General features: G+C 40.3%; 3 protein-coding genes across 4 annotated transcripts; 2 read left to right on the top strand and 1 right to left on the bottom strand.

Annotated features, from left to right (window-relative positions):
• Positions 1–45,300: 45,300 nt before the first annotated feature.
• Positions 45,301–73,649, top strand: LOC133404264 (FERM and PDZ domain-containing protein 1). Of its 2 annotated transcripts, none has more exons than XM_061679994.1 (16): positions 45,301–45,508; positions 51,461–51,565; positions 53,664–53,786; positions 57,563–57,726; positions 58,149–58,239; positions 58,376–58,421; positions 60,420–60,524; positions 62,368–62,463; positions 63,109–63,234; positions 63,365–63,484; positions 64,023–64,159; positions 64,335–64,554; positions 64,798–64,980; positions 65,591–65,735; positions 65,872–67,134; positions 67,847–73,649. In XM_061679994.1, the coding sequence occupies exons 3-16, from the start codon at positions 53,668–53,670 to the stop codon at positions 71,194–71,196; spliced, it is 6,165 nt and encodes a 2,054-aa protein (XP_061535978.1). In that variant the 5' UTR covers positions 45,301–45,508; positions 51,461–51,565; positions 53,664–53,667; the 3' UTR covers positions 71,197–73,649. The 2 variants fall into 2 exon arrangements, with proteins under 2 accessions (XP_061535978.1, XP_061535977.1); XM_061679993.1 differs by having other exon boundaries at positions 58,137–58,239.
• A 2,092-nt stretch (positions 73,650–75,741) lies between these two features.
• card14 (caspase recruitment domain family, member 14) lies at positions 75,742–92,742 on the top strand. The gene is made up of 20 exons (XM_061680000.1): positions 75,742–76,061; positions 76,799–76,936; positions 77,026–77,351; positions 79,234–79,392; positions 79,486–79,605; positions 80,042–80,167; positions 81,927–82,070; positions 82,161–82,283; positions 82,822–82,922; positions 83,729–83,787; positions 84,754–84,817; positions 85,368–85,584; positions 85,664–85,790; positions 86,573–86,813; positions 86,894–86,957; positions 87,020–87,140; positions 88,348–88,512; positions 89,421–89,539; positions 90,414–90,529; positions 90,657–92,742. The coding sequence occupies exons 1-20, from the start codon at positions 75,848–75,850 to the stop codon at positions 90,862–90,864; spliced, it is 2,952 nt and encodes a 983-aa protein (XP_061535984.1). The 5' UTR covers positions 75,742–75,847; the 3' UTR covers positions 90,865–92,742.
• A 1,202-nt stretch (positions 92,743–93,944) lies between these two features.
• On the bottom strand, positions 93,945–108,336 carry LOC133404267 (coiled-coil domain-containing protein 40-like). The gene is given in 22 exon segments (XM_061679999.1): positions 93,945–95,196; positions 95,379–95,426; positions 95,501–95,689; positions 96,376–96,490; positions 96,621–96,712; positions 96,799–96,968; positions 97,068–97,281; positions 97,816–98,061; positions 98,676–98,858; positions 98,936–99,179; positions 99,968–100,089; positions 100,374–100,496; positions 101,538–101,695; positions 102,982–103,201; positions 103,326–103,409; positions 103,602–103,729; positions 103,816–103,882; positions 103,884–103,904; positions 104,042–104,151; positions 104,984–105,088; positions 106,103–106,207; positions 108,120–108,336. Coding segments are annotated over 21 exon segments (2,976 nt in total). The 5' UTR covers positions 106,203–106,207; positions 108,120–108,336; the 3' UTR covers positions 93,945–94,959.
• Between the last annotated feature and the right edge of the window lie 35,843 nt (positions 108,337–144,179).

The raw sequence follows: 144,179 nt of genomic DNA, 5'->3' as shown, positions 1-144,179 counted from the left end.
AGGTGATGAAACACAACTCAAGGAGCCATCTGTACCAGGAACAGATCACAGGCCACGGCCACAGGGCACCAGTGCAGTGGTTCAGCATGTGACACACACGGCGTCTGAGGAGGCAAAGCCGCGGCCCACCACAGCTCCCAGTGCAGAGATAACTGAAACTGAAAATATTCAACATAAAATCAATGTAAGCTACAATGTTCTGAAAACATACTGTAACAGACCTAAAAGTACAGTATATAGACTAAACTTCAATGACAGACCTAAAACTATAGCAACAGCGTCAAGATATAATCCAACAAATAATACTCAAAGAATGAAAATAAGATCGGGTGGCACGGTGAACGACTGGTTAGCACATCCACCTCACAGTTCTGAGGACCCGGGTTCAAATCCATGTTTTCCCCCGTGCCTGCATGGGGGAAAACTACTCCAGTTTCCACCTACAATCCAAAAACATGCATGGTAGTTTAATTGATGACTCTAAATTGACTGTAGATATGAATCTGAGTGCAAACTCCACACAGGCGGGGCCGGGATTTGAACCCCAAAGTGCTGGTCGCATTATCCATCCATCCATTTTCTGAACCGCTTATCCTCACTAGGGTCGCAGGCCGGTCGCATTGATTTATGTGAATCTTTTATAATTTGTTTTGTCCTGAGGAAAACAGACATTGGCTTAGCCTATAATCCAAAATCTTCACTTTGTGATTCTGATGCTGACTCAGATCCTCAATGGGTTAGTTCATAAATGTAACCAGTAATGATTTGCATCTGTCATGATTGTTGACTAGTGGCACGGTGGCGACTGGTTAGAGTGTCAGCCTCACAGATCCGGGTTCAATCCCCGGCCCCCCCCTGTGTGGAGTTTGCATGTTCTCCCCGTGCCTGCGTGGGTTTTCTCCGGGCACTCCGGTTTCCTCCCACATCCCAAAAACATGTATTAATTGGAGACTCCAAATTGCCCATAGGTGTGACTGTGAGTGCAAATGGTTGTTTGTTTGTTTGTTAGTGCCCTGCGATTGGCTGGCAACCAGTTCAGGGTGTACCCCGCCTCCTGCCTGATGATAGCTGGGATAGGCTCCAGCACGCCCGCGACCCTTGTGAGGAGAAGCGGCTAAGAAAATGGATGGATGATTGTTGACTGTGTAAGTCATCAAAATTTAATGTTCCTTTTTTTTTTTCTTTTTTTTGTACATGTCAGTGAAGTAACCTTCAAAACTGATATTCTGCCATGTGTTAGAATCACAAGGACACAACTAGGTCAGGGGGAAGCCATTTTGCAGTTTTGCGCTGGATCTGGTGATGCCTGTGGACACTTCCTGTCTCTTATGTTCTTGGAAAGACGAGATGAGTGCAGACCACCGGGTGAGAATGGAATGCCACTACCCCAGGGAAGCAACAACTGAAGTTATCTAGTGGCTTTAACTTGGCCTGGAGAGTAATACCGTTTCAACATGTCTTTTACCATTAAGTAAACAGGAAAATATAACAAATTTGAGATATGGGCGCTGTATGGTGGCAGCGAGGTCAGTTCAAATCCCTTAACAATAAGGAGCAGTTTGGCAAATAGTTAACAATGACTCATAAAAGAGGCTTCAAGCTGTTTAATTCCACTCCCCGTTGAAGTTTACTGTCAAACCAAGCATAAAACAAAAATTAAATACATGTTGTGAATTTAAAACAAATCGGGGTTCAAATCCTGGCCCCGCCTGTGTGGAGTTTGCATGTTCTCCCCGTGCCTGCATGGGTTTTCTCCAGGTACTCCGGTTTTCTCCCACATCCCAAAAACATGCACAGTAGGTTAATTGAAGACTCTAAATTGCCCGTAAGTATGAATATGAGTGCGAATGGTTGTTTGTTTATATGTGCCCTGCGACTGGCTGGCAACCAGTTCAGGGTGTACCCCGCCTCTCGCCCGGAGATAGCTGGGATAGGCTCCAGCACCCTTGTGAGGAGAAGCGGTATAGAAAATGGATGGATGAATGGATAAACAATACTGCCTTAAGAACGTTCCCCAACTTAATGCTAACATCCATCCATTCAATTTCTGAGCTGCTTATCCTCACAAGGGCCGTGGCACATACAATGGAAAATGCCATTGACACGCTAACGGTTAGCACCGATAGTTGCGGTTTGAGAACTCTTGAACACAAATGGTGGAGCAGCACATTTAGCCAGATAAAGTATGAAAACGCTCACACGCACATATTCTTTATCTGAAAAATGTTTAATAATAAAGAATCTTACTGAGTCACTTACAAAAGTAGTAGAAAAACAAGTCTATTCTTCGTGTGCGTCTGTATGATTATATTATACTGCCTCCCGGTGGCCGAGGCGGACACACCGGAAGGAACAGCACAATGAAATGAATTGCAGCATTAAATCATGATGAACAAAACTGTTTAATACTTCACACTCTATTTGATTATGTTACTACTCTGTGTTTTTATAAAGTCGCTCCCCCCCAAAAAAACAAAAAAAACAAAACACAAACATTTGGGGGGGGGGGGGGGGGGGCTGTAACATATTAGTGCCATTTCCATTCATTTCAATGGTGGAAGATGAATTGAGATGTGAGTTTTTGGAGTTACTGGAGCATGGTCATGGAACAAATGAAACTCGTATTTCAAGGCACCACATAAATCAAACTTTTACAAAGCCATTTATTACGTGTGCTTGATTTAAACCTAAAAGTGAAAATAAATTTCACACATCACGTAGTGGTCGCCTAAGACCTTTTGGATGGAACTATTCTTGTGTTTACGTTTTAATGTGAATTCAAAGTTAAGTCCTTTAGTGGGTTGGATGATGGTTTTAGTTTTCATGGCTTGTATCTACAGTGGCAGAAACAGGTCACAACAATTGCAAATGTCACAACACAATGACACTAACCCACAACTGAAATGTAAATGCCACAACAGAACCACATTAAACTCACAACACAGCGACATTAAGGTACAACGGAAGTGAGCTCCCTCCGACTATATAATTCATCTGGGTTACCGGGGACTCATATTGCCGACGGACTAATCTGCTTCCCTTTATCTTTTATAAGGAAAAATCTATTAAAAGATAGTTGTAACGAAAATTTGGATTATAACTAAATTCCTCACTCTACCCAAGACACCAAAAACTAAAGAAACACATTTAAACGACATCTATCCTTGGAATGACTTTGATTAATAAAGTTGAAGAAAAAAAATGAGCAAAAATTGTCTTAGCTGGGAAGCTAAGACAATGCGAATTTTAATGAACAACGTTAGAATAGTACGTGAAAGTATGTTATTTCTGAGCTATTTTGAAAAGTAAGCACTTTCGGATTGTCATAAATCATCAATATTCCAACTTGGTTCATTAAAACTTGTGCAACTTCCCCAAATTAGTCACCTGGTCCGTCGGGTTCCCGGTAACCCAGATGAATTACACAATCGGAGGGAGTCCCATGGTCACTTCCGCTGTACCATAATGTCGCTGTGTTGTGGTTTATTGTGCTGTGTTGTGGCCTTTGCATTTCCATTGTGGGTTAATTTCATTGTGTTGTGGCGTTTGCATTTATTGTGACCTGTCTTGGCCACGATATGTACTCTGTCTAGTGTAACAGTGATTTTTCTCTTTGGCTCTGCTGCTATTACTATGAACCACAGGATATGATTTGTCTTCTTTCTTTCATTTCATTTTGTTTTGGTCAGAAGACAAAGCAAAGAAGAATAAAGGTTCTTATCAGAAAAGATTTAAGCCCAGGGAGCTCTGAGGTTACTCAGCCTGCCTACCTCCCTTCTCTTTTTTGGTCTCTTCCTCCTTTAGTGCTCCTGAGGGGAATGCACAGTGGGCAACATATTTGTGTTGCCATGTGACCACTTTATACCGCACACCCATGCTGAGAAAGCCTGCAGCACAAAGTGAAAGGCCATGCTGGAATGCCTATAATGCGATGTGGAAACTGTGACTGCTTTTGATTTAAATGGTTTCAGATGCGCATTTTAGAGATGCATGGTGAGAAACAGCTGGCTGCTGTGCCTATTGATGCGAGTATTGAGGCTTCATGCTAAACACAGGATCATGCAAAAACATGCTTGATAACTGATGTTCAACAAAATTATTGTTTAGACTTTAATGTTTCTCAGTGTTTAATTCATTTTCTGAAAGTTCAGATTCACATTAAAATTAGAAGTTTTGGAACACATGAACATTTCTTCAGTGCGGTGCTAAACCATGTTTTTAAATTGAGTGATTTTTGTGAATCAGTGAAGTTCAGTGGAATTCAGCTAAATACCGGGGGTTTTATTCAGTCCACTGCACTGATAGTACAACCCCAATTCCAATGAAGTTGGGACGTTGTGTTAAACATAAATAAAAAACAGAATACAATGAATTGGAAATCATGTTCGACCTATATTTAATTGAATACACTACAAAGACAAGATATTTAATGTTCAAACTGATCAACTTTATTGTTTTTAGTAAATAATCATTAACTTAGAATTTTATGGCTGCAATACGTTCCAAAGAACTGGGACAGGGTCATGTTTACCACTGGGTTACATCACCTTTTCTGTTAACAACATTCAATAAATGTTTGGGAACTGAGGACACTAATTGTTGAAGCTTTGTAGGTGGAATTCATTCCCCTTCTTGCATGATGTACAGCTTCAGCTGTTCAATAGTCCGGGGTCTCCGTTGTCGTATTTTACGCTTCATAATGCGCCACACATTTTCAATGGGAGACAGGTCTGGACTGCAGGCAGGCCAGTCTAGGACCCGCACTCTTTTACTACGAAGTTGCACTGTTGTAACACATGCAGAATGCGGTTTGGCATTGTCTTGCTGAAATAAGCAGGGGTGTCAATGAAAAAGACGTTGCTTGGATAGCAACATATGTTTCTCCAAAACCTGTATGTACCTTTCAGCATTAATGGTGCCTTCACAGATGTGAAAGTTACCCATGCCATTGGCACTAACACAGCCCCATACCATCACAGATGCTGGCTTTTGAACTTTGCGTCCGCAACAGTCCGGATGCTTCTTTTCCTCTTTGGCCACGATGTCCACAATTTCCAAAAACAATTTGAAATCTGGGCTCGTCGGGCCACAGAACACTTTTCCACTTTGCATCAGTCCGTCTTAGATGAGCTCGGGCCCAGAGAAGCCAGCGGCGTTTCTGGGTGTTATTGATAAATGGCTTTTGCTTTGCTTAGTAGACTTTCAAGTTGCTCTTACGAATGTAGCGCCAAACGGTATTTACTGACATTGGTTTTCTGAAGTGTTCCTGAGCCCATGTGGTTATATCCTTTACACATTGATGTCAGGTTTTTGATGCAGTGCCGCCTGAGGGATCGAAGGTCACGGGCATTCAATGTTGGTTTTTGGCCTTGCCGCTTACATGCAGTGATTTCTCCAGATTCTCTGAACTTTTTGATGATATTATGGACCGTAGATGAGAAAATCCATAAATCCATGTATTTTGAGGAACATTGTCCTTAAACTGTTCGACTATTTTCTCACGCACTTGTTCACAAAGAGGTGAACCTCGCCCCATCTTTGCTTGTGAATGACTGAGCAAGTCAGGGACGCTCCTATTCTATCCAATCATGGCACCCACCTGTTCCCAATTAGCCTGTTCACCTGTGGGATGTTCCAAACAGGTGCTTGATGAGCATTCCTCAACTTTCTCACTCTTTTTTGCCACCTGTCCCAGCTGATTTGGAACGTGTTGTAGCCATAAAATTCCAACTTAATGATCATTTGTTAAAAACAATAAAGTTGATCAGTTTGAACATTGAATATCTTGTCTTTGTAGTGTATTCAATTAAATATAAGTTGAACATGATTTGCAAATCATTGTATTCTGTTTTTATTCATGTTTAACACAACGTCCCAACTTCATTGGAATTGGGGTTGTACTTTGTTCACAGTTTTGTTTTGTTCACACCTTTTTACCTCAGATTATGCACTTTGCTTGAAAAACAGCATATTAAAGATGCCACGCATGCTGGAAATCTTCCAGATGCACAGTAAATATTGGATCAATTAGAGATGGGCTTCAGAAGTGAAAAGCTACAATAACAAGATACTGTGTGCGTGTGTGTGTTTAGAGCAAAAGTATTTACTGTAGATAAATGCCTATGCAATATCCTTGTTGTTGCGCCAACACCAAATAGTGAGATGTGTGTGAAAAGCAGACATGATTTATCCTAAATTTTCCAGTCTACTAAGACTAATTTCTGACTCTGTTACTTGCTTTTTTTTTTTGTCTTGTTTTGTCCGATTGTTTGAATTTAGGTGGCAAATCCAAGTCATTTATACATGAAGAGGTTCTATTGCTATGAAATCACACTAGACAAGTGTTAAATATATACAGGCACACATACACTGAAAAACACACATACAATAACTTCCTTGCCTCCACCTGCTGACAGTGTGGAGAAGAGATAAGGCTGCATCAAATGTGCAATGCGGTATTGATTTCCATGCCAACCAATCTCACCCAATCAAAAAAGGTCACACTGTGTAGAAATCAAAAGCAAGTCTCTTTGTTTTGGAATTGCATACAGGGCAGCCTTAGGCACATAGACTTAGTTTGAAGCGTAGCGTTTTTCATCTGTGGCTAACCACCTTTTGAGGCAGACAAAATTGGAAAACAATAACTATATGACCAATATAATGGTGCAAATACCACTGTGAGAAAAGACATCTTTTGTTTCTCTCGTTTGAGAAAAGTTGTCTAGGCTATTGTTCTTATGCACAAAACATGCCAAGTACACTCATTACATAGTGGCATTGGAGAAAATCTTATTTTGATAGCCCAATGTCATGGCTCCCGAACTCAATCTGCAGCCTTTCTCTATCTCTGCAGCTCAGTGAAACATAATGAACAAGGCAACAATTCAAATCATTGGGTTGGTGGGAGGATTTCACAGCCAACTAATGTTATGACGGTCAACATGCCAATATTGATGTGTTGGTGTTGTTCGTGCAGAGTCCGAGTCACCCCTGCATTCTTTAATGAACTGATGCAGCATTTGATGCTGGCCTTCAACTATACTTTTGAGCTTGACACCTCACCCCCTCACAAACAAATACTCTCTTTCCAGACATTATCAGCGTTTGCAAACAGATAGTCACTTAAATCAAAAGTGGGAAACAGGATGCAACACCCCTGCATACTTGTATATAATGACTGCGTTGCTCAACAGCGCACGTGCTGTGCTACGAGCAGTGTGAAAATGCCTTTCAGTATGATGTAGAGTAGTACAGTTCTAGACCACACCACATTGACATGGATACATTTATATTGTGCAATTAGTCATAATGCTTGCTCGTCTGTGTCTCTATGGGCTTTTTACCTTTGTTCATAATGTTTGTTCACCCTCTGGTGTCAGACAAATGAAGTTTCTATTCTATTCTATGAATTACACGTGACATTTTAAGTTAATGATGACAATGTGTGTATTCTTGCCAGAGAAAAGCATACACAGTTTCTACACTGCTTATCTAGTTTATGGTTACGGGGAGCTGGAGTCAATCCCGGCTGAACCTGAAAAGGTAGCCTACGCACTGGACAGTCGCCAGTCCATCACAGGGTATATATAGAGAAAGACAGCCTTTCATCCTCACATTCACACCCTCACTGAGTCAGAACTGAAATCGGGGGAGTGAACTGCTGCATAAAAAGTGTATCTTCTCAAATGTTTCTTCATACAATTCTTCCAAATATATTACAGTGAAAATAAAACTGGCTTATACAAACTTTGGGTTATTGAAACAACAGGTTTTAAGTTTTGTTTGATTTCTTCAGTGTGGTCAGTTAAGTTCAGCAGGAAACATACACATATAAATGTCCAATATTACTCTTTCACACTGTCACACAGACAGCAATATCAACTGTGGCCACCCATGACATGGATCAGTGTATTAAACGTGGCATACATTAGTGGGCAGGACATAGTCAGAGCCTGGACTCCCTACTGTAGAAGAACATTATCCTTCTTACTGATGGTTTATTTTTAGCCATCCTGACTTTACCGGTAACAGCGTATATACAGTTATGGATACTAACGAGGGATGACATAATATCACTAGTTGTCTTATGCATGCCTAGATATGTAGGCAGCAACACCTTGTTGACAACAATAAGAAACCCAAATGAGAATAAATCAATAAACAAATTTCAAAAACTGTTTTGTCCTTTCCTTTTCTTAGTTTTCCCAGTCAATTGCCAAGTTTCCCCAACCCCCAACCTCCACTTTGTTAAGGCAGCCAGCGCAGCCTTCCAAATGCACAATTGCTTTCCTCTGTGTGTTCTCCTGTTTCCTGGTATGCTAATTCCCTGTGTTCATCAGAGGGGCACTGGGATAAAAGTGTTGCGCTTGAAGCACTGTGTCGTTTTTATGTTGTTGCCATAGTAACATAAAACTATGGTTTCTCTTATTTGCACTGGCAAATATAAGCCTAAAACATAGCCAAAAGCAAAAGAAAAGAGGAAAAGTAAAAAAAAAATTATGAAAATAAATCCTGCTCATATTGCCCAACCACTGTCCTTAATGCTTTGTAAACCCTTCTTCTACAACCAGCCAATAAATTATTGAAGTGTAAGTTTTTAAACTCTTTTACCTTATTTAGAATGTGTAGTTGGTCTCTTTAACACCCCCATGTTGACCTTCCATTCTACACCATTCACGTAAAATGCACCCAGCATACTGATGACTCTACTTTCAAGTTTACATGGTTATGGAGCCAAGATGGCGCTATTCAAGTTATCTGCAAAGGTGGTACAGCCCAACACTTTTCCAACTAATCAGACATGTAGCCCCATTTTCCCTATTTGTTTTTAATTACCCTTAGTAGCATAGTGGCACATGCCGCTGCCTTTCCTGCAGACGGCGCCCCGGTCAGTGCCCCAATACCAAGCCACGGCGGGCCCTGAAAATGGGTGGGTTGCGTCAGGAAGGGCATCGGGCGTAAAACCCGTGCCAAACAAATCAGCTGTGAAAGGATGATACAATTGATTTAGCTTTGTCTGTTTGCCCTCACAGTGCAGCCCTTAGCACTAATAAGAAATCCATCCATCCATTTTCTGTACCGCTTATCCTCAACAGGGTCACGGGTGTGCTGGAGCCTATCCCAGCTATCTTTGGGCAAGAGGCGGGGTACACCCTGAACTGGTCAACAGCCAATCGCAGGGCACACATAGATGTGCACACACATTTGCACTTACAGGTAATTTAGAGTCTTCAATTAACCTACCATGCATGTTTTTGGGATGTGGGAGGAAACCGGAGTACCTGGAGAAAACCCACGCAGGCACAGGGGAGAACATGCAAACTCCACACAGGCGAGGCCGGATTTGAACCTGGGTCCTCAGAACTGTGAGGCAGATATGAAATAAGATTTTCATAAGAAATGATTAATAAAATAATGTTGTTTATATATATATATATATATATATATATATATATATATATATATATATATAGTTATATATATATTTGTGTATTTATGTACATATATACGTGTTCAGCAATAGAGGTGCCATTATGTGTGTTATGCATGTGTATATATTTGTTAAGATTTATTAAATTCTTATGCATATGCAGATACTCATTGCTAGCAGACAATATGCAAAATTGAATAGTATCACCGGTAATATAACAAATAACATGAAGTAGGTTGTCATTGTAGGGTGTTCAAAAAACCCAACAAGTAAATGACAAACAAGGATACACGAATGCACTTCTCACATCAGTTACAGAATTTCAGAACTTCTTAAGGGGAAATCTTTTAGAATTTTGCTGAGACTTAGTCTTTGGAAGTAGAATCTGTGGATGAAAGTTAGTTCCCAGTAACATTCTTCACACATGGGGACAAATTAGCGGTGATGGTGTCATTGTTTTCCATGACCAAACATATTAGTCATAAGGACGTCCCAACTCACTGTCTTAGAAATTCACTTATGAGGCCCAACCACATGTGATAGACTGGTGTGATATCTATCAGGCAGAGGTCGTAAATAAAGTAAACACTGACCTCATTATGAGAACTGATTGAATGTGATGTCACCAAGGAGCCTTCAAGAGCTCTGTCTAGTTTTAAATGGCACTAGAGCCAATTTGATTTAGAACTTTATTTAAAAAAAAAAAAAAGTTTTCTCATAAATTATCATTATGAACATTGGGTATTGCTGGTGAAAATCAAAGTGAAATTGAATTTAAAGTTATTATTTAAAGTTTCCTTTGCTGGCATGACATTTAGTAAGCTTATGACATTTGGTGTAATCACAGAGTTCAGCTGGTTTAGCATCTGCTATAAATTAGCGAGTTCATTAACAGCTATTCATCCATCCATCCATTTATCGAAACCACTTGTCTGAAAGCTCCTGTAGCCTTCACTGCAGACAATGGGCCTCATTCACGAAAATGGTTAGAAATGTATATTCCGTGCACAAGTTCAGTGTATATGCAAAATCATGACAGGTGTGCACCGGCCAATTTTCTTCTTTCTACGGTATGTACGTTAGTGAATTAGAATTCATTCTAATTGATTGGCTTGTGCCTGTGAGCAACAATTTCCATGAACCACATCCCTATTTCCCTATGAAAGGAAATGTGAAAGGAATGAGTGTGAAAGTGATGACATTCATTTGTCAGGTAATTATTTATTTGCTCCTATTTGGAATTCTTGCAAAGGACAAGCGAAGATGAATGTTTTATTTCACCTAAGTGCTCATATTTTGTATTGTACGTGAAGTGTTACATTGAAGATTCAAGGCAGAGAGGTGTCCATTTCCCGGTTATTTAGGACATTTAATCAACTCAATAGGAAATTCCTCAAACATTATCGTCACGGTTTTTATTCATTAATGCAGTTGCAATACGTTATGCATATTGGGTAAAAGATGTGTTTAAAGTTTTTTCAAAAACTGATCCTTCATTATTTGTACGTATGAATGGTCTAAGGAGATTCTAAATTTGTGAGAACATATTGACGAATCACAAATTTGTTTGTACACATGATTTAAGCACAAATTTGTGCGTACATACTGTTTGTGAATGAGGCCAAAATGAGTTAATGCTGCAACAACCGAAAGAAATGTAATCTTCTTCAATTGTCAAGTCAGTGGACTGATCGCAATCCAATTGAGCATGCTTTTCACTCACTGAGGACAAAGTTAAAGGCAATAAGGTGGCTAGAGTCAAGTTCTGGTAAAGCATTTTCGGTGACATTCATGGCTTCCACACTTCAAGCAGTTGTTGACTGTAAAAAGGAGCTACTTTGTTTTTTAGGCTGATAGCACTGATAGGGTGCTGACTGGACACTTTTGAATGTTTAACAAACCTTCGTTAATGTTCCCAGTATTTCAGTTCCCCAATGCTACTCAGGCTGGACTCACACATCGAGATAATGTACATTTCTCATCAAATGATCTTAAGGAGAACAGCTGATAATGTCAAATTTGTCTGGAGTTACACCAGGCTGTAGTACGGCCTCCATGGCAGATGTGTTCATGCTACATCAATCGGCATACTTTTGAGGAGATGGATCATAGAATTGCTCTAATCACAAGATAAAGGTGCTGTGTAGGTGTCCTCATTGAGGGGGATACAGGGAAGTGTGCAAGCAAATGCACACTTCCACACAAACTTTTTGGTTACAACATAATTGACACTGCACTCCTGGTCATTGACCAGGTGTTACCTTTATACTGTTCACATACCTGTCTCCTCGAAGCTACCTGACTACAGAGAAAGAAAGGCCCAATTAATTTGGGCTGTACCTTCCTTTTTCAAACCAGTTTGGGGCCTACTTTGATCTTTTTCACTGTATTTGATCTTTAGTGAAGCTGTTAACAGCACCTTTGAATTAGACCATAGGCCTCAGATGAAGTGTGTCTAATTATCGTTCCCTCTACCTGAAATAAGGCCCCAGGCCTACATAGTCGGCAGTCACAAAAGGCCACACACACACACACTACCCACACACACACTCTCTTAAACACATAACCAACAAGTCACCCAAAGATGTAGAAACAAAAACTTGTGGTCACCAGAAGAAATTTATGTTTTATCATGCATCAGTGCATCAGTAAAGAATCATGTCTCCATGCACATAACCAAACTGTTGCCATTATACAACCTTTTCGGAGGTTAACAATTTTAATTGTCATCGAAGTATAAGCACAGGTGGGTAGAGTAGCCAAATATTGTACTCAAGTAAAAGTAAAAAGTAGTCATCCAAATATTTACTTGAGTAAGAGTAAGAAAGTACTCAATAGAAAAATACTCAAGTAAAGAGTAACTTGTGAGTAACTTCTGATGTTTTTTTGTTTTTTTTAAATCAGAGCAATAATATATAGGAGTCGATACATACCTGCCCCCATTTAAATTTTTAACTGCCCAAAAACCAACAACACATACATTGGGCATTACAGAAACATTATTTGCTTTATTAGTTTAAATTGTTTCATGAAGAAGCTGTTTGCTGAACAGATTTATTAATTGTATGTGCGTGTGCGACACTATAGGGACAGTGTTAATTTTACCATATCCACTGCCAAAACAACAGTAGAAACATCTGCAACTTACCGCAATGTGTTTTCTTAAATTAGAAGTGGGCTGAAATAACCAATATCAGGCAGTCACAATTTAAGAGCTGCATGACAAAGCTGTTGTTTTTTGGAGTCTGTAAAATAAACACATTCATACTTTCATGGATGCCTATTTGCTGATGGTGATTAATGTGCATTATCCTAATTAAATAAACGTTAAAAAAAATACAAAATAGCGAAGAACGCACTCATGCAGGTCACTGATGTTATATTGTAGTCTCACATTCACCTGACTTTGGTGCAGCATGGGTTCAGTTCCCACTCAGTGGTGGTGTAAATGTTAGAGTGAATGGTTGTCTGTCTTGATATGTGCACAGCTGCGACTGACTGGCGACCATTCCATGGTGTAATCCGCCTTTCGTCCTAAATCAATTGGGATAGGCGCCATCTCATCCGTGACCATGAAGAGGAAAGAGGTACGTATCCAAAATAGATGGCTGGCCCAAGCAGTGTTAAAAAAGCTGAAAACTTACAGCTGTTGTTAGCGATCTCTGCTTTATACTGTATTTGACACAAACATGCATGCAATGTAGTTCGTTCATGCCGCAAGAAACCAGAATGTTATTAATTGAACACAGGGTGCCAGATTCCCCGCCACCAAAAGTAGCAATAATTTAACTTTAGATGACTACAAACCACACCCCTTAAAATATCACATCTAGTCAGGATAAAATAACACATTAAAGAGGCATTACAACACAGTCAAACATGCTAATTATTACTACAGCAAAGCATGCTAGGAAATTCTTTCTCTTCTGATTCTCCTACATGCCACAATATCTTCTTTAATGGTGCAATGTGTCGAGCTGATGACGCACACAAACTGCAAACCTATTTATGCAGCGCAAACACCTAGCTTACTAAAACATTTTGTACTCATGATTTTTCATTCATTCGAACTCTGTCTTTGGTAGCACACATCTGTGTGGGCAGCTGCTCTCTGTGATGAAAATTGACACATCATGCACATAGGAGTCACTCACTGATCAACACTTGCAGTCCATCTTGAGAATGTCTACGACACAGAACCATACCACAAACATAAACAAACATGTTGCCAAATAACATGCCGAGTATCCAGCTCTGACAAAATGTTATAAGAGTAAAGAAATGTGAAAGTTTTGATTTATTATTATTTAGATTTGACTGAAAAGCCCATTTTTTCCTTATATATTTTGAGTTCGTATCATTTTGACAAAAATTTTAAGCAGACCAACATTTCCTAAATTAGTAGTATTAAGTATTGTCAATATTGTATCCTGTATGATTTGATTCACATTAATGTTCAAACCGTTTAGTTTTAGTCTGTTCAATAAATGATTATCCTGTTCAGCCAGCGACTTAAAATGTGCTTTGGCCCCTGTGCGATTGAGTTTGACACCCCTGGTCCAATATGATTACGTAAAAAAATAATTAAAAAAAACACTTGAAAGGGTGCATATTATTGTAATTTTATATTTTCAGGGGCTTTCAAACTTTTTCCTTCGAGAGCCACACAGAAAATCTAAGGATGCAAGGCCACCGAAACATTCTTCACCTTTAATTTAATAAAGGTACTACTACCAGTGTGGGTAGAGAAATGTAAAAATAATAATAAATAATACATTTATATAAATGAAGTGCTTTACTGATGACTAAAAACAAATTCATGTACAAATGATGAACAGTAGAAGTACTGTACCAACAAAATAGAAGTGTTTCATGAATCAGAAAATGTCAAAACAATTTTATAAATAAAAAGCAATCTGTAGTCAGCTGACATTGTTTAAATAAGTGTTTGGTTAATTGGGATCATTAGTGTGATATGTTTCACAAATCAGACCTCGACAGGGAGCAAAAAAGTGAGGTAAACTATTGCAATTCACTGAATTATCTTTATTCACAGAGGCCTTATGTTGCTACTTTAGTTGTAAATGGTTTCTTTGCATGATTGAATTTCTTCCAATGCGCTATATAAAAATTGTTATCAATATTAGCAGTAGATGTCGAAGTTGTCAGGAGTGTCACCCTGCAAGGACAACACAGGCAAACGACACAAGCAATGTAAAATGCGACTTTATTTTGTGGAGGTGTTAGCTAACTGAATAGCATATGATGTTTTGTTAGACCAGCAATGGTAGCCATTAAGTTGCATACAAACAAGTGGAAGAGAGATGAAAAACGCTTTCGTGGTGGTAATTAGCGATGCATTAAGTCTGCAGCATTACAAGACTCTATTGTCTCCTGTGATGTGTGCTATTAATGGTTTTAAGCAATTATATCACTCAGACATAGGTTCATACATTGCTGGGATGATATATGATTTATGTATATGTATGTATACAACTCATACTACTTGGATCCATCAATTACTGTAAGCAAAAAGATTATTCAGACATGAACCATAAAATAACCAAATGTATAATGATAATGATAATGGTGGGATACCGTGTAAATAATTATATTTACATGTATGCATACAAACTAAAATATCAAAGTGCGTGCATGTTTTCGATAAACACCTGTTTTACTGATTTAGAGCTATGTGTGGTGTTTTATGAGTTGTTGGGAAAAGCGATCAAAATATTTTCTAAAACCCCTTTAAAGCCTTAAGATTTGGGTTACCTTCAATGTAAAAGAATGTTATTTTATTTTTCATGACATTCACTCCTATTTTCACAAGTCACCTTCCATTGAATGGCACACAGGGTGTCGGATCACAAAGGAAGAGTGCACCGTTAGACATTCCTGTAAATTCGAGTTATTTACCACAATCGCTTTATAGTATTTTACTGCATGGCATGTGGTAAATAACTGTAGAATTCACAGGAATGTGTGATCTAATATATGTTCCCAGCATGCACTGTAATATTCATGGCTCCACAGTGTTTCAGCATTTCGGTGTAAAAAACAAGACCTATAATAAGAGACACATGCAAGAAAGTACAATAATACAAGAAGGAGAATGACCATAAAAATCTATTGTGTAGAAATACTAAACACTTACAATGTGGCACCCTTTCAGAAAAGCATTGTTGTATATGCTTCTTTTATATACATGTGGGTTTGGTAGTAGCAATATGTTTCCACTGGTGAAAGCTCATTGTAGAGGTCAGGAGCCAATTGCTGCTTTTGCAGAGGGTCACCTGATTCAGATAAGCTAATCAACTAGTATTGAGCAAATAATGAGTGTATGAGGTGGAGCAAGACTCCCAAATCCAATTCAGACTGCTCACCTCCCACTTTTTATATTACACTTAACTTACTGGCAACCAGTAACCAACCCTATGAATTGTCTAAAAGTGTGCTGTCTGGCACAAAATAATCCAATCTTCCATTTATGCATTTCTTTTTTTTTTTTACCACGTGTCCTCAATAGGGTCGATGTCAATGTTAAATTGAAGAGTATAAAAAAGGAAAGTGCCACTTCAGATATTGTCCAACAATATCACTCTAAAACAATAATAAATCAACTTTACATTATTGAATGCCATAAATTAAGGCAAATGTAGCCACAAGAAATTGTATTAAATCAAATTAGTTTGTTTACGCCTGTGAAAAAGGACAATAAAATAGTTTTTCCAAGAGCAATAATAATGTTTAACAGCAGCCTACCTCTTAAAAACATCACAATGGCAGATTTAGCATCGGAAACATACAAGTGCATCTCGAAAAATTAGAATATCGTATTTTTTTTGTTTTTCAAGTAATATTAATGATTGGTGATTCGCAGACTAATCACGTGACACCAGTACTTAACAATATTGAACTTTATTTTGCAGTGCTCTAATTTAACTAGATGCTCAAGTTTGGATGTTTCTCGCGTGCTGCGTGAGCTTGATCCACGTAGGCCTACTCCAGTTTACGCCGACATTCCCAAAAAAACATGCTTGGTCGGTTATTTAAAGACTCTAAATTTCCGTAGATGTTAATGATTGTTTGACTATATTGTATGTGCCCTGCGATTGGATGATGATCAGTCCTGGGTTTATCCTGACTTTTACCTAAAGTCAGCTGGGATAGGTAGTTCATCCGCAACCCGAATAAGGACAAGCATTATAGACACTGGATGGATGGAATATTAACATTGCGAAAACACATTATATTTATGGGGAGAGATATGTCTCAAAGTTATTTGCACGTGTGTTTTTCAAATCCACAAATATGTCCGCGATTTACACGTTTTTCAAATGCACAAATATATTAGTGATTTACCGTGTTTTTAAAATGTTGTGTGTGCATTTATCATGACTTCTCATTTGTAAATATTAAAGTTTGCTTATGAATTGTTGAAAAAAACCCAAAACGTGTAAATCGCAGATATATTTGTGGATTTGAAAAACGTGTAAATCGCGGATATATTTGTTGATGCCCGCGACCCTTGTGAGAATAAAGCGGTACAGAAAATGGATGGATGGATGGATATTTATTTATTTGAAAAACACATGTGAATCGCGAATATATATATCGTGGATTTGAAAAACACACGTGCAAATAAATTTGAGACACATCTCTCCCCATATATATATTGATGTTTTTAAACTCATTCACTGCCAGCCTTCCCACTTAACATGGATATTTGACTTCTAAGCCGTCAATGGCAGTGAATGTGTTTTAAAGGAATTACAAATGTATTTACATTTTTAAAAAAAATCTGAAATCTTAAAGCAAGCAATTCTACATTAGTATAAAACTTCATTTAGCATCATGAATCTTTACATTTTGTGTAAGAGGAATTAACTCTACTGTATAAATTGGGTATACTACTTTCATTATTAATCTCCCTTGTCTATTTGCCCCTGTGGAGCTTCTACACATGTGCTTTTAAGTCTTCATCAGCCACGTGACAGATATCATTGGTATACACATGCATACTTTTGTTGTGTTTTCCCTCCCACACATTAATTCACAGCCGCACGAGATAAGAGGAGCTGATGGCATAGCAGCCCGCCAGAAGAAGAATGCTGGATTAAAGAGCAACGCACATGCAAAATAAACAGATTTCAAAGCAATTTTATATCAAACGTCCCAAGTGATGAAACAACATGCAGTAGCGCACATTAATTGACACCCTGACAACCTCAAACTTATAAGAGGAGAAAGACGGCCCAACTATGATGGATGACAAGGAGGGGGGACTGAGATATGAAAGATAGATCAGCCTAAACTAACAATAATATTGCAGTGACAGAAGAGCTTAATTTTGGCTGACAGACGGCGCTTTCATCAAATTGCATGCCTTGAACTACACCTTGATTAATTATTTAATAAGGTGGCCTGCTCTTCAGCTCTGGCCCTCATTTGATGCATCTGTAAATGTGTTTCCAAAGACAGATAGATGAACACAACTGGCCCATGTTTATATGTACCAAAAGCAGGGTGAAAATATGTTTTTCTTTTTCTATTTTTTTCCTTTTTCCTTTTCAACTTCAGTTAGGATTAATTACATTTTGGAGTAGGTTTGCTTGTTTTTCTTAGTTTGTAATTTAGTTTTAGTGTAGTTTTTCCATCCATCCATTTTCAACACCGCTTATCCTGGTGAGGGTCGCAGGGCGCTGGAGCCTATCCCAGCTGATTTAGGGCAAAAGGCGGACTACACGCTGAACTGGTCGCCAGTCAGTCGCAGGACACAAATAGACATGGACAACCATTTGCACTCACATTCACACCGTCACTGAGTGGGAACTGAACCCACACTGCCTGCACCAAAGTCAGGCAAGTGTACCACTACACCATCAGTGACCTCGTGTAGTTTTTCTTAGTTTTAATATTATTTTGGCTAATTGGCGATTGGCTAATGGCGACCAGTTCAGAATGTGCCCTGCCTCTCCCCCAAACTCAGCTGAGATAGGCTCCAGCACATCCTAAAGCGAGCCCTCAGGAGGATAGGCAGTACAGATAATTGATGGATGGATGATTAATGCTAGATCAAATACTGTAACTCGTTCCGCAATCCTAATGAGGATAAGCGGTAAAGAAAATGGATGGATGGATGGATGGATAGTTCTATTGAAAGGTTCTATTTGTAGCCACTGGGTATTTGCAAATACTCAAAAGTAAATGCTGAAGAAAACACAAAAAAGTGTAAAATAGTTTACAATTTTTTTTTTTTTTAATTATCCAAAACCAAACATAAGGTTATTCGATTTAACATAAAGGACTACAGATTTTAACAGTGTAGCTGCTTTCAAAATGTACAATAATTCAAATTCCTACTAAATACATTAGTTGGAGCAGTTTAATTGTTTTTTAAATGAAGGCATTAACTTGTGAATTTATGGGCCCCATCAAATCTTGCATGGCAGTATGACGTAAATTGGGATGTTGTATAGTAGTAGTAGAGTGGATGAGAGACATACAGCAGCATAGCGGCAGAATCTGCACGCAGGACAAACAAGTGAATATAATGCGACCCGCCAAAGTGGCCAGTGGGAGTGGCTGTGCTACCCGCCACGGTTGAAACGCTCCTGCAAATGGCGGCTTGGCGGGCGTCAGCGTCAAGCGCTGCACACAGTGTATACTTTACATTTTATTTTGACTTCATAAAGGCTGTGAGGGCCGGTCAGAGACTGTGGACTGGCCGGATGGGGCCCGCGGGCTGTACTTTGCCTTAGGGTGTCATGGGTGTGTGTTCCGGTTTTTGTCTTCCCCCTGTTTCACACACACCTGCTCCTGAGAGCATCTTCAATACCTGTGCCTCGTTCACCCTAATTAGCCCTTGCATTTAACCTCGTGTCTCATTCGTTCTAGTCGCCATTTCGTTATACCTTGTTGTCGCGTTCCAGCAGTCCTTGTTGTCCACGTCAAAGACTCACAGTAAGACTAGACCCTGTTCCGATTATCGACCTCGCCTTTTTGCCTCATGTTTTTGGATACTGTTGCCTGTTTTTGGATTGCCTGCCTGTGTACTGACCTCTGCCCGTATATTAAGCCTCTCTTTTTTTTTTTTTTTTTTTTTTTTTCTTTTGGAGTCGTGCATTTTTGGGTCCTATCCTCTGTTCCGTTCATGAAAGGGTGCTTTAAGTCCTTAGGATCACTGAGGACTCCCCATTCAGTGAGTCAGGGGAAAAAAATTAGCACCAAGGAATAAACTCTGGTGCTCCTTTAAGGAACCGCACCAAAATTATGTGCACTCCTGGTCATTGTCAAGAATTGTTTTTGACCTTATGACTTTTTCTCGGATTGGCTGCAGCTATTGTTACATGATGAAATGTTTGGTCTCTGCCTAAATCTGACTATAGATCAGAATCTGTCTGGTTTTCTTTTCTACAGTATATTAATGTGGTCAGTACATCAACTCCACTTTCATATGTCCATTTTATCCCTATGTCAAGTTTGACTCTTTCTTTAGTTTACATGTATTTAAGATGATGTCACCTTCCCATTAACCTCACTTGTCCCAGAAAAAGGGACAAAAAAAAAACAAGCGCGGTAAACAAGTCATCTCTTTAGCAAAAAAAGTGATGCAATTCTAACTATATATTTTTTATTTTCTTGGGTGGGGGAGTCAAATTTAAGGCTACCTCTCGCAATAATAGCTCATTGTGAAGAGATTGAGATGATCTAATCAGTCCTCTCCGAAGACTGACTGAGATGATGAAGTGGAAACATAGCAGGAAAAATCTGTCACTTTTGATGTCAAAACACATGCTGGCTGTGGCTTATCTCATTCATTGTCCTAATTAGTGCGACTAAATGAAATGAAGCAGATCAAACAAGATGAGTAAATTTTTTTTAAATTGCATTACACACCCCCACTCCACTTCGTTGTAGAAGCGGACCGCTTACTTTTGTTCAAATGGACGTTTCAAGGAACACAGGAGACAGAGGACTGGGCCTCAGTTCCCAACAGCCATAAGTACACACTTTTCAAGAACAATATGGAATTTACCAATGTATATTTCATTACTCTTGCCAAAAATCGGTTGGGGATAGGCTCCAGCTCAGCTGTGACCCAAATGAGGACTAGCGATATAGATTTTATTTTTTATTTTTTGGCAAACAATGAAGTGTTGCGTATATTTGAGTGTGGCACACTTGAGCAAAATAAGTTAGTCGCAATTTCTGTAATTTTGTGGTGTAGAGAGTTAGTGTTTCAATTGGAATTTAAATATCTGTGTTTGAGTAATAAGAATCATCTTTATTTGCCAAGTATGTCCAAAAACACACGCAAGGAATTTGTCCCTGGTAATTGGTATGATCGGAAAAAGTGAACAATGATTTTATTTACCAGATACAGGTCAGAATAGCAATCAGAAGCTCACACACCTCCGCCAAGGTTGAGCAAAAGTGGAAAATTGTTCATCCGACTGCACTGCGCAGTTTGTGCAATCCACCGAATCGCACAGACTGAACTCGACACAGATCATCAAGTGTGGTACACAGAGGTTCACGTGCCGTGTAAGAACACTTCATAAATTCAACATATCCTTCTCTTAAAACTTGTGAAAAAACTTAAAACAATGAATACTGTAGTCTGAGGTGTAAGGCATAATTCATAGTATTCCTGTTGTACACCATCAATCATACATAATCGTATGCACACACTTTTAAAGGTCAGATGACAAAGATGTTATGGGGTCAGTTAAAATTCATATTTGCATTATGTTATTTAATATGTACATGCACGTAACTTCCAGCAAGTTTTCAACCATAGTTTAGCTAAAACTTAGTTTTTTACGATGCATATTGAGCCTTCCCCGAACATACCTGAAGCTCCAGACACCGGGGTGTGGTTACTCTATCTACCGCAAGAGCTACCAGAAATGACGTTGCAATTGACAAACACAGCGCGCTACACTCTATATGCAATGGCGAGCAACGTGTTGGAATATGAGGAGGAGGAGGATTTCGACACACAAGCACCCAACTGAACTCTGCATCCTCAAACCGTACATGAATTTAACCCAGTGACGAAGAAATTCTGTTACTTTTTTTCATCAGCAATCCTGCAAACTTGCAGTGCTCTGATAAGAGTTCAGATGTCAACCGCACAATTAAAGACAAAGCTGTGTGCAGATACTGACTCATGACATCCTTCTACAGTATCTATGGCACTATAAAACAAGGAAGCTTCTCAAATGGTACTGTGTGACTTTTTGAAATGAACTAATCTATTCTATTTAATGTAGTTCAAAGGGGCCCCAGCTGCACAGCGAAAACACGAGGCCGGATTAGTCCTCATATAGCGGTGGAAAGATGAAAGGAGATAAACCATTTAGCTTGGTTCTTGGATTACTTTATATATTTATTTCCTTCGTCTTTTCCCAATTGTTGAAAAGGGATTTAACTGAAATGGCACTTAAGACTCTGGGAGTTAATATTTTTTCTTTTTCTCTTTTAAATAATTTTTTTCTTTGTGCAGTTTCATAAACTTTTAACAGTAGCTATGGAAGGCTAATAAGACAGAACACCCAAGACTAAAGTACATTTTTAACTTTATTGTTTTTGTGTTTTTGCATTTTTAAAAACCTTTATGTACAGTGAATACTGTCAAAAATAATGCCCTCTCACACAAAGCTGTACTACAAACAATTTCAGGGTACATAGAGACAAAAAAACATTAACAGTCCAAGTGACACCTAAGGACCATTTAGATTCTAAAGTGGAACTAAGAGCTGTAAGTAAAATATTGTAACCTCCACGTACATGTCCAGTTTTTAAAGTCGCGCTGTTCGCTATTGAAACAGGAACAATAACAAATGTTTAAAAAAAAAAAAAAAAAAATTCAAATTTGAGACCCTTTTTCCAAAGTTTATATGTGTAAACGAAGGACCAGACAACTGTTTTTATGTTTTTGGTTAAAACTGTCCTGTGTAAACTGCTTCTGTGTCGCATAGCCTTCAAGTGAGTCCGAGAATCTGACCCGTCTACTCTCGAGTGTCTTCCCACTCCTCTATTGACTCAGTAGACCCTGTGCTCCCAGCCAAGTCCACTGAGGGTGGATGACCCTGGGCTTTGCCCTCTGCACTTCAAAGACTCCTTACGGAGGATGTTAATATTTGCTCAGGTGCATCTTGTGGGGTTCCCTCTAGGAGCAGAGGCTGCTGCGGCATATAAATATATCAGAGGCCAATGGGGTGTCTGGCCCCGCTGTCCTTGTGTGTGCGCGTGCATGTGTTTGTAAGTAAGAGAGCACGAGAGCGAGCGAGAGACAGGGAGAGAATCTGGGAGGGAAGGGCATCACAGTGTTTTCGGTCGCAAAACACATTCGCACACAGACTCCACCCATTTTCAATTCTCTCGCCTGCATTTGAACCTCCTCAACTTCTTCTTCCCTTTCTTCTATGTGGCTGTGGTTGACCCAGTGCTAACCCTTGGTCAGTGGGTGGGGATGACAAGCAGAGGACAGCTGGGGACAACAGGATCGCTATCCTTGGCAAATCGCCCTCTGACTCCTCACTTTTCTGTCCCATGACCCCGGTATCGCCTTTTGAACTTCTGCTGCCTGACATTAAGGCAAGAGATCCCTCCTGAGATGCAGACTGTTTACTCATACAACTAGTAACAACACAGTGGCAGCATTAGATACAACTTTCGCCAATCCTTTGTGTATAGCCGAAGACCTGCATGCATATCTTGTCTGTGCTGATTCCATCTTGGTATCGCTGATTCCAAAAGCTTATAGAAAGCATTGGATTGAATCCTTGTACGTTTCATACCCTCTTGTTCCTTGGATGTCAGGTTGACTTGGCTCACTGCGAATGGCTTGTTTACGCTGAGCTCTGCAAATGAGATCTAACCCTCAGCAGTCTCTGTTGTCAGCCAACACAGATAGACAGACATGGAATCTAGAAATTCCAGCACGACATCAAAGAGAAAGAGAGGCAGTCAGCCACACATCTTTGGAACAATCTGACTGAGATGGATATGTTTCCAAACAGGCTCACTGACAACACATAGATGAGTCTGCAGAACTGCTCAGGCTGGTGATGAAACACGGTCTAAAATATAGTGCATCTGGATGTTTGGATCATTTGCCAGAAAAGTCCGGTACAGTCTTCTGGGTAAACTATACTACTTTAGTTAAAGCCACCAATATTTGGACGGTAAATTTTATTGACTTTGCCTTTATACACCATCACAATGGATTTGAAAGAAAATGATCAGGTTGCGCCTGAGGTGGGGAACCTTTTCCTTGGTGAAGAAAAAAATGGTTCACATCATCAAGGCAAGTTAAGAGTATGTTGAGGAAGTCAGGCATTTCATTGTCAAAATCTGCAATTATAAAAACAAATTAGATCTGAATCTAACTGCAACTGGTTTTAACTTGCTGATTTTATTTAGTCAGAATGATAAAGGTACTATTCTCCCTGTTTTTGTTCTTCTTTTTCACAAGTTAATCATCCATCCATCCATTTTCTTCCGCTTATCCGAGGTCGGGTCGCGGGAAAAGTAGCTTTAGCTCCAGCTCTTCCGGGGAGACCCCGAGGTCCTCCCCGTTAAAGAACGAATCATTTCATAATCTGATTCAGTTCAGTACGTTCACCAAAAATGAAACGTTTGCGCACGAAACAAGACTAGTGTGAAACCACCGAAGGAAGTCGCTGGAACAACCCTTAATAACAAAGTACGCAAAGGAACTGCTAACCCTTCATTATTGTGATTGTAGCCTCAGAGATCGGCGCTAAATAATCTCCATCTATCGATCAATTTTCTTTAACGCTTATCCTAACTAGGGTCGCGGGCGACTGGAGCCAATCCCAGCTATCTTCGGGCGGGAGGCGGGGTACACCCTGAACCGGTCGCCAGCCAATCTCAGGCTACATAGAAACAAACAACCATTCGTACTCACATTCACACCTATGGGCAATTTAGAGGTTTCAATCAAGCTACCACGCATGTTTTTGGGATGTGGGAGGAAACTGGAGTGCCCACCCGGGCTCAGGGAGAACTGTGAGGCAGATGTGCTAACCAGTCGGCTGCCGTGCCGGCAGCTAAATAATAAAAAATAAAATAATCCCTCACTGACATATTACATGTGATAAAACGTCAAATATTCATCACTTCCCCTTTTTCCTCCTTGTTTAATTCAGGCTTCCATAGCAATAAATACATTAGTGGATAAAAGGAAAACCCAACAGGCTCCCGGGGGATGTATGTAAAAGCTTGGCAAGCTTCTTGCGTTTGTACTTCGAAAGAATCAATTAAAATATACAGCTGTCATATTTATTATTCATATACACATCTTTTTTAATTCTTCCATGGAATCTGTCAGGTAGGTTACTACTTTAGGAAAGCGGGAGGAGAGAGATGCCTTCTTGCCTGCAGCATTTTTAAAATCTGTCACAGGTCACTAAAGTTGGAATCAGTTTATGCAGTCACGTGCAGTTGTTGTAACTTTTAAAGGAAATTTTTATAAAATGTTTTCACAATTTAACAGTTTAATTAGTTCCCATGTACTTTCATAAAAGCTCTGAGATTCGTCTGTAAAAATATACAGGATCAAGAAAAAAGAGCACATATAATGTGACAAATCACTCTGTTTTGGGGGTGATATTGTCTCATGTAAGTGCAGAGTACGGCTTTCATTAACGTGACTCCTAGGGGCGATGAAGCAAGGGCTACTTAGAGTTGCCAACTGAGTGACTTTGTCGCTATATTTAGCGACTAGTCATTTTGCTTGTATTTTGTTTAGAGGGGCCACAGGCAGACCTACACAGATGCAATTGAAGTGAGTCAAGTCAATCTGAGATCACTGTGTTGCTCAGAAATTCACACGTGGGTGTTTCGTCTTCTTACTTGTACATACAAGAATGTTCAAAAGTGCTTTTAAAAGTTTCTTGCCAAGCGCATTGCTAAAGGCTGACTTATAAGAAGACCTGCCAAGTAACGCAAACCCTTTATGTTTCACCTACATGAAAATGCTGTCCGTTCGTCTTCCACATCTTATCACAATTGTTATTAAAACATCCATCTGTGCATCCTTTTTCAGACATCTGTTCTAGGGAAATGTGTGGAGCCTTACAGGGGATCAATCGAAGGAAATTACTCATAATCCGTCGGAGGGGTGAAAAGTATAGTTGAACAGATGTTTCATTCAAAGAGTATATTTGTGTGAAGCAATGTTTCTGGATGTGTGTGTGGTGGTGCAGTATATTACAGATTCCAGATGGAACCCTCTTCCTCAGTTCCTTCAGGCAGAAAGTTTCAGAGGAAGTCCTGTTTCATCGAACCTTTATATTTACAAGTTTTAAAACATCATTGACTGATAGACAACAGGGTTAAGTCCTTAGAGGTTGGATTGCTATCAAGTCTTTGACTAAACTTGATGTTGGTGTCTGTCAATATCTTAGCCCATCTGCAATACTGTATGAATGTTACTGTTATCTGTGAGATGTGTTTTGATGATCCCAAACCAAGAGTGAAGGGTGAAGAATATCAAAAATCTTCATCCTCTTCTTAGAGGAGCAGCTCTAAACATTAGTCTAAACATTAGCAGCTGCTAATGTTTAGACTTTATACCTTAGAGGGCGTATTCTCAAAAGAGGGTCTCTCTTTTTGGATGCAGCTGACTTATTTACCTTCACAAGTCAAGATTTTCAGTTTTCATTGTAGCAAAATAGAAAAGGTAATGTTTTTTTTCTTTTGATTTTATTCATCAATAGGAACAAAATGATACAAAAGATGATCCGAAATCTCAGCAGCAGTAACATTATGGCGACATGGCTTCAGGAAAAAACAAAGCCTGACCTGCTGAAGCATCTTTCTGACAATTCGTTCTGGCTCTTTGCCACACATTTCTTGCTTCTTCTCACTTTTATTTATTTCGGTTCTGGCAGTAGAACACAGAAGTTTTTTGAAGGCTGGCGATACTGAGGGTTACTGTACACACACACACACACACACACAATAAGACGAGCTTTATCTGGTATGTTAAAAGCACATCCCAGACACAGGAGGGATAACTTGAATGTTTCTAAAGGCACTGTTTTACAGAGATAGCAGGAAAGGTATGAGAAGGAAAAAATATGTGGCCTTTGACCTTCAAGGAAGTGATTTATGCGAGTTCCCCAGGAGGTTTAGGAAAAGCGGCCATAACCAGCATTGAAATTAAGGCCCTTTATAGTGATCAGAAGGATTACTCCTATAACTCAAATTACAGTATCTACCCAAGCAGGCCAAAAGTCATACAATTAGAAGTTCAACCAACAATGTATGGAAAAAATATTCCTCAAAACTCTCATGAAAAATGGATGAACAGTCATCATGGTGACGTGAGATGTAATTCAATCTTGTGAGACTTAAGCAAAGTAAGCATCATTCTAAAAGATTGACTTTTACCATGTGTTTTGAATTTTATTTGGCTGCTTTGTATTTTATCGCACCACAGAACTGTAACATCTATCCATCCAGCCATGATCCATCCATTTTCTACTGTGTATTTTGTTCATTGCAGATGAGCTGGAGCCTATCCCAGCTGACTATGGAGGATAGGGTGATACATGAGACTTCTCACTCATCAATTACAGGGCACATTTAGACAAACAACTATTCACACTTGCATCTATGGGCAATTTAGTCTCTAATTAACCTAATGTGGATGTTTTTGGAATGTGGGAGGAAACTGACAGAAGACCCAAACAAGCATGAGCAGAAGATGCAAAGTCGACACAAAAAGGCCTGAGCTGAGATTAGAACCCAGAACCTTTGACTGCAAGGCACATGTGCTATCCATATACTCTAATGTGCTCCCTGTTATGAAACTGGAATGACTTAGAACACAGGTGTCAAATTCAAGGCCTGGGACCCAGATCTGGCCCGCCACATAATTTTATGTGGCCCGCAAAAGTGAATCATGTGCCTCGATTTCATGTTTTTTGCTAAAATAGCAAAATTGCAAATTGTCTTCACTTTAAACAACGTTGATATAGTTCAACCATTTTTTTCTTACAAAGACCCCATTTTATAAACTGAAAACTGAAAAATAGTTGAACAATTATTTTACTGGCTTCTGCTTTCAAAATTAGCTATGCATCAATTTGTTGTGCATATTTAATTATATGAAGCAATCATATATTTATATGGGCAATACGGCCCTCCGAGGGAAACCATAACTACTATGTGGCCTGCGACAAAAATTAGTTTGACAAGCTTGACTTAGAAGTTAACCAGAGTCACAAAACGGATGGTGTTCGACTGTCAGCTGTACTTTTTATCGTATCATTCTCTTATGCCACTGGTTATATTCCACCTGTGGTTTCTGGGTACATCAAGAAAAAGACAGTATAATCTATGACAAACCCAAATACAGCAAAACAGAGTAACCCAATTTCTCTCCATCCAGCTCATTCACATTAAGAATTTCAAATTTGCCATCTTCTAACACATTCACTGCCATTGACGGCTTTAGAAGTCAAATATCCATGTTAACTGGGAAGGCTGGCAGTGAATGAGTTTTAATGGAAACTTTCACTACTATAAGTAACGATAAGTTAACTAAAAATTGCACAAAATGTGTTAGTTTGTCAGTTCACAAATCTGCCAAGTGTAACATTGTCATTGAGTAAATGTATCTTCACATTAAACTTTCCACAAGTACTCCCACACACTCACGCTCATATGACAGCACACGTAGGCACACACGCGCACTCATGCATCCTAAAGCAATTACAGGAGTATTTAGGAAATTGTGCCATCTTTGCCTTGTTTTCTTTTAATAGTATCACTCAAAGACAGTAAAGCTGAGAAAGGCCGACTTTCTCTCTCATTTTCCCGTCTGTATCATTCTGTGTGTCCTGCCCTTGACAAAGACAAGGACAGGCTCAGACAGCCTGGGAACGGCTAACTACTAAAAGATCCGAGCAACACAACTTCAAAGGCCAACCCTTTTGCACAGCAGCTTAAACACACCCACACATACACAAACAGCGGCTTACATATTTGGGGTTACTTCCTCTGAAGTTCATTACGAGTGACAGAACTATTAATCTCTTTGACGGCATGCATTTGAGTCAACTACAAAGGGGAGAGAGAGATCCGTTCCATAAACAAGTTAACAAAAAAAAAAGAGAAAAGTGTATTTCCTTTTCTCCATTATCAGTAGTTGAGTTCTAATTGGAAGACATGAACATGTTTGAACACTTTGAACACAAAAAGGGGGGGGCATTTATTTTTTGGACTAGTGATTTGGTGGTTGGTAGAACAAAATGGTAAGAAGGGATGGATTAGTGGACGTCTTCTCCCAATTCTTCTGATCTTTCGCAGCACTCTCATGAGAAGAATGGCTTCCTCCACCGTCATCTAGTACGCTTAATCTTAAATGGCAATATTAGAAGCCTGACCTCGTGCCAAAACAAATGTGCCTTGCGCACATAACTGGATGTTCTCAAAGGGTTAGAAAGTAAAGATGCAGATCTCACGAGCAAATGGTTAGAAGAGAGTGCAAATGAGTGAGGCCAAACTGGGCAGATTAACGTGAGAACAGAGGAGGAGAGTATAATGTGTGGGAGGGACAAATGATAGATACAAGATGTGTGAAGGTCCTTCCACATGATGAAAGAGTTAGAGAAGTCATATTCTGAGTTATTGGAGCAAGACCTGGAGCAATGTGATAATCACAGGGTTAGCAAGACTGGACAGGTCACCGTGACATTCTTAAAATGGGGATACATGTGACATTATACCTTAAAAGTGATGGTGGAAATGGACTTTAAGATTCCTGTGGCACTTAAGATGGTAAGTCCAGTTCTGGTTAAAACATGAAATTTGAGTACTGATTGGTCAGGATCATGGCTGTGAGGGTTTAACAGTTCCACTATAAAGTAGAGTTAGCATTCCTGTATCCAATGGTCACTCGATGCAAGTCATCTCGCAAACATTTTGGAATCGTTACACGATGTCATGGTGGGTTGGCCCCCCTCACCATATGCATGTTAATGCTAGAGTTGAGCCACACAGATGTTATTCTGATAAAACCAAGGAAGTTACTTTGCTAAGACACAAACTCAAGACTCAATCAAGATTTCAATGCCGCGGTTGCAATCGTGTACAGGCGCTTAATCACATGCACTTCGCTTCACTGTGGTTAACTATTAGTTTGACTGGGCCTCTATACATCTGTCCATTTATTATATCATCCTGCCATAATCTTTTAGTTTTTTTAATCCTTACTTACAGTAGTTGTAACCAGCCAATTCCGGGGCACATCTAGAGACACGGAGCAATTGACACTTACATCATCTCCACACAGGTGGGCTGGAGCTGAGATTTTAACTTAGAACCTAAGAACTGTGAGACATCCATTGTGCTGCCAATCATCATTCAGTACAAATATAATACAAACTGGTACAAACTATGCATTCAGCACAATGAGAAAGTATTTGAAATCTAAATGCATCCATCTCAGTCCAACTAATTCAGACTACAGAATATAATAGTTATTCAACTGCCCACATATTTTACAGTCATATAGTACTTATGAACTGGAACGCAATACTGTCAGAACCAGTCATAAAACACTTAACACATGTGATAATTTGGGGATATGCATGATAATTGATGTTAAAGACCCTTTAAAGTCAGAGGTTTGTTTCTAAATACATTATATATGTTTGAAGATAACTGCTGAAAACGTGCAAAGACTGAGAACAATGTAGTACTGAATTTTTTTTTTTTTTTTTTTTTTTTTTTTTAGTTTTTTGGGTGTGGAAAGCACAATGGACAAACTCATATGTGACGATGTTTTTCCTTTTGGTTATAACCCTTGGGGGATGTTTTCATCATCGTATGGAAATACCATGAAATGCCTATCCTGACTATGAATAACACTGTGTGTGAAGTAACCACTTAGGTACATAACAAATGCTTAATTTCTCATTTTAGAAAAGGTAAGAAATTAAGTTACGGGTAGATGTGGATTACTTTGCAAACAGGAAATAAGGAAGGTGGAGTCAAAGCAGCGATCAATGTTTTTTTGTTTTGTTTTTATCCAGTGCTCCACTGGGATTTCTGCTGAAGGATCTGAAGTGGTGCCCCGCTGTGTAAACCTGTGTGCTTTGACTCCACATAAAACTGTGCAATCACAGAGCACCATGTTATTCTAAATAACACTTTATGAGATACTTACTAATGAACAAATAGGCACTAACAAAAATAGCCACCGCAGATTCCTTGAGTGAACAATGTAAGGAGAAGTTTGAAAGAAACTAAAAGTGAAATATTTCTGAGCTCACATAGAATTTATGCAGATAGCCATTTGTACAGTAGCAAAGCAAATTTATTTATACAGTGTATTTCATACACCAGGTAACTCAATGTGCTTGACATGATTAAAAGCATTTAAAAATAAAGAAAAACACACGCATAAAACAGCTTCTAAACATTTTAAAACAAAGACAAAAATTCACATTTGTGGCTGAAGTCACTTCTGTTGGCAACTTATTCAATTGGTGTGCAGCATAAAATATACATGCTGCTTCACCATGTATGCTGTGGACTCTGTGCTCCACTATTTGACCTGAGCCTCGAGAGCTCAGAGCCCTACTTGGTTTATATTCCGTTCACATTTCTTTCATGTATGTTTATTCATGCATGCACCTAAACCATTTGGCGATTTATAGACCAGTAGTAGAACTTTCAAATCTATTCTAAAGCAGACTGGGAGCCAGTTTACAGAGTTTAGAATTGGAGTAATATGTCCTGACCTCTTTGTTCTGGTCAGAGCCCAAGCTGCAGCATTGGTCGCGCTCCTTCCAGAATTTTTCTTTCACCTCTACGTCACGTCCTACCTGTGGGGCATAGCCACTAATTGCATTGTATAAAACACCCTCAATTTCAAGTTTCAGTCTCATCACTTGATCTGATACTCTTTTCACCTCTAAAACATTCTTAGCTAACTCTTCCTTTTAAATCCCTCCTATTTCATTTCTCTTCCCATCTACACCGTAGTAAAATTATTTGAAGCCTGCCCTTAAACTTCTAGCCTTACTGGCTTTCCACCTGCTCTCCTGGACACACAACATATCAACCTTTCTCCTAATCATCATGTCGACCAACTCCCGAGCTTTTCCTGTCATAATCCCAACATTCAAAGTCCCCACATGCAGTTCTCGGCTCTCTGCTTTCCACCTCTCCTTCGTCTTTGACCCACAGTAGCTGAATCTCCACCGGCGCCCTGTAGGTTAACGGTGGCGGACATTGTTAACCCGGGCCATGACCGATCCGGTATGGAATTCTTTGGATGAACGCTCATATTTGTTTGGCAAAGTTTTAAGCCGGATGCCCTTCCTGAAGCAAACCTCTGCATTTACCCAGGCTTGGGACCGGCCTACAGTTTGCACTGGCTTGTGCCCCCCCCCCCCCCTTGTGTTTTGAAGTCGTAAGTGTAGTCTAATTACTTTCCCAATAAAAGTAACTCATTACTTTACTCGTTACTCAAAATGGCTGTATTTTGGAGTAATGTGTTACCGGCATCACTGGTCTCTGATTCTGAATAGAACCTTTATAACTCTATGGGGTTGGCTGCTTATTTAAGACTTAAATAACCAGCTAATCCCAATCTGTTGCAGTGCTTTCCAAGATCAGTGCACAGCAGACCAGCCATTCATTGCGTATGTGAGGCTGCGGGTGCACGAGGTGGCCACTTGCTGCATGGCAGGTGCACCCTAAATGAAAACGTGTTTTGGTTGGGTCAGCACTTGCATACCGGGACTTGTGTCCATGGAAATGATGCATAGGCAACCTGCATAAAAAGCCCCCAAAGTAGTTATGAGGGAAAATATGTTCATCTCTATAATGTAAGTGCCTTAACTATTTACTGCTTTGGTGTTCATTTAGATATGTTATTTGAGTGGCCAATTCATGTGGCATGTGCTTGGGCAGTGGCGTCAAGGTGGCCGGAAGCAAAGTGTGCAATTCAGTCAGTCTTTTTACCATGACTTGTTACACCAAAATCCTTTGTTAGAGTGTTTTACATGATGTTTATTAGTGAAATTTACGCATATCGATTGCTAAGTAAGCTATGTACTTCCGCTACCGGAAGTGGTGCATTTTGTCTTTCAGAGTAAGAGCATAAAACAGTAAGTGATATGTTAACTGTGTAAATATTGCTAACTTAAGTGTTCTTTATATATTTTGTAAGTGTACTTGATTTTGATTATTGTTATTGATTATTTTTGGCTTCACTTACTAGTCATTATTTGGTTCTTATTTCTCACACTGAAAGTGTTAAGCCCCCATACTCTATGTATTTCCTTCTTTATTGTGGTTCTTTTGTGTTTATATTTATAAATAAATTGTTCTTCCACCCCTCCTAATGTATTTGTTTTGGATTCATCGTTGTTTTAAATGAAAATGACATTTCGTTTTGAATATTAGTCTTTTTGCATGTGGCTTGGCCAACCTTGATAAACGGACCCTTAACGCTTTGAAAAATTTATTTATCGCCCTTTCGAATTTGTATTTGAGTACCGCTGGTTTAGACCTTTGTCTTGGCACAGCTCATTCATCACTGCAACATGCCAGAACAGTGATTGCATCACAGCAGAAGCTACCAATCTGCCTGCCTAACACGTCTGGCATGTTCCACCCTCATACACGAACAAGAAACAAATGCTCATATTGACAGTTCTTTATATGAAAGTCATAATACAATTCGTCCAGCACCATGGAACAGGGGCCAACTCCTGTGGAAACTGATGTTTTTGCAATTTCTCTTAGTTTTTTCAAATTTTTCTTAGTCCTAAACTGTTGTTGGTTGTTTACATGACAAAATGAAACAACACATTGTGGTCTTCCCCTAAATTGAAGTTAGCACAAAGAGGGATAAAGAAAGCGATGCGGCAGTTGTTGGGGACAGGTGGAATAGTGTTTCTCAATGCTTGAGCATCACGTGTCAAGAACAGAAAGAGCAATACATACAGTATGTCATAGAAGGATTAAGAAGCCGTACTAGGCACTAAGAGCTATGACTGCAAGAATGAGCAGGGTGGCACTCCATGAAACAACCAGCAGCAGCAAAAGTTCTGTCACAGATTTTCCAGTAACCCAAGTTCTTATTCAGTGTACAGTATGCCTTGTTATAGAGCCGCACACCCAGATTAAAAGCCTAGCAACATTAAAAGAGTTGACCACCTGTCTCAGGCCTCTCGCCGGCCTGAAAGGGACCACAGGGAGATCCTCTTCCTCAAGTACACCACCTGCTACCACTACTTCCTCTTTAATGTTGCACAACTCTTTAAGGGTCCAACAATGGCACTTTGTAAGACTACCCAACTTAGAATAAAAGCTATTTGCAAAATCAGAAACAATGAGTTGCGTGTTAATTTCTATAAAAGGTAGAAAATTAATGAAAATCTAAATATCAAATGAAATAAGGTTTCTTCTGATTCGCTCAATGTAATAATCATATGGTTTTGTAATGTGATCCTCAAAGGTTAACTCCCTAAAATCCATTTTCTGAGCCGCTTCTCCTCACTAGGGTCGCGGGCGTGCTGGAGCCTATCCCAGCTGTTATCGGGCAGGAGGCGGGGTACACCCTGAACTGGTTGCCAGCCAATCGCAGGGCACATACAAACAAACAACCATTCGCACTCACATTCACACCTACGGGCAATTTAGAGTCTCCAATTAATGCATGTTTTTGGGATGTGGGAGGAAACCGGAGTGCCCGGAGAAAACCCACGCAGGCACGGGGAGAACATGCAAACTCCACACAGGCGGGACCGGGGATTGAACCCGGGTCCTCAGAACTGTGAGGCTGACGCTCTAACCAGTCGGCCACCGTGCCGCCGCTCCCTAAAATATTAAAGTTTAATAGGCAGGGGCGTCACTAGGTTTTATGGAGGGGGCTATAAGCCCCCAAACACTGCAGGATTTGAGCAAATGTAGCGCGGGTGCACAAGAATTTACAAACAGCCAACAAATACTGAGCAATTGCTTTATATGTACACAGAGAGAGCGAGAAAGAGAGTGTGTGATGTCTGTCTGTATCCTCTACACCTTCAAAATGATGCTAGTCAGTCTTGGGCAAGCTATTTGGAAAATTTTGTGAGCTAAGCTGCAAGCTATTCTCCATTAAATGTAGCTTAACAATGTTGTTCAGCACAGCTCATTCAAAATATAGTATATGGCAGAGCAGCATTTGCCCATTGAAGGAAATTAAGTTAATTAAACCCAACACAACACAGTGTTAATAAGAAACAGAGGGGGAAAATGTTTTATGCCAAGTTGTACTCTGTGTTGAATTTTAAGATACAAATCATAGGCTTGACAACATTAAAGGCCACTTTTTGCTGCTCTATCAAAAGACAAACTGCCAACATTATCATCAAAGTTGGTCATATAGTCTTTTGTCTGACTTGTGTATAGAAAAATATTCCAGACCGCTCACTGGCATGTAGGTCAGTGTCAGTGAATCAGATGTAACATATATTAAGGGGAACAAATACAATGCTGTAGCCAGACTCAGACTGGCCATCTGGCTGTTCTGGCACACAAATGGAGACCCAGTCTACTTTACAAAAGACACTGATGAAGAGTATTTGTAAAACAGTCCAGAAAGACCATGAGCATCACATACTGTACCCGTGCCAACCTTCTGCCAAAGTTAGAAACAAAGCCCAGAAAGAGTTTTCTTCCACTTCAGTTAGATTGTTAGTTGGCTCTTACATGATTGGCTCTTAATACTGTAGATATTCTTCAAATAGTGGCCTCTATTCTAAAGACACCCCATCTCAATCAGTTGCCGGATGCGTCATCCGCTTGAGCAAATAAACATCCTCCTTATTCTAGTCCTGGCAAAAAAAAAAAAGAAACAAAACAGGTGGTGGCTGTAATTTATAGTACAGCTACAGTTGCACAGGGCAAAGTTGGGCTTGGTACCTTACAACCTAGTTTGGTTAGCAGTGGTGTGTAGCTGAGAGCTCTGTAAATACTGTGAAGAACAAGTAAACTAATCATTTCCTTCCTTCAAACAGACAACTGGGATGACTATAAATTGACAACATTAACGGCCCCTATCATCTGGTTGTGCAAATACGATATAGCATCCATCCATTTTCTTGACCGCTTATCCTGTTCAGGGTTGTGTTTCGCTGGAGCCTATTCCAGCTGACTTCAGCCGATTGGTAAAGTACATACATCCTGGACTGGTCGGCAGTCAATCAAAGAGCATAGGCTGTATACAGACATACAACCATTCACATTCACATCGTCATTTATCACGAACTTAACTCATCCTGCACAGAAGTCAGGCGAGTTAACCACTACACCGTTAGTCACTTGAAATGTGCTACATGATGGTGGTTATAACTGTATATGACACTTGTTGTATCTGGGAATGTTTGGAAACATGCCAGTGCACAACGATGTGCAATGATAACAATGTATATGGGAACCACAGTGCCCATAGAAGTTATCTCTGCCAATAAATCTCACTTACATGACATGTGGGCTAATAGATCCTGACCTAATAGTGGCATCTCATATTGTATATTTGTCAGGCTACGCGAGCTTGCATCAATCATTTTGCAAGCCACCCAGACATGCATTCAGCTTGCTAGCACAGTAGCTACAAATTTAAGTCGGTCCACATCATCTTGTAATTTAAAACCTAAACCAGATAAGATGTAACACATGATGCAATTTACCACAAATGTGGTAGATGCGGTGTGTTTTTAAATTGTGAAACAATATCATATTACATATTACAGTGGAACAAATATACGAAGAAACATACATTTGTGAATGTGATTTTGTGTGTGTGTGTGCATGTGTGCGTGTGTGTGTATACATATCAAATGTACATATTTGAAAAAATATTGATGCAAATCATAATAATAGTGGAAATAGTAAGTGTAGTTATTCTATTGGTCTTTTGCTACCTTAAGGAAGGTCGTCACATCACTAGTATCAACACCTACATAGCACTTTAGCTCATATTTCTGCTACCGTGCATGGGTGCGCGATCCCTTTACATCAGCTGTAACGGCAAATATCCTGACAGTCTGGACAGAAGAGAGGCTGTTGAAATTATCCTGTGATAGCCCATCGAGGCCTCAATTCAAGAAAGTTAATCATTTCATGTGATGGTTTGGAATGTACTGCTAAAGTCACGCAAATATTGTTCATATTTGCATGACTTTAGCAGTACAATTTTGCTTGAAAATTAGAAATGAAACAGGTCTGAAGTATTTAGATAAACCTTATATCTAGCCTTTGGTGGTTTTGCAGCACCATTCATTTGCAGTCTGAATGCGGAGGAGTAAAACACCACATCAAAGTCATAAGGTAAGCCTATCTGCAATATATTTTGTTGACTGCACAGATTAGTGTTAGCTAAGAGCTTGAGAGTCTGATAAGCAGCACTTGATTGCTCCATGGGGTTAGATGCATATTTGTGCTAGGCCATGAGTCACTGCATGTGTCCACATATACAAGTTTGCACAGTAATTGCAATTGGACGGTTGAAGTTGCTATTTTAAATTCAGGGCTCTAAGTGCGGCCACCCCCAGCTCTGCGCCGCTGTCATGGAAACAAATCGCCGGCCCCTCAGCATGTGGGTTAGGATGACGACTGGCTCCCTTGCATGAGACAAGGCCCTTTACAGAGGCTAATTTCAGCAAGAGAAATAATAGGGTGTGTGTATAGTATGCTAGAATTATTGATCCTTTGAGTATGTTGACGAAAGCATGTCCGAGACATGTTACTAAGACACCTGGGAAATGTTTTAGAAAATGCACAATAGGTCTCCTTGATTGAAATTTTGTTGACAGTCACAATGAGAACAGTGTAATGAATTGTAGTCAGTCAATCAATACTATACAATACTACTTAGTATTGAAAAAAATCATCAACAAAAACATTCAGCACCCTTTCCTTTGAAAGACATTCACTCTACTAACAGAGCCAGGTCACCCGTGCGTCTGTGTCAGGTGTTTCTGGGAACACTATGGAATTTCTCCCTAAATTTGTTTTCGGCAGCACTGGATGTGTTATGATCGATTTCCTGCTCCTAGTGATTGTGGGTAGCATCGGGAAACGGGAGAGGGCAGTGGGGAATTATTTGATTGACAAGATAGTCAAACATACCTGGTTCTTTTTGTCAAAGGAGCCACAATGTATAATTTTCTGCTTTGCGAAATAATTAGCCAGAAAAGATAGCGAACAAGAGCAAAACCAAAAGGTATACCGGATTTTCAAGGACTTGGGCCCACAAATTCTGTATTTTAAACGCCATACTCAAACTTAAAGGAGACAGAGAACGTTTCAAACATTCAAGTCCAAATGAAACGTCTGTCTCATGCGAAATATTATCTATGCTGAACATAAAACTTAGTTTGATCTCTGATATTCTGTTCAAATTATCAAAGGTTATTTGATCGTTTTTAGACTCTCTGCTGAGATTTATCACTGACATGAACAATAATGACCAAGACGTGCGAAACCATTGATCCAGTGCTGCCAGAAATTTGACACAAACAACGTGACCGGCGTTTTCAAATTTCACTCTGCTTTTAATGTGGTTGATGTGTCCAGCCAGCTTCTCTCGGAAGACGCCAGCTTGACACCATGGCCTGATTAGAGCTGCAAGCAAACTATTCCAGGGCTGAGTTCCGACTGCAGCTGCTCCCCCTCCTTCATGACCATCATTGAAATGGATTGTTCAGGTTTTGAGAATGTCATTTTATGTATTGTTATCACTTTAATGAAAAGAAAATAATAAATTGTCTCACTCAGGGTATAAATGTGCTTATGTTTATTTGATGCTCAGCTCAGATGGTTGTGGATGTTCAGTGTGCTGACATATGACTGTAGTCTCCTCACAGAAGTATGAATGGTTTTAAGGTCAAAGCAGAAGACATCTAAAGACACACTGAGCTCTCTATAACTTATTTATCTCTATCCTATTGTTAAACGCAAGTACGTCTGCATTTCCTCTGTAACTTGGCCATATCCCATGCAAAGCCCTATGGGGAATGGCAAAGCCTCACGTCTGCAGCCGATTAGGGAGTGAGATAAATGCCTGCCAGGAGAAACCGGGCCATAGTGGAGGTGTGGGTACTGGAAGTGATGGAATGAATAAAAGACGAGTTCAAACCAAATCAGACCTGCTGCGCTTATCCACCATCTACTGCACAGTGGGTGGAGTTCCCTGATAGAGATACAAGGAACCATGTCAAGTTTAATTTGGTTTTCATGCCCACCTGTCATCCAAATTTCAGCCAAATTCTTGCCTGAACTTTAATTCTCATCCTCAATGTCAGGGACCCAATGATTCTGAAGTCACGTGGGTGCTTTAAACAGTCAACCCTCAAATCACGTTAGTATCTTTATTCATTTTCTCATTGGAGAAACTGAAATTGCTGTACACCAGTACATAAGTGCGTTATACATTTTGGGTGATACTATGACAGCAGAGTGATTGACATTTTCCTTCTTCTTCTTCTTCTACTACTACTACTATGGCTTTTCCTACACCTTTTCCCCCTAAACTGCAGGGTTGGCTGCGCTTGTCTTTATCGTCAGGATATTTGACTGGGACATAATTTGATGGTTGCATACCCTTCCTGACACCAACCACAGTTTCAGCAGTGGGACGAGTCTTTAGTCATCCAAGACCTACTCACAAGGCAGCAAGTTTGTTGTCCGTATACCTATACCCCAGGGACATAGGTTTTATGGCGCTGATCACCATCCACTCACAGAGTGGGTAATATCAATCTTTTGCTGGCAGTTTGTGAGACTTTATCACAACCTTTCCATTCTGTCTGGATGCAGTTTAATGTCATACCCAGGACTGTGGGATTTCTTATTTATCTGTGCCTATTAAAATCCATAGGCTGTATATGCCGTATGACAATGTTTTATGTACTGCTGGATTATTACAGTCAAAGGTTTAGTTGTTGAATGTTTTTTTTTATATATATATATATATATTTATTTTTTCAGCCTAAATAGGATTGACTAAGTACATTTCTTGTCTGTTTGAATATACATTTCAGAGCTATAGGACATGTTAGTAAAAACACTATAACACACACATTGTATCTGAATATATATTTTCCTTTCATTTCCTCTGACACTTCCTTGAGTGGCTATACCATCTAGTGGTGAGAACTGCAAAGTATTGACTGTCTTCAATTTCAACCAGTTTCATTCGCAGTTCAACAGTCTCCAACACAGAACATGAAAAAGTACTCCTGTTGCTTCTATGGTAACGCAAATAACTGGAAGCCAGTCATTTGAAGTTCATCCATACTGCACTAATGAAGGTAATAAGGCTAATGACAGAAGATATTCTGTTTCCCTTTTATGTCAGCCATGAAACAAAAACAACTCCCCTCCTTAGGACAGCATTGAAAGACAAATTTTAGCTTCTCGGGGTAGATCTGCTCTCTTTGAAAATCAAGAGGTTTTTATCATAAGAGAGGAAGCTTGTCGAGCAGAGCCAAACAAAGCGGGAATGGGATTGTTTGTCAGAAAGACAATTCAAATGCTGCCCCCAAAGGAGCCTGCAAAATTTGAAATGAATCCACCTACTAAAGTGTCACATGGTAATAAATAATATGACAAGAGGAAACAATATGCCAGAGCTTTTTTTTTTTTTTTTTTTTTTTTTTTTTTTTTTTTTAAGGTATGGTCAAGTCATTTGTTTAGTTTGTCACCAGAAGTTGGAAAATTCCATTTTTAGCATTAATAGCTTGATGAATGTGAATGCAGATCAACTGTAAAACAATGCATTAGATCAATTCAATTCCAAAGAAAATACCGTACTTTTCAAGATGTTCAGCTTCACCTGTTAAGTTGAACAATTTGTCGAAGTGACTGCTGGGTTGTTTACTTTGAGTAATTTGGGATCCATCCATTTTCTGGACCACTTGTTTTCATTAGGGTCACGTGAGCTGAAACCTATCGCAGCTGATTGGTCAAACATTAACTTCCCTTCAAATCAGTTATGCATTTAATTCAGAAGACAATAAAGTGAGAGGCAATTCGGAGACTGGAATGTGGACTATATACCATTAAATAACGGCAATTGTGAATGCTGGAGCCTATCCCAGCTATCTTCGGGCAGGAGGCGCGGGACGCCCTGAATTGGTTGCCAGCCAATCGCAGGGCACATACAAACAAACAACCATCCGCACTCACATTCACACCTACGGGAAATTTAGAGTCTTCGATTAACCTACCACGCATGTCTTTGGGATGTGGGAGGAAACCGGAGTACCTGGAGAAAACCCACGCAGGCACGGGGAGAACATGCAAACTCCACACAGGCGGGGCCAGGGAATGAACCCAGGTCCTCAGAACTGTGAGGCAGATGCTCTAACCAGTCGGTCACCGTGCTGCCTAGAAGAAATTTAACATAACATAGGTATTATTCTTAATAATAGAAGTATCTATACATTCATCAAGAGGTGTAAATGTGCTTTTTGATGTTGTGTTTTGTGAAAAACCATATACCTCCAATACAATATATGTTGTGACTGAGCCAGATTGTGTGACTTAATTTACGACTTGACTTGCTTGAAATTTAGTGGTGACTCGACTTGACTTGGGACTTGCTTTAAAAATGAAGGTTAGGACTTGAGACTTGCTTGTGACTTGCACATATGTGATTTACTCCCACCTCTGTACCCTGGACTGGTCACCAGCCAATCGCATGGCACATATAGCCAAACGACCTGTCCCAATCATGGCATCATTTTGGAATGTGCGAGTAAGCTCAGAGCTGAGATTTGAACCCCCAGTCCTCAGAACTGTGAGGCAGACATGGTAACCACTATTACACTGTTCTGCTGTTTGTGTCGTCTTTTTTGGGGGTCATGTGTTTGTATGATAGATGGTTCTTGTTTAGTTGTTTGGGATAATGCTGGTCATTTTCACAACCAATGTGATTACTATTTGCATCTCAGCACAACAAAAGGCTTCCACTGTTCACCGGCACACTTCCACTATACTCTCACTATACGGAGACAAACTGTTTGTACACAAAACACTCAACAAGCCAAAAATAGAAACAAATCCTGAATGCTAAATTATGTCCACCAGCTGACGGTCAAGTTTAGAGATAAGAAAAAGACCACAGAGTGGATGGGGGGTTTCCACGACCAAAACAATCAATCAATTAGACCTGCATCTTATGAAAGCTTCCCGGAGAGGGTAAATGGGCTTGACTGGAAGTGGATGTGTGGTAATGTTATTACGAATAAAGGCCAGATTGAGGGTGAAGTCATACTACAAAGCTGCATGTGACACAAGCATGTCCCATCAGATGAGAAACGAGGACATGAAAGGGACGAGCCAAACTGAATGACGGCAATGGTATCTTTGTTCAACATTGACATCTTGTGGCCAATCAGTACATCACAATGATAAATTACAAATACCTGTGCAAAAGTACCGGCTCGTTTCTAACAGCAATTTTCAAACAGCAGGGGTTTAATACATTTACCATAAAGTAACGATGAAGTATGACTTAATTCATGACACTATTAGCTATACTGGCTTGTTTTCCAAGACTGTGGTTAATAAAATGTCAAAAGATGGAACAGAGGGTGTATTTGATCTGCAAACCCCAATTACAATGAAGTTGGAACGTTGTGTAAAACATAAATAAAAAGAGAATACATTGGTTTTCAAATACTTTTCAACATATATTCAAGGGAATACGCTACAAAGACAAGATATTTAATGTTTGAACTGATGAACGTCGTCGTTGGTTTTTTTTTTTGCGAATATTCTCTCATTTTGAATTTGATGCCTGCAACATGTTCTAAAAAAGTTAGGAGAGCGGCAACAACAAGAAAAAAAAATGTATTTCCATAATTATGAATTATGGAAATAAATAAACCTTGCCATGATAATCACATTTTTTGGAAAGCTTCTGTGTATAATGCAAGAAGTATATCCACCCCCACATTTAAACGCAAAACACACCCACGTGAACATGCAAACCCCCACATACACAAGTTAATAGTGCCCATGGCAAGGCACTGAGGATCCAGGTGATGAAAGAAAAACCTGTGGGAGCCATCCACGCCGACAGGTGCCGTGGCCCACAGAGGATGTCACTGCAAAGACCACCATGACCTGGGAAGACTGAGATGGACTCCCCCGCATTGTTCAGAGCCCCCCTGTCACCCGGGCAACGGGGAAACTGCAGAATGGCCTCCCCGTGGGTAGACTGAACACACGTCCCAGCATGGAAGCTCCCATGAGGAGACACTGGATTTATACTTAAAAGGTTAAGAAGACTAAAACACAAATGTACAGGGTAAAAAAACTGAAAGACACTAATACAATAAAATAGTATAAAGATAACAAACCTAATGAATGGATACATGGATAAATAAGTAATAAATAAACGAAATAAATAATTAAGAAATCAGTTAAAAGCTAAACCAAATAAGTGAGTCTTGAGCCTCCTTTTAAAAGCTTCAACAGACTGAACACAGCCTCTCCGTAAGTTTTTGTTCTAGCCATTGAAATAATAAAAAGGCTGGTGCCAGAGGACTTAAGGGCTCACGAGGGTTGATATGATGAAAGTATATCGGCTAGATATGATGGCCCAAGACCATTAAGACATTTAAAAACGAGTAAAAGAACCTTAAAATCGATCCTAAAGCACAGAGGGAACCAATGTAGCGATCTTAAAACTAGTGTAATGTATTCTCATCTCAAAACAGTATCAGGGAGGCCAACCAGGTATCAGTCTTTTTAATCAAATGTTGTGATCTACTGTATTGAAGGCGGCATTTGAGATCCCGCAGAACCAAAACTGCGAGTTTTTTTGATTCGGCAATATACGTGATGTCATTTCAAATTGTACAACAACATTTCCACAGCAGTGACCCCGACATGAGCGTTATGTCAAACAACGAAGGTTACATAACAATTGCCCGGCAGTGCCTGTGTTGCTGAATTCCAACAAAGCGGCAACTGTCGGTGCGATCTATGTGACAACTGCCTGACTTTTGACAGGACAACCCTCGCCCCTGGTTTCAGCACATCAAAGTGCTGAAACCAACTGTCCAACTGAGAGGAATTACAACTGTCCAACTGAGAGGAATTACACAGGACATTACAAAGTATTTCCACGTATTGGCTGCGCTAGATGCCTTAACGACAGGCAGAGCGACTGGAGGCTCCTCCACATACCGGAATGTACAACACAGTCAAGTGACAGCTTTTGCAGCTGTCAGAAAAATAGAACGCGGACCAGACTTGACTCTGCCAAGTTTGCAATTGCCAGTGAGGAGATTACTACCATGGAGAGTCTTGGCATCGACGAGCGCGACCGATGAGTTTCAAGACATCTTCTCTTAGACTTTTTCATGGAATTATATTTTATGCTCACGTTCAAGCACAATTCAAGCTACATTAGCAGGGAGTCAACGAGAAACAACGGCCACAGCCATGTTTGAGGACGTACGTGACGAGTGACAAGTTCATGATGACGTAAATACGTATGGGCCCGTGATTGGCTGAAATGGAGATGACGGTCTGTTCTTGTTCTTTTCCTTTTAGCTTGTCCCGTTAGGGGTCACCACAGCGCGTCATCCTTTTCCATGTATGCATCCTCCTCTCGAACACCAACTGCCCTCATGTCTTCCCTCGCGACATCCATCAACCTTCTCTTTGGTCTTCCTCTCGCTCTCTTGCCTGGCAGCTCCATCCTCATCATCCTTCTACCAATATACACACTCTCTCTCCTCTGGATGTGTCCAAACCATTGAAGTCTGCTCTCTCTGACTTTGTCTCCAAAACATCTAACCTTGGCTGTCTCTCTGATAAACTCATTTCTAATCTTATCCAACCTGGTCACTCCTAGAGAGAACCTCAACATCTTCATTTCCGCCACCTCCAGCTCTGCTTCCTGTCGTCTCTTCAGTGCCACTGTCTCTAATCCGTACATCATGGCTGGCCTCACCACTGTTTTAAAGTTTGCTCTTCATCCTAGCAGAGATTCACAAAACACACCCGACACCTTTCTCCACCCGAAAATGGGTATGGAGCTTGGTGGTTTATGTTCAATGAGTTTACATAAGAATTGTTTAGTTTGGCAATGTTAGGAAATGCACCATGAACAATGCCGTGATAGCCATTCCGATAGTAGATGTGGCTTTTGTTGTTTGCTTGTTTTTTTGTCAAAATGGCGCTTGATGGCATTTGCATTTGAACTCTTCAGTTGTTACTGCAAATGGCAGTTTATGATCCCATACAGATATCCAATGTAAGACGGTTTGTGGCTCTCACAATTCTTTACTTGCATTGTTGGTGGAGTGGTACTACGCAGCAGTAGTAGCCCGTCTGACCGTCTGCGGGATCAACAAACTCTGAATATATTGCCATAATGAAAAATGAATAGCTATCCTCGCCATGCCTCGTCTGTAGTCTGGAAATTTGGGAGCACTTGTTATCTGCCTGCATGAACATAGTAAAGCAAGTGGACCAATTATATTATGCTGTTTTCTTCGCTTGCTTTGAGTTTTGGCAGTTAAATTGTTTGTTATTTTATGTCAGTTATTTAATAAAAGATTGCTTCTTCATCGTCTGTCTTTTTTATTTTATTTTTTTTATTTTTTTTATTTTTATTATTATTTGGTGAGAGGTCCTAACTGTTCCTTCTTGGGTCTAGAAAAGCCCCAGCGCCCCAGTGTACAGAGAGAGGGAGGGAGAGGGAGGGAGAGAGAGCGCGGGCGCGAGAGAGAGAGAGAGAGAGAGAGGGGGGTGGGGGATTACTGTATAATGTGCACGCGCCTCACCTTTCAGCATCGTGCGCGCTCCCCCGTTGTGGATATAACGCATCACTTGGGTGAACATGGAGGGCTTCTGTCACAGACCGTAAAATCCGCGGTTTTCTTTTGTAATTGTGCTTGTCTTTATTTTGCGGACGCTATAATTCCACGTCCGGGACAGTGTGAACCCCGCACCACCTCCACCCCCGACGCTCCCTGGAGGGGATTAGAAACACAAACCCGCTCGGTAAGGTCTTTAACTCTCATTAACAAGACTTGAATAACAGCTAGACATTAGGAAACTGCAATAGATTTTGCAATCAAAAAAAAAAATAATAATAATAATTGCGTGTTTCTTTTGAAGTGTTGCCTGCATCTGTCAGAAATTCTGTCTCGCTTCTAGTGCACATAATCATCACACGGAGCTTATTGCTGGAGATTTTACATTAACAATTGGTAAACATAAAACAACAATACATTTTAGGATTGTTTCCAAACTGGAAAAGTGCCAGAGCAAGAGGAGCAGTTTCCTTTGAGGGTACCCCAGCAACAACTCACTGACAATTCATTGTGTGGGTATTGTATATAACTGTGTGTATTACTGGTCACACTCAAGTCTACTGCTAATCTACCACAGACCTTCCACCATCAAGAAATACAGTACCATTCACGTTTTATACAGTGATTAAGTCAAATACAACTCAGGGAGGCAAGAAAGAGCTGCCACTGCTCCAGTGCTCAACTTTACATGTTTAGAGCCTCTGGGTGATAGGATGAAAGCGATGCACAGAAATAGGGAGTCTGGCAGGTTTATTTGGGGATTTCTAAGCTTAGAGACAGTCTGACAGATGGGTGATGCTGAAAGAACTGGAGGTTTATAAGGAAGGTGAAGCTAATGCTTAGGGTGTCTCATTGCTGAGAGGAGAAAGCATGATGGGGAAAAAAAAAAAACATTCTCTCAAATGAAGCAACTCCTTTATTCAGCAACTTTAGAGCAATTGATGAGTACACAAATAAGTCACAGTCAGTGACAAATCAATAGTTTTATTGAGTGACCAACAGAATCCTGAGTGGCACACACACTCACGTGCATTTTATAGGACTATGTTGCTCTGAATATTTTGCTGCATCATGTCTCCCTGAAGCAGAGATTCATTATCACTATTGCATGTGCTCAACGGCGTGTGTACATTTTTATGTACATTTTTATGCTGCAAGCAGTGTATTTGTGTTTCTGTGGCGTCTACGTGTCATGGCCAGATTTGGAATCAAAATGAGCACTGAGACTTGCACATGAGATGAAAGGAGACCTGCCAAGTTCTGAAGGCCTTCCCAAGCTTTATTAATTTATGATGTTATTTTTAGGCTCGGATACATTTTTGATGGAATTGCATTTATCTTTATGTTTAATACCCGATGAAAGCTCTGATTGTGCGTTGTCACTGTTTGCATGAAATTGCATCTACATTTTTCTAACGTTAATGCACAGGCACACACAGTTAGAACAGAAGCATTGTAATCGATTGGCAAAATTGTGATGGAGATGGGTATGTTTTGACCTGCCAGTGTTGGTGTAAATATGAAGCATTCATATTGGAGGGAGCACAGTGGCATAAGCCCATTGCAGTGAATATAAGTGGGAATGGTTAGCACTATTTGTCTGGACTACGATTGACTGTCAAGAGCATATTATGAGGGACCGTTTGGGACATAATTCAAGATTAGCTCTCACACTTGTTGAAAAGCTCTCATTCACATGACTGAATCACTCTTATACACTACTGAAACTATCATACACTACTCAAACACTCATACACATTACTGAAACTCTTATTCACACTAGTGAAAATCTCTCATTTGCACTACTTTTAAACGCTCTCATGCGCACTACTGAAATGCACTCATACACACAACTGAAAAGCTCTCAGCCTCGACTTAAACGCTCTCATACACACCACTGAAACGCTCTCATTCACAATACTTAAAAGCTCTCATACATACTCCTAATACTCTCTCATGCACCTTACAGGAAGGCTGTCATACACCATACTGGAATGCTCTCATACATACCACTGAAACTCTCCCATGCACACGACTGAAACACTGTCATACAGACAAGTGAAATGCTGTCATTCACACTACTGAAACGCTCTTATAAATGATACTGAAACTTTCATACGCAAATTTGACACACACTCTTGTAAGGACATGCTGGCTGCAATAATGACATCGCTGCGTCATTTCCCTTCAGACACGTCACGGAACACATTGTAACCGGGCAAATATATGCTTCAATCTCTTCGTACGTGAGTAATAGTGTGTATAAATTCACATAGAAATTCATCCATCTATTCATTCTCTTTACTGCTTATCGTCACTAGGGTTGTGGGTATGCTGGAGCAAGAGGCGGAGTACACCCTGAACTGGTCGCCAGCCAATCGTAGGGGAAATAACCTTTTACACTCACATTCACACCTAGTGACACTTCCTCTTCAATGAACCTACAATTCATGTTGTTGGAATGTGGGACAAAAATGTAGAACCCAGAGAAAATCTACACAGGCACAGATAGAACATGCAAACTCCACACAGAAAACCCGGACCTAGGATTTGAAACCACAACCTCTATCAGATGTGCATACCAGTCGTCCACTGACCACCGTGCTGTCGTATAAATTCACTGGTCGCTAAATTAGGTACACCTGCGCAATTGCCAATGTGTCTTGGGGGAAATGATATGCGACTGTCCAGCCTGTCTGCAACATATAACATTGTTAAGCAGCGGTGTTCAAACGGTCTTACAACACACGTCCATTTGCATGTCCCAAAAACATATTTAGTCAGCAACTTGGAACAGAAAAAAATAAAGCAATCACGTTCGGGCCGTAGCCTCCATCTTCGTAGTCTTCATTCATCTTCCGTACTGCTTATCCTCACTAGGGTCGCGGGCGTGCCTATCCCAGCTATCTTCGGGTGGGAGGCGGGGTACACCCTGAACTGGTTATATATTGTTTGTTAAGTAATTTCATTGAAACGTGTTTGTGAAGCTACTAGGGACATATTTATTAACATCTTTTAGTGACTGGACAGCAGCATATACTTGTGGTATACATGGATTGGAAGCAATCTTTTTTTCTACTCCTTGTCCCAACACTTCCGTTTCTTTGGTGCGTGTGTCAAAATAATTGCATGAGTTTCAAAATAAGAGTCTACATATATAAATGAACTAAAACTTGCCTGAAAGACAGAACAATCCCCAAGGGGCAGATAGGACCCCCGGACGGGTTGGTTCTGGCCCGCAGGCTGTACGTTTGACACCGCTGCTTTAAACCACTGGATGGTTGAAGCGAGCATCATATATTTTCACAGCTCAAACATATGATTATGTATAAGCAGAGTAAAGATACTAGACGAAGTTGCATCCTGTGCCTGTTGTAGGTCCTGAATCTACGGCTCGACTAGCAGCTGGAAATAAACATATGGATGTACAATTTATGATGACTTCATTCAAATATTAAGAGTGTGGTGAAATAAGAGTAAGTAATCAGTACATGACCACAATCCATCCAAATAAGTCTCAAAACAATGGAAAGCTGTTTGAAAACACAATTGGTAATCGCTCTAATAGAAATTACAATTCCCCAAGTATGACATTGCTGACAGATGCCTTTTGTTAGTCTACCTTAACAGTGAAACCTAGGGTTGAAATTATTATCTTATTGAAGGATGTTGGCTAAGTTAATTAGATATATCTAGTTTTATTGATGAGTTTGTAAAATTCCATGGTATTCTTAACATTGAAGTTTTATTTCATAGTAAGGACAACGTATCCTTTTCTTTCTTTCTTTGTTTTTGTATGTTGCTTGAAATATCATCTATTATGTCTCACTCCTTCCACTCTCAATCTCTGTCCTAGTCTGTGTGCTGACATGCTTGTAAATTGTCGGCGAAGGGAAGCGGCCGCATTATCCTAATCCATTATTGATGCGTGCAGTCCTTTGACTGAGACACACCCACATACAAAATCACTCAAAACACAAACACAATCAAACCCATAAAAAACCTACATTCACCAAAAACATTTGGTCACAAACAGCACGGGTCTTTGTCCGCAAATATTAATGGGATGCATCACGGGCTTACTGCATGGATGGGAGTATATGCACTGTGTTCCTGTGTTCTTTCTTTCTTTCTTACTCGCTTTCTTTCTTTCTTTTTTGGACCTACTCGACTGGACTCAAGCAACACTAAAATGTTGTCGGTTGAACATTTTCCGGTACTTTGTGAGGAACATTGAAATCAATTAATATTTATATTAAGAAAAGCTAGACACTCATCAGCAAACTGCAAAAGGGGCAATAACTGTAGCGAGGTAATTATGTTAAAAAAATACAGTGCCTTGCAAAAGTATTAACCCCCTTGGCTTTTTACCCATTTTGTTCGATTAATAACAATAATTTCCGATCCATTTTGCTCATCCTTCAAGGCAAAACTGCTCCAGCTCCTTCAAGTTTGACGGTCACTTACAGACTGGTTGGTTTTTGCTCAAGAATATCACTATATTTATATATATTTAGCACCAACCATGTTTTCTGCAACTCAGACCAGTTTCCCAGTGGCTGCTGTTGAAAACATCCCCATAGCATGATGCTGCCACCACTGTGTTTCACTGTGGGAGTGGTGTTCTTGGGGTGATGAAATGTATTTTGTATTTTTCGTTCATTCATTCATTCGTCTTTCGCACCGCGTATCCTCAACAGGGTCGCGGGCATGCTGGCGCCTATCCCAGCTAACTCTGGGCGAGAGGTGGGGTACACCCTGAACTGGTTGCCAGCCAATTGCAGGGCACACATAAACAAACAACCATTCGCACTCGCGTTCACACCTACGGGCAATTTAGAGTTTTCAATTAACCTACCATGCATGATTTTGGGATGTGGGAGGAAACTGGCGTACCCCGAGAAAACCCACGCAGGCACAGGGAGAACATGCAAACTCCACACAGGTGAGGCCGGATTTGAACCCGTGTCCTCAGAACTGTGAGGCAGACGTGCTAACCAATCGTTCACCGTGCTGCCTTATTATTATTATCATTTGTTTCACTTCATTATTTTGTGCAGAGCAGAACCATGAAATAAAATTCAAATTAAAAAATCATTTTAATTAGTGGTTCTAATGTAACAAAATAGGTACAAAAGAAGCCTTGGGATGAACACTTTTTCAATGCACCGTAAGTATTATTAAGCAAAGCAATAAAAGACAACAGAAATATTGACTTGGGAGGGTTACGGGCAAGAAACATCTCGGGTCAGTATCTGACAGTTGGGCTGATGGGACTTTTCCCGGGGCTTTGCGAGGTCCTCATTAAATATGGATGGTGTTTGGAGCTGGGGCAAGTGGGACTCAAGAAACAGCACAAAGAGCCCAGCCTGGCAGGACCATCATACTTTTTTTTTTCTGTCTCCCTCGCTGTCTCCTGTTCTTTCTCCAACTTCCTGATCCTTTCCCCCCCTGTCTCCTTTCCTCTTTGATTTGCTAGACTATCCCACTCTTCTTACTTTTCAGTCTGCTGAGCTGTTTGTCATTTCATTTGCCTTCTCTTTTCTGTTTTGTTTGTTGCTGCTTCTTCCAACTGTGTGCCCCTGCTCCACTCATCTCTCTACTCAGCTCTCTCTCTCTCTGTCTTGCTCCCTCTTACACTTGCCCACTTTTTCTCTCTCCCTCCTTGTAAGCATAAAACATTTGAGAGGTTTGCAGGGAAGTGGTCCTATTTTGCAGCAGCATGCAGCGGTAAGTGTTGTAATTACAAAGGGAGAGAGCTTTCAAAATGGAGTTTGTATGATTGTGATTGCCTATGTTAAGATAGCCTATTCTTAATTAGACCACATTTCGAATTAGGTGTTCACAAAATTCACAAAGTATTGAATTCCTAATCAGTTTTACAGACACAATGTGAATGAGACTGAAACGCCCAAAGTCTGATTTGGATGACTGCTAAATGAGAAATAAAAAAAGGTAATCCTAAAATACTGATTTACTGTATTTGGAGTGTTGCCCAAGTCGGGTTAATAATGGTTATGATAGGTGGTACACATAAAGAATGTAAGACTGAGTACAGGATTGTTTTGTCACCTTTTAATTCCAGTTTCTTTTTGTACGCACCAAAACTGGGATTCATGACTTTGCGTTTTGTTATTAGGTAATGAAGGCTGGCCCCCCACAGCAGAATGATGGATGGAGAAAAAGCAGGATGGGACTTTAAGTGGCGCCCACACGGAGCCCTGACGGAAAGGGCTGCGAGCAGGTGTGTGCTGGTCTATGAATCTCAAACCATTTGTAGGCGTTTTTTCAAAGACAAATGACAAGATCAGACTATTAGCAGAATGTGCAATAAATAGTGAGTGGGGCAGACAGTGAGAGGGAAGTGTGTAGTGAACCACAGACAGTGTCTGCGATCATGTTTAGCTAAGTCCATTGCCCTAACCAGACCTCTAAGGTTAAGGAGAAGCTCATTCTAATCTGGCTAAGCGCAGGTGACGCACAAAGCCCTTGCCATGGACCTGCAGACATACAGTACTTTGTAAACAGTGTGACTTTTATGCATTCAGAATGCATAAGAAAATGTTACTTGTTTTAACAAATCGTACAGTGTTTCCCCCCCAAAAGTATTTGTTAATAATACAATATTGATAACATTATCCACTGCTGTCAGAAATCAATATTGTATTCTATTAACATGAGATGCAACTCAAGTTGTATCTTAATTTTGTGTGCGTGAACATGTTATTTTCAGTGGTTTAATTCAGATGATTGGTGACACACACACAGATAAGCTCCAGTAAAAGAATAGACAGATGGGTACCTCTGCTTTTTTCACATTACCTAAAAAAAAAAGGTGAAAGGTAGAGGGTGTCACATTTGTGCCATATTTATTTGAGCTATTACTTAATTCTGTGACCACACGGAAAGAATTGCACCTGAGTACAAAATAAAATGTATGTATAAAACCTTGATTTTATGACATCTTTTCAATCACCAGAGAGGAGAAATGCACACAAGTGATAACCTGTTCACAGTCATAGAGTAATCATGTTCCTCCAGTTACTCCAGTTGTGGACTTCGACAAGCTTGCACTGTTGTTGATGTAATGAGTAATCATAATAATCAGGCATCTTGCAAGTTTATATGCAAGAAAAGCCATTATTTCCTCAACAACAAAGACATCGTTCTTAAAGTTCTATTTGTCTGAGAACGATCCATATTGGCAGCATGGTGGAATAGTACTAGCTGTAGCATGTCTGAATCTCTGTTGGAACATCTCTGTTCGGAGTTTGCATGTTCTCCTTTACTTGTGTGCATTTGTACTTTGGCTTTCCTCAACATTCCGAAAACATGCTTCTTGGGTTCAAAAGAAGACTCAATTGTCCTCGGGTGTAAATGTGAGTGTGAACGGTTGTTTGTCTCTTGTGTCCTGCGCTTGACTGGCGACCATCGCAGGGCCGTTCCCAGCCTCTCACCCAAAGTCAACTGGTCTAGGCTCCAGTTACCCACAAACCTAATGAGAATAAGTGGTGTAGAAAATGGATGCATCGGCAAGTCATATCAAAGGATTTCTACAAGATTTTCATCATTATTCTAGAAATATTAATAAAATCTGTGAAGTTTAGGAATAGGAATTGCGGCGTTAATATCCTAGCCAAGAAAATGTGAGGCTATTTTCCTTCTCTGTTTTCATTTCTGTTGCATCAATTGGTGGTAATCTATATGTATTATGCTTGGAAGATCATCATGGGATTGTACTAGTGGCTAAATAGTGTGATCTCAAGTAACCTTAGTACACAAGTTCTAACCTCAGAAGGGAAACGTCATGGCTAAGAAAAAAACCCAGGAAAAAACAAGAGCGTTCAAGGCAAAAGAGGTTATTTAAGACAGATGGATGTATAATGTGCTTATGACACTTAAGATCCCACTGGAGACATTATCGGCTGTGTCACTTAGCGCTTCCATCCCAAAGCTTTTGCCTCCTCAAGCTGTTATCATAATATTTTCATTTTCTGTCCCCCTTTTTTCTCTCTGTAAATTGGCAACTCATCCTATCCTTTCCCTCCTTATCCGCTTGTTCCCTCTAATGGATGGTGCTAATGCTCATCATCAGCAGAGCACATCTGCTAGAGATTGCTTCCTGCAGCTGTGGGATACACCACAGCCTAGAGTGTCCCCCTAGTCATTCATCATTTCAGTCATTTCAAAAAGTAATTATTATAACGTGCTATTCATGACGATAGCATGTAATGAAGCAATCAAGCATAAAATTACTGCGTACATGCATTTGCAATTTTAGTGTGATTATAACGGGATACTGTATTGTATAGGTGAGTCTACCAAACTTGACCTCTTCTCAGGTAAATGGACCTGCAGGGCAGGAGTCGCTCCCCATCCCGCAGGACCAGCAGGGTCGAGCAGGTGGTGGGAAGATGGCTGAGACGGTCCCGAGAGTTGGGCAGCAGGTCTCACTCTTTGAGCAGGTAAACCTTTGTACGTCTTATTTGATGTCTTAAGCATGTTCCCAACCAGTTGTTTCACTATTACAAATATTAGAGGGCTACATGACAGTTTGAGCCTAAGCAGTAAGAAATGCCATTGTTGTTGTTTGTATGTGTATGTAAATATAATTCAATTGCGCCCGATCAAACAGTCACCCAGCCTCGCTGGTTCTCTAGCTGCTGGGAATCAGCCGAGGGAATGCTACGTGCTAAGCTAACTTGATCGGCACCGTCTACCGGGGCTGGCTAGCTACCTTGGCAAAAGTCTTTCATTCAATGGAGTGATGTCACTCTTCTAAGCTACTAATCCTATCCTCCATAATGGCAAGTAAACTACATTTATTACAGATTACTGAGAAAGGAGGTCAAGGAGTAACTAAACATTCAACACATCAAGCAAGGGAGCGTGGGAATGGACAGAGAAGCCATGCTTACTGTAGGTATGTTACTAAATCCAGGAAAAACGGCCGCCATTTTATTTCCATTTCGCTGTGCCGGAATTAGGGTACTAGGGCTGCACAATTATGGCCAAAAATTATAATTACGATTATTTTGATCAATATTGCAATCATGATTAGGAATCACGATTATTCCTTATGTTAGGAAAAAAAACTTATTTTTATTGCACTACTTTTCAACAAACAATATGTTACAGTTTTCAGTGCAAAATGAATCTTTAAATAAGAATAAATGTAACTGAATAAATATGCTATTACAACATGCAATCATGAATTGCAACTTAATGGAAGCAGATACAGTTAATGCATAGAACGCAATAACATTGGTCTGCAAGCACCGACTTTTCATTTGAAAATCCCCTTTGTCAACATAGTGAAGTGTCAAGGACGGGTACGTGTCCGTTGTTCTATTTGACCATCGGTCAGTCGTGCACGGTCACAAACTGTAAAGAATTTGACAGTTGTGATTTCCCTCTCTATTTACTTCCAGCATTTTTTCATTGTGGCCAGCCGAAGTCAAGGCAGCCACTACCACGATTGTTAATAGTGTCTTACCGTGACACGCCAGCTCTCTGCCAATGTGCTAAGAGCAAAATAAAAGCTTAGTATATTACTATATGGGACATCATTGCCAATGTAGGCTTTTATTTTTAAGTTGGCCCTGGAGCGTGGTGACGGCGCTTAATGAAGTCTTAACCATACGTTCGTCCCCTGGTGGATGACTGACTAGGTTGCGGGCACGGCTGAAAAAAATGAAGCACTTTTCACATGCAGCAGGGGCCTCATTTTAAATGTAAATATATCGCCGACGATCAGACTCATTTAATTGCCAAAATAGCCAAAATCGCCATCATGATTACATTTTATTAATTGTGCCGCCCTATAGGTTACATTTATTTAGCGGCAGTTCGCCAAAATCGCGTTATCACATTGTTTAGCGCAAAGTAACACTGGTTCTGTTTCAGATTACATTGTTGGGAAATCCATTTATAACCTTGTTTTTGAATTTTTCAATTGTGTTGAGATTTTCTATGGTTCTTCTGACAAAGATGAGAATGTTCCTCGATGTTGGCGTCGAGCATCACACAGTCATAGGATTCATCCACGACAGAAAGTCCTTGATTCACTATTACTATTCTTGTTTTCTGTGAAGTTTGAAGTAATTCCGGCGATGCAATTGCTCTCAGTTTGTTGCTCTCTGTTTGCCCCTAAAATTGAGATGGCTCGAGCAGACCCCACTGAAAAGTCCACTGGAGTCACGGAGGCGACAGAGTTGATGAGGCATCTTGCATGTTTGAGAGGGCCGTGCCCAATTTTGCCCCAGCGTATAGCCGGCCCCAGTTATGGGTTTTATGGTTTATGCTATGGTTTCATAGGCATTGAGATGAAAGAAGTGCCTGTGAGTTGGCGGCCTTTTACAACAGCACCACTATTTCTTTTCATTAATTTGTACTTTTCCACCCTTTTTTAAAAATGTATTTTCCGTTGTGTGTCGAGCTAACCCGTTATGGACTGTTTTCAGTATTTTTTGCCGTGACAATCTTTGTCAGAGACTGAGAGTGTTGCACTTGTTATTTTGTGCCTTCACTAGAAGCCTGTTTCCAACAGCTCCATTACTTTCTCCCTTATTTTACTTCTTTTTGCCCCGTGCTGGGCCGTTAGAACTATTGCAGGCTTTTGGCCGTGGTATTTCATTGAGCGGATAATATCGGCGTTAGTGGTCTTTTGCCGCTTGACTATAATGCTCCAACGTGGAGCTGACCAACGTCCATTCTGCGAAGAATGCATCCTGAAGGAGATATGATATGAGAACCGGTGCTAAAATGATGTAAATTGAAGCAAGAGAAAGGACTCAAAGGGATAAGAGAATTGAATCAATTTGTCTGTATGTGTGTTACTCGCCAACAGACTAACTATCAGCTGTTAGAAAACTTTGTTTACATTCAAACTCAGCTTGTTGGAAACGTGAAACGCATCTGTGATCACAAGATTATAATATCAGTATACCAGCCATAGACATCTCTGATGCCGGCACCATCATACTGGTCGGTGGCGACTTCAGTCTTGCTTCTCTTCCTCATCTACTAACAGCTTCACACAACATGTGCAACAAGAGGGAATAAAACTCTGGACCTCTTGCATGCTAAATGCCCTTGTAAAGGCAGAGCTTGTATACTTTGATTAGAAAAGAATATTTTATTGAGTTATATAGTATTGTATCATTATAATCAAAATGTTTGTCTTTTTTTTTTTTTTTTATGTACACCACATTGTTACAGCTGCGCTTGTTGTTAAAGAGCTCCAGAAATAAAGTTGAGTTGAATCTTTACCTAGCCTTCAAGTGTAAAAATGAAGCAAACAAGTATTTTATGAGCTGCCTATTGCCAAAAATGTGTCTGTGAATAAGCTGTTCTGAATTGCTAGGATTAGTGTATGTAGTAATAGTAGTCTAGCTGGAAACTGAATTGTAGTAGAAAGTAACCAGTGATGACTGGTAAGAATCTTGCTGAATAGGTGAATGGCCAAACAGCTGCATATGCAGTAAGAGTAACTGCAGAGACTGCAAAGTAAATATGACAAGCAGGATAGAAAACGGATGGATAGATACATTATGTTTTCCATTTCATTCATTGCAGCATTTACTGCTTTCATCTATTGTAGCATTTACTACTAGCAGTTTGCTATTTTCTTACATTTCATTTTAAATATCATTAAATCTGTTCCTGTTTACAGAAAAAACAAGCAACATCACTTTATCTATTTCGATAAGTGCTTAATGAAAACATCATTCTAAGAGGAGAACATTTTATTTATTTTTTTCAGATCGTATAGACCTGATGCATCTAGCCTCCAGTGCAAGTGAATTTGAAACAAGTAGGGGAGGGTTTACGGAGTGAGGAGTGTAAAAAGTAAGGAGGTGGTGTGAAGCCGGCAGTGACTGAAGACTAAAATATCGAAATGCTGATTTTCAAATTCGAAATTGGAAAGATCGTTGAGTTCATGTTTGTAGATGCATTCTCATAGGCCCTGTACCTGTATGTGTGAGATCCTTTATGTCACAGTTTGTTGAACGCAAAACGTTTGCATCAACATTAGGGAATAATGTGCTTCTCAAATAGCAGGGGGGTTTTGTACTCTTACAACACTCCAGCACTGACTGTACACCAGGTGTATATTTGTTGATGGCACATCAAGAAAGATACAGAAAATGTGTACGATAGATGTGAGGGACCTGATTTTGACCTCAGGTGCTATTTAACAGCCTGAAAACTAGCTGTGCTCTCTTCTGACCACTTTCAGAGACAGAGTTGCGATAGATGGGAGACCAGCAGAGTCCATTAGTACAGATCAGAGGAATTTTCCCTTCCGCTTGAATGTTTTGATCCAGCAGGACCCAAAGCTCAAATCTCATGGCCTCACGCTTTCCTCCCAGACACCTATCTTGGTACAAGAGGTCACACAAGGTATGACAAGAAATGTGAAATGTGTCTCTTTTGCTCTTTGTTCACAGATACAGTTGCGTTCAGAAGTGTACATTTACCCATATTGCTCATGTCATAGTACTGTTGGACATTCATTCATTTGAACCATTATTTTCCATGGTGGAATGACTAGACAAGATACATCACCCATGTTTTCTTAAAATACAAGAATTTAGTGCACACATTTGAATGTATTTAGAATGGTATAAGTTTTTGTGAAAATCACAATTTAGAACAGGTCGTATTTCCTAACATTTCGTAGTTTAAAATGTTCATCATTGAGATGAAAGAGCATCGGTTTGTTTGGATAATACGTCATATTTTGATAGTTGCACTATTAAGGTACAATAAAGCCCCAAACATGACTGCACAAGGACATTTCATGAATCCAGGTGGTCCCGCAGATGGCCGGCTCGTCCCTGGCGACCAGCTTGTGAAGATCAATAACGTCGCTGTCGATGACCTGACCCCTGAGCAAGCTACTGAAATAATCAGGTCCCCACTAACACTGGCAACTTCATTGAACCGCTAAACACAATGCATGTACAAGTAGCAATGTAAACACCAAATTCAAACTAAGTTATGTCTTCATGAAATGGATTTTACCAGCTCCTCTCCACTTTCTTCATAGAGAGTGTCAAGATTCGTTGTCTGTGACGATACTCAGAACAATGCTGGTAAGTCACCGTATCTTGCCAATGTCATCCACACATCTTTGTGAACAACAGGCAGAGTCTTGTTGAACTCTAATCTCACATTCAGTGCCATTGATGGCTTTAGAAGTCAAATATCCATGTTAACTGGGAAGGCTGGCAGTGAATGACTTTTAACTGCTATTTAACAACCTTTGTACAAATGCCATCTGAAACTGGTTCTGGTTTTAAACTGAGTGTTTAGAACAAGATTGTCAAACATATTGATTGAGGCTAGCCAATAGCACAAAACTGATTTAGTGTCAGTGTGATGTCGAAGTCGCAATAATGAAACATTAAGTTTATTCTACTTTTTATAATCAGATATTTTTTCTTTATATGACTCCATCATGATTGCGTGTGAGGTCCAAGTTCTTTCAAATACTAAAACATTGTTGAAATGCAATGTTGTCAATAGACTTATTTAATGAGAATTATTTTATTTAAAAACATTGATTGACAAATACGTAGTTGGTCAACATATATGTAATGCGAGGTGTGTCAGAAAGGTTCAAGGACTGTTGTGACCAAAAAATATAGTACGTGAGTAGGGAGGTCGCCCCAGCACGGCTACGTTCCACTCGACCAGGAACTGTCGGATGCTCAGACGCGTTGTCTTGGTGAAGCAGCCAACGACACTTCTTCAACAACTTTCGCCACTTCTCGCACACTGAACGATGCAAACGGCGCAGGATCTGCTTGAAATCCATCTTTCGTGACACCAGTCCTTGAACTTTTCTGACATACCTTGTATACTGTGTGTGTGCATCCCATCATACTGTGGATGCAATGTAAAATGTTCAGATGTATGTTCTGACAAGCAACAAACCTACAAATCAATGTGTCATCAAGACTTGGAGTTGAGCATCATACTACGCAACTCTGCTGTCACCAAGGTCCTACCACAATATCCCTGATAATTGTGGTGGCATGGCCACTTCGTCTGTGTGTATGTGGGGTGTGTGTGTGTGCGTATGTGTTGGTGCGCGAGTGACCACCCTCTGCACTTCAATCAGTAAGCCAGAAGCAAATTTCGGTTCTCACTCATGTGAAGGAGATCACTAAATAAATGTGGCTGAACCTCAGTAATTCTTCTCTTTGCCTCTGCTGATGGAAGCAACTTTAATCTGTTTTGATTCATGGCTCTCAGGCATTCATGCGCATGTTACTTAAAATATGAATTTATCCATCCATTCTCAATACCGTTCATCCTGTTCAGGATTGCGGGAAGCTGGAGCTTATCCCAGCTGACTTCAGGCGAAAGACGGACTACACACTGAACTGGTCAGCAGTCAGTCTCAGGGAAAAAAAATATGAATTCAATCGAATGCAATACATTTAATATTAATTAATTAAGGACCACAAGAATAATTCAGAATTATTGTCCATATTATATTCAAACTGTCAATCATGTGGCTCATTAGCACATCTACCTCACAGTTCTGAGGTTGAGGGTTGGAATCATGGCTCTGGCCTTTCCCATGCTTGCCCTTGTTTTCTCAGGCTTCCTCCCACATTCCCCAAACATACATGTTAGGTTAATGAGGAGCACTGTCCACAGCTGTGAATGTGAGTGTGAATGGTGGCTTATCTAGATACAGTAAGGCCGGCGATTGGCTGGCGAACCCGTCCTGGGTGTACCCCACCTCTTGCCAGCTGGGGCAGGTTCCAGCACACTCGTCACCCTACGAGGACAAACGCTATAGAAAATGGGAAAATGCATGGATATCAATTGTGTGGCTTCACCATGGCAGTATGTGTGTGTAGCATGATCATATTGCCTATTGCCTCAGATGTGGTTCACCTAGTTTACCTAATGTACTCAACTGCTGAATGCCAACAGTGAAGAAAATTGCTCGCCTCTAAATGTTATATTGTTACTCAAAGTACACAGCCGGCATACTGTCGACTTGCATTATACAGACTGCTGATTAAATAATAGAAAGAGTCCACAAATGTTTTCGTACCATGAATATGTTTCAGGGCCCGAAGTCATCATTTATCACACCTGAGAAGAGGGCCAAGCTCAAGTCTAACCCTGTAAAGGTTCGCTTTGCTGAGGAGGTGGAGGTCAATGGACACTCTCAGGTTTGTGTTAAAACAATATCCAGTTACAGCACTCCTGCCCTCACCCTCTTCTCTGTGGACATGTTTTTTTTTTTGTTTCAATAGTGTAGCGTTTTCACAGATCCGCTTGACATACTGCTGACGTCTGTTAGTGTGAAATGTTTCTCTTAGGAGCAACGATATATATGGGCAATTTCTTCAGAGCGTACAGTACTGAAACACCTGGCTGACAAATGTCACAGTTTGTGGTCATAAGGACAGGCACCCATTGGCTCTGTCAGCAGTTGTATTACCATACAGTATACTGTATTCTTAGCATGAGGATTGCAGTTCAGATTGACATATGGATTATGTCATAGTGCAAGGTGTAGTAGATGTTTCAAAAAGTCCTGTAAATGTTCTTATGTGTGAATAATTACAATACTATAGATTATACTTGGTTGTATGCTGTATCTGTATGCACTTAAGGTGAGTGATGCCTTCTTTTCACACAAGCCTGGCTCTGGGTGCTCCCATTCTGTTACCGGATGTGAAATTAGCTAGATGAGGGAAAAAAAAAACACTGAGGCTGGAGTGCCCATTACTAATCCCAGAGAAAATGCAGGTCGATATTTGCCTCATCTCCCCATATTGACTGTGATTAACATGCAGGACTAGAAGATCAATGTTAGGGGGGGGGGGGAGATTTGGAGAGATCAGAGTAGGTTTTCAGTTGAGTTGTACAAGTTAGAGGGCAAGTTTATGGTGGAAAAACTTTAGCCATTTTTTTTTAGCACAAAAGAAATGGCAGTCGATTTGATTTGTTGACTTTTTGTATCCACCGTAATATGGAAATTGACTTTTTAATTACTAACCCATCAAGAGCATTTTACACAACCAAGTAAATAATTTGGGAGCTGCTATTTTTTCGATAAAGTTCCCAGGTGTTTTAATAACATGTCCATGACATGCGTCTGTAAAAATACCCCAAACACACCCTATTTCTTGTCTTGCTGAAGTTCCCCTATTTGGGGGGCTGGCTCTGTGTCATGCAAGCAAGCGACTGAATATCCCGCCACATCTGCTGTTGGGCTAATGGCGAGGGTGGCTTTTGTTACCGTGACAACCAAGGTGGTTCCGCTGATATCATGAAGAGAGTGGCTTCAAACTTGCAGGAGCGAAGCTCGGAGTGTAGCCCATAGCGACATTAATAGCATTTTTACTCATGGAGGAAGCAATTCACACACTGGACCGTCTATCGTCTACGATAGACGATAGACAAAGAAGTTCCGTCTGGGCGTGGTCATTATGTAATTTAGCCTCTCTGTTACATAACAGCAGGGGAGAAGATCAAGACTGGTAAAAAGCATATTTTAATGACAAATACAACATGCGTTGTTTTGTCATGTAGCAGATTTCTGTGCATGTGTGGTGACCCATCCCTGCCCTCTCTGAAGCAAAAAATAAAACAAACAAACAAACAAAAAATATATATTTGTGATTGCCAATTTTATTCAAAGACGATATTGTTCATGTAGAACGATCGAAATGAAATCGGTTGGCTAGAAATCGATTCAGTAATTTTTTTAGCCCAAAAAAAAAAATCATCCAGTGTGACATGTGAAGTAACTGGGCTCGAGACCGTGACCAAATTGGTCGCATTTGCGACCTTATTTTCAGCTTGGGTTTTACCGCTAACTGCAAAGATTGCCTGCTTAATCTGTCTGTCGTTTTCATTTTACACATTATTACAAACACAGTCATGTTTAATGTCTAATGTTCTCAAATAAATGTTACTTTATTTTATTCCTATTCTGTCAAACTATTATTTGGCAATGTTTTGGTTAAACTCCTACTTTGACCCTGATCCTTGTCTGACTTGCAGGGGAACTCGCTGCTATTCCTGCCTAATGTTCTGAAAGTATATCTGGAGAACGGCCAGACCAAGGCCTTTAAATTTGAACCCAGCACGACAGTCAAGGTACAGGATAGATATACATTCACCTTATTATTATTCTCACAACATACATACAGTCCACACAAACCGAAAGTATGTCAACATCCAAAGTTTAGTACCATGTGTAAATACATTTAACTTATATTTCTATTTATATAAAATAGCATATTAATTTAGCTTCCCCCTTCTTGGGCCTGTGTAAGCTGACTTCGCCAAAACAAGTCTTTTTCAATTATTTTCCTTGTCGTTTCTGTTGTTTAGAATGGGGGACACATTATACAAACATTCAACTCAACCAGTTGGCCCTGCATGTTTTTGTTTCTGGCAATAGCACGATCTCCACTTTGCTTCTTGGCCTGACTGTGTTCAAAATCATCCAGATGATCTAAATTGTAACATCTATTGTGACAAAGACAAAGCATGACATTAGTGTTGCACTCGTGGCAAGCCAATCATATATTAATGAATGGCAAATGGCTTTTAGACCATTAAGATCAATCAACACACATTGTTGTCAGGACCATAAAGTAACCACACAAACCATGCTGGTTCCCCCACTTCACTAAACTTTTCATCCAAGTTTATTATCAAATATTTGTTCTCTAAACTCTGTTTTCTTGTCTTTTAAAAATATATATTGGTTTTTTTGTGTTTGTTTTTTTCCATTAGGACATTGTAATGACACTGAAAGAAAAACTTTCTCTGCGAAATATCGAACATTTCTCCCTGGTTCTGGAGCAGCAATACAGTGTCACTAAACTACTGCTGCTACATGACGAGGAGAAGATACAACAGGTATTGATACAACATGACACTTTTTACCCATTTCCTCAGTTGAATATATTGAAATGAGTCTATATAAAAGCAATATATCTTTAACCTAAATGCAGTGAATATATAAATATGACATTTTGTTTGAGTTCAGGTGGTCCAGAAGAAGGAGTCCCGTGACTACAGATGTTTATTCCGTGTTTGTTTCATCCCAAAGCAACCCGAGACTTTGCTACAAGATGATCCAACTGCCTTTGAATACTTTTACCTGCAGGTATAATGTAGAACCAGCAATCCAGTAATCTAGCATTTTTCCATCCTTATGCCAAAACTGAAGTTTCTGATTTACTTTTCCATCAAATGTGTTTTACTATGCTAAATATCTTTACAAGGGTGTTGTATTTTAAGGTGATACAATACAATAGTGGTTTTCCTGGATTTGTAGATACTAAAACAGGTAGGCAACAGGTTAATGCCTAATAAAAAGGATGGGAAAAGACAATTAAATAAACCCTGCATGCGGGGTTCCAGCATTCATAAGGACTGAGCCATAGACTTGCAAGGAGCCTAGCTGAGAAACATAATAGGGCACAACAATTCACTCATTTAAAAATCAATAGAATTAATTATAACATGTAGATTGTGGGAGGGCAGCATGAGCAGGCTGTTGCTGCACTGTAAAAGTTGGAACTGTGGTAGCTTTCTTAAACTAGACAGAAGAGCCTGGCAAGAGTCCAGCCTCGTTAGGATAAAAGCAAATGGGAGTCAATCAAGAAATATGAGGATGACTTGTGTGCTTGTGTTTGTGCTAGGGAGTGAATGATGTCCTGCAAGAGCGCTTTGCAGTGGAAATGAGATGTAACACCGCTCTGCGACTTGCCGCACTGCACATCCAGGAGAGGTTGGCGAGCTGTGGACTGTCCCCAAAGACCAACCTGAAGATAGTCACGTAAAGATACACGCATTACATCTTCATTTTATACAGTAAACACTGCACTGCATGCAATTTATATGCTACGTTTTAAACTAACACCAGTGGAGTTTTAAGTTTTATTTTTAAATATCTGTGGCATATTTATGGACTTTCATTCTCTTTAACTAGTCAAGTTGTGTGTTTGCTCTAGTAAGACGTGGGGCATTGAGAACTTTGTTTCATCCACATTGCTGAGAAACATGCGAGAGAAAGATTTGATGAAGGCCATTAGCTTCCAGCTGAAGAAGAGCCAATCACAATGTGATCCCAAACAGAGGGGCCTGACAGTCAACCAAGCGCGCATAAATTACCTGGAAGAGCTGAGTGACCTCAAGTCTTATGGCGGGAAATCCTTTAGCGCAACAATGATGGTAAGGATTTCATATGTCCTTAGTGTAAATGTGAATGGTTGTTTGCCTCGAAATGATTATTATTATAAGGATTATGTGCCCTGGCTGGCAGCAAGTCCAGGTTATACCCTCCTCAGGCACAAAGTCAAATTATGGGCTATCCTCCAGCTTGTCCTGACCTTAACTGACCCTAATGGGAAGCAGTGGTGTAGAAAATGGATATATGTATCTATTTGTTTGACAAAGCCTCTCCCTTCTCTTCAGCTCCAGGACCGAGAGTCCACAGTTACACTGTTGGTGGGTGCACGTTATGGAGTGAGTCAGGTGATCAATCACAAACTTAGCATCCTGTCCACCCTCACAGAGTTTAACAGCATCACACGCCTCGAGCTCGTTCCCGAGTCTGACAAGGTCGGCTTGGTTAAAATATACCTGCAGGACATTATGGTAAGACTCGCATTTATTGTGTGCACTGTGTGTAAATGTGTGTCTGCAAACATTTATATATGAAAAAATATTTAGAGGTTTCCGGCACTATTTTTACACTAATTTTTCAATGAATGATATATAGTACTGTGCGAAAGTCTTGGGCCACCCCGAGCTTTGTCATGCTAAGGACTTACGGTGTTTCACAGATTGAGAACAGATAGTACAACAGTAAATGCAGGTGCTCCACAGTTTACAATGGAGTTCCGATCCGTCAGTAGAAACGCAACCCAAATTTCAAAGTCAGGGCTACGCTACACTAACATAATTCTCTACTAAATGATAAATCTAATGGTTGCCAAAGATTTGTTTTTGCTTTGAATGCATATCTATCATGTTTTAATGTATTATTTAAGTTAAAAAAATAAGACAGTTATTTCTCTCTTTTTGTATTAATTATCATCATCATTTGTTTAATATTCATGGAATTTTAGCTGCAGCAACTGAAAAAAGTGATGTGTATATTTTTTTTCATTTTGATTTATCATTCAGACTTTCCTGACATTATATTTACTTATATTTGAATGCACCTATTCTTTTCCCCATTATTGCTGTTTTCTCTCATCCTCAGCCGATTACACTACTACTGGAGACAGTTGCGTCTAAGGATATGTCGTGCCTGATAGCAGGATACTGTCGAGTTTTTATTGACCCCAATATTAACATCTTTCCCTGGATGGATGTCCCAATAAAGCACAGAGTGTCTGCTGAAGAAGGTACACGGACAGCTCATGTACACAAATCACATAATGTATATTTCCAAGAAGTCCCATTAGGATTATTTTAGTTATTATTAAACAGAGTATCGGATGACTGCAGCTGTTGAATATTATTTTGCATTTCGGTCCACAGGTTATGTGTCACGTTGTGGTAGCGACTCTGACCACTCGTCGGACTTAGACATGGAGCCGCTTGTCACCCATGTGTCTTGCAATGCCAAACGCCGCCCACGCGTCAGACCCTCTTCAGACACAGATGCAAGGAAAAGACGAGAAGCGCACGCCAGGAGAAACAAGCATGACAGTGAAAATAGGAACAACAAGACATCAAACAAGAGGCAAAAAGAAGAGAAGGATGCTGAGAGAGAAAAAGGGGATCATTTACTTGAGTGTGAGAATGAGGACAAAGTACTTGAGGAGAAAGAAGCCCCTAATGTTGGACAAACAGACAAGGATCATGTGAAACTTGAAAATGAGACACAGGAATCTAAATTGGGATGTGGAGTAGCAGAGGCCCATCCATCACAATCAGATTCATGTCATACCGACTCTCGTGTTGTTACCAGCCCTTCCAGTGACTCTCTCGACCTCCTGGAGGAAGACGACTTGATTTCATGCTCCTCTTCCTCACTGAATATAATAGTTTCAACACAAAGTCACGCTCAAATTTATTCAACACTTGAGCTTTACCCTTATACTCAGACACACGCTGAGGCCAACTTACTTGTTCCTCCACCTGCTCATTCCCATCCTCTTCTTCACCTCACATCTTGTAATAGTGATGACAGGGGCAACAGAAGGTCTGATGACATAGTCGATCCCCAGCACTTCGAAGCTGTCCCCACATCACTTGACACCACCAGCTCTTACACTGAAGACGACACCACATGTTTCGCTGAGCTCTCTCGCCTTGTGGACCTCCTCCCGAGCCCTCCGGAGGCCAGTGAGGATGAAGAGGATGTAGAAAAGGACTTGAGGAAAATGAGAAATAAGCTGAATGACAACAAGGAGGACATTTTAAGGAGAATATGTGAAGTAACCAAAACAAGCAGGAAGAGCAGTATTCGGGGACGCCCCCAGTCCCCGTCGTTGTCCTCAGCCTCTTCCCACTCTGACTTTGTGTTCAACTTTGACCAGAGAGATGCCAGCTGCTACTACAAAATCTGCTCCAACATCACCCCTGACAGTGCTCGCAGCCTTTCCAAGCCTGAAAATGATACTCAGAGAGGAGATAAAAAGAAGGAGGAAGAACAGCGTCAAGCTAATGAACTGGCATCAGCGCCCATCCTCCAGCCACCACCTGGCTATGGAGACAGCAGCTCTGATGAGGAGTTCTTTGACGCCAGAGATGGCTTCACATCACCTAATGACCAAACCTCAGGCATGGAGATAAAAGGTGATACCGTTTCCGTAGTGAGGTTTCTGTGAGTGCCTTCCTTATATCACTATTATATAATTGTGTGTTCAGAATCACTTAATTGTGTATACAATTCAGCAATTGAGATCTCATACACAGATTACCGTAATCTTTTCAAGATTGCATGGCAAACATAACTGCCGCACCAGGCGTTAAATTTCTTTGGGGGGTGGAGACACCCTGTACTGGTCACCTGTCAGTCGCAGGGCATATAAAGACAAACAACCATTCACATTCACAACTATGGACAATTTAGAGTCTGTCGTTAACCTAGCATGCATGTTTTTGGAACGTGGGAAAAGTACATGTAAATGTACGTATATATATTTTCAAAATAAAACACATTGACACGTGAATTGCAATACAACAAAAATTATATAAATTGGTCATTCTTTCTCTGCGACCCGGTAACAAATGCCTCACGGCCCGGTACCGGTCCGCGGACCAGTGGTTGGGGACCACTGCATTAGCGTAATCCACTGTAACTAAGCGAGTAGACTGTTGTTTTTCTGCCATCTAGTGGCTGAAATTTATACGCTGCATAATCATTACATAGTTGTTAACAACATGACAGCCCACACACACACACACTTGTTGGGTGTCACATACAAGCTTTGAGGAGAGAAATGTGTTGTTTTTTTAAGGGAAAAAGTTTTAAGTTGTTTCTGTTTTGTTTTGGTTTTTCTTTCAGATAATTGCACTGGGATGAAAGTGGATTTTGGAAGATCACTCAAACTTGGTGAAATCAGAGTCTCTGTGGGGGATGCAAACAAAGATGGAAAATCAGAAGAGGAGAGACAACAACAAGAAAAGGAAGGAGGTGGCAAAAAAGGACTGTGTGAGCTGAGAAAAAGATCCCGTAAGCGTCGTTCCTTCATGGAAACAGATTATACCTCCAGGGTATCATATCCAAAACCCAAAACAACATCGATGCAGGACCGGGTCCTTTCCATTTTTAATAGCAACTTTTTGGCAGAAGGTAGCGATGCCCACACACTGAGTTCTGAGCCTGAACCTTTAGAACCAACAGATAATCCAAGTCTTACTGTCTCCTCTTTGACTTACTCTGAAGGGGAACCAGCACAGCTTGAGTCAAAACCCATTCCATTTAATATTGGCTCCATTGAGGAAACTGGAGACTCTCTGGCATCAGGTACCAGGAACAGGAAACAAGAAATGGAGATGGAACCTGATACAATGGAATCAAAATCTGTCACAGATCACATTAAGAGAGTAGCTCCCTCCATCGCTGTTGTGCGATGTCGGGTGGATCCGGATGGGAAGGAGAGTGCTGATTGCAGAGGTGACAGACCGGAGACAGGAAGGGACCAGGAGGGGTTGGGAGATCGAAAACTAGAGGAAGACAAGGAGCAAAGTATGGCAGGGAATGGACCATTCACTTCACATATGTTCTTGCCGAGGGTTACTGAGAAAAAAGTACCAATTCCTTGCAGTGAAGATGAAATCAAAGCTATCACGTTGACTTCATGGCTGACAGAGTTGAATAACAAGGGGGTCCACCAGATTGCTCCTGTTCAAAACTCACATGCAGAGGATGATATGCCTGAGGATGACTCAGCACTTTCATCATATTCCCCCCCACCCCCACCACCCTCTTCCCCTCTGCCCCCAATGCCAGTTTGTCACAAATCCCAAAGTGACTGTTTACATTGCACAGGAACCTCAACCAAACTATCCCCACCCAACTCTGAGGAGAAACAAAATGAAGTCCACAATCCACAATTAAATTTAGAAATTACGAAAAATGAAGATGAAGCTACTGACATGATTACATTGGCTAGGACCGCTAGTGATGAGGTTACTGATAGTATGAATTCTGATGTTTTTGATGATGATGATGATGATGAATTAATAAATGATGATATTGGAAAAGATGCCGACGGACATGAATGGACAACAGCTATAACTCGGAGCGTGGGTGCTAATTCACTCGCAGGAACGGCTCAATCTGAGATGAGAATTAACTGTCCCAACAATTCAACTACTGAACCCCATTTAAAAAGTAATGGTCATCCTGAATACACTCACACTATAAATTCCATCACAGCTAAGCTTGGCGTTGCAACAAGTGTCATAAATCATACATTTAATTCGGGAGCTGGAATGAAAACTGAAGTTTCAAATGCTTTATGTATGACTCAAACTACACATACACCGAGAGAAGGATACTCTTCTCCAGGTGGTGATTCTCACTCACTTCAAGCAAACACTGCCATGGCCCATGATCTTGCCAAAGAGCCTCCTCTCCCAACTCACTTCATCTTCCAGTCCTGTTCCCCCAGCATCATGGGCCGCTTGTCTGCCTCCACCCTTAGAGGGAAGATTCAAAAGTTGCCTCTTTATTTGTCACGTTCCCAAGAGACCCTTAACAAAGCCACACGGGTGAATGACGCCCAAAGTCCTATTAGGGAGAGCGAGGCCAACATTGATATCTCGCACATTGTAAAAAACATTCATGATGTCACAGAAATCACAGAGACAATGACTGAGCTGGTGGAGTCAGATGATTCAGATACAACTCTTACTGGATCAGAAGTGGAGTGTGATTTCTTTGTCGAAACAACCTCAGCCAAGAACTCTAGTTTAGTATCAGAAGTAAAGGAAACACCAGAAAAGATCTTAGTAGACCATGAAACTACCTCCTTACCTCTCCAGGCTGAACCCCAACCCCAACATACAAATAGGCTTCTCCCCGATCCTAACAATACACTGGGACCAATAACAGAGCCCCCAGTTTCCATGCTGAGTAGCCTCCGAAGAAATTCTACAGGCCTTACAATGGACACTCCTGGTCCTATAATAGTACCTCCAGAATCAAAGATGGGAGATACAATGCTCGTTGAAAGCATTCCAGGTTATAAATTAAGCACTCAGTCATCCCCTAGCCTTCCTCCGATTGTGGTGACTACACAAAATCTAAATGGACCAGGTCTACATTATCATAGTCAGTCACAAATTGCGCAAAGGACCAGCAGTGACAGGCCCTTGATGGGTCTTTGTAGGCCAGCAGAACAGACAATGGATTCATCACACGCACCTTATTCAGGCTGCAGGGTGTTTACCTTCTGGGAGGAACCATCCCAAGTATCGTCAGAGGTAGGGACTACCCTAAACTTGAAATCTGAAATTGGATGCACTTCTGTGCTGACATCCAGGTGTGAGTCAGCAGTAGAGGGATTAAATATGGATACTTGTGGTTGCCCAGTGGTCTACAACAACTGCTTCAGCAAAGAGGGCAGCTTTGATGAGGACTTAACCGTCTATGAGTTCTCCTGCCAAGGCAGTGGTGAAACACAAAGTTCCAGATTATCTCTTCCGCTCATGACTGATCCTCCATCATCATCCCTTCTTTCCCCCTCTTCCACACACTCTCCCACCTATCCACACATTCTACTCTCCTCCCCAGCATCTGAGCTCAGTCCCCTGCTCTCACCAGTATCTGATGCACAATATCTCCACAATCAAACACAAAAGGACACCATTAATCGCCTTGGAACGCAACGCTACCCAGAACCACCCACTGGGTTCCAAGTTCTACGAGCGGATGTAGACCAGCTCCTTTTTGTCCTGGAAAATATCAACATTGACCGTTCTGTAGCTGGTCAAGGAGGTTGCCACCCAAGGGAAACATGTGCTTCCCACTTTACAGAGAACAAGCAAGTGCTCCAAACTGAGACAAGGCGGTTGACAGCATGCTGCCAAAAAATGGTAGCCACTGACCAGAGTCCAGAGGAAATGCTCAACTCTTTGGCTGATAGTTTCCGGACCTTGGTGGAGTTGGCTGGTGCATGCATATGGTTTTCCAGTTGCGACAGGTGTAAGGGGAGGAATGCAGAAGCAGTTGCCGGTCTGCAAGATGTGGCACGCTCATTCAGGGACTTCTGTCTGGCAGCAGAGCGAGCCGGCAGAAAGCATAGCTGCCGTGACCTGAGCACCAAGCTGCTAGCCAAACAGTGCACTGCACTCACTGCATCTGTCTTCTGCCTCACTCAGATCTTCCGTACTCTCACTGCACTGTGATGTGGCAACAACCTTTAGTGAAAAACCTCAGCTGGCATGTTAATGGGTGGGAATGGTGATGTGCATATTTACTGACTACATGATGTGCACAAACACAACAGTCTGCCAGTAACCCACCTGCAATCTGCCTCGGCAAATCTGCTTCCATTCCAGTGTAGATTTGTACTTGAATGTATGCTGTATTATGTTTATCAAATAATTCAGCTGATGAACGTTACTACAGTGTTTTATTGAGTAAGCAAGGAATGTATAAGAACGTATTTGTAATTGTTTACATACCGTACTTTCTCTTGTATAATGCGCACCCCCAAAGTTGACCTAAAAATTCTGGAAAATCCTTATACCTTGGTACAGTGCATATTTACAATGCAGGATTTTGCTTCTACCCATTTGATCAAAACATGAAGTATTATCTGTATTTTGTTAGTTTTTTCAAATAATTATTCTGAAGTTAAACACTTTATTTGAACATGTAATCCTTTTTTTAATTTACTTGCTCTTATTTTGAAATTCACAGCCCTACTTTTATTTAGTAAATTAGAACACACACAGTTGTGCTCATATGTTTGATTACCCAGGCAGAATTTGTAAGATGGGTACAATTCTTTAAAGAAAACATAAATGACCAGGTGAAACACATACAATTTTATTTTATCCATCCATCCATCTTCTGAGCTGCTTCTCCTCACTAGGGTCGCGGGCGTGCTCGAGCCTATCCCAGCTGTCATCGGGCAGGAGACGGGGTACACCCTGAACTGGTTGCCAGCCAATTGCAGGGCACATAGAAACAAACAACCATTCGCACTCACAGTCACACCTACGGGCAATTTAGAGTCTCCAATTAATGCATGTTTTTGGGATGTGGGAGGAAACCGGAGTTCCCGGAGAACACCCACGCAGGCACGGGGAGAACATGCAAACTCCACACAGGTGGGGCCGGGGATTGAACCCGGGTCCTCAGAACTGTGAGGCTGACGCTCTAACCCACCGTGCCACCAAATTTTATTTTAATGGGATTCAAATTAAACGGTCAAGCATTTCAGAAAAGCTTGATCATTAAACAAAACATAACCATAAAGAAATTAATGATGGTTGTTTATTCATCAGTCATATGAAAAACAAAAAATACCAACAACATTTTACAAATTCTGCCAGGGTATGTAAATTTCTGAGAATAACAGTACATATATGCAGTCATACGTACCCCCTGTCATATTGGAATGAAAGTGTAGGCTACACCTTTTTTATAATGAGGTGGCGGTGGTATTTTGGATTGAAAGTGTACAGCTTTTCATAACCACTAGACGGCGTCATACATTTATAAATTGTGAACATTTTTTTTTTTTTTTTTTCATTTGCCCCTATACCTATGTATAATGCGCACTATTGACTTTTGACAATTTTGGGGGGAGAGAAATGCGTATTACACACGAGAAATTACGGTACTTAGCTTTACTCTCAGAAGTTTTGGCTTGTGACAGTGGTGGGCCTTTTGCTTCTGTAGCCCTGAGGTCCAAAATAGACATGTAGACAATACAATCACACAAATACCTAATGCTTCACAAACTGTTAATGTTACATATTATGGAATGCTTTTAGGTTTGCCATAGTTTTTTGTTTAATGTTCTCATTTTATATGTTAGGGCCAAAATATTTATTAACAGTTGTGTACTGCAACATATATACAGTATTTTTTCCATTTGAGGCTTTCAGTGAGAAATTCCTTGAATCTTTTTTTTTACCAGTTGAAAAAAATTATCTTGACGGCATAGTCATGTTAGTCAACCAATTTTTTATTTGATTTGATAGCACTTTGTTGGGAGCTGAAGGACTTTATTCTCATTTTGACAACATTGTCATTAACACTAAGTGCATTTTTAGGAGTAATTTCCCAGTACGGCAACAAATCTAGGAAACCTAGTAAACTGTTAATGATCTAATTCTCAGCACCGCCAGAGCAGAAAAACAGTGGGTAGCTTTGTTGGCTTTGTGCTGTTTTACCATTTAATTGCCAAAGCACTTCAGGGGTTCAGACAACACCAGTCACACTGATCAGTCATTGGGTAAAGATCCTTTGTGGGCATTTGTGTGCTTATTTATTTGTTACTAAGTTGTATGCACTTGCAACTGGAGCATGCCTGAAGATTATGTTTCACCACAGAAACACTGGGAACACAATATTCAATTGTATGCTATACGATGGGTATTGTACCTGAAGACCGTATGTCTTGAATTTCAATGGAATATAATAGCTACTGACTGGAACGGTTTTTTTCATATAACAATAAATGTTTTATCACTATCATACAGTATGTGCTCAAGAAGCATGCAGTTAAGCCATACAATGCATTGTTGTATCAGGGATTGTGTCTGAATGGCTGAATGATGACTTCTTGCCCTTGCTTTGTACTGCCCAAGTCTACTATTAAAACTTACATTCTGATTTTTTTTAAGTGTTTGTGACTGGGATTCAATTCAAACCACCAAACATAATTTAAAATGTAAAATACATTTAGGGGGGTTTCTTAACAGCATCAGGTCAATAGAAACCAATCTGGGTGCAGTTTGAAATATTCAATTATTGTGGAAGTTCTTGATACATTTATTACAAAACCGTGCTTTGTGAAGTTTCATTTATCATTGCAGAGTCTATGCTAGTCTAAATTGATCAAGGATTGATCAAAGACAGAGGTCCGCAGTCGAAATTGTTTTATCTGAATTAAAATAATTGAAAGGGAAGGAGGCTATTAATTTCTAATGAGTAAGTGTTGGGCATAGTTTCATTTTGAATGTTACATAGAAATACATGTTTGTACTTTAAAGGGGAACATATTATGCCATTTCCTTCACAATATAAAACAGTTTCCAGTTGTCTTAAATGTCCCCTTCTGTCACTATTTTTCTATTTAATTTTGATCATCTTTGCTGTCTTTTAATCAGGTTTACATGATAATTTTTGTTTGAAATGCCTAAAAATGTCCCTTTTCAAGCTATTCAAGTTGATCTTTTCTGCCCGGCATTTGGGACAGTCAGATTAATCATCATTATGTGACATGTAAATGAGCTTTGCTCTGATTGCATCACCCATCTTCCCCAATTTAAATATGGGAAAAGAGCTTGGCTGTACCACACCGTCATTCCGCTGCTGAGGATGTGCTCCACGACACATCTGGAGAAGCTGCAAAAGACACCGATCCCCAGTCCGTCCGGCACAGCGCAGCTTCTGAAGGAAGTACAAATGTTGGTGTGCCTTCTTGAGCAAACAGGAAGTGTTTCGGTTCCACGTAAGGTCCTCGGAAAGGTGGACTCCGAGGTACTGTACTTGTAGCTGGAGACCACTTGCCCTGCTGGTCCTCCGATGTGTGGGGGGCAGGGGGCGTTTTTCCCTTCTGAAGTCCACCACCATCATTTAGGTCTTGTTCGCATTGATGCAAACACTATTATCTTTGCACCAGTCCACCAGATGTTCAACCTCCTCCCTGTACTCTGACTCATCATTGTTTGTGATGTGTGCCACCACTGCTGTGTCATCTGCAGACTTCACTGTATGACAGCCTGGGAATATTATCTGGATTTTTATAGTCTTAAAATAACCCTTGAAAAAACCTCCTCCTCCGGTGTTGTTGATCTTTCCCATAATTCGGCAAAGATTGTATACCTGTTTCCTTTACAGTATGGTGATTTGGTAGCCTCTATTTGTTTGCATAAATCATTCACAGCACAGTAAATAGCTTGCTCACACAAAAGCATGGTAAGTGAGCGAACAAAATGACAAACCTATTAACCCTACACTGCCGTTTTACAGCTGTTATGTCTCCAGTCGCATTTCCTCGTTTCAACAAGGACTTTGCACTTGACTGCACTGTTTGCTCCTGTCAGCTGTGTGGTATGTGTGTTTGATTGGCTTCTTTAATTAGGAATTACCAAGGCAAACTTGCGTAAGCATCTAATTTTACAGAGATAGAGAATCTTTATATGTGCACAGCTTTACATTTTTTTGTGGCTTCACTCCATTCACAAACATAAATGATGCCAATGCATTTTTTGTTACGTTTTATGAGTTAATACGAAAACAGGTCACTCAAAGTGTGAATGGGTAGGACATGCAGTAGCCTACATATGTGCTCTCTGGAATAATAGGTGTTTTTGTTGAACAAGTATCATTGTTATGTGTGTATACTGTAACCGTGTCATGACTGGTATGACACAAGCTCTATGTATTGCAGTTGTTATTATTAATTGGGACTAGTAATGGTTAGGGTAAGGAAGTTGATCACAATGTTTTAATAATGAAAACCTGGTCTGCTTTGTGGGTGAGTGGGGATTATGTAATTTTGGGAATACACACTTTACTGTATGTTGTCCGCCCCTTACAGTGTTGTGCCTCAACACAGAGGTCTTGTGTTACAGGTTTTCTCATACACACACACAACAACAACACACATACATGCACACACTCACACATGCGCACACAAACATTTTGTAAGCTTGATTTGACAGAGACACCTACTGGGTGTGGAAAGAGTGGCTTTTATATCCTTGGTCTGCCTCTTCCAGTCTCACTGCCGTTCTTGTCAAGTTCCAGTAATGAGTCATTGAGCGGAGGCAGCAGCAAGCAACCATTATTGCTGATTTACACAACACACTCAAGATGACAGGAGAGAGTGTGCCCGAGGGTCCCGACCTGAAGGAGATGGACGAGGAGGAACTGTGGGAACTCATTAATGATAACCGCCATCGGCTCTCCTTGGGGGTGAGGCCATGCATCGTGATCCCGTACCTCAGGCAGGCCAGGGTGCTCACTGAAATGGATGAGGATGAGATTCTCTCCAGCCACAACCTCACCAACCGCTCAATGAGAACAAGTAAGATGCTGCTGGTGTTTTTGTTTGTTTCTTTTTTTGTTGTATGTTTATTTTTTACTTGTAAAGTCCACACAAAGTGTAATCTTCTCTCGAATGCACAACTCATCTCCATCCTATTCACTGTTGTAATGCATAGACACACTCACTGGCAAATTATTCTGGCATGTAATTGTAGTTATTGCATAATTATATTGTTATAGACGAACTACTGAAATATTCTTGAAGTGCTTCTCCATTTGAAATGTCAACCTTTGATTGCTTTGGCTTGGAACTCTTAAGTAGTAAATCATTTTGTTTTATTCTGCTGTATGCTGCTACATTACAAATGAGATTCTGTTTTAAGTCGCCTTAGCTAGATAAATAAGGGTTATAGAAATAAATTAAAAAATGAACTCTTTGACGTCAATAAAGAAAGAAAAGTGGGCCCCCGCATATAATCAGTTTGGCATCCGCAGAGTCACGTAGTCGTAGATTTAAAAATGTATATTTTTATAATTTCTATTTATTTATTTATTTTTGGGGAACCTACCCCCATTTTTCGTGAAAACTGCTTATTGGCAGGATTTTCCTGCTTATTCGTGCTTTTTTTTTTTTAATCATGGTGATTATAATTTAAAAAAAAAAAATGTATTAGCAGATTTTTGCGATTCGCAGTCAGGCCGAGTAGCGGGGGTCCCTGTACTGTAATGTTCTCTCTAGTTAGGAAATAAGGATGCCCCACACTACAATGTTTGCAGGCCATATGATGGATCTGCTGCGGACCCAGGGTAGGAACGGTGCTGTGGCTTTGCTGGAAAGCCTGATGATCCACTACCCAACCCTCTACACTCAAGTTACTGGACGCAAGCCCAGCACGGAACCCTCAAGATTCAGTGGTTTGTTACTAAATGTCTTGTAGTGCGAAATAAGTTTGATTTACTATACAGTATCTCTGACTTGTCTTATGTCTGGACTTTCCTCACAGGCCTGATAAAGTATTCCGAACTGACCGAGTACCTCATTAGAGCAGTGACCGGAATGCAGAATGAGCTTTGGGAGGCTCGTTGCGAGGCTGGCAAAATGAGTGCTCGCTGTGCCTCTCTGGAGTCTGAGATTCAGCAGATAATGGACCAAGGGGAAAAGTCCAGGTGCCTTCAGTTGGAATGTGAGCGCATCCATAGACATTTGTCTTCACTGCAACGTGAAGTCACCCAGTTGAAGGACGAGAAGTGCGACTTGTATGTACGCTATACTGCAGCTATAGAGGAAAAATCCGCTATGAGCATGCACCTCCATGACCTCAATTTACAGGTTGGTACTAATCGTTAACATATTTGTTTCCAAACAGACCAGTTACATAGATCAGTAGTGATCATCACATTTGTTTACACTGTCACTTCAAACATACACTCCCAGTACCACCATAATGACCAACATTAAAATACAGTAGTGTAGTTGGTCAGTAATAGGTAGTGTCAATCAAAAACAATAAACAAGAAAGGTATGATTGCTAAAAAGTATATTTAATATTATTAAACGTAGTAAAGGTATATGCAGTACAGTTTAAGCCGGATGCTGACATACAGTACACTATATAAAAAGACACATAAGCTTTCGCTTTTTTTCTCATTGTCTGACATGAAATCACCGGTTTTTCATCAATTAGGATTACTAAAATTGTTTTTTAAATGCCAGAATAAAGAGATAATTTATTATTATTAAGATTCCTCAAAGTCACAAGTTTACATACAGTAAGATTACGATGCCTTTAAATACCCAGTTGATGATGTAATGTCTTTGGAAGCTTCTGATCGCTTAATTGACAACATTTGATTGAGTTAGTCATCCCTACGAATATAGTTGAAGGCACAATAGTTCTATGTAGAACATCGTGGCAAAGTCAAAGGAAATCAACAAAGATATTTGGAAGAGAATTGTGCACTTACACATGTATGTTTCATCCTTGGGTGCAATTTCCAGATACCTAAAGGTGCCACGTTCATCTTTTTAAACAATTATACACGTGTATCAACACAATGGGAATGTACAGCCGTCATACCACTCAGGAAGGAGACGGGTTCTGTCCCAGATATGAACATGCTTTGGTCCGAAATTTGCATATCAATCCAAGAAAAAAAAGCAAAAAGACCTTGTGAAGATGCTGGCTGAAGCTGGTAAGAGTGTGTCATTATCCACAGTGAAACGAGTACTGTACTGACATTCGCTGATGGGCCACTCTGCCAGGAAGACTGCCATTACTCCAAAAGAAACATTAAAAAGCCAGATTACAGTTTGCAAATGCAAACAAAGACAAACACCTTAATTTTTTGAGGCAACTAAAATTTAACTGTTTGGCCATAACTAGCATCGTTACATTTGTAGCAAAAACAGGAAAGCTTGCAAGCCTGAGAACACCATCACAACTTTGAAATACGGGCGTGGCAGTGGCCCAAAGCATTCTGCCAAACTGGTTACAAAGTGGCTTAAGGATAAGAAAGTCAATGTTGTGGAGTGGCCATCGCAAAGCCCTTACATATATACCATTTATTATTTTGTGAATTTTTAAAAAAACATCCGTCCTTTCTGCCCTACCCTGTATATATACCCATGGTTTAAAGGATTACATACTAATGAAATCAGAATCAGAATCATCTTTATTTGTCAAGTATGTCCAAAAAAAACACACAAGGAATTTGTCTCCGGTAATCTGAGCCGGTCGTGTACGACAACAGACAGTCAATTGACAGAGAACACTTTTGAGACATAAAGACATTGACAAGAGAATTGACTGGCAACCAGTCCGGGGAGATTGTCAATCATCAGTTCAACACATGACATTAATTTTCCAAGGATGTCAGCACTTGGTTTGTTGAAGTCATAATGATTGGCTTCATTCTTGAATCGCTTGAGACTCTTTGCTTAAATGGATTGTCAGGTTGTGGAGAACCCTAAAAACCCTAATTAAACGTTTTCATTTTTATTTTAGAGTTGCAGTGTTGACAGTACGTGTCGAGTGGACAATTCTCCTATCACGTTTCACAACTAGCGTTGCTACTGTATCGACTGTTGATGTATTGATTCTGACCATGAGATATAACGATGTGATGTATTGCAATATCAGTATTGTGTCTCACTCTGAGTTACAGCACCTTCCCATTATGAATTACGGGTCTTGTGTCTTGCACGATGACAGATATATCAGCTGCAAACAGAACTGCAAAAGGCCCAAACGGAGAGTGACTTCCAGAAACGGCGCTCTCTCAGATGCGTCCCTTTAGCTGAGGCGTCTCAACTGCAAGAGGAAGTGAGGAGTCTGCGCTGCCAGTTAGTGAAGATAGAAAAACTGAACCCAGTGAGAAGAACCACGTAAACATTCTATGCGAAACCACTGCTACAGCATTTTAGCTGCCACATTTATATTTAATTGATTATCACTCTTTATCAGGCTCATCAGGATATTCTGGCCCAGGACCTGGCTGAAGCTATTGATAGCCAGGTGGAGCTTGCAGGTCAGCTCGGGTGTTACAGAGAAGAGAATGAACAGATGCACAGAGAGAAACAAAAGGCGAGTTTCATGACTGCGTACTGTGGAACTGTAAATGCAAATGCAAATTCAACGCCTCCTGAGAGGATCACTGCAATAGTTAACATGATGTCAGCGATTGAATACCGATGTGGCTTGTAAGATGGAATAGTGTACGTCATTGCGTATTTTTAAAGTTCTTGATTAGCAGCTTTGCGCTTCAGGTGAAATTGCCTTTGAGCCAGACAGTGAACACTATGAATGGAATTTGGGGAACTTGCACTGCACACACCTTTGTTACCAGTTCTACATTGATGGGGTTTATGTGTGTAGTTGAGCATAGTCTTGACTTTGTCATAAATCGTTTTTTTGTGTATCAATATATATATATATATATATATATATATATATATATATATATATATATACTGTTCATGCACAGAATTCCCACAACCACATTATGTGTATTATTGTACAGCTTCTGGATCAGAACGAGTGTCTGACCCTTCAAGTGCAGCAGCTGACCCTTGACTGTAACATGCACCAGCAGAAGAGCACTGTGATCCAGAACCAGATGAGAGAGCTGCAGACAGAGAGAGACCAAGTAAGAGACAACAATGTAGCCCTACACAGGGCACAGTAAGTTAAGTTGAAATAGGTGGCACACCCCTCACCAGAAGTCAAATAACAGTTTTTCTCCTGTCAAACATCCATTAAAAGTAAGTGCCCAAAGTCTGCTGGGATAGCCTCAATATATATATATATATTTGTTATATTTGTTCATATTATAATTAATATTATAATTATACCAATAATGATTACACACAATACAATAACGATTTTTAATTATCTATTTTTCATTAATAATATTGACTTTCTATCTTGAAAGCTGCCCACCTATTTCTGAAAATGTGTCTGTGAGCGAGCCATTGAATTTTTCCAGATTGTGTCACAAGCCGGTTAATTGAAACAATACCAACCCCACGTGAAGCTATGCTGAGCCAAAAGTTAAGCCCAGTTTGGCCAAGTCACTGGCTGATAGCATTATCAGCATCAGCTTCTGATGAATGTTTAGTGATGTGTCTTCGGCATGCGCCTCACACACAGATCGCCACACTAAATTACGAAGTGTAATTAGGCTTGGTGAATGAGAATTAGGAATGAGAATTATTGCAGGAATGAGAATTATGGGAAGAATCAGCCAGGCAGCTTCGTGTTGGGTTGATTGTTTTCACAGAGGTGAAAATCTCCTGCTCTGGCTGTAGCTGGGAGGGTGTCTTATGAGTCAACACTTTCCAAGATGGGACCGCTTCCTCAAAACAAGATGATTTTTAGTGAGAGTCTAAATACAGGGTGAAATCCTTGCTATAATTCTTGATCCTTGGGGTATTTTGACCAAAATAAAAAAGTCATTAAATTATATTTTAAAAAGCATACAGCAATATGTATCCAAAATGTTACCAAATGCTGCACCTTACCCATACTTAAATTGGTATGAATGTGACAAAAGCTAGACAGATGCCAAAGGAACGAACAATATATAGATTGGATTCAGTAGGACTAATAGCAAAAAATGCAATCCATGTGAGAAACATGTTTACCTGAGCAGAGTTTTAAAGTATCAGATTAGGTACTATGTTTAGTTTTAGGAGGAATGTTATCATTGCCTCATCAACGATCTGCATGAGCATCAAACAAAGTGTGTGTTTGTGGGCCACTTGTTGTGTTGAGTCTTTCCAGATTCCTCCCGCAATCCAAAAACATCCATCCATCCATCCATTTTCTGAGCCGCTTATCCTCACTAGGGTCACGGGCGTCCTGGAGCCTATCCCAGCTGTCATCGGGCAGGAGGCGGGGTAAACCCTGAACTGGTTGCCAGCCAATCGCAGGGCACATATAAACAAACAACCATCCGCACTCACATTCACACCTACGGGCAATTTAGAGTCTTCAATTAACCTATCATGCATGTTTTGGGGATGTGGGAGGAAACCGGAGTGCCCGGAGAAACCCCACGCAGGCACGGGGAGAACATTCAAACGCCACACAGGTGGGGTCGGGGATTGAACCCCGGACCTCAGAACTGTGAGGCAGACGCTCTAACCAGTCTCCCACCGTTCCCAGAAACATACACGTTAGGTAAATTGAAGAGTAAATTGTCCAGAGGTGTGAATGCCCTGATTAGCTGGTGACCAGACCAGGGTGTTACCCTCCTCTCGCCCAAAGTCAGCTGGGATCGGCTCCAGCACACCCATGACACTAAAGTGCACACGTGGTCTAGAAAACGGACGGATGGTGTGTTTGTGTAATTAACTCTGGCTAAAGTTATGAAACTGAATTGCAATGGTTTCTGTCCTTCGTAGGCATACCTTTCCAGAAACGAAGCCCAGACACAGATCGCCTGCATTCTGGCTGAGAAGGACATCCTGAGGTCTCAAATGATGGAGCTCCAGGAGAGAGCGTTTAGTGCATATGCCAAACACAACAAAGAATGGCAGAGCTCTAATGTAATTTTGGACCAAAAATACATTGGCAGACAGCAACAGAATTGCTCATAAAATTACATTCTTTTTTTCTTTTTCTTTTTTTTTCTGAAGGAGAATGGGATTGGCTGGGAGCATCCGATATCCCGCTCTGAAAATTCGTCATTCCCAAATAGACGCAGACTTTGCCGCATGGATGCAGTTAGTCCTTTATCAGTGGATTCCTTTACATCAGAGGTGTGTAAATGAATGTTGTTAGGCGCCTGTCAAAATTGGCATACTGTAGTTAAGGTGCGTGTTCGAAACCTTATAGAGCCCAGGACTGTCTAAAAATATTTCCTCATTCACAAGCAACATAATACACATTCAGTTCACAATCGTGAGCAGTCTTTTTACATTGGTATTTTTTTAATTGTCTGGTCCGAGTACTTTTGAAACAATTGTGACTGATTTTAAAGCTACAATATAATGGACACATTTAGCAAGTATAGCAATATATACAGGCCACGCAAACAGTCTAAGATTATCTTTACCAAGAGAATAATGCACAGCTGTGACTGACTCTTTGAGAAGTGTTACTTTAATGTTTAATGTATTTATAATCGTTTTTTTTTTTTAGTATTCAGAGGTGTTGAACTGTACTGCATAATAATGTGGGGTTAAATTATTATCTCACTTTTGTGTGTTTACCCAACCTCTAATTAAGCATAAAAGCTCCTTTTTGAAATTCTCATTTTTATTTGTGTGTATGCGTACATTGCCATTTATCTTGAAGTGTGAAGATCCATTGGCAAGTAGCGTCCGATCCAGAAATGTAGAGCCTCCCAGTCCGCAGTCTCTCCGCAGAAGAGAGGGAGCTCTTTATGAAGACAGCAGGTGAGTGTGAGTCTTGTGTGTAATATTTTACTGGGGTTCTGTTATTTGAAAGTAAACTATAAGCTCAAAGGCCCTTGACAAAGTGTTACTGATCCCTAACAGACGGTATAACTTCAGCACGCCTCGTTGATTTAATGACTGAGCAACTATTCAGTGACGTCGTGAGGGAATAATTTGATCATCTCGGGCCTGTCAAATCTGTCTGAGTTGCTGCAATTATCTTAGACGCAACACGCACGTGTTTACCAAACTAAACTTTGTTGCATGCAGTGTTGCCAGTTACCATGAAAAAGTGACTTCGTTACTTTACTGATTACTTGCGCTTAAAAGTAACTTAGTTACTTTACTGATGATTTCAAAGGTAACTAAGTTAGAAAAAAGTAACTTTTTAGTTACTTTCAGCTACTGCCAAGTGCCAGGAATATCATTTATCCACAGTACAAAAAAAGCATTAAGTTAACCGTAACCATTACTTGGTTAATGGTTACGGTTAACGATTAAATGCTATTGAATGGCTGGACTGTTTTGTTTTTTTTCAGTACTGTACTTTCAGTACTTGGTGAGAGACACTGATGACTCAAAAGTAACTATTGCTGGTTTGTAAAAGTAATTGTAGTCTGATTACTCTCCCGGGGAAAGTAATGCGTTACTTTGCTCGTTACTCAAAATGGCGGAATTATTTAAGTAATGCGTACAAAGTAACGCGTTACCGGCATCGCTGGTTGAATGCAGTTGAACATCAATTGTTCGTGTGTGTGTTGACAGAGACACTCACAAATCTGTTACAAATGTTTTCTGTTTTGTAGCATGGAAACAGCAGAGACTGATGATTCTTCACTGGACGACTTTGAGATCCTCCCCAGTGGTGTGTCTTGCATGAATGTCTACATTCCTTAGTAAAGTGTGTGTTTGTGTGTGCTTTTGCGTGGAAGATCTCAGTCTCGTTTGGAAGGGCTTTCATCTGGTAAAGCTTTTTTAGTTTTGCTACGGCTGGAGTCTTTTAACTTGCATGTAAGAACCATAATTTGGTAACTCAAACCAAACTAGGCAGCACAATGGATGACAGGTTAGCACATCTGCCTCACAGTTCTGAGCACTCGGGTTAAAATCCAGCCTTGCCTGTGTGGAGTTTGCATCTTCTCGCCGTGCCTGCGTGGGTTTTCTCCGGATGCTCCGGTTTCCTCCCACATTCCAAAAACATGCATGGTAGGTTAATTGAAGACTCTAAATTGTCCTAGGTGTGAATGTGCGTGCAAATGGTTGTTTGTTTATGTGCCCTGTGATTGGCTAGCGACCAGTTCAGGGTTCTCACCCGGAGTCAGCTGGGATAGGCTCCCACACGCCCGCAATCCTACGGATGGATGGAACCTAACTAACATTGAGAGGTTGAAGACACACCTCACTGAATTTCTCTCAACCAATCCATGGGAAAATATTACATATCTGCCACATATCTGCCTTACATTGAGGAGATCCACATTTAGATCCATGTCTAAATTGAAGTTTATTATCCCTGTGCTTGCATGGGTTTTCTCTGTATACACCATCTTCTTCCCACATTCCAAACTCATGCATGGTAGTTTAGTCGAAGACTCTATCAGCCATTTGTATGAATGTGAGTGATTGTTAGTGTATATGTGCCCTGCGACTGACTGGTGACCTGTCCAGGGTCTAACCCACCTCTCGTCAAGAGGGGTTGGGGAGTTAGGACATACTGTATAGTTTTGTAATGTATTCCAATTATTATCAAGGGTCAAAATGTTAAACTTTCAACAAATGTTCCCTTTCCAACCTTGATGCCAAATCATTAAATATCATCTGTTCTTTTTAGAGTTACGTGAAGACCAAAGCCCATCAAGACAATATGCTCCTGGTGGAACCAAAAACACATACAGGTCAGTCGATCCTACAAACAACAATATTCAAATAATGATAGTTCATGTGACTTTTTATTATTATGAGTGATTATAGGCATACCTGTTAATCATTCACTTTCATGATGAATCATCCAACTTTGTACAGAGCATATGACAAGAAGTGGTCTGAGGTTTCAATCTTGATACTCTGTTTTCCACGAGGCAGATCATTAGACAATAGACAAGCAATGCAGCATCTGTCAAAAACCAAAATCCCCACTACAAAGGTTATTTGGCTTTCACAGGGATGATTAAAATGATACTGTACTCGCCCCCTGCCATAAGTTAGTATACAAGTGTGGGACATTTGGGCCTTCCCTCAGAGAGCACAGTTGCAGGCTGGTGCTAAACTGATGCAAGGGCAAGGGAAGTGAATTCCAGTAGGTGAACCAAGAGTCAAACCCGACCTACTTAGGAGGCAGGAGTGTCAACCAAACATCCATTGTGCTGCCATGAGACAAACTAAAAAATAAAATGTGATTTTTTTTTTTTTTTTTTTTTTAATTTATCTTCTCTTATCTCTCACCAGCCTGGATAACAATTATGTACCTCCATTCCTCGTGCGTTCGCGTCCTAAAGCAATGCGCATCAGTGGCCGCGTAGTCACCATTGCCTTCCAGGGGGAGATGCTGCTAAATCAGATAGCAGTGATAGGGGGGAATAAGACTGGGGTCTTTGTGCATGAAGTAACAGAAGGGAGTGCTGCACATACTGTGGGTATCACCCATGGAGCGCAAATAGTGGAGGTGAGAGGAAAATCTATTTGATGACACTAACGATGGTAGGCTATGTGAAGAGGTTTGATTGCACACTGATGACCTGCAGGTGAGGTACCAGCAGGACCAGAAAGCTCTAAGGATGGTGCTGGAGGATTCCACTTCAGAGGAAGCTCTGTGGGCACTTGGCCAGGTTACTGGTCTCTGCCATCTCTCTTTACGTCCCAGGCAAGATGGTATGTCCCACAGCATGTGCTTAAAACCTCTATGTAGGTTTTTCATTTCGATACTATTTACCATACAAAGATTTCTCCAAAACTGAAAGTGTCACCATATTGTGGATTCAATCAATCTACTGTATAAATCAACATAAAGCGCCTTTTATATACAAACAGAAAATACAGACAGGGTAATGAAGGGGAGTCAATATATTGCAATAGAAAACATGCAATGTTTTAAATTCTGTCAACTCCAGCTCTTTGTATTACAATATTTAAAATAGTTACATCCAGTTTTTACAAATGCAAAGTTGCAATGCAGTGCCACTCTGATAGTTCATGGTGGCCCAACATTGATAACCTTCACCTGTTTTGTTAATGTGTCACCCAAATGTATTCAGCCAGTCATAAGAAAGAACTACGATGCAAATTTTGATCAGGTATCACTGTTAATGAATGTTAGGTGGATACATTCGTGGCACATACCAAAGTACTTGTACAATGCTTCCACTATTATATTGTTGGGTTTTGCTACTTGTTGATGACAGCCATTGTGATGTAGTTATACAAAAAGACTTTGAGAGTTATTAATACATGTTCACAATCCGAGCAATTGCTTGCATTAATAGTATTTGTGGGCCAGAGGTTAAGGTTAGGAGAGTTGGGTTAGGGTTAGGAATATTTTTTGGGGATAATGCAATGTCAGGAATATTCCATCATAACACTTGATTTAGTGCCAATCAGAATGACAATAATTGATGTGTGAACTCACTCATTTTTGTTCTCTTCCTATTTTACAGACTATGAGGCACTGCTGCAGCAACTGCAGGAGAGTGAGATGTCATCAGGCGACTCTTTCTATGTGCGTGTCAACGTGACCATCCCAGCAGGTTCCAAAGGGACACTGACTGTGTCCTGCAATGACATTTTACATGTGACCAACACACGCCCGACGGACACTGAAGACTCGTGGTACGCCAGTCAGGTTCATCCCTGCCAGCTTCTGGCCCTCCATAGTGGATTAGTACCCAACTACTACAGGTATTTATGAGCAATATGCACAGGTTGAGAACACGAAACCTCATTATGGCTCACCACCCCTTGATTTGCTGAAATCACAGAGCACAGCGACTTCTTATTCGGGCTATTGAAGAAATGAACTTTGAAAGGTCAAAGTCTGCAAAGGTAAGAGTGACTGCATATGGAGTACAAATACACAGTTCACTAGTGAATACTTCCCTCTTCAGCAAGGGCATATGGTGGCTCAGAATACACAGAAAGCAGTGAGGATTGTCAGCACAGGTCGCCAGGGCCGCAACCCTCTCTGGGTCAGCGTAGAGAATGAAAAGAGCAAGAGCACAGATTCGGGTACAAAAACACATGTTGATCTACAACCCCAATTTCAATGAAGTTGGGATGTTGTGGTAAACATAAATAAAAACAGAATACAATGATTTGCAAATCATGTTCAACCTATATTTAATTGAATACACTACAAAGACAAGATATTTAATGTTCAAACTGATAAACTTCATTGTTCTTTTTAGCAAATAATCATTAACTTTTTATGGCTGCGCCACGTTCCAAAAAAGCTGGGACAGGGTCATTTTTACCACTGTGTTACATCACCTTTTCTTTTAACAACAGTCAATAAATGTTTGGGAACTGAGGACACTAATGAAGCTTTGAAGCTTTGTCGGTGGAAAAACTTTGCATCAGTCCGTCTTAGATGAGCTCGGGCCCAGAGAAGCCAGCGGCGTTTCTGGGTGTTGTTCATAAATGGCTTTTGCTTTGCATAGTAGAGTTTCAAGTTGCACTTACGGATGTAGCGCCGAACTGTATTTTCTGACATTGGTTTTCTGAAGTCTGAGAATTGTGGTCATATCCTTTACACATTGATGTCACTTTTTGATACAGAGGGATCAAAGGTCACGGGCATTCAATGTTGGTTTTCGGCCTTGCCGCTTACATGCAGTGATTTCTCCAGATTCTCTGAACCTTTTGATGATATTAAAGACCGTAGATGATGAAAACCCTAAATTCCTTGCAAGTGTACGTTGAGGAACATTGTCCTTAAACTGTTCGACTATTTTCTCACGCATTTGTTCGCAAAGAGGTGAACCTCGCCCCATCTTTGCTTGTGAATGACTGAGCAATTCAGGGAAGCTCCTTTTATACCCAATCATGGCACTCACCTGTTCCCAATTAGCCTGTTCACCTGTGGGATGTTCCAAACAGGTGTTTAATGAGCATTCCTCAACTTTCTCAGTCTTTTTGCCACCTGTCCCAGCTTTTCTGGAACGTGTTGCAGCCATAAAATTCTAAGTTAATGATTATTTGCTAAAAACAATCAAGTTGATCAGTTTGGATATTAAATAGCTTGTCTTTGTAGTGTATTCAATTAAATATAGGTTGAACTTGATTTGCAAATCATTGTATTCTGTTTTTATTTATGTTTAACACAACGTCCCAACTTCATTGGAAGTGGGGTTGTATAATGAAGGCTAACGTATGCACACAAACTTAGGAGTAATTTCTTGCCTGAAACGATCTACGTATATTCCCTCACACCTAGATGAAACATCGGCACCCAGAAGCTGTCTAACCCTCATGCCCTATACACCGGTCACACCACACTTCCCACCCATCTGTCGCCCAGTCCTGTTACTACCATCTGTCCTGGGACGCATTCTCGATAAGAAGGTCGCAGGATGGCAAGGCTTTGAGCTCTGTGAACCTGGTAAGAGAAATTCTGCATAATTATTATTTTTGTTTCGGTGATTTTATAAAACAATGCTATTTCAATAAAACACTTATGTATGTTGCTTAACCAAAACCTCATTAACTACATCTATGCAGATAGTAAAAATACAAAAAAAGGGAAACACATAATCATCAGTGTAAGTTGACAAGTGTTAACAACCTGTCCAATGTTTGATTCATAGCAATAATGACCACACCAATTTCAATTTTGCGAATGGGACGCACACAGGTTGAGAAACACTTAGCAAGACAACCCTGATTAAGGAATGATATTAAAGGTGGTGGCAACAGACCATTTCCCGTTCCTCCTCCTTTCTGGGTGATTCCTGGCTAGCTATTTCATTCATTAGTGCCACCGCACCTCTAGTGGTAGCATGAGTCAGCATCTGAAGTTGCTCAGGTCATGCAGCTCCTCCAGGGTGGCATATCCATAAGCTGTGGCTGTGACGACACCGGTAAACGGGCCGGCACGCCGAGTGAGGTTGAGGGGGCCGTAGGAACAGCAACAACTCAGCAGCAGCTCTATTACCTACTTCTTGGTGCAAGGAGCACCAAGACCAGTGCCTAAATAAGGACAAACTGTCAGAAACACACTCCATACTTGCCATTTTCCAGAGTCAAAATCAGCAGAGTAACCTTTGGCACCCTGTTCACTTAATAACTGAAAGCAAGTTCACACCTGAGATTCATGATGAATTACAGGACATCATGTTAACAAAAAAAAAAAACGTGGAACTGGAATAATTAATTAATCAAGATCCAGGATCTGTTTGTTACCTTTTGTAGTAATAACTATATACTTGAGTCTTCTCTCATCTCTTATGATGACATAATTCTGTATTTAAGTTTAATTTGATATTTAATATCTCACGCTGCTGTTTGCAGAGATGTTGAGCTCCAGTGACCATGCAGCCCGACTGCAGAAGTCCGAGCTCCTGGAGGAGTGTGAACAGGGAAGAAACTGCTACTACACCCTGCAGAGTGTAGAAAAAGTCATGAAGAAGGTCAGTGTGTGTCTATGTATGGTGCAATTTTTTAGGCTGACTGTACTGCAAGAACGTACTTTATCTTCTTCAAGGTCTCTCTGCTGGCTTTGGGTATCAGACATATTTAGGACTGGTGAACAAACTAGTGATGCTGGGAGGAGCATAAACAGTACAACACGTCAAGTTGGCTTTTGTTACTTGTACTGTATTTTTTACAATAAGCAGTGAGCAAAAAACAACCAACAATCAAAACATACAAACACAACTAGGTCCCATTCTCCCATACTAAGCAAGCTGAAGCACCGTTTCCATCCCCACACACACCCACTCACTGCATATGCCAAAACTGTGCATATCGTTCCCAAGACTTTATTCCACTGGGGCTGGGAAAGTATACTGTACTTGAGCATTCACACTAGTCAAAGAATCCTTAGCATTCAAGTCAAAATCCATTCAAGTCAAAAGCATCCAAACCCAAGCAAAGCCTGTTCATTGACAAAAGATTTTGCTGACAGAAATAGCTAGAGTACAAATAGCTGTCCAAAGTACAAATAGTAATCATTTTTAAAAAGCAGCAGAATTTCCAAGTCCCTGTTGGCCATTCTTGTCACCAGCAATGAGTTAGCTGAGATCCAAACAACGGTTATTTTTTTTCCAGGACTTGCTATAGGTTCACGGGTAAAATGCTTTACTTCCCTGGGTTTTCGGATACCCTAAATAGGTCACCTTTTAGGGGAATTTGCGATACTGTTTTGCAGAAGTTGCTCATATACAGTATGTCAGTAAATAGAAATACAAAGATAGAGATCCAACGTAGCAGTTGATCTCAAAGAACAACCCTTTCTTAGCCACCCTTAAGTTCAATTGTATTTTTTGTCTCGTCATCCTACAGGGTATTCACTGTGTATTGCCTCTTGGGCTGGACTGTGTACGTCGCCTACACAGGGCAGAGATCTTCCCTATTATCATCTTCATCAGCCAGTCACCACGCAGTGCGCGTAAACTCAGGTAAAAAAAATAAAATAAAATCCTCTTTTATCCAAAAGATGTCTCAGTGGCGTGCAGGAGGGGGGCCAAAAGGGATGGATGGATGGATGGATAGATTGAAGTTAATATTGTACCACTAACCTTCCAGGTCGAAGCTTCACCGTCAGAACTGGTCAGAGGAGCATCTGCTGGTGTGTTCCAGAAGCGAGGAGGCGCTTTTGGACAAACTGCCGTGCTTGTATCATCGCGTGGCTCCTGACTCGTGGTGTGACCAGACGTCACTACTGACCAGGTTGCGCACCGTCATCTGGGAGGAGCAGAGGAAGATTGTGTGGGTCGAGCCTGACCTGTGGTAAAAGTAGAAAGGGGATGAATTTAAATATGTTTTTGCTAAAGACAATTACAAAATATTTGTAAACACAAGTACGTATCTATGATACTTCAACATAAGTGTGTGAAATAAATACTCTGGTAATTTGATTTACATACAGTAATATAATTGCATGCACTCACTGACTACAATATAAGGAACTTTACATCTGAACAACCTGATGAGATCTATCCATCCATCCATTTTCTGAGCCGGTTCTCCTCACTAGGGTCGCGGGCGTGCTGGAGCCTATCCCAGCTGTCATCGGGCAGGAGGCGGGGTACACCTTGAACTGGTTGCCAGCCAATCGCAGGGCACATACAAACAAACAACCATTCGCACTCACAGCCACACCTACGGGCAATTTAGAGTCTCCAATTAATGCATGTTTTTGGGATGTGGGAGGAAACCGGAGAGCCTGGAGAAAACCCACGCAGGCACGGGGAGAACATGCAAACTCCACCCGGGTCCTCAGAACTGTGAGGCTGACGGTCTAACCAGTCGTCCACCGTGCCGCCTGATGAGATCTACTATAAAGAAAATAAGGTTGTTGAATGAACCAATTTTGACATTGACATCGATCTGGGTGAACAAGCTTGGTTTTTTTTGCATATTCAAGAATAGTATAATTTTTCCAATGGGTTAATATTGCATTTTGAAATATATTGTGGTTATAATTTGCAGGGCACGGTAGACGACTGGTTAGCACGTCTGCCTCAGAGTTTTGAGGAATGTGTAGGTTGCATGTTCTCCCTATGCCTGCGTTGGTTTTCTCCCAGTTTCCTCCCACATCCCAAAAACATGCATGGTAGGTTAATTGAAGACTCTAAATTCCCCGTAGGCGTGAATGTGAGTGTGACTGGTTGTTTGTTTATATGTGCCCTGCAATTGGCTAACGAACAGTTCAGGGTGTAACCCGCCTCTCGCCCACAGTCAGCTGGGATAGGCTCCAGCACCCCCGCGACCCTAGTGGGAATAAGCGGTACGGAAAATGAATGAATGTAATTTGCAGTTGTGAAGAACTGCGCTGCATCATAATGAGAGCGGTTTCTATTTTCCCCCTCTCATGTATCTGAATAAGGTAAACAAATTTGGATCCCTGCGATTGCCTGGTGACCAGTTCAGGGCGTAACCCGCCTCTCCCCCAAAGTCAGCTGGGATAGGCTCCAGAATACCTGTGACGCTCGTGAGGATAAGCGGTACACAGAATGGATGGATGGAAATTGGATCCCATTAAGTTGTGCAGACACACGTAATTAAATGTTTGCTTTCACCTTATTTTAATATATACTTTATAATGTGAACCATTTTAGTTATGTTTGTAGCCTGCTGACATTTGCTCAACATCTTCCTCCTTTTACCGTCAAATATTCCTTAGCTCTGTGAGGTCTTTCCAAAGGATTTTAAATGGCTTGTTTTTCTTGAACTGAATTGAACTGCTCTGTATTCTGCGCATATTTAATGCATTTCAGTTTTCTTTTAAAAAACAGGTGTTACTGGTGACATTTACATGATGAAATATTTACATGATGAAATATTTACATGATGAAATATTTCCAACTCTGTCACATGTATAAGATCCTTTCACTTATTTGCAGGCCTGGGGGGGAGAGAGGGGGGGGAATCAATGATATTTTCGAAACAAAGTACCTGAAAACTACTTTCCATTTTGGTGAAAAATTCTGCTAAATTGTGTTACATATGAACACAAGGTTAAAGAAACATTTTATCACGATTTTAAAGTCATGGTGAAAGTCTGGTACTTTAAGCCACCGATGACCAAAAGATTTAACATAAACCATTTTCTGCCTGTGGAAATTCAGACAGTGAATTTTTGTGTAGGAAACACTTTCCCTTGTGTATCCATTTCACAGTTTGTAAAATATGTAAAACATTTGAGAAAATAAATGTGAAAAATCTCAAAACTTTGTCAAATGATTAAAGTATGCCATGTCTGTCACATTAAGTTTTTATTTTCAAAGAACAAGACAAAACCTAAAAAAAGAAACCACAAATGACAATTTTTAGACAGCTGGCGCACCATCTATCTTCATAGGCATCAGTGTGAGGGTGCTGTGGGTGTGGCAGGAGTTTGGGTGGAGGTGGGATTGCATCAGGTATGAGCTCTGAGCCCCTTCCCATTTACAATAGTAATGGAGAGATTGACAGATGAGGTTGGACTCGAATTGTCCATGACTGAATCCCAATCCAACTGCTAACCACTTTAAAGGCACGCGCAGTGCAGCAAAGTGCTGATGACACTGTGATCTGCAATAAGAGCATGGAGGAGGTGGAGGAACATTTAGAAAGGCATGAGCTAGAAATTAAGATTAACCGAAGTAAAACAGAATATATGTGAGATTAGCCGAAGTAAAACAGAATACACTGTATGTGCATGAATGGGAGAGGTAGAGGGGGAAGAGTGAGGCTGCAGGGAGAAAGGGTGGAGGACTTTATTGGTAGTCGAGCTGGAGGTGGCGGAAATGAGGATGTTGAGGTTCTCTCTAGGAGTGACCAAATTGGATAGGATTAGAAGGGACAGCGAAGGTTAGATGATTTGGAGGCAAAGTTAGAGAGAGCAGACTTTGGTTTGGACACATCCAGAAGAGAGATAGCGAGTACGAGGAGGATGGCGCTACTAAGCAAGAGAGCTAGAGGAAGACCAAAGTGAAGGTTGATTGATGTACTGAGGGAAGACATGAGGGCAGTTGGCGTTAGCGACCCTTAACAGGACAGGCCGAAAGGTGAAAGAAAGTAGTGCAAAATGTTTTTCCTGTACGTTTGCTTTGAAATGTTGAAGCGGACTGGTCCGTAATGTCTCGGTCCGAACAATGACATCTGAATGTAATAATGTAATTATATGGGTACCGATTGTGCGGCTGTCCCACAAATTTCCTGTTGTTCTCAGTTTACAGCAATTAATTAATGGTTGCTTGACGACACAATCGTCTTGAACAAAGAAAAATCTTGTCAAAAAGTATACTTGCAATGCAACTTTACTTCTATAGCACCTTTCATACAGAAAAATGCAACATTTAAGTGCTTCGCAAAAAAAATCACAGCAAGAACATATGTGAAAATACCCCGATCCACCACCCACCCCACACACATATGCACTTTGGCTATTTTCTGATTTATTTTTAGTTTGATGACCTTTAAAAAAAAAATAAAAGAAAATGACAGCATGTTAATAAACAGATGGGCAAGCACAAATGACAACACTGGATGTTTGTTGTTACATTTGTTAGTTGGGCCTCGACAAAAAATAATATTGCTGAAGAATGCACAGAAACAAATTAAACTGTGCACACAGAGAAAAGCTGGTAAGACTTGTGAGAAAACTGAGTGAGGCAGAAAATGTCCAAATGTTAATTGGTCCAATTAACCAAATCTAAATATCACTAGTAAAACTTATTTTGTCCCTTAGAAGTGCTTAACTTGTTTGTCTCCTTTGCTTCTGCCACTTAGCTGTCAAATTACTTTTTGTCTATGTCATTAACCTTTCCACCATAATAATTGATATGAGACTATCTAATGATTTGTCTATGTCGTTAACTTTTCCACCATAATAATTGATATGAGACTATCTAATGATTGTCTATGTCGTTAACTTTTCCACCATAATAATTGATATGAGACTATCTAATGATTGTCTATGTCGTTAACTTTTCCACCATAATAATTGATATGAGACTATCTAATGATTGCAGAGCCAGGGCAATTATTTCTCTCTCGGCGGCAGAGAAATGGGGCAAAATGCAAACACATGGTATCCATGTACTGTGAAAAAGTTCAAGTAAAAAATATGAAGACAGAGAATGGAAGGTCAAGATTCCAGATGTCTGGCCAACCAATATCTGCACTTTGTTTCAAGCAATATTGGGCCATGTAAGAAAGATATAATAACTGGGTCACAAGAAGCTTGCAGGAGCTTGAGGGACAGCAGCTCTTGAAAGTCTTAAAACCAGTAGAAACTTGTAGCTGGTTAATCTTAATCACAAGCCGAAGAAAGTTGTTTGTTTGTACATACAATGTCTTTACTATTGACCTACTATTTAATGGCAACTGTATGATCCCTATTTTATCCCCCACTGTTGACGTCTCCTTCTTCAGAGTCTGCATGTTCTGCCAGTGACCGCAACACCTTCCAGAGAGACCCCTGATACTTTGGCATCTCTATCCACACGCGGTGAATGATAGTCCTGACAGTATGCACTCGCTCTGCCTCACCCTGCAGAGCAGCTTCAAGTGAAGCAGTGGTGGATGGCGTGCCATCGATCATCTCCTGAATCTTCTTGGCCTTGTTCTGAAATTCATCCTGGTGGGGGGGGTGGGAGAAAATAAATAACTACATTTACATAACTGTGGGAAAGCTGACAGGAATGAAATGACATTATAACAATCTGCACTTTGCAAACAGTGATAACAGTAAATCCTGACAAACAATCATTTTTTAAGGTTATTAATAAGTCATAAGATAAAAGGGGTTCTCTAATTTACCTGACCCTCTTGCAGCTCTCTAATCTCCCGGTCATACTCTTTCACGAACTGAAAAGTACATATTCTGTTAGGCAGTTGGACAATGGCCCTCAATGCATATACTGTATGCATAGATTTACCACCTTGTGTATTTCTTTGATCTTTCGCCGTAAACCGTCATTCATCAGATTTAGCTCACCCTTGGTGGTGGCATTATTAGTACTACGAGCCATGACATCATTGCGCTCAATGATGTATCCCCTCCTTTCCACAACTGCTATACTGTCCCGCAGGAGCTGCTCACGCTGCCTTATCAGCAGATTGAGCCAGCGCTGTAATAAGAAAAGTACTCAATACATACTCCACAAATTCTCAATGTTTGTAATCCACATTAGAAACTCCTTATCAAGGACCTTTCTGGGCAAGTATTTCTTTTATTCCTACATTTTAAATAGGAATTCAGTACACGCCAGACTGACATGCACTTATGACAATACAAGGGTGTGTGGGGGTTCAGTTCCTCGTTCCAGGACACTTCTACAGATATACAAAATGTATCTATCAAAAAACCTAATTTATTAGAAGAGAGGGTTCAAAATACAACCAGTTCAGGGTGTACCCCGCCTCCTGCCCGATGATAGCTGGGATAGGCTCCAGCACTCCCGCGACCCTTGTGAGGAGAAGCGGCTCAGAAAATGGATGGATGGAGGGTTCAAATTGTTCATGATGGGAAACAAATAGAGCCCTCTTTGAAAGAGGCATGGGCGAGGATGGTAGTGGGCATTAGTTTATACCAAGAACAATAGTGCAGGTTTGAAGCACCAAAGCCTGTGTGGCAAAGAGGCTTAAATGAATGTAGAAATAATGGTCTGACCTAGACAACACCTTGGGTTGTCAGGAAAACACAGAACCACCTGTTGGTCAGTGAAAAACACTGATGCTATAGCACGTCCAGCCCCACAATGTACTGGAGATGAACTTTATGACTATTACACATTTCTCAGGAGAGTGTTTGTACCTCCATACGGTGTACATCATCCCTCATTATTTGGATCTCTCCTTGACCCTCTTGCACAACTAAACGTGTCTCTTTCATAACATGGGTCTTCTTTTCCCATAGCATGATCTGACGCCTGTCACATCAAACACAAGCACATTTGTATGCATCGCTGAATATATGAATTATATATACAATATGTCTAAGAAAATAAAATTGTAGTTGATTAGGGAGAAATAGGAATTAATACTAAGGAAACAACTGACTCAGCCTCCACCAGACTGCTGAGAAGTTTTTCCTTTTCCTCCTGGGTCTTCTCCAGTTTTCCCTCCATCTCTAGAGACTCCCGCTCTTCCTCCTAAACACATTATGGCAAATTAGCATTCAGTAACAATATGTTGAAAGACAATGAAAAGAATATCACCTAAAACAGCAAGAGTATACCTTAAGCTTATGAAGGAATTCCGTCTCCATCACAGCATTCTCCTGCTCCAAAGCAAGGCGCAACTGGGCGTTCTTGCTCAGAAGCGTGTTGAGCTTCAGCAAGTCTCTTTGAAGCATCTTATTGCTCTTCTCCACCTCACTCTCATCACGGTGCAAGACTTCAAGCTGACCTGGAAGAGAGCATTATAAATCAGGAATTATGTTTTGCAAAGGGTGTACGGTATATCTGATCATTTGTACGGGTTTACTTCATTGAATATATGACATACGCTGCAGGTAAATCTTCTTCTGACAGATCACGGTGTACTTTGTCTGCAGTTTGTTATATTCCTTGTTGTGTGTCTGTATCTCCAGAGTTAGTCCTATAAGTGTTCCTTGATGCTTCAGCCACAGCTGCTGTTCATTCTTGATTTTCTGTGATAATGCGTCAATCTGAGTCTTTATTGCTTCTACCTTGATTTGCAGAGGACTGAGGTCTTCATGCTGAAAGCAAATGCACACACACACATATTGGAAGGTAGATACATTCTAACATGCAGGTCAAGTCAAGGAGATTCCCAAAAATCCCTCTCAATCTGATGCAAGTCAAGTCAAGGAGATTCCCAAAAATATCTCTCAATCTGTGGGCATCGTCTAGGTTGTGACGACCCGTCAGATGCGCTTGCACCGAGGCACGTATGAGTCAGATCATTCTCCAGAAAGCGCGCCGATGGTCGTAGTGTCATACCTTGCATGCAACAATGCTAACAGTTTGTGTCGTTTGGGCATCCTCAAGAAGCTAATTTCTTGACAAAGTTGCTCCATCATTACCAGGGGATTTTATTTAAGAACTTGGTACAAAAGGTGTCACTGGCTAACATCCATGTGTTGCAGCAAGACTAGGATTCCAAAAGACTTGGACCTATGCCCTTGAATGTTAATTATCTAGGATGGCAAACATTGGCTCAAAAACTTGAATTCTTATGCTAGGCCAAGCTATATTGAGTAATAGGGAGGTAAACAATCAGGATTTCTTACCCCAGTTCGAGCTGCGATGAGATCAATTTTCTTGTTGATGTTTGCAATAGTGGTCTGCTTCTGTGCAATGAGTGCATCGATAGAAGAACTGTTAGTCTGGTTAGATGCGACCACCTTGTTGTACTTTCTAATTTCCTCATCAAGCTCCTTCTGAGTTTGAGACAAGTTTTCCAGTTTCTCGTTGATCACATTGCTCTCCAGGGCAGCCGCCATTACTGAACTCTCCAAATGCCACAGCTGATAGATCTGAATGGAGAAAGGGAATCCGGAACGTGATGCTGATGTTGCATTTTTAGGTACTTTCTTGGCTAGATTATTGCATGTCTTTTTTACAATGCTAATTTTGCATCAGTCATGGTAGTACATTAAGCTGCAATGTTTGGTTGTGATGTGGTGCACTCTTCTATACTATAAAAGGGACCCAATCATGCATCTCACCAATAATCATATCTCCAGGTTTGTCAGTTGTCATCTAAGATATTTGTATTTGAAGTTTTATTTTAACTGCAGTTATCTTTTATGAATTTGTATGACTATTTGAAATGTTTTCTTCACAGACAAGTACGGTTTTCATATGGTGATAGTTTGACCTCAGAATGGAATAATTCAATTCTCTGAATTACTTTGGAAACTACCAAACAAAACAGGAGAGTAACAGAACAAATTGTCTTCAATGTTGCATTTTCCTATTTCTATGTACAAGATTTCTTTTGGGGAAGCTGAATCCAAACAAGGTTGCCCAGTGATCATCAGCAGATTCTGTTCAATTTTACAGCGTTTACTGTACTTTTAAAAATGAAGGCACAAAATAGTGCGACTGGGATGTGAGATTTTTCATTGGAATTAAATACGCTCTTTACCTTTTCTTTCTTGAGTGAGGCTTTCTTGTTGGTAAGCCGCTGATAGTACTGAGCAGCCTTGTTGTCCATGATCTTCTTCAGCATTTGGGTCATGATGCGGTTCTCTAACTCCAGGTGCTTATTTTTGTTTTTCTCCAGCTTTTGTCTCTGATCAGTCACCTCAACCTGAAGGCCGTTATCCTCCTGAAGGAATAGAAGACAAGACATTAATTCTCTGGTCAATAAAATTAAAGCTGCCTCATTAGAGTTCTTCTGACAACCTTAGTGAGTTCTGCGAGTGTGCACTCTGTCTGCCCCAGAGCCCGGAGGTAGGTGCTGTATTGGGCCTGCAGAGTTTCATGCTGCGCCTGCTTCTGACTGATCATCTTTTTGGTGACTTCACAGTCCATCTGGGCGCAGTTCAACATCATAGTCAAAGTCTCACTTTTCTCTTGCAGCTCAGAAAGGGATTTCTTGTTGCCTTCAATCTCTCTGTCCAGCACAATCACTTGGTGTCCTGCCATGCTACGGGAAACATGGGTGGCATGACAGTATTGATCTAACTAATCTACCAGTCTTAAAACAAAGAAGCATTGATTTCACTTGGCAGCGACCAGCAGACTGGGCAAATGAACGCTTTGGAATTGAACTCCACTTTGCAGCACAGTTTAAACAGGCGGACCTGTTGCCAGACCTCAGTATTAAGGGGGTCACAAAAATGCATGGGGGGCCCAATTATTATTACCCTGTACAGTACTTACACTGCTACGTATTTCTGGTAATCCTATACTCTATATGGGCAGCACTGATGCACGTAATGATCATGTTTAACCGAACCAACATCAAATATGAGCAGCTATAGCCTACGACATCAGTTCTCGGAATTTAAAGCACTAAATTACTGAAGCAATATTATCAATATCCGCAAAACACGTGTTCAACATATTAGATGTAACATCAGAAGCATCTCTCAAACTGAAAAAGCACCACGGCGGATACAGTCAAAGCGGCCAGCAAAGGGACATGCATTGCCAACACACACACATTTTGATCGTTCTCACTCTCTCACTGCTTTAATGCTTTCTTGTGCATCCATTAGAGCTACATGCAAATAATATGCACAGACAATGGAAAGACTGGTGTAGCTCAGAACACAAGGCTCGGCTGCTTTCCTTATTCCCCTCTATAGACTATAAAAATGTGCACTCAATAACTACTTACTACTTAAGTACTTTTCCTATGTTTAAGAGGTTTTCGTTTCCTTCCCTAATAGACAGAAACATCTTATCCCAATATTTGTAAAACATCCTTACCATACAGACTCCTGCATTGTTCCAAATTCCTCATCTTGCCTCCTCATACTGAGCAGGCTGCTGTTCCACTGCTGCAGCAACTGCTTTTGTGCCATTGCTAGAGACTCCATTTGCATTTCAGCCTGAACACACATTTGCATAAAAGTACAAAGGCGTTACTCCACTCTCATTGGAATTATAAAATATATCAATCCATCCATCCATTTTCTACACAGCTTGTCTTCATTCGGGTCATAAGAGCCTCTTGAGGTTGGGTACACCCTGGACTGGTCGGAGGACACATACCTGTATAAAATAACAATCCCTCACAGTAACATTCACACATATGGGCAATTTAGAGTCTTCACCAAATCTAATAAACATCTTTTGGGATGTGGGAGAATTGTGGGGATTTCGTGCCGTATACCTCGGAAAGAGCCTCTTTGGTTGCTAGTGTCGTCTCTGCCTGGGCTTTGGTCTGGACCGCATATAGGTCCATCTGTTGTGTCAGTCTGTCCAATTCCTTAGTCAGGCGCTCTGCATACATATCCTGTTGGTACAGCAGATTTTCATTAATATTTAATCCGCATCCATCGAGTAATTTCCTTAAAGAAAAAAGAAAAACTTCCACCCACATATTCATGGTTCAGCATTCGCAAATTTGCATATTCATGTGTTTTGGTGGGGAACCTATCCTCCTTTATTCCCTGAAAAATCACCTATTTGCTGTTTTTGTGCTCAGGCCAAAGCCATGTCAAATATGAAAATATTCCTCTGGACTTTAGGGACTTTAATTGTCATACCAACATTTACATATGATATGGCATGAAATTTGATACCCAAGGTCCCATATCCACCCAATAAGTCTCAAGACTTGTGAAATGTAAATAAAATAAGAAATTAAATAAGATATATAACATATAAAAATACTTATTTGTAACTGCTGAATGTTGGCAAAGGTGCAAATGTAGCAAGCATTTGGATGCAGTGAAAATACAAATGCCAGTCTTTGGTATATAGTATACAGCATTTGGCACCATCTTGTGGATCTCTGGTCCAAGGGACTAGGTTCAAGTGAGGATAAGGAGTTTCATTTAGTCAGGCTTTGGCCTTGTCTAATAGAAAAAAAGTGCTTTGCTGCCATCTCGCAGCATCTATAGGAAATTCCACACATTTTGGGGTGAGCATGAAATGCTTGGTAATTGCAGTTTATCACTGGAAACTGAAAAATACTTCACCATTCATACTTGACGAAAATGTTCATGCTTTTTCAATATATGTAGTACATTATGCAGTTTTGATTTGGAGTATAATTTGTTTCTAATGCATTTGTATATATGGAAACAAAAGCTGTTATAAGGATTTTGAGCTTGACTATTTTAAAACACAATGCTATTATTCCGACCATAGGTGTATAACCTTTTTGCCTTTACATGACAAATTATGCCAAATGTTTTCCTAAATGATTAACTGTTCAGTATTTACAGTAGAGAAAAATTATATCCATGGGTTAATTTTTGCTCAACTAAGTCTTACAGGGGAAACCACCTCCACATGTCCTCTGTACTGTATTTCATTTGAGCACGTTCACCTGCTTGAGTTTCTGGTCTTCAGCCTTTGATTTCTTGGTTCCTACTTTTCGTGTGGCATTCCTTGTGGCTTTTACATTAGAATGCAGATCTTCACTGATTTCTTGTGTGAAGTTGACGTGCAACTTCAGTTTGTCTAGCTCTGTCTGTAGCTTGGATACTATGCAACAAAAACACAGACAAAGGCTATGTTAAAAGAGCCTCTTAAACTAAGGTTGAATATCTGATGCTTAAATGTACAATATAATATAGTGGAATCACGCAATCTTACATTGCATATATTTTAAAGGGAATGTGAAAATTTGTTGTGGTTGTCTTAAAGCCTGCTCGTATGAGAGGTGTAACAGTCTTCAAGTGATATGAAGCGAGGCCCGCCAAGGCCTTCTCTACTGCCCTATACACTATCAGAATCATCTTTATTTGCCAAGCACAGACGCACAGATTCTGCACATCAGGGATGTAAGACGTGATCTTCATTTTCACACACAATTGTAAGCAATCATCTGTGAGGCAAAAGCGATGTTTGTTTTTGTTATAGTTCATATGGCATTAAATGAGATGTTTTCTTCCAGTGACTTTTCTTATGCATATTCTGAGCAACAATAAATATATTAAAACATATTATTTTAATGTTACAAGAGCGCCATAGCCTTCAAATTTAGAATTACATTTGAAAAATGAACAAACTAATTTAAATTTTCATTAAAAATGCATTTATTATCCTCAATCACAAAGAGCCACAGCAGAAGAATGAAAGAGCCACATGCTGCTCTGGAGCCGCGGGTTGCAGACCCCTGGGCTAGCTATTGAATCGTCTTTGTCGAAAGGTAGGTTGCAAGATTTGCTATGTTTTTAAGGATTTTAAGATCATAAGCAATATCTGTTCTAAGCCAAGATCAATAAATGCTCTTAAGGCATAACAATTAATCTGTCAGGCTCAAAACTGACATCCACAATTATGCCAATAATTAACAATCCTGATTTTCTGCTAGGAATGTCAGACTCATCCTGCCGACTACGACAAACTGTCACAAAGGGCTAATCAAGCCCATTTTCTTTCTTTTTTTTTTTAAAAGTGTGTACAGTACTATATTACAAAAAGTACAACACTTGTTGAACACCCTCAGATTTGTGCCAAATTCTATTTCAATCTCCAAAGATGTTGTCGATCAGTTTGCTTTAGGATGTGTTGTATGGTTCATACTCTGGTAACACACGGGGTTAGAGCTGTATGGGAAAAGGAATTATCAGGGAATATTAAAGAGAAGACATCGGAGGATATTTGGAAATATTATTTTTTTTAACTCTTATCTGTACTTGAATGAAAAAAATCCAGGTAAAAATATAACATAGGGTGGTAAGGATGCATACCCAGTACATCTAAAGAAGGCATTCTTCCAACTCATCTTTTCCCTCCTGTGTCTTGTAAAACTGAGGGTGTCTCACCATTGGTTCTGGTCATGGTGCACTGGTTGGTGGTGCTGGAATGGCACGACTTCATTGGCTTCAATTCATCTTGTACCTGTCGATGTTTGTCTTCAGCTAAGGCCTTGGTCTTCTGTTGACCATCGAGTCTTGTCTGGAGTCTTTTTAGCCTCTCCTGCTCCCTGAACAACTCTACGTATAATTCCTCTGTTTGGCTTGCCTCTTCCTTCTCAATCCCCCCCTACACAGGTACCGCAAAGAGCAACATCATTAGACTTTTACCTCATTGCGCGAGCATGTGCAACACAGAACTTAGATCTCAAAATATGTTTGTAATTGACAAAAACGTAGATACAGTATTTCACCTCTTCTTTTAGTTGCCGGGTCAGCCTTTCAAGTTCCTTAATAAGTTGAGTTTTCAGTGCAGCTTGCGTCTTTGCAACCAGAGGCTGTCAACAGAATAAACAAAAAAAAAATGTATGTGCCAAAAATCAAGCAGCAAACTTTACAATGGCTTTTAAGTTCATCTTTATACATCTGAATGAATAGTAAACAGTGTGTGCTAACGTGTAACCAGCCATGTTATATTGTTTTATCAGCGATAAATAATAATTGCTAATACTGAAGGAAAAGATACACACATGTGCAGCATCAAGAACAACAAATTCTTCTTCATCATTGTCTTTTGTAACGGGCTCCTCATTCTCCTTTTCGTCGACTATGTTCATAAGGTAGGGCGGTGACAGAACTTGGGAAACATTTTCCTGCTCTGAAACAATAATGAAAAAAAATATTAACTTGCATTGAATCCTGATCAATAGCTTTATAACCCAGTGGTGTTTGTAAGAAACAGACCAGACTGTATGTGCACATCAGGGTCTTCTTCAGCACCACTGCTTTCTGGCTGTGGGCCCACATCATCATTGCTCAGATCCAGGCTGATCCTGTGACAACGATGACAGTGCAAGGTTAAAGACATTGATTTTTATGCTAAATTTGTTGTGTTCGTTATTTGGTTAAAACAACAACAACAAGATCCTAAAACATTGTCAGTGTATGTTGGCTGTACCAAAAAATTTACCTGTGGAAATGGAGACATATTTTCCGCTTGGTCATTTCCATCGTGCTGCTCAGTTTCGGCCTCCGTTCCCCCCACATTGTCTGACTGGTCTTCAGCTCTCTCCATTGGGGCTGATGAAACAATCAGATCACATTGTGGTTCCATTCTCATGTACAATTGGATGGTCTAATATTTACGGCAATATGCATATGGAACATTAACTACTAACTATGATAAAATGGATGCATCCTACATAAAATGGCTTTGTCAAAAAAAAAAAAAAAAAAAAGTAACCCAGAGTAATTAACTGTTTTATTTTGAATCCATTGTGAAACTTTCCGTGAATCAACTTTTTATACCATACAAAACCCTGCCGCTGCAGAACATTCAGCTGTCAATCACATATGTGCCGTCTTTCAAAGCACACTCTCGTGGCACACGTGGTGCAGCCTCTGCACTCGTCTCCCTCAAGGTTTTTTCCCTCCTCCTTCCTCACCCCACGACGTGCAACGGCAACTGTGTGGCTGATGACCCTAACGCTGTTGCGCTGGACCTCTGGCGTGGGGCGGCGGATCCCATCCAGTTCACCATCTGCCTCACTACGCATCACGTTTTATAGGAGCAAACGTCAGAGACACTGTGGCCCAAATAACACAAAATACATTACACTTCAGGGAAGATGTTTTTTTTTTCTGAGTTGTGGCCATAGGTTGATGGCTAACTGCACGCAGAACTTCGAGAACTGGTTATTATAAATAAGGAAGTGGCAATTCTGTCAAATGGCTACCGCATGGAATAAGGGCGCTTGGTGTTTTTATTGTGGGTGCGGGCTGACTCGTGCAGTTTCCTGGTGACTTCAAGCGCAACCCTGTTTTAGGTCCACCCAAAAACTCTGGACAACTGATATGGTGAAAAACACTTTTAAGCTATATCTCAACAATATCGTACTATATTTTTCTTCACCATCATTTGCCGCTTGGTCATTTCCATCCTGCTGCTCGGTTTCCTCCTGTTCTGCCTCAGTTCCTCCCACATTGCCTGATTGTTCATCAGCTGTCTCCATTGGGGCTGATGAAACAGTAAACATTCAAAACAATCAGACGACATTGTGGTTCTATTCTCACATACAATTGGTTGGTCCAATATTTACACCAACATGAAACATTAACTACAAACTGTAAGAAAATGGATGTATCCTACATGGAATGGCTGGCATGATCGACTTTTATTTCAAATCCCTTGTGGAACTCTCCATAAATAATTTTTTGGGACGCGAATGCGATGGGGCCTATTGCAGCTGACTTTGGGTGAGAGGTGGAGTAAACACTGGAGTGGTTGTGGGGCACATATAGACAAATAGTCATTCACAATTGTAAATTATTGGGACTAGTGGAGGAAGCTGGACTATCCGCAGAAAACCCACACAAACACAGGTGCCACATGTAAACTTCATAAAGGAAGACCATGAGACAAGATTGGCGGGAAAAAAAGAAAAAAAAAAAGTGTATAATCTATTATTCAACTGCAGGCCTAGTAAATGAGGCCAAAAAAATATCTTGTAAATTTAGCACACCACAGAGGGAGTATTGTTAACAAGCTAGACAATGAATGAATTAATGAAAAAATAAAAGTATGTGAAAGGCTTCCAAATGGTCAAGAATTGAGACATTCTTTCAGCGTTCAGATTCTTTGGGCGTGTCGCTGAATGCTCTGAAAACCTAGCCTCCCCGTAACTTTCAGCTGTCAATCAGATTCAACACGTGCCTTCTGTCACAGCACATTCTCTCTCGTGGCACACCCAAGTGATTGTGGGCATAGGTTGGTGGCTAACTACACGCAGTACTTGTAGAACTGGGTCAGATTATTGTGAATGAGGAAGTGGCAATTCTGCCGAATGGCCACTGCATGGAATAAGGGCACTTGGTGTTTACAGTATATAGTGTGGGCGGGCTGACCCATGCTGTTCCCTGGTGACGTCAGCACGACCCAGTATTAGCCCCGGCCCCAAAAAATCTGGACAACTGAGGACCTGAAACCGTTTTAAGCTTTAGCTCAACAATTCAGTGCTATATTTTTCTTCACCATCGTTTGCCGCTTGGTCATTTCCATCCAGCTGCTCGGTTTCCTCGTGTTCTGCCTCCATTCCCCCCACATCGTCTGATTGGTCTTCAGCTGTCTCCATTGGGGCTGATAAAACAGTAAATATTCAAAACAATCAGATGACACTATGGTTCCGTTCTCATGTACAATTGGTTGGTCTAATATTTACACCAACAAGTACAGTAGATGGAAAATTAACTACAAACAATAAGAAAACTGATTTAGCCAACTTAAAATGGCTGAAATTTCCAAATGCAGAAGCGACTGTTTTATTTCGAATCGATTGTGGAACTGTCCATAAATTAATGTCCTAGGGTCGCGAGTGAGCTAGGGCCTATCCCAACTGACTTTGGGTGAGAGGTGGGGGGCACACACCGGACTGATCCCAGGGCACATATAGACAAAACAATCATTCACAATTGTAAATTTATATTTAACCCAAATTAACCAAGTGAGTATTCTTTCATTCAACTGCAGCCCCCCTAAAATATTATTAAGCCCCCTAAAAAAATGTCTGTGTGTGTTTTTTTATTATAATTATTAAAAAGAAAACCTCCACGGACCAGCCATGGGGTCAAACCCGTATCCACCATACCCAATGATTGAGAGTTGAGGTCATGAGCACCTGCCCATGACTTACCCATGTTCACCATGACGAAGTGCATCGACCACTATTTACAACTGAGTAGCTTGGCAAATTCCCTTCAAAATATTTGGCCAATCACAGTGGATATTTGTTTCCTTGACGTCAACACGTGACCAATAATAGTGAAACTGTCATGTTTTGGTTGACTTTGTTTGGATTAGATTTTGTTGAAGTCATGTTTTGTCAAGTTTCCGTGTTACATGTTCACGTCTTGTCTGCTCATTTGGTTTTTGTCTACACCTTCTCTCGTCAGCCCTCTACCTTGTCCAGGTGTTCCCCGTTGTCTTGTCAGTTTGCTTGCATTTTAATATATTTTATTTTTGTATACTGGTTTCATTCAGTCCTTGTTGGATCATTGTCATTTGTAGTCTGTTGCTGTGCCTTACGTTTCTCTTGTCATGTTATCTTTTATGTCATGAGTTTTCCCCTGGTGCCTCTTTGTTACTTGGAACTTTGTTTTTTTTAGACTGCTGTTAATTTAGTGTTTAGATGTTTATGTGGGCCTTGTTTGTTAGATTCTTTGAGAATCGTCCTTCCTTGACTCCTTGTTTGCCCTGTGCTGGGCTCCTCGACTTTTTTTGTTTTTGTCGACTTTGTTGTTTTCAAAACCACAAAATAAAATCTTTTTTCCAATATATCTAGACCACGACAACATCAGATCATCTAAGCGTTATATCACTGATTGCAATTTACGCTGACAAAGACTAAATTTTTTTTTTTACAGCCAGCTCTTTTGCCTGGTTTAGTAATGCAATATTTCTGCTGTTCACCAACACCAAAGCGGCCGTAGGAGGACGCAAAAACATGTAAATACAAATGTGGGCATGTACCGCACTGCTGAGGCTTGGCACAGCCAGTATCATGACAATGTTTTCTGTCCTAATCTTGAAAGTGCAACTTAGCAGCAATGTTTAGAAGGGATAAAATGTCTGCCATAGCGCTGCAACTGGCATTTATTATATATATATATTTTTTTTTAATGTTCTATGGTTTTTAATTGTTCCTGTTGAAAGTTGTGGTTATTACAAAATATCAAATATTTGAGAAATATGCCCCAGCTATGCTCTAAATAGTCTTTTCATACAAACTATACACCTAATTTACTGTTTTGAGTTTGTTTTTTCCTTTTTGCACTCATTGAACAAGAAGAACCTCTTGCCTCAGCACGTCATGTTTGCGAAAGAAAAACGTCTTGTTACTATTGTTCTTTTACTATATATATATATATATATATATATATATATATATATATATATATGAGTTCACAGTTATTTGTGAACTAATTAATTACTAATTAAGTACTAATTAAGAGAATCTTAATGTTATAATTTAATAGAATATTTCGGTGCTTACCGCAGTATTCTGTGATGGTTCTGTTGAAATCTTCAAATTCCTATACCGAGTCAACCTGTGAACTAGCACTGAAATAATGTACAATGGTACACAATTCTTTGCACGCATATCTTACTTCTTCCTTTGACTTTGACTGATGACCGACGTGGAGCGTTTCGCACGTTAGTTAGCACGTGTCTACATCAATTGTCATAACATCACGTACGCACGGAGCTGCGCCATTGTCGGACGTGCGACACGGTTAACACAACGCTTTGACAGTTCTGTCCAAATACAAACGCGAATTCACAGGTGACGTGGTTGTCAGACGTGTCTCGCTAGTAGTTTAGCTATATACTCGTAGATGATTCCCGTCATTGCGTCATATGAATAGGTGAATTCAATTTATTCGTTCCTTTTTTCTTTTTTTGTTTCATTCACCATGACGTCAGACGTACTTCCGGGTGGCAAAAGCAGATGGCGTCACTAGTAAACAAACACTTGCATGCCATTTGGCCAAGGCAAAGCGAGAGAGAAAACGGCAAATGTGTTGAATAAGGAAAGCTGTCTTCTTCACCAGTTTGAATGTGTCATCAAGTGTCGCGGGGGGTGTTAGGTGAGGTTACCGAACACTAGCTGTAATTTGCATTCCAACTAACATAAATAGATGTGGTGGAAACCCAGACACAGTGAACATGATCATTTAAGCACTGGCTAATGAAGTGACTTTTCTGTTGCGCAAATTAATGGCACGGATGTGCTTGTTTGACAGCGGAATGGATAGCGTAGTGCTGACGGTAGCTAGCAGGCTAGCCATTATGTTTTGCTCAATAAGCCCCAACGAGCAATTGATACATATCTCACAGCTATATAAATCTAGATGTAACATTAATATTATACCAATGAGAAAACAAACCAAATGGTGGCGTTTTGATTCCCAATCTGTCTATTTAAAAGTCGTGCCATCTTCTCTGTGCAACTATTCACGACATCCACTCAATTTCTCCTTCTCACTCACAGGTTTCTCTGGATTCATTTAGAATTTTCTGAAAATTGGAATCTTTTGGCAACGCAAAACAGCAAGCGTTTGTCTTCCTTTTCAGTTTCGGGCAGGAGTAGTTGCTCACTTTCTGCCTGCCGCCTATATTGTTTCTCAAACATTATGAAAAACTCTAAGATGTTATTATTATTATTATTATTTTTTAAAGACCTACTTTGACTCCATGCCCTACTCCCCATTGGATACAGGCAATATGTTTGGTAGTTAACCTCGGCCTATATTTTTTGGGTGGGATTTAATGCCAACCAAATGTATACTTGCTGTCTGCGCTTCGTTTGGGTCTCATATCCGCCGTGAATGACACACATTTCTATGTAGAAGTGACCGCAGCCACAAATAGCCTATTTATTTTTTTCAATGAATCAACCCTGTTCATATGTTGCGGAGCACATGTAAAACACAGAGATGTCCTAAAATCAAGTAAATCACAACATTTTATTTACATTGCTTTATTTTATTCAGACTATTGACATATTCTGTTTAATATTAGAATATCATGTACAAGTAATTTACTTGTACATGATTTAAATTTAAATACATTTTGGCACTATACAATGAAAGTATCAATATGTATTTGGTAGGAGCTCCGGACTGAGCATTTGCAAGTGATATTGTATACGTGTGTCTTTATTGTGTGTTTTTTCTGACTTTTTGACTTTAGTCTTCTCACTGCGTATATTGTATTGTGTACCTTTTCCTTTTTATGCTCCTGCTGCAACACCAATTTCCAATTTCCCTTTAAGGGACAATAAAGAGATTCTGATTCTGACGTAGTACCTCATAATCAATGCTTCTTTTTTTTTTTTTGTGGAGGAGTGAATCCTTGGGTAAATTGAATGCCATGACATTCAGATGCCACATCGGGGCAGCAGCGGGACGTGACAATGTGAGTGAGGTAGTGGTTAAATTACAACAACATGCTCCCAGATGGAAAAGTAGGGAGCGATGGCCTGTTTGTTGTTGTCTTTCTCACAACATGTACATCTGAAAACAGGGAAGCCGATGCTCATCTCACGTCTATCTCAAAATTGTCCTTTATGGCAACATTTTCCTGCAAATGTCGTCTTTAATACAGGTTTATAGATTGAATCCCTTCCTCCCATATTCGTCAACATACAGTACATTGGGGATTTGTACCCCAATATCTGAATGTACCAGGCGTGTTACACATCCAAGGGACGTGTGTGCACCTGAATGTTTTCATACAATTTCTTGTATTTCTCTTTTGATTAGAGTGTAAAATTGGTTTTACAGGTGTTTTTTGGAAGGTGCGAGACATGCTCTGACACCGCGAGAGACAGCGAGATTTCCCAGATTAAATCTGGCGGCAACGCTGCAAAATCAGTTTAGCAACCCCCGAGACTTAATTTCCTCCTCATCCACTTTTTTTTCGTCTTCTTCCGCATCTTCTTATTATTGATTACTTTTTTCAATCCCTGCTGACGCCAAGATACTATTGTGGAGCCACTCGAAGAATTCATCGACCGAATGTTCGATCAGTCGGCAACTCCGTACACCAATTGACGAACATGCATATGATATGGTGTTCATTAACTAATAAATTCCATAGACAAGCTATAGGCGTTAATTGTTTGTGCTCCAACCACTAATAATAACACGAGTTGTATTACGATTTTAACTCACAGGTTCTTAATGTTTTTTTAGACAAAAGTACCCACCGCACCTAGTACATTGGGGATTTGTACCCCAATATCTGAATGTACCAGGCGTGTTACATTCAGCTGGACAGAAACCCGAAACCCGTTTCTGTCCAGCTGAATTTTCAATACATTTACTAGTAACTATTAATTATAACTATTATTTATTATTGGAAACCGTATTAAAAAATAGAGGACTAGAGGACTCTGCATCTTTTTGCACAATTGTTCTTTGTCAATGTCTTTATGTCTCCAAAGTGTCATTGTGAAAACATTGTGTCCACTTGCATAACACTTTACCTTCTGTGAACCCTGCATGTTATGAAAAGATAGGAGCAGCGGTGGGTAGGAACGCGTTACATTTCCTCCGTTATATTTACTCAAGTAGTATTTTGGATCAGTTTTACTTGTCCGAGTAGTTATAATGCCGCATACTTTACATACATACATATTGGGAAGGCCATCGTTCCCATCGAAGGTAATGTGGCGCGACTGTGTTTATATTTCAGATGACAAAAACAACAGCTTTCATGCATTGCATTATTTACCTGCTCAAACATGGATATTCCAGCCGAATTCTAAATTGAGAAAACATCTTGGGGTAAATTTCTGATGTTTTTGTTGTTGTTTTGGCTGTGCATATTAGCCCACATTATTTAGCCCACGCACGCCACACAAACACACACACATGCACACATTCACATTTTTTTTAGTTATAGTATTTTATATTTTATTTGTATTTTATTTTTGTATTTGTATTTAATTTAATGTTCCTGCTCTGAGAAATCAGAAGTTACCATTTACTGAGTATTTTCTTACTCTTACTCAAGTATTATTTGGGAGGACTACTTTTTACTTTTACTTGAGTCATATTACTTACAAGTAACAGGACTCTTACTTGACTACACTATTTGGCTACTCTACCCGCCTCTGCATAGGATCCACATGTTGAGTGCATTTTCGGAGCTAGAGCCAGACAGGACCAGAATGGATTCACGCCCCATGGGAGCTCTGCTTAGCATCAACATAGTGTCAACAACATACGTCATAGCGCATAGCTTGTTTAAACCTGAAAAACATGTGCTGAGCCTCATGTCATGTAACTGTGTGTTAATCATTGTGTTTTAACACAATAAGCGCAAACATGATATTTGTGAAGTTAAATTGACCATGAAGCTCAATATAAGATCATTATTGTATGTAAGCACTTAACACAACTTAAATTCAGAATCACACTCATATGATTCCTTCGCCTGCTGAAAATCAAGGCTAGTATCGAAGTGCTAACACTGCGCAGACTGCACAAGAGCAACAACCTGCTCACACTGTACAATTGGGCCGGTCCTCTACATAGTAGTAATATGACTTGAAAACTGTTGTGAACTGGGAATGCTAAAATATCTGTCACCAGAGTAACATGCGGCACTTATTACCGTATTTGTGCTTTCATCTGTGCTGCAAACTAAAATTGATACACAAAGACTCACGGCACCCCTAATTTAACAACAAATGATTGCTGTTTATGTACCCCTGCATAGGCTAGTTGTAGTTCATTATTCATAAATTCACCTATTCGCAGTTTTTTTTTTTTTTTTAACTTAACCTCCATTACTGTCTGGAAAATCTCACTTTTTCACTTTTTGTGCTCAAGCCAAAGCAAAAAAGTATTACTTTGTTGCCCTTTTGTGGCAAGAAACAATGTTCAAGTGAATTGAGGGGCTTCATTTTGACAAAATAGAGCTTGTGCAGGTATATAAGCAATTAAAAATCTTTTCAGAAGTGTCAGTACTCTCAGATTTTTGACATTCGTGGCAATCACAGGTCTGACACATTGGCCTGGTTCACATTTCTTATGCCAACTGAATTCTGAAACTGCTTTCTGCAGTCATTTATGGCGGGCAGACTGGATTTGTTATGTCAACACATTGGCACTCTGTACTGCCCTGTCAGCATAAGTTGCTGTGGTAATGATTGTGAGGAGTGATACATAAAAGGGTTGGTAACACGTCAAAGGCGCGCCTGGATACATGACTGGTGGAAGTGTGTCCGAATATTTTTGTTGAAATAGTATACGTTTTTTGGTCTGTGAAAGGAAGCTGGAGACATACAAGCACATGGAGAACATTAAAATGCACACAGAAAGGTTTGTGCTCAGGTTCCAACATAAAAACCTCTTGCCCTTTCTGCAAACCACTTTACCACGGTAATCCCTTGTCCCCTGATGGGATAAGCCGAAAGTCGCAACAACAACAAAAGTTGAGTCACTCACCTACTCTCTAGTTTTTCTGTTGACCCTAACTTACAACTATTCGCTGAAAACTGGGGCCTATCCACCTCTTTTTGTACACTCCCTGTAACGTCCTGAGATGCCGCCCAAACGCCTTGCTCCTTCTGAGGCACCATGTTAGCGGAGGCGTTGCTGCCTGCTAATAGCCGGCCAGCTTGACAGTGAACAGTAGCTGGATGGAAAATTCCAGTAGAGGTCTGACAGGTAAGCGAGGCTTCTTGGGTTGCCACAGGAGAAAGCAGAGTAGTAAACCTCTCCAGATGATGCAGAGAAAGGTGTGGATCAGCTGGTAATGGCCAGCCGCTCAACAGTAAGTACCCAACTAAAGATAAATGGTAGTTTGCGATGTACAGTATTTAAAAACTTTTGAGTACGTATCACTGAGTCAAAAACGTAGCAAACTGGTTGATAGGAAAGTAGCACTTGGTAGTTTTACAGGATGCAAGGAGGTGACATACACACCAGCATCCTCGCACTTGCGGTGCATTTTTTTCAAACTAAAATAATCTGGAAATTATTTATTTGTAAGAATAATGCTATGAGATTAGTTTAAAATCATAGTAAAGTGTTTTGTTATATTTAGGGTTTAACTATTAATATGAGCAACTATAAAAAAAAAATTTGAGGACATTCATTACTCACTAAAATTTTCACAATTCAAGACAGGGCTTGGTCCCTAACCCCTGCAAATAGTGAGGGTTCACCGCATAGTATTTTGGAATAGAGCTCTTCATGTGATGACAAACCCCTTTGGTCCACCTTTGTTTGGGTACAGCAGCATAAGTGCTTTGTGTGTCATTGTTATTGACATATGAACCTATGATAAAAATTGTTACAGATTGGTCCATTTCTAAACAAAGTTTGACACAAATAAGCGACCTAAAATTAAAGTTACATTTGATGATCACATCAGTTAGTTCATTGCGCTTCTCTGCTGAAGATGCGGGTCGAAAGCTTTCTCCCATCTCTAAATTTGGAAGCATCATCTATTAGCTGACCTGCTTTCGTCCCAGCCAGAAGACAATCAATACCCCCATGATGTCATTTAAATGTAATGAAACTGACAAGACTGGAGGTCTCCTTTTATGAACCCATTTAATGGGCTTTGTCTCATTGCAGGTATATACATGATTGTACGAAAATATGTCAATTATAAGAAAAATCATGTGGGCCGATCATTATGATATGGGGTGTTAAATTACCAGGACAAGAAACTAACTGGAATAGTGACGAAAAGGATTGTCATGTTTCTGCTCTGTTCTTTGCGGCGTTCTCATATGGAATTGCTGTTGTTGTTAAAACAGCGTTCGCCTGGTCCGGTTTGAGCCAATGTCTTCATTGGCCTGGTTGGTGTCCAGAACAGAAGCAGCCAAAGCACAGTCATCTGGCTCCATATCACAGGCTCCGCCCTTGGAACAGCCATTACCTGTTCCAAAGGCGGAGGCAGACAACTTGAGAGCAGATGATGCCTGCTAGGTCATCCTTGAGCGTCGTATTCTGAGTCTTCGGCTGGCCACCGACCCAAATCGCCCAGGTTTGGGGGGCAGTTACAAGACCTCCCTCATATGTTCGCCAGGGGATGGATGGGCAGGTGGTGTGACCAAACCATTGGAGGCAACGTTAAAGGAGAATAACAGAGAGAACAAAGTGGCAGAGGGATGCTGATGAGATATGTTCAAGGCGGGGCAGTAAAGGCTGTGCCGGAGACAGTCATTGCTCAAAGACTTCTAGTTTCCTCAAGTCAGCTTTTCTCACCAGCAATCTCTCACACCACAGCTTGGTAGATCATTCCCTTTATCCTCAGTGAGATCTCACAGCGACCACAGGGAGGCCTATAATTTGGCAAATGCCAATTGGGCATGGGTGATTCGATCGTTGATATTGGCGGTGCCTTGTCCGGTCTCCACGAAGGAGTAGCCTAGGTACTTGAAAGAGTTGACATCTTCCACTTTCAGCTGTCACAAAGGATTGCAGGTCATTCGGCTGGCGGTACTCGGGCAGACATGAATTTAGTCTACGCCTGTACTTTATTGTAGCAAAGTAGTTTTGTAACTGTGTCTGTGTGTGTGTGTGCGTGCCTGCGTGTGTGCGTGTGTTGGAAAATCATGCTGAAGAGAGAGCTCTTTGCCGCAGGTTGATCTGTGGCAAGAAGTACAGGGTGTCAGTATCTGACTTATCCAACTGCCCCCTCTATTTTCTCTTGTACACACACACACACACACACACACATACACTTCGATAGCCTACCACCATGTCCTCCTCCTCTTCCCCTTTCCTCGCTCCAGGATGCTGGTAAAGAAAGACTAGCTGCCTGAAGTGGATGTCAGTGGGAATTAGGCCCTAGCAGACAATTTGATTTCTTTGTCTCTAAGACCTCCTTCTGTTCCATACACACAGATAGCAGTCAAACAGGTCCAAGACATAAGTGCACTGCCAGGCGGCAAGGATATGCAGTGCAGTAAAAGCTATTTGTCACCTTCCTGATGTTGGATTTTTATTCATTTATTTATTTTTGCACGTTTATCACATATAAATATTTCTGATCCTCAAACCAACTTAAATTTTACACAAAGACCACCCACATAAAATTTCTCAATAATGATGTTATTCATTGGGGGGGGGGGGGGACACACACTTTCTGGCCTTATGTGAAAATGTAATTGGCTCCTGAACCTAATAGTGTAACTGGTTGTGCCACCTTTGGACGGAATAACAAAATCAAGTGTTTGTGATAACTGGTGATGAGTCCTTTGCATCGCTGTGGATAAATTTTGGCCTGCTCTTCCAAGCAGAATTTTTTAAACTCAGCTTTATTTGAGTCTTTTTGAACATGCAAAGCCCTTTCATGGTCATACCACAGCATCCCAATTCGATTTTAAATCCAGAATTTGACTTGGTCACTCCAAAACATTAATTTAGTGCTTTTTAGCCATTCAGAAGTGGACTTGTTAATATGTTTTTGGATGTTGTCAAGCTGCATAATGAAAGAATACTTGAGTTTGAGGGCACGAATTGATGGCTGGACATTCGCATGCAGGATTTTCTGGTAGACAGCATAATTCATTGTTCCATTAATCACAGCAAGTTGTCCAGGTCCTGAAGTAGAAATCAGCCCCAGATCATCACACTGTCAGCACTGTTTGACTGTTGGCATGAGTTTCTTTCATCAAATGCTGTGTAATTTCCAAAAAGTTCAGATCAGTTTTGTCTCATTTGTCCAGAGTATTTATCCAAAAGTCCAAGGAATGATCAAAATGCTTCTTGAAAAGTGTCAGCAGTAGTTTTTTGCCTGAGAACATTTTTGCCCAGTGTCTTTCTTATGGTTGAGTCACAAACATTGACCTTAACTGAGGCCAGTGAGTACAGTATTTCTTTGGATGTCATTCTGGGTTCTTTTGTGACCTCCCAGATGAGTTGTCATTCTACTCTTGGTATTTTGGTTGGCCAACCATGCCTGGGAAGGTTCACCTCTGTTCCTTGTTTTCTCCATTTGTGGATAATGGCTCTGACTGTGGTTCGCTGGAGTCCCAATGCCATGGAAATGGCATTAAAATCAGATTGATAGATCTCAATCACTTTGTGTCTCATTTGTTCTGGGGTTTATTTGGATCTTGTCATAATGTTTTTTTTTTTCTTTTGTAGTTTATATGTGCTTGCATTGTCTTTGTGAGGTAATAAAATTGTCTTTATGAGCTGAAACAAAGTGTTTTACATGTGCAAAAGAAATCAGGAAGACAAATAATTTTTCATAACACTGTAGATACCGTATGTAAAAAAAAAAAAAGGTAAAGAAATAAAGGAGTAAGCAGTTAAAACTGACTTGAAAAGAATGTTCAGTAAGGAAGAAATAGAGCAAGACAATAGGAGAGGCCATCCACTCCATCCACTTAATCCACCCACTCGCTGCTGTCCAAATGGGCCGATTGATGGCTGTTAGCTCCTTTAATAGCTTTTAGAATGGACCACAGTCAAGGTGGGCGCCATGAGTGGGACACAGGCTGTCCAAAGTAACTCAGTGGTCTTTTTCAGCAGATTTTCTGCTTCCTCGAGTTTTCACTGTTGTCACTGTGGTGTGTGTGTGTGTGTGTGCGTGTGTGTACTATATAATAACTCAGATAAGTCAACTACAAAAATAGGTCAACACCACATCTCTGCCCCAAAGCGCCACCAGAATCATGTTTGCGCCACCGTCCGTGTTTTCCATATGGACATTTTCTGCAGACTCACGCATTAACTTGATGATGGCAGTCATGGCGGACAGTGACTTAGAAAGCTACCCAAAAGGACTGGGAAGAATGAAAATAATGTAGTAGAAAATAGTAAAATAATAAACGTTTGAGAAATTTTCATGATACTCATTAACACTAAAGGAATTTTTTTTTTTACATTTTAATTATTTTTTATGAGCTCACATTACGTAACTCTAATTCATACCACATTCTAAAGTATAATTATGACAATGTGGCAAAATATAGTCTGTTCTGTGCCACCTGCAGAATATCTGCTATATCTGTCTGTGATTGGTTTAAAGCAGGACTTGCCATCGTTTTGGAGTGGTTGGTTGTACACGGAGTATGCTTGGTGCATTGAGCTTGTGCTCATGGTGCTGTAAAAACATCAATTTATGGACATTTGTGATAGATTTTGTGCCATGACCCACGAAAATCTTATAGTTTGTACCCTAAATCAAATATATGTACAGTGTATCAATATTTCTGGGTACACAATTGAACAATTTACATACTCCAATTCTACAAGTACATATTTTCATAACTTATGTTAAAGATAATTAGTAATTAGTCTACTGCTCAACAGTGCACAATGAGTTATTGTGTAGTGCATATAATTTGTCAGCATCTAATTTGTAATTAATATTCATTAAAATCTTGACTAAATTCCATCATAAAATATGTTTTCTGGTGCTCCATGGAGAGTGTGGTGTTACAATACTGTGTACTACAGTAACTGCTATATGGCTTTGATAGAAAGCTGAAACCAGCTGAGAAAGATTACACTCCTCATCATACGCACAGCGATAGAAGGTTGAATTTTTTTTTATTGTAGTTATTATGACATATTATGCAACCAAATTCACGTGGTGGCCTGAATTTGGTCAATATGCCTCCCAGGCGCAAAATTCTTCCTTCTTTTCTTCTGTTTGAGACAATCCTTGAGCAAAATAATATTTGTGGAAAACTGGCAATGACAAATATGGCCTTCATTTTTCTTTTTTTTTATTATTCCTCATATATCCATGTTTCTGTTCTACATTTATAGTGTCATCTTTAGATATACACTGTTATGAAAAATAGACAGAGATAGTACATAATGAGTATTTTATGCATTATTATAAATATACCGTATATACACTCAGTCAACCTCAGCTCTGTGTCTACTGGCTAGGACACTCGACGTGGTAAAACACAATCTGCACCTACAGGCAACATAACAATGCAGTGGTTACATTTTGGCCTGAGCACCAGTTTATAGTCACTCTTGCATGTGAGGTTTCCTATCCCCTTTGCTCTGTTTTCTGTCAGTGCTGTCGGCAAGGGGAAAAGAGCTTGAGGAGAAACTGCATCTGCTGTATACTGAAAACACCCACCGAACAATTTGTCAAGTTGTTCAGTGTTGGTGTACCCCAAGCCCAGAGGCTTTACTTTGCGCAAGACTATCTTGTTTACCTGCTTCTCCAGATGTAGGTTGCCAGATCGTAGAAAGCACATGCAGCCTAAAGGAGGTCTGAGGCTTTGGCTGTGGACCGGTGCCATGCTGGGCCTACTTATTATCTCCAGATGACATCAGCCTGAGCAGCAGATGCCTTTTTGGCCACAGGGACGGTGAGAAAAGAGAGTGAGAGATGTGTATGCGTGTGTATGGGTGTGTCTACGTGTGTATGTGTGTGTGTGCCTGTGTGACTGTCTGTCTGTCCACATGCTGTTCATAAGAAGACATGGCTATTTATTACCTCCTCACTTACAAAGGACCCCATGCACTGACCTGCATATGGCTGGCAGACTCCAAAAAAAATGCACTTTTGACTTGAGTTGTACTTTGACAAAGATGCATCCATATGCAGATACACTTTTATTAATCATAATCAGTATGCATTTGCAGCATCATTTAATCTAACAACCACATAGAATACTAATTAGACCGCATAAATGATTCTGCTTGCACAAATTGAAAGGTGTCGTTATAGTAATGTCACTCTGCTTCTTGATGGTACTCTTGAATATACAGTAATGTACATAATTCAGAAACTCTAAAGTGTATAAGTAGCTGCACCAAAGTACGGCAAGTGTACCACCACACCATCAGTGACTTGAAATCTGGGCCTGTATAAAGCTATCATTCTGTTGTATGAATGGCAACAGGTGACTACACAGGTTAATGTACCTTCTGCTATCCAGTGAAAAACCATTTAACTGTTATGCATGTCACTATAAGTCACTTGCATAGGTAGATGAACAAAAATACATTATTTGTAGTAAATTACTCATTTAGTAATAGTTTTCCGCAGCACACCTGACGAGCTTTCATGGCACAGTGGTCGGGAATCACTGGTGCAAAGTAAGCATTGAGTTACTTAAGTAAGCAGCAAATCATTGTGAAGAAAGAAAAAAACTTACTGCTCATGTGTGATAATCAGCATGAGTCCAAGTCAACATTTTGTTGAATGTGATTTATATTCTGATAACTGTAGATTTAAAATGGTTTTGAAAAAGAGTATACATAAATTTCACCATGATTTCTTCTTCTTTTTTTTTAACGAAAACTAAGATTCTGCTGGTCTAAATATATACTGTAAATACTCAGTGGTTGAACGAGTGAAAGAAGTTCAAAATACATTTTTCTTTTCCAGTGTTAGATGATGTCATTATTTATTTTTCGGCTAAATGGTAGGGAGTTGGAAGGTTTATGCAGAATCAGCGCACAAGCAACTGTTGGAGCTGACATTGGTATTACAATCATATTTTTTATTTGTGAGTTTTAAATGCCTTCTACTGTACATGCCTTTTACTGTCGCTTTTTATGAGTGGCTTTATCTTGATTCTTTTAGGAAGCATCACTGCTCTATCTCTCGCAAATGTGATTTCCTGATTGTTGTTTCAATTAGAAGCCCATAAGCTGAACTGGCGGATGAATGTGGAAAACAGAAGACAACTCAGACACCTCTCTCAGGGTAAACAAGAATGTGTGTACACGCGCTTACAAACACAGACACACACCACAGAGTCCTCATACATAAACAAGTAAATAACTGCGATCAACTTAGTGCACATTTCTGGAAAGTCCCGACATTTCTGTCTTGTGGACAAACACCACACAGGCATACAGTGTAAACAAATAGCAAGCATGTTACCCAACGTAGTATTACCGAAAAGCACAGTAGCATTTACAGTGGAATCTCCAAAGTCATAAGCTTCCTACAATTTGGAGTTTAGCTAAGATCTTGAAAAATGTGCTTAAGAAGTTACAAAAAGATGACATACTCTACCATAATTTAGATAGTGTACAAACATCTTCAAAGCAAATGATCTGGCATTTATTAATATTTCTTAACACATCTTGCAGGCTTTAGCCACTTTCTTGTGTCATTTCCATTTAAGATACCCCTTATATTGTGGGTGGGGGGGGGGGGGGGAATACAAAAATAAAAAAGCACTTTACAGTACTTCAATTTATACCCAGGGTATGATTATTTTGTGTTTTAACCGCATATTAACACGTGGAATAATGATGACATTGTGATACTACTACTCAAAATGTGTACTCCTTTAAACTGTCTAGGGTTGAACTTTTGAATACCACTGGTCAATGTATACCTTATAAGTATTCCTATTCATCAACAATCACTCAGTAATTCATTTTAACAGAATCCTTCCTACAATATATTCTGTACTTCTAATTGTACACTATAGGATTGACGCTCCTATAGGCATACGCCTCCCAACACTTTTGTTTTCCTTTTTCAGTAGCATTTAAATATGGCCTTGTCTGAGCAGGGACAGCTGAGGCCACCATTTTAATGGGTATTGACAACCGGTTTTAGCTGCGGTCTCCAGCACGCTTAAAAGCCCATGTTCAACTGATTAGCTAATTAAAACCTCCAGCAAAATCCATCGACCTATAGGAAGGGCACTTCCTCTCTTTTCTCACTTTCTCTATCACACACACACACACACACACACACACACTCACACACACACACACAGAAGTCAACTGTTCAGTTTGTACGCCAAAGCAACCATTCTCAAAATAGAGGTGTTAACTCGCCCCAAAGCTAATATATTGACATGCATAAGGCCTTGGTAATGCTTTCAAGCTAACCTGGGACGTGTGAGCCAAAGCTCTTCGCTCGTTCCTCTGTCAGTCTCTCAGTCATAGTGGATATTTATGTCCTGAACTAACACACTCCTGATGGTAGGAGCAATAGGAGTTGTCTGTTCTCACCTTCCTATCCTAAAACTAAGACAAATCTAATACAAACCAACATTTTGGGATACAACCTAATGACCATCTGTACTATAGTATGCTTGTAACTTTTTGGAAAAACCTTAGGGGAGGCCATTTGCTGTTCCAGCATGACTGTGACTGTACAAAGAAATGTCCATAAAGGCATCTTTGGATTAGTTTAGTGTGTAAGAACTTGAGACCATCGAACACCCGTGGGGGGAACTAAAAGAGAGATTGGAAGCCAGCAGGCAGGACAAAGTTCCCACAGACACACACCAACATTTAGTGGAAGGTCTTCCCAAATAAAGAGTGGAAGTTTTTAAAGCTGCGAAGAGGAGGGCCACTCCTGGCTTTTAAGTTCTGTTTTAAGATTCTGTAATTGTAAGGGCCAGGTGTACAAATATGTTTGTCGCATTCCTAATGATATCACTGAAATCATGAGTCGGATGGTGCAAATAGTCAATTGTCAGAAATATGGAGAAAATAAAAGTACCAGCGGTGATGTCAATATTCTGGAATTTGTTTGAGGGGGAGTAACTGCCGTATTGTATTACTGTATTACTAGAACATTTCAATTATGGAAACAAGAAAAATAATACAACTATGATATTCAGTGACCTAATTCCTTTGCCTATAGTTTTTTTCTTCTTCCGTTTTTAGGGCAACAGTTTAATTTTATTTGTGTTTATCTTTGGTTTACAAAAACTATGAAAAACACACACAAAAATACCTAAGACTGTAACTAAGCTGTCAAACAGGTGCATAGAATTGCAGCCAACTCAACCAGATGAGTTTTTGCTCAGGTTGGTGGACAGTGACTATGTGACTATTTCACTGATGCACTTATGCAACAAGCACACAATGTGTGTGGAAAATAGGCCAAGTTGGTTGCATAAGCACACACATAATGAGGCTTATCTAACCACAGACACTATTTTCAATATGTGTTTCTTGTACGCAACAAATAAATGATCTGTGGGTACTGAATGTGTGTTCGGGCATTTATGAATCTTTTTGTTTTTGTCAGCCATTGTACGCTCGATTCCATGGAACATGCGGCATTTTGTAAACTTGCATTTCTTCTTCTGTATTCATTAGCCTCCTGCGCATCTCTCCCGGGACGGAGGATTAGGCCGAGAGGGGAAATGAATGCTTGCTGGGTAGTCGGCCTTCTCTGTGCTCACAGCAGGAGGTCCATTGTCTGGTTTGATAAGCACGCAGGACACGGGACATTTGATCTGGCAGAACTGACGCACATGAAACAGTTAGCGAGCACAGGGCTGCAGAAGAACCACAATCCCGTTGGCAGGAAGCACTGATGTTTCTATATGAGGGCTACAGTGTGAAGGAGATTGTTTGTGAGATTTTACAATCGGTGCAACAAAGCAGCTCTGTTCTGATCCAATGAAGGGAGCAGGGGTGGTTAAAATTTCATGCAATCAATGGCATCAAACATACAATAAATGCAAATAGGTTTCCAGAAGACACAAGCAGCGTCTTACATTATTCTTCATGATCAATGGATAATGCAATATCACAAACTTTTTTTTTATTTATTTTTTATTTTTTGGAGGTCCAACATTACCATTCAGCTTTGGAGCACCACAGCGCACTGTTCCCCTCTCCCCACGAAACCCATCAAGGGTATTTAAGTCGCTGATAATTACTTCCCTGTCCCCATTGAGGGGAGGAAGTGAGTGAGAGGGAAATTAAGGGAGGGAGGAAGAGACTTTTAAAAGAGCTAAAGCTTCGCTGCGGCACAAATCCTCTCAACCTAACAAAACCAAATCAGCCTACAGCCTACAGCAATCCACAGACCACTCTATGTTCACACATACACACACACTGGAAGATGATCCTGTAAATCTGTGGTCTCAAGGGGCTTTTTGAGTGCTTCTCCAGAGGGCGTGGGGCTGGAAGGACGTGACAACGGGGTTCAAGGATTGAAGGAAAGGCGTTAATGTCCCCCAATTGCAGCTAAAATGTTACATTAGGGTAGGTTAACTCCAATCTGGGGTATAGTGTTCCACTGCAGCTAACCACAGCCCTAAATTGGGACAAGCCATTAAGTCAATATAGAAAAGATTACCTGAGAAATTGAGGCTAGCTTTCCTCTCTGACAGGCTCAAACCCCCACAAAAGCCCATGTCAAAATTAGACTGGAGGCCAGGAGTCCGCCTGTTGCCTAGCCTTAGTCTACATATTGACCTCCACTGGCTTGTTTGACAAATAAATATGGGCACGACAGCAGGCTTGGTCACAAATAGCTAAACCAGAACAACGCTGTGCAACTCTAAAGGAGACGGGTGGTCTTGAGGAGAGCGTGCAGTATGAAGAAACCTTTTTTTTGTTTCTTGTAATCGTTCAAGTACCCATACATTTTGACCCCGAACCCGTAATAATATCATTATACTCGAAGTGAGGCAGAGGATCCCTGAAGTTGAAATTATAGTATATATTATATATATATATATAGAAATTATATGTATATATTATAATTTTTTTTTGTAAATGGTTTAAAATGTATTATTTTTTTCATCTCCTCATATTTCTCTTTGTGGTCTGAGAAAGAAAGGACATTGTATGCTTATTTGTTATATTGATTTTCATGAACTTGATGTGTCTTACTTTAATTGTTATTTTCAACTTGGTTGATAAGCTAACATATAAAGTGTTGTTTCTTTAAATTATTATGGCCTTTGTGATTTCTTATCTAAAACAAAATACTTGAATGAAGTTGTTAGGCCATTGGTGATTTATTGGAATATTGTGTGTGTTTGTACACTAAAACCATTGTATTTTGAGCTTACTTTTATGAATATTTTAAATATGTATAACAATATTGACCGATTTGAAGAGATCGTTTTCCTCCTGTCTCGCACCCAATCTAATTGATTAAAGTTATTTTCAAACCTTGTGCTACAGGGCCATAAAGCAGATGGTTTTTTGTCACAAACCCATTCAGCAAAGAGACAATAGAAACTGTATGGAAAAAAGGGAGTGGTGTCCAGTTCTCATAAAACTACCATTGTCCTCAAGCCTACGGTTCCACTTGTGACATAAACTGTAAACCACTCCTAGAAATGTTTGCTCTGCGTTCTGAAAGGACTGATTGCTACCATCATTCAAGGTGTTACCACAAGTATACCATTTTGAATACTTAGCAAGATGGGTAGGTGAGATTACAAACCGTCTATTTATAGCAAGGCATGTGAACATGTCCTTTGTATTCTAAAGCAGAATCTGCATCATTTGCCACATATGTTGAGCCATAATCAAATTTGTTTTCAGTTTCAGTTCTTTTTTTTTCTTTTTCTTTTTTTTTCTATGGGTAAAATAATAGTGATAAAGGGACACAGTAATCACACTAGTTACAGTAACACTTTGTTTCTGAGGTCATACACAGTACTGTATTGCCATGAAATACAGACAACCCATGAGATATGCATTAGATGCTTGGTACAGAAGAGAGCTGAGTGTTTATTTTGACAAGAAAATGTCACTTTCATTCACATTTTAGCACCTGTACCTTGACGTGTAATAAAAATGACGTTAAAAATTGAAAGACAACAAAAGGAAAAGAGCTTGACATTCATAATGAACATAATCAAATCTTTCCAGTCTAATGTAAAGTGTAATTGAATTGTAAAACTTCCAACTCTTACCAAATACAGTACAACAAGTTGCCATGTCATTCGTTCAGCACATCATTGTTACTTGAATAATATATTGTAGGCATCTGCCATTCTTTTGAATAATTGAATTGAATAATATTGTAATGTGAAACCGTTAAAATATTATAGGACGCAATTGTTTCAGGCAGAAATATTTTTATCTAGCACTGTGTAAAGAAGTTCCAAGTTGGGATTTCCAGTGTTGTTGGACACTAGCTATGAAACTGAAAATGTTTTTATTCACGGCAAGGTAGGTGAGGACTAAAATGTTGAGTACTACTCTCCTCGTGAAATCTTTCAATTGTAAACCTCAGATTTGTTACATATATATATATATATATATATATATATATATATATATATATATATATATATATATATATATATATACATACATATACATTTGTTACATATATATATATATATATATATATATATGCAGTTACTTGGTAATAATAACTTGGCTCATTTCTACCTCTACAGCAGGCAGTTAGCTAGCAAGCTATGCCTACAACCTGAAAAATTCCTCTTCCCTGGCGTGTTATTTTTGTGTTATTCAGGCTACAGTGTCAATGTTGTGTTGACCCACACATGCTCCATGGGGTGAAACGGTGGTGAGCTAGACGACCCCGCCGCCGGTCTGCTCGCTAGCCCGCTAGATCCGGTATCTTGTCAGGTAGCTAGCTAGCGAGCAGACCGGCGGCAGGTCATCTAATTCATCACTGCCTCTTTCCGTGTGTGCGGCCACATAACAGAGGGACTTCAGGGAAAGGTATCTGTTTATCAAACACAGCGGCACATGTTAATCAGCCCACATTATTGAGTTATTTAGCGCACACTACAGACATTTGAGCAAATACTGGGTCGTCTTTTCAGCCCATTCAGCGGACACGCCAACACTGTCCAATGGCCACTGATTTTAATCCACTGAAATTAAGGCAAATGAGTAAATACTGGGTCGTCTTTTCAGCCCATTCAGCGGACACGCCAACACTGTCCAATGGCCACTGATTTTAATCCACTGAAATTAAGGCAAATGAGTAATGTTCAGATTAAACTCCTTCTCCTTATGTATACAATTGTTGTACAGGGCTTGAACGTGTTGATGTGTGTGGATGCTTAATTAAACTGTCATAGCTGAACCCCATCCTGTCATACACAGTGACGGAGAGATGACAGAGACGGCGGCAGACCGAAATCATTGCTGAGGCTCAGCTCCCTCTCGGTCTGTTCCTCAAACTCGTTTAGCGAGGCACTGAGGTTTCAATCTGCCATCTGATGTGCTACGTGGGACGTAATTACAGAAAGAAATAGGGAGGCGCAGCCGCCACTCATTAACCAGAGAGAACTGATGATTGCATACAGTATGGATTGTATGGTATGTGTCAGTGTGGGCGGCACAGGTGATATTTCCTCATTACTAGGATCATACTGGTCTGATCGGTACCAATTAAAAAACACAGCATTTTCAGCTGTCTATGTATTTGTGTGTTTTATCTCACCCCATTTCTAAAGTGCCTTATGAAAAAAAAATGGGAAATATAGAATGTAAAAATTACAAACCTGAAAAGAGGAATACATTATTCGCAATAATGTCACACTACAGTGATGATGCAATAATTGATATATTGGAAAAAAAAACAGCAATGATATATCACAAAATCTAACTGAAGAAGAGGAAACTCTAACTGAAACTGTATGGAAACTATGTGTTTACAGGGGACACTCTCGTATTCACAGTTCGGCACCTGCAGATTCACCTATTCATGGATTGTTTTTTTCAATTTTGTCTTTTCTTTTTTTGTGACATATTGTGTTTTTGTATTCAGGATAGTTTGTCTGTCCTCAGTCCAACATTGAGGCTATACAGGAGTGACTGTAACACTTCAATGGAGTGGTATGGAGAGATAGCTTGCTCCAAATACAGAACTTGAAGAAAATATGTTGTTTATTGGGGTATTCCTCTTTCACTCGGTATTAGAAAAGAAGAGGACCCAAATCAATTTCACAACTAATATAATCTCCAAACTCTAGAAACAAAGAGGCTATCCCGGCTGACTTTGGGCGAAAGGTGGGTACATACTGGACTCGTCTGCGGTCAATCGCACAGCACTTATAGACATACAACCATTCACAATCACATTAATACCCTTGAACAATCTGAGTCAGAGTCTTCACTTATTCTAAAATGCATGTTTTTCAAATGTGGGAGGAATACATCAATCCATCTAGTTCGTTATATGGGATCAGGCCACATGGGTGGTAATCCAAGCTGAGAGGGCCAGACTTCTCTTCCCTCTGCTCAGCCACTGTGTCCAGCTCTTTGGTGGAAATCTGAGGTGAGGCCTTCCAAGAGACATAGTCTCTCCAGTGTCCCCAGTCTTTTTTGGGCATCCTTCCAGTGAGACAGGCCCATAACACCTCACCAGGAGGCATCCTAACCAGATACCAGATACACTTCATAGGGCTTCACCCTGTCTCTAGGGGAGAGCCAGACACCGTGTGAAGGAAACTCCTTTCTGTCCTTTCTTGACCTCATCACTACCCTCCCAGTCATGACCTTCCAAGTGTCAGTGTCATTGCCTATGCAAGCAATAAAGTCCCCGGTAGAATGAGGGAGTCCGCTGCCAGACTGCTCTCCAGCACCTTTCTTCAAGGACTCCAAAAAGGGTGCGTTCTCTGAGTAGCTGTCGGGTGCATAGTCACAGACAATAGTCAGGACCAGTCCCCCCAACCGATACCGAACGAAGACTAGCCTACCCAAGATACAGGCACTGAGTCTCTGGGGCAATGAATATGCGCACATCTCTCCACGGTTCTGGAGGCTAAGACCTTGTGTCAAGACGAGCCAAACTAACTCATGCCTTGCTCTAGAGGGGGACACAGGGACCTGCATCTGGGTGAGGGAAAACTAAGTCCAGTGTTCTATCTCATCATCGGGGTCTTTTGAGCTGTGCTTTGTCTGATCCTTCACCTAGCATCTGTTTGGCCTGGAAGACTCAACCGAGGCCATAGAGCCCCAGCTAACTGAGCTCTTAGGATCATGGAGATAAACCAACCCCTACAACGTAATAATGCTCAAGGTTGGGTGGAAAAGAAAATCAGATACAATTAATATTTTGACCAAATTAGATACAAAAACACATTGTTTTTGCCGTGTCATAATGGCCTCCAGTAATTTAATAGTGACTGATTAATACAGTGTAGCATTCTAAGAGACAGAGAGGATACATTGACAGAGGGAAAGTGCATGTGAGGAAGTGTAAGCAAACACATGTGGAAACACTTGCCTGGGAGCGCCGTATGCTGCAAAAGGCAGCCTACAGGAGGCGAGACTGAGAAACTACTGAAGGGAGGAAGAGTGTAGTCCATGAGAGGAAGAGTGTATGTATGTGCAAAAGACAGAGACAGTTTGGAGACGAAGCTGTAGCAGAGCTGTCAGAGCAGGGTGTGTCACACAAAGCAGATGAAACCTGACATACTCCAGCTCTCACCCACTCCCTTTATTCATCTCCCTCCATGGCAAAGTGCATCCATCTCTGCTCTTTTAGATAGAGAAGTCTTTGTTGGACACAGCCATCTTCCTCTACAGCTTGTTTTCACTGTGACTCAGGCTGAACCAGAATCACATCAAATACTGTGACACTCTTCCTCCCCCTCCTCCGTTTTGCTCCTGCTCCTTCCAATCTGAATGAAACATACAAACATCCAAAACACAACGCACACATATAGAGAAATACACAAAGCACTGCAACTCTTATGCCTATATGGAGCCCAAATTGGAATAGAATAAAAAGAAAGACAGTTACAGGGACCGATCATTACCACGCACAATTCAAATGTACACACACACACACGTATGAACGCACACACACACACACACACACACACGCATAGATGTTGGACTCCTGAGTTTAGCTGTGTAGAATGAGGCCACTTTGAAATTCTTTAAAACATCCTACCGACTCACAGTGGGAAGGCCACACACAATTTGTTTGGCAATGTAGTGCGCTGCATGCACCACATGCATCTATTCACACACTAACTGACAAGTTTAATGATATAGAATTATGATAAATGAATAATAATATTCATGGTGGAATAGTGATGAGTACGTTTGCCTCACTGTCGAGAGGTTCTGGGTTTGAATCCCTGCTACAGCCATCCTGTGTGGAGTTTGAATGTTCACCCTCTGCTTGCGTGGGCTTTCTCTGTTATTCTGGTCTCCCGCATCAGAAAAACATGTATGTTAGGTTAACTGCGAGTGTCAATGATTGTCTGGCTACACTGTATGCGCCCTGCAACTGATTGGCTCCCAGTCCACTGTGTACCCGGCCTCTCACCCTCATCCGGTTTACTGAAGAAGAGCAGTACAGAAAATGGATCGATAATAGTAATGGTAATAGCTACAGCGGCTGAAATAAGTATTTCACGCAACACTATTTTTCTCACTAAATATATTTGCATTTGTTATATTTGTTTCACACTAACAAGTCACAAAGAGAAATCATCAAGACAACAAGAGCAGTAGTGATGACAGAAGGATGGATCACAAACACGCATGCCCACGGAGCAGAAAGCACCACACAAGCAGCAGAGCAACTAGCTAGCAATCAATGTTAGCAAACATGCTGTACCTTTCAAATTGCAGAAGTACGATGAGATGAAAAACTGGAAATAAATAAATAGCAATTCCAGTGATGTCGGCTGCGTGGTGGGAAGGTGCGTACCTCCATAGGTGGTGGAACTTCACGCCCAACTGTGCTCTGATCGTTTGCATCGCCAGAGGATCTACTGCAGATGGCAAAGTTTTAACAAGAGTCAATGGGTAAACATCGTTGCGCCCCAAACCGGAAGTGTGTCATAAAATGAGACAAAAGAAAATGAAACATTTTTTTTAAATAAGATTTCATTTTCATTTTTACGATTTCATTTTTTAAATATTTTATTGTGTCTGGAATAACCACCACATTAAATAGCCGTAATTGTGAAATGCATTTGTGGCCAATTAAATATGCCAGCTTGTGAGATGTTAAAAACATCTGCAGAGACAACAGTGCTGCCAATGGAAAGGAATTGCCCTAATTTATGATCAATAAAGCATTGGCCTTGCTGCCCTGTCTATGTATTGATCTGCCTGAATTAACATTTGCGTCTCTTTGTTTCATCCTAAGGCTGTGCTCTTCGATGCACCTCTGCTTGTTCTTCATTACTGTGTGTCCGCTGTTTGTAGTTTGATGTTTCCATTGTGTCTTTTGTATGTTAGAGTACAGACGCCTCATATCCAGCATCTCATTCTTTGATGTCTACAAGCCTGCATCTAGCATACAAAAACAAAGCAAATAATCTTTTGATCAGCAGTAGTCTGAAAAATAGCATATGGATCAATCCATACATATCAATCCATATATTGAGTGTATCGATACCAAAAGTGATACAGATATTGCTCAACACCAGTGGATTCGGCTCAACACTTTAATATCAGTGTGCGCTGCTGCGGTTTCATCAAATATAGGCAGATATTTCTTTGAACGCAAAGCTCTAGGACTTCTTTAGTTATTAACACTTTATTTATTGTGTTATTTTGTATAAATGATAGTTTGTATTCTTATTTCTAAGCCTGATAAGAAGTGTGTTGTGTGTGTGTTTTGTTTTTGGACTGAATTTCCTGAACACACATTGTAATTGGGGGCGGAAAATGTGGAGTGATTTTCTTGTATGCCAAAAAGTTCAGAAAATAATCCACGGGGGGAGGGGAGGGGCGGGGAAATCACAAAAGCAGACTTGATTTACTATTACAAGTATTGTTACCTCTTTCGGCGATATAAGCCTTGTATTTATGTGATATCGGGTGAACTGCGCTGGTTATCATGCATAACTGACTTGCATTAAATAAAGGACATGCCATGCGTGCATTTCTCGTCATTGTATTTATGTGTTGATTAATAATAACTGGCAAGGAATGGTCACACACAGCAATTGTGCATGACCAATCATGCCGGGTCATCACTTCCAGGCATGCCAGAGAGAGAAAACGTACCGAACAACAAGACACTCAATAAAGTTGCGCATGTGCATGGTATGCTTTATGTGGGAGCTCGGTAATGAGTGGCTGAGTCACGCAGGCAGCCAGATGAATTTGCTACAAACCATTTTCGTCTGTAAGAAAACTGAGCAGATGTCTGAAAGCTTTGACAAAAAAATTGGTGAAAACCAAATGTACGAAAACAAGGTAATCGAAACTTGAGGTTCCACTGGAGTTCGGGTTTTGTGATGCAGCAGTTAACTTCTATTTACAATGACACGAACGCTCGAGCCTGGAATGGATGGACTCAACTTCCACTATTTCTCTGGGGAAAAAAAATAGAAACGGAAGGAAGTCGGAGTTCAAACCGTTTTTCCAGAATGGATTACCAGTGTGTTGCACCTGTTTCTCTCTATACTGTATATGCTGTTAACAAAATTATTTTGGAGAGTGGTTGATATAATCAATGAAAATCCTCTAATGTGTACTTGATTACTTTAGGTAGTAAAATAATTATAAATGATGGGAAAATTACACCTACACTACCTATTTGACGACAGCAACAAGTGTTACTGAGGCAAATTGAGTATCATCTACCTGAAATCTATCAGTCCTATAGTATTTATTTTATTTTATTTTATTTTTCTCTTAATAGTCTCTCAGTGTTTGTGTGAAGGCAGCACGACTGGTTAGCACGTCCGCCTCACAGTCCTGAGTACCCGGGTTCAAATCCGGCCTCACCTGTGTGGAGTTTGCATGTTCGTCCCGTGCCTGCGTGGGTTTTCTAAGGGCACTCCGGTTTCCTCCCACATCCCAAAAACATGCAGGGTAGGTTAATTAGAGACTAAATTGCCCATAGGTCTGAATGTGAGTGCGAATGGTTGTTTGTTTATATGCGCCGTGCGAATTGGCTGGCGACCACTTCCGGGTGTACCCCGCCTCTCGCCCAGAGTCAGCTGGGAAAGGCTTCATCACGCCCGTGACCCTAGTGAGGATAAGCGGTACGGGAGATGAATGAATGTTTGTGTTAAGGAATCATTAATGTTATCTGTTATGTATTTATATGATATATTTGTGTCTTGAGTGTATGCAGGTCATCTATGGGTTAACTGCAGCGATCGGTGTGTGTGTCTGTGTGTGTGTGTGTGTGTGTGTGTGTGTGTGTGTGTGTGTGTCTTGGTAAGGTGCGGTGAGATTGCAGTGACCGCTGTGTTATTGGTCTTTAATTATCAATTACAGTAGCCCCCCCATCATTCTGAGCAGAGTGGGGGTGTGGAGGCGTATGCAGAGGTGATAATGAATACAGAGCTGGATGGTAACCGGACTCACCGTCTGGAGCCGGGGATTCAGTGAGGAGGAGGAGGAAGAAAGCTGGCTGGTGCGTTAATGAAACAGGCTGCAGCTCAGACAAAAGAAAAGCCCCCGCCCTTTCTTTCGCATCTCAATCCCATTTTGATCATCTTTTATTTCATGCCATGTATTTTTCCTGCTCATTTTGCATCCAACGCCTGACACAAACGCAGCAACCCCAACCTCTATAAATACAGTATAATGTTTACAAGGCAATTAAAAGACACCCACAATGAGCGACAGATTCACAGTGTTTATTTACTGCGTTGTCATCTTTGAAGCTGTCTGCTCATCCATTTGAAAGTATGTCTGTATATCAGTAATATATTTGTCATCCATATTATGTTCTGGTGCTTATCAAAAGAGAGGCCTTTATTTGTACAATCATGTTTTTATGTAATATTATTAAATAATATTTTTTTCACAAACAATATGGTGGTATTTTTTTTAAATAATATACAAGTGCATCTCAAAAAATTCTTGTGGGAATTCAGCCAGTACATAAATTCATAATGAGAAACATATATTCATTGTAGAACTCACTTCATTGTATGTATGTATTATTATTACCGTAACATCTTTTATTATATTTTTTAAATCATGCCACTGGCCGGCAAAGTTCATTTTCAACGCAAACTCATTCAAGTCAACTATATAGTTCGGTTCATAGTTCATAATTAAAAACCTTTAACTAAATTCACCGTTCAAAAAATGAACTTGTGAACATAGTTCTCTTTTATGTTGCTGACAAGCTATGACCTTCAAAATACTGACATTTCATTTTCCTATTGTTGCCTCCCATTCAGTCCACACCCGTAGGCAGCTGCAGCTTTCACCTAACAATCTCAAAAACATGAGGAAAAACTTGAAAAACAGCTTGAATTGTCTTTTTTTAAATGAGGAATTAAAACCAACTGGTGAAAGGACAATGAAAACTTTGCATTCCAGCTCTGGCTATTAATATATTTTTAAAAATGTATCGTATCTCCAAGTCAAAGTAAAATCCTGATTATGACGGTATGATGGTAGTGTTTTAACTGAAGCATTATGATACAAATAATATTATTCCTAGTAATCCATTTTCACAATGATGTATTGTATTACCAAACAACAACAGAACACATTCATCCCCATTATGCAGTGTCCCTGAATGCACCTCGCACACACGTGCTACTGTGTCGCACCTGCCGAATGTAAATATGAAAGGCGGTTGCCAAATACAGAGTTTATCCCCCGACATATGAAGGCTCATATTTAGTGTGTTCTGGCGGGTTTTGTCATGGAAGTCCCTAACAAAACCTAGCACCCTTGGATGAAAATGGACTGTCGCTCAAAAACCGTGCCGATGCCAGAATGAGCGTGTTCTCAGTAACGTTCATCAGCCAGATTTGAACTAAGTTCAGTTCACATTTGCCCCAAGTATGAACTAATTTGTGAACTCACGTTCATCTAACTTGTTTAGGTGCAACACTGGGCACAGCTATGGTGGGGTACACGAACCATCAGGGGTTAGCTGCCGGTCTCCAAGTGCCCACTTCAACCCAAGCCAAGGTTAAATCCTCCGCCTGTGGAGGTCTGCATTTTGAGGTGCCATGTGAGCTGCAGGTGTTGGTCGAGTTGTGTTTTTCTAAACATAGTCATAGTTTCCATAGTCAACACAGCGATATACCACGAGATTTTAGAGCACGACATGCTTCCTTCTGTTGACAAGCTTTGTGGAGATCCTGATATCATTTTCCAACAGGACTTGGCATCTGCTCACACTGCCAAAACTACCAAAAGCTGTTTAATTTCTGTAACTATAATATTAACGCAGACAAGCTGAATGCTGCTATCAAAGCAACCTGGGCTTTGATGACACCTCAGCAGTGTCACGCCACACTGATGCATTCGGTCATGCAAAATAAGTTCCAAACAAATTATGACTGCATATGAATGAACATGCTTTTTAAAATGCCAACATTTCTATATTAAAAATCATTTTGAATTGTTCTTATGTAATATTCGTGTGGGGTTTTTGTCTTTTTTTTTTTTTGAGACGCTGAATTATGGACTTGTGTTGCCTGTGAGCGATGTTCATGAAAATTATAAGAAATAAAATCTTGAAATATTTCACTCTTTTTTAGTGAATCAATATGAGTTTCCCCTTTTGAAGTGAACTACTAGAAAAAATGACGCCTTTATTCCATATTCTTATTTATTGAGATGCACCTGAAGATATTGCCGTAAATATCAAGTATATGTGTTACATAAAACTTCATAAAAGATGCAGAGAAACTTAATAAATGCTAAAGAGAAATGGACACGACAGGCCGGCTGGATAGAGGATAGTGTGTGGCACCGGGGACCTTTAAAAGGGGTGCGAACAAAACTGTCAAACGAGCACACATGTGACTGGAACACTATTTGAGAATTTTAATTAACTATCTTGACATAATGTAAGATATTTCACAAAGAACCCATTTACCACATTGGATACTGAGAAGACTGCTTTGGTTGGTTGTGTTGGTTGGCGACAGCATTCAAATGGGATCAGCAGTCAACTCTTTGTGTGTACAGTGTTACCAACCATCTACAAACAAAGCCACTTATCTGTTTCAAGTGGACAATGTGCCTGCCAATCAAGGAGACATGGCCTCAATTACAGTGGACGCCAATATTTGCCCATTTTATATATATCTATATATATTTCAATAGGTTTTTCTTCCCCAAAGTGTTATAAATAAATTTGGATTTATTAACCATGTCCAGCAATTTTTACAAACCTGCATTTTGGCCTGTTAGAACAATTAACTGGCTGAAAGTGTTCAACAAAAGATCTTTTTTTTTGCCATTCATTGTGTCTGTCCACAATGAATGGCATAGAAACATCTTTTTTTTTTGTATTATTATTTATTTTTTTATTTGTTTTTAAATGCAGCTTTAATCTTGTTTTGGAAAGGGTGCTTCGTTTTATAATGTACGATCAGAATCACGGACACAAAACAACCTTGACTGGAAGATTTCATGGTCGATCAAATTCATTCTTCAGTGTCATTCTTTTTGTTGCGCTAGTGCTAGCATCGGTGCTAATGTTACTGTTCAAATTGTGTGGATTATTAGAACACTGTAATGCAGCTTCAAACGCAAATACTGTATACTACAGGGGTGACCAGCGTGTTGCCCATGGGCACCAGGTAGACCCCTACGACCACATGATATAGAAATTTCACTGTTCCAGCCAAAAATTACTTGACTCTGTGTTCTTTTTGCACGGGAGTTTCACATCCTTCTTGTGTTACAGGTAGCAAGTTGCATATTTCAATCGTCATGTTCCCTAATATCACCATTTTGGTTAGATCCTTAAATATACTAAAACCCATAGTGGCATAAAAGAACTACATCTGTAAGGTTGAGTTGATTTAATTGTGCTTTTCACTCGACAACGAGCCACATGCTATTTCACTGTCTGGATTATCTCATGTGAAATGCACAATTTAACGCATCACACTGCAAGATATGTAGCCAGTGAATCACTATCTTCCTACTGTGTCTATAAAGCAGCATCCCATGACATTATATTAATGGTACTTACATGTAAATGGGATGCTTTTATGGCTGACGCATCATCAAGGCTGCAGAGTACAAGAACAACAGCACAGAAAGTGAGGGGTTTCTTTTCACATGACAGATGAGAACTGCTCATGATATAAACCACTAAAAAAAATCCTAATTTACTGCTAAGATATGCAGTAAAATACAATATATAAGGAAAATGCTATGAATGGAAAGAAAAAGAGCCAAGAGGCAGTAAAATAGTACATCTTTATGTGGAAAAGAGAAGAAGAAGCTTGACAAAACTGTTTCCCACAACTGTGTAAATTGAAATATACTGTACAGGGAACGCGACTGAGAGTCAGCTGCTTGGTCACGTGTGCTTTCAACCTGACCGGCCACATTGCCAAGTGGAGACAAGCTGCCACACCCGCCATAAACCTGCTCCCAAGCTGCCATACAGAGGCAGATGGAAAGGTGCGTAAAACCCGACGTGCAGTCTGGAGGCAGCTTCACACCAGATTTAAAGGGAAATTGTTGCACAGTTTTAAGCGAAAAATGTTATAAAATAAGATTCAATAATGAAACGCAATCTTACACTAAGAATGAATCAGTGCTAATCCGAGGTGAAGAAATTTTACTTTAAAGTATATATCTCTTTCTCAGTTTGACAGTCCAAATGAAAGTTTTAGCCACTGATTTGTACAGTTTCACACTTGATGTGCTGCATGCATTCATCTTTTCCAGGTTGCTGAGATAAATGCACCTCAAACCCAGCTGGGAGAAGGAACCGTCAAAATTCACATACTTTATTCATTTGCCATTCCTCACATTGTACATTCTGAAGAATAAATGTTATGTTCTATAAGTCTATATCATAGTACTCTCATGAAACGTTTGTTGTTTTTAGATGCTTTGCAGAAGCCATGTTAAATTTATTTGGCTGCACAATCCAAAAGAATGGCATTAGTTGATTGATAATGTTAGCAAACTCTCTCATATTTGTTGTTTTCGGTAGATTAAGGATATTAATTTTTTTTATTCTTAATCCCTGGTTATGTAACATAGAAATTGTGGTCCAAGTAAAAGTGTGTAACACATTGTATTCTTGTACTAACATCGCTTGGGGCTCTGTCATACTCCAATCACAAATATTATTAACGACCTAATTTACGAGGAGCAACTTGGCTGTACTATTCCAAAAAGAGACTCAATGTGTAGTAAATTTGCTGCAGCTGACTCACCAAAGCATGACACCACGTGAGGTTTGTACTTGAAGAGTGTGTTTGCAAACACTTATCTACCAGACACAATTATAGAGTAACATTTTCCACTCGAACATTTGGAAAGGATTGCTGTGAGGCTTATTTTGAGAAAGCCATTAATTTTGTTAGCATGCAAAACAAAATATGTCTAGAGTCAGAAATTAAAAACAAATGTGACAATAATGCAGTCAGTAGTAAGAATTCTTTTATTTCGTGATTCATTATTACAGCGGTCTGTCTAAAGCGGCGAAAACAACTACTGATGTTAACTGACTTTTTGTGTGAGGAATACCACACGACGCAGAAAAAAATGACGTTTGTACTTACTGCTCTTATGGTGTGGTGTATTCAATGTTACCAACACAGCACATCACACATAACAATATATCTGTCGCGACAATCCTGAGTCTCCTCCCCCAAACCTGATGTCTGTTGTAATACCAAGACTGACCAATGTGACGCAGCACAGTGGCACAGGACATCCTGACTAGTGGAAATTGCAAAGAAAAAGAAAGAGTAGAAGGAGAAGAAATTCAAGAATCAACTGTTAGTTTATCTGGTAACTACATTGCCACCTTTTCTCCTTGTCATTTTTGGGGATTGCGGAGAATGACTTGCGAGACATGTTTCACAAACACACAACACAACAAGGTTTCCAAATTTGCAAATTTGCAAATATTGAACAGGTTTAACACACTCTTAACGCATCCCGCGCCGTAGGATTACCTCTCAGGAGAATCTTTGAGAGCCATCCAAATATTGGACCGTTGCTGACTTTGATCGGAAGTTGGGAAATGTCCCAAATTGTCAGTAGGTCCATGTGTGTACCTCGTTTAAGGTAAAACACAATCGTTGGTATTTCAGAAACACCTTTTCCCCATAGAATGAGTCCATTCCAGGAGTCTAACAACTGCCATTCTAAAAACCTTATTAACGATACAGGTAATATTTTAACATGTTTTAAATTCTTAACATAAACGTGTCGAAACAAGTTAACTTCTGTAGCAACGTAAAAAAAAAAAAAACACTCCATTTTAATGCTCATGAAGAATTCATGAAAGCATAATTGGAAGATGCATGTCATACGAGTGTAAAATGAAATAAAAGAGTTTTTTTTAAAAATCACTACCTTACCTTTGACCACAAGTGCTGACATCATGCAAAGCTAGAGTCTTACAAACACAAGCATATATTCATCTGTTAACAAACCCTTTTAGATACTATTTCAAGACCCTGTCACGTATATTCAGAGATTTGTTGTACTCTATTGTGGAGATATAGCAATCAACAATTTTCACGATTTCAGTTAACCTGATATTTTGGGAGTGGCTCGAACTGGGCCCGTTGACACAATTGGGCCACTGTCATGAGTCACCCCTCCCCCACTATATAAGAACTTCAACGCCTTTGTTCGCAGCACGGGTTAAATCATTTCTACCTCTACAAAGTGCAATTAGCTAGGGAGCTACGCAGACACCCTGAAACTGGAGCTTCCCTGGATGCCACAATTTACAGAACAACTCAGTTCAACAAGCTAACTAGCAGGAAGTATGTGTTCAAATGTTTGTCATGTAGTGTGAGCCACAGGCTGAATAACGTGTGCTGCCGTGTTTAGTAAACCGTTGACTTTCCGTAGCGTATCTCTGTTATGTGGACGACACACCGACACAACACCGAGCGAGGTGGCGATGCCGCGGACGAGGCCGAGAGGCGCCCCGGTTAGCTCGTGAGCTAGCTGGTGGCTAGCGCCTCTCGTCGTGGCATGGAAAGCCTCGCGACAAGCCGATTGATTCAATGCTTTGACAATGAAATGACCTGGATGAATGAGAATATGTCCTGTGTCCAATTTACAAGACATTCATTTTCAATTTATAGCGACTTTAAGCTTCGTTGTATACTTGACATGTTTCACATACTACTACTACAACAAAGAACCTTCGACAGCATTATAATAAGCAAAACGCATGCAACAAGTTAATCGTTTGATATTCTGAACTGAGGGCTTATATGAGGGTGGTTGGAACGCTTGTGATTTGTGCATCTTCTTTTCAGACAAATGTGATCGAATTAGGAATTGTATGACATCGGGGCCGTTTGAATTTAGGGATTCAATTGTGACTGGATTTTCACCGGGTGAACAAAACAAGCAGGCAGGGATCTCATTTGAATCTCAAACAGACATTTAAAAACATTTTGGGGAACTGTTGACATGTAAGTGGAATCACCACAAAGACTCCAAATTTGCAGGTTTGTTTGGGGGGTCACATTGACAGACCACATAGAGGATGCTGGTTGCCTCGCGTGTGCCGGCAGACACCACCTACGTAGATCCCCTGCCAAAGCCGACAGGCAGACAGATTGGCCAGCCAGGGTGAAGGGGTGCGCGAGGGTGGGGGTGGCAGTGGTGTGTAGAACGCTGGTCGTGTTGCCATTTTGCCAGCCTCCAGCAGATGTGCAGAGGGAGGAAGAGGCCCTCCCTCCTTGTCCTCATCTGTCTGCATCTCTACTGTCCTCACCCCCCCCCCCCCCCCCCTCCTACCCCCACCCCCGTCCCCATCACTCCCCTCTACAGATTGATTAGCTGTTCAGGTCCTCTGCCAATCACCTCCTCATACATCATGGCGTCAATTCCTTTTTCACCACGCCTCCTCTGGTTCCCCCTCCTCCACCCCTCTCACATGGGCAGACAAAAATACCCCCTCCCTCCTCCTCTTTATCTGAGAAAATAGATGCTCACGCTTGCCAAAGTGCCTCCGGAAAGCCTGGACAGGGCTTTCACTAAGCTCACTGCACAGTAATAGGCAGACAGAGGAGGGGGAAATACAGTCCAATTTGGTCCATGTGTCTTGTTTCAGGAAATTGCTTTTTGAAGGGTAGCAGGTCTTTTTGCACACAGGCGTAGGGTGAGAAACCTTCACCTACACACTTGCTTATTTTGTTAGTGTGTGCGTGTCTTATTGGTTTATTTTTTCAAGCTTATGAAGATCCATTGTTAGCATCTAAAATGATAAAATCTACAGACATTCCTCATACAGCACAAACACATTGTTGAGTATCTATTCATCTTAAGGCCTAAGGTAATGCAGCAACACAGATGATTGTCATGTCACGGAGCCTTTTTTATTTTTCTGATAATTGTTCTGGACTGGTGCGTGGGGGGGCGGGGGGCGGATGGGCGGGGGGGGGCGGGGGGGTGTTCACTGCAGTTACACTGTTCCGGTATTTGTCACTCGATGCCCGCAAGGAGAGGAGACAGAAAACATGAAGAGAAAGACAAAGAAAAAACAAATTAGCATGGAAGCTATTTGCTCGGGAAACCCATTTTCACTTGCATTATTATTTTGCCTTTATGGATGGTGAATAAAGCCATAATTCCCCTAATGTCAGTTATTTGTAACGCTGTCTTTGTTGGCAATGAATGAATGTTTAGGGAAGGTTGCCAGCCTCATCATCGTCACACTCTCCATCACTGGCACACGTGCCAGGAAGCACACATGATCCCGCACCCTGGCACAGACCTGGTCGACTGGGATCACACTGGGACTGAAGTGCGTGTGAATGTGAGCATCTGAGTGACACTTTTTTTCTCCCCCTAGAAGCTACAGTGGTGTTTCAACACGCCAGTTCTGCAAGGTTTCCACCAAAAGGTACAGCTTAACTCGTCAATATATGGTTATGAATGGAAAACGTAATGGAAAGCTTGTGATTCCAACGTGCTTGTGTAGGCGTGATGGCCGTAGCTGCAGCTATAGCATACGCTGCACAACTCAGCAAATAAGAGAAATGAGCCAGAGCATTGTCTCAAGCTGACATTTGTAAAGAAAACTACATCTTTGAGTCCTCCATCCAGGGTATTTTACCCCCCAAAAGGCTCGTTTTTGAGTTCTTCTCATTCCAAGCAATACAATTCACTTTATTTTTTTGCCTTTAGTTTTTTGATTAGGACATAAGGGTACTACAAGAACCAAACATACTACTATTTTAAGTGCTTTTCTGTTAGGGCAGGGGTCCGCAACCGGGCCACAGGAACAAGAAATATTTGATTAATCATCAGAGTCTGAAAAAAGTTTTACATTGAAAATCGGATGCATCTGTGCCTAAGTCGAAATGTCTCGTTTCGGTCACGCAATATGGCAAAAAAAGTTAGCACACGAGATGAAAATTGAGTGAAAAAACAATATGTGTTTGGAGAGCTTATTTGAAAAGGGGAACTGTCCAAAGAAGTAGACAGAAGAGCCTTCTGTCTCAATATTTGCGACGACTTTCAAGAAAAAGAAAATGAGAGAATAAGAATTAGGGGACAAGATTTGCAGTCCTACTTAAGATTCGGGTTTAGTGTTTGTTGACTCACGGCTAATTCGCTCTGCCTAGCATGTCACAACAGGCTTGCAAAATTGCAAACATTAAAAGAGAAGCTTTTGGAGTTTTTTAAAAAAGAATTACCCCAAGATGAGACCGGCTCATTGAAGGGAAAGAAGTGCCGAGCTCCCACTAATTGCACCAACTCCATTCAGCACAGTGGTGAGTTGTATATTTTAGGATTCACTTTTTTAAAAAAAATTCTATGATGACCCATCAAAATATGTCTTTCCATTAAACCGTTCTGTGGAGCAAAAAAGGTTTGGCGGACCGCTGTGTTAAGGTACCAACTGCAATTATAAGAAACTGAAAGGATGGACGAGACGTTGTGCAGTCACGCCATTGGATAGCAAAGAATTGTCACTTTAGTCCAAAAACCGCAATGAGGTGGCTTAAAATTAGGCACTCATTTAAATGTAAAACCTTTCTTACAAGCACTTGTTTAATAACATAATTAATACTGTTTAGAACTCAAATAGTCACTGTTATTGCAAACTAAACTTCTATCTATAGTAACTTTCCATCCATAAGTCAAGGTTCTATACTCAAATAAGGATAAGAACTAAACTGACCAGGTGTAAATGCGAGCGTGAATGGTTGGTAATATTTGACCTGTGGTCGACTGGCAACCAGTCCACCCTTGGGTGTACACCACCTCTCGCCGAAAGTCAGTCTCAAAAATAGATGGATGGGTACACGGATATATGATCAACTTCCAGTTCACATACACATGCTGCATTGAAAGCTACACTTAATTAATTCCAAATAGGCACTGTGCTGAAAGCAACAAAGAAAACTATTGTGTCAAACCACAGTGTGAATAAGGCTTAGACCTTAACTTTAAACTGCCTCAATCCACTGAATGGATCATTTATGCTTGCACTCAGCCTTCACATTTATTTGGCACAGCCTGTTCAAAGTGGTTTGCTAAAGTCTTTTTATTATCTGACATTTCAGCAGCCATGTTGTTGTTTTTTATTGCTGTTGGGTTGGCGTTGTGCAAGAAATAAATCAGAAGCAGAACTTGAGCTGAGAAGGAGTAGGAAAAAAAGTTTTGTTTTTAAAATGAACGTCTCAAAAGGGAGCATGCGCATGTGCTCGTCTCTGTTGACAGAACTGTTATTTACCATGTCAGCATCAGTTTTACTTCACCCCGCCCGCCTAACCCTGATTGTCTGTGCCTTAAATGCCAGCAGTCAGGAATTCATCTCATTCACACGGCAAGCCAGCAGCAGTATTTCCCATTCCCTTGTCAAAACACAGCCCAATCCAGACTGATGCGCCTCCATGTCCACACTGCTGATCTTTTTTTTTTCTCCTCCATGTTCATAGACTATCTGACTTCATAGAAGACAGAAACATACCACAGTGTACAGAACAGTAACACCTTAACGCTGATTTCAATTAGAATTTTCTTTGCCACAGTCATCTCTGAAATGTCTTAGGCTGGTTCAAGTGACACAATTCCGATTTATTGCTCTCGAGCGGCACAATTTGGATGTGCGTCATGGCAGCTTAAAGAGAAACAGATGCCTGCAATCCGATATCTTCAGATCGGAATCAGCCTTCTTCCAAATGTGGATAAAAATCAAATTCGCATCAAATACCTGCCACTGCGAGTGCAGCGTAAATACACGGATCAATTCAAGCTTGTGTCGTCAAAATACATTTGAACACAGCATTACCAGAGACAGCACACATCCACAACACACTTCAAACCTTTTCTATCTGGTAGATGCTACAGGAGTGTCGCACCCAAAACAATAAAAAAATAAATAAATAAATTTTAAAAAAACTGGTTCTACCACACGCTATCAGACTCCTGAGAAAATGACATCACAATCTGTCAACCACACTGCGTAATATTTTTCTTTTGCAATCCTGCTCGCTTGAATGTTTACACTCTGCAATATCTCTGCAACCTGCAACACCTGAACAGTTGAATGCCTACATCTTTGCACATTATAAAAAACAATCACTAACTACACTGTTACTACTGCTAAATTCAAATACACTGCCTGATTTATTTGTGTTTGTTTTTAATTTTTACCTATGTACATTGACTAGCACCCCCTCTTTCTTGCAGTATTCATCTTTCATTTTTTTTTAAATTGTTCTTTTTTTATCTTTTAGATTCTTTGTTACTGTTGGGTTTTTACTGTGCATATGACAGATAAACATCTTGCATCTTGATTATATACCCATCTGCTCAAACAACAGCAATAAACACACACCAAAAAAACACCTGCTGTAAATCTAAACTACAGGCAAAACATAGAATATTGAATATTGGCTAATTAGAGTTTATTAGAGGTGTGTTGATCATTAAATTAGGATAATAATTACTGTCTGCGGCCCATGAGTATTGTGAAGGTTACCATCATTTAAACGAATGGCGGAAAATGTAAG

This window comes from Phycodurus eques, chromosome 6 (assembly GCF_024500275.1).
Source record: "Phycodurus eques isolate BA_2022a chromosome 6, UOR_Pequ_1.1, whole genome shotgun sequence".
NCBI classification, from domain to species: Eukaryota; Metazoa; Chordata; class Actinopteri; order Syngnathiformes; family Syngnathidae; genus Phycodurus; species Phycodurus eques.
The sequence above is the reverse complement of the archived record's forward strand: the minus strand, read 5'-3'. Positions and strand labels throughout refer to the sequence as shown.

What these genes read in the sequence shown, in the direction of transcription:
- LOC133404264 (XM_061679993.1), top strand. Translation starts at nt 53,668, where the DNA reads ATGGACCTGCAGGGCAGGAGTCGCTCCCCATCCCGCAGGACCAGCAGG. An exon ending in ACGAGGAGAAGATACAACAG is followed by an intron (nt 63,235 to 63,364) that starts GTATTGATACAA and finishes GTTTGAGTTCAG; the next exon opens with GTGGTCCAGAAGAAGGAGTC. An exon ending in CAGAGTGTCTGCTGAAGAAG is followed by an intron (nt 65,736 to 65,871) that starts GTACACGGACAG and finishes TTCGGTCCACAG; the next exon opens with GTTATGTGTCACGTTGTGGT.
- card14 (XM_061680000.1), top strand. Translation starts at nt 75,848, where the DNA reads ATGACAGGAGAGAGTGTGCCCGAGGGTCCCGACCTGAAGGAGATGGAC. An exon ending in CTTTGAGATCCTCCCCAGTG is followed by an intron (nt 83,788 to 84,753) that starts GTGTGTCTTGCA and finishes TGTTCTTTTTAG; the next exon opens with AGTTACGTGAAGACCAAAGC. An exon ending in CGCAGTGCGCGTAAACTCAG is followed by an intron (nt 90,530 to 90,656) that starts GTAAAAAAAATA and finishes CTAACCTTCCAG; the next exon opens with GTCGAAGCTTCACCGTCAGA.